This window comes from Rhyacophila brunnea, unplaced genomic scaffold (assembly GCF_057557595.1).
Source record: "Rhyacophila brunnea isolate RB1 unplaced genomic scaffold, BYU_Rbru_1.0 scaffold_4, whole genome shotgun sequence".
In the NCBI taxonomy this organism is placed as follows: domain Eukaryota; kingdom Metazoa; phylum Arthropoda; class Insecta; order Trichoptera; family Rhyacophilidae; genus Rhyacophila; species Rhyacophila brunnea.
Genome location: NW_028233068.1, coordinates 39598539 through 39742717, shown reverse-complemented (window position 1 = coordinate 39742717; position 144179 = coordinate 39598539). Strand labels below are relative to the sequence as shown.

At 32.1% G+C, this 144179-nt stretch overlaps 7 protein-coding genes across 27 annotated transcripts in view; 4 read left to right on the top strand and 3 right to left on the bottom strand.

The window, feature by feature from the left end:
• The window catches only part of cpx (synaptic transmission protein complexin), a 474353-nt gene extending 458668 nt beyond the window's left edge, over positions 1-15685 (top strand). For both annotated transcript variants that reach the window (XM_085954300.1, XM_085954301.1), the window contains 2 exons: positions 3667-3799; positions 6471-15685. In XM_085954300.1, coding sequence (XP_085810426.1) covers positions 3667-3799; positions 6471-6544 — 207 coding nt within the window. In that variant the 3' untranslated portion in view covers positions 6545-15685. The remainder of the gene's footprint in view (positions 1-3666; positions 3800-6470) is intronic.
• Positions 15686-15921: 236 nt separating this feature from the next.
• On the bottom strand, positions 15922-23783 carry LOC147067367 (inactive heparanase-2). Its single transcript, XM_085953587.1, has 10 exons — positions 23771-23783; positions 23172-23286; positions 22327-22685; positions 21503-21646; positions 19057-19316; positions 18548-18795; positions 18141-18310; positions 17070-17216; positions 16324-16381; positions 15922-15967 (listed from the first exon to the last, which is right to left on the bottom strand). The coding sequence occupies exons 1-10, from the start codon at positions 23781-23783 to the stop codon at positions 15922-15924; spliced, it is 1560 nt and encodes a 519-aa protein (XP_085809713.1).
• A 123-nt stretch (positions 23784-23906) lies between these two features.
• Positions 23907-33456, top strand: Hr96 (Nuclear hormone receptor HR96). Its single transcript, XM_085953720.1, has 7 exons — positions 23907-24084; positions 24164-25252; positions 27033-27252; positions 28086-28295; positions 28687-28899; positions 31152-31371; positions 32124-33456. The coding sequence occupies exons 2-6, from the start codon at positions 24174-24176 to the stop codon at positions 31353-31355; spliced, it is 1926 nt and encodes a 641-aa protein (XP_085809846.1). The 5' UTR covers positions 23907-24084; positions 24164-24173; the 3' UTR covers positions 31356-31371; positions 32124-33456.
• A 7498-nt stretch (positions 33457-40954) lies between these two features.
• LOC147067365 (clarin-3-like) lies at positions 40955-52800 on the bottom strand. The gene is made up of 5 exons (XM_085953586.1): positions 52701-52800; positions 51235-51351; positions 47978-48127; positions 43491-43650; positions 40955-41093 (listed from the first exon to the last, which is right to left on the bottom strand). Exons 1-5 carry the CDS (start codon positions 52798-52800, stop codon positions 40955-40957), a joined length of 666 nt encoding a protein of 221 aa, XP_085809712.1.
• Positions 52801-64111: 11311 nt separating this feature from the next.
• Positions 64112-126215, top strand: mbc (dedicator of cytokinesis protein myoblast city). Of its 19 annotated transcripts, none has more exons than XM_085954645.1 (38): positions 64112-64249; positions 78265-78457; positions 80493-80595; positions 81370-81518; positions 81758-81884; positions 82147-82428; positions 82848-82942; positions 83433-83627; positions 83885-84011; positions 84425-84634; positions 85477-85575; positions 85661-85837; positions 86039-86225; positions 86316-86464; positions 87325-87479; positions 88921-89102; positions 90398-90530; positions 91735-91909; positions 101323-101436; positions 103362-103517; positions 103993-104207; positions 104306-104517; positions 105135-105353; positions 108713-108912; positions 110245-110496; positions 111783-111983; positions 112251-112386; positions 112969-113112; positions 113588-113683; positions 114262-114429; positions 115008-115157; positions 115928-116040; positions 116554-116696; positions 116811-116879; positions 120092-120233; positions 121235-121405; positions 123946-124051; positions 124591-126215. In XM_085954645.1, the coding sequence occupies exons 1-38, from the start codon at positions 64204-64206 to the stop codon at positions 124986-124988; spliced, it is 6189 nt and encodes a 2062-aa protein (XP_085810771.1). In that variant the 5' UTR covers positions 64112-64203; the 3' UTR covers positions 124989-126215. The 19 variants fall into 19 exon arrangements, with proteins under 19 accessions (XP_085810771.1, XP_085810778.1, XP_085810773.1 ...); XM_085954652.1 differs by having other exon boundaries at positions 83427-83627; positions 116811-116867; positions 121238-121369; XM_085954647.1 differs by having other exon boundaries at positions 83427-83627; positions 116811-116867; positions 121238-121405.
• Positions 126216-128968: 2753 nt separating this feature from the next.
• LOC147067363 (2-aminoethanethiol dioxygenase) lies at positions 128969-134007 on the bottom strand. The gene has a single exon (XM_085954642.1). The coding sequence runs from the start codon at positions 133773-133775 to the stop codon at positions 133014-133016; it is 762 nt and encodes a 253-aa protein (XP_085810768.1). The 5' UTR covers positions 133776-134007; the 3' UTR covers positions 128969-133013.
• A 1563-nt stretch (positions 134008-135570) lies between these two features.
• On the top strand, positions 135571-141830 carry LOC147067362 (uncharacterized protein C2orf42). 2 transcript variants are annotated; one of them, XM_085954103.1, is made up of 6 exons: positions 135571-136122; positions 137613-137826; positions 138242-138492; positions 138649-140093; positions 140413-140586; positions 140754-141830. In XM_085954103.1, the coding sequence occupies exons 1-6, from the start codon at positions 135708-135710 to the stop codon at positions 141129-141131; spliced, it is 2877 nt and encodes a 958-aa protein (XP_085810229.1). In that variant the 5' UTR covers positions 135571-135707; the 3' UTR covers positions 141132-141830. The 2 variants fall into 2 exon arrangements, with proteins under 2 accessions (XP_085810229.1, XP_085810228.1); XM_085954102.1 differs by having other exon boundaries at positions 138643-140093.
• Positions 141831-144179: the final 2349 nt, after the last annotated feature.

Here is a 144179-nt window from a genome sequence, read left to right as displayed (position 1 = left end):
ATCTACGGTATCTCATACATACAAATTACTAATAAATAATACATTCGTTATGATGGCAATAATAATAGGCGTGCTTTGCTTTATTTACACCCAATATAATGTATCTAATATAAAGTTTACTGTTGAGGGTCGTCCATTTATGACGTCATCGTCGGTAATTAACAATGCTGCGTCACAATATCAACAAAATATAAAACTAATTTTTTTTTAAATTAAAATATTCTATGGGAATATAAATACCTACTGAAGTCGATAAATTTCAACGAATTTGTTTTTTAACTAACGGGTGCGAGTTGAAAAATATGACATCGTTTAGACAGGCGACTAAAAGTTTTTGTGACGAAGTATAAAGATGAGGAAGGGTTGGGGAGTGTTAAAAATACCGATAATCGTATGACGTCATTTGTGGATGACCCCTCGTCTTTTCACAAATGTACGGTTCTATAATCTCCTTCGCCGTAACCCTCATTACTAAGTATCGTGATCACTCCAGGATAGGTATTGCGGAGCTCTGGCTCAGCCTTCTATGGTTTCATCTATCCTCTGCAAACTGTGTGATTTATTTCGAAGCTGACTTTATTTGAGTCACCTTGAGTCTATAACTCACATATTCCAAAAATCGAGTTTTGAGATAATACCTAAAAACCACCAGAGCACTATTTTTTGTAATTAGAAGAAAAGTATTGAACTCCCTTGAATATTAATGAGTGAGTGAATCGATTTACATTTTTTTAATATGCTATATAATACTCCCAATGCTGCAGATACACAGCATATTATGAGAAATAGACCTCCCTGATTGGTTAGAAAGGCCTTGATAACAGAACCCACATTATTCATTGAAAATATGAGTTATGACACCAACAGTCAACTTTGTCGATGATTTTCTCGTGTCTTAACGTGACTTTTGATAGTCAACTATTTCTCTTTATATAAATTAATGCCTTTAGAATCACTTGGTATATTTAACTCAAAAATGACAAAATTGACTCATATAGGCTGTGGCACTGAATTGTGAATTCGGACGATAGTGCTAGTTTTTAATTATCTTCGAATGAAATGAAGTGATTGACTTTTACAGTTTAGTCTTACTAAAAAGCGGGCCTTAGGTTTATGCTATCGGTTTTCTATTACGTCACTGAAATTTCATTACCTACATGATAAATCAAAAGATATTTTTTATATATTTCAAATAACTGAAGACAATGACTATTAGGACATTCTACATTTATATTGTCATGATCATTCATACATTAAAATATGCTACTAACTAGGTATTTATAAATATAAGATTGTATCATAATATTGAATATACCCAACTATAATAATATTTAAGCCGTAGTGTTCCCTTGATTTTTCTACAGCTTTGTAATATTATTTTTATATGCGAAAGCAATAAAATTGTTAGGAAAGAAAAAACAATAAAATTGTAGACCTTCCCGGTAGTTCTGAAGGCTTTTCCCTAAGGGATCCAATTAGCAAACATTTTTCTATCGGCTTACTTGCCCAACTACTTACTGTTTGCTCTATTTTGAATCCTGGCTATCTACACGTTCGTTATTATAGTATCCTGATACTTATTTTTTACAACGTTTTTCTTAGCTCGTATTTTTATTGTCCGGTACAAATCTTGTAATCTATTTTTAACTACTTTCCCGACTAGCTAGACATTTGAAATTTTTAGAATATACAGAACACTATGTCAATGCATTTTTTTAGCCATCTTTAAGTAGAATTGAATTCATTTTCAGTTAATTCTGTTTTGTATGAAAAGTTATTTCGACACCATTATTGGTTGCTAAGGGTCTGGGGTCCTAGCAACTAAATTATTAATATATACGTGCGTTACTATGTAAATCAATATGACATGTCTATACACAATTTTTTTGGTCGTTTAAGCTAATCAAGTCATGTTTATATGATTCAACAGCAAATTTAAAAACGTTGTATATAAAAAAATCTTCTTATCCAGTAATTGTGTAGTTTTTGGTATATATTTAATGTGTTATCATATATAATAAAATATTTTCTAATTGTATTTAATTAAATTAAGTGGAATCCAAAATCAACACAGTGTAATCCTAGTCAAAAATGAAAATAAACATTTTATTGTTCTTGATACTACAATCCCAATCATTTTTTATTTACTGCAGAATTCTAATAAAATTAATTTAATCGTAATCCATCGAATCTTATGGGTAACCGTGTTTTTTTTTTTAAATCAGAGGAATTCGTAAACTTTGCACAATATGATGCCTATCTTAACGTTGTTTACCAATCAAATATTTTTTATTAGATAGGCTATAACTATATGTTATATTTTTTGTATCTAGCAAGTTCAATCACCTAAGAAAAAAATACTACTCATAGCTTTAATTTCGTGTTCACAAAAAAAATGTATGTTAATATTTTATTTTGATTTGCCTGGCGATCTTACAATCATCATCAGCCTGAATCTATCCACTGCTTGATGAAGGCCTCTTCAAGCTGCTTCCACTTCTCTCGGTCCTGTGCATTGCGTTGCCACGTACTTCCGCAAAACTTTATCTTTTCATCAATCCAGCGGCCTCTAGGTCTACCTTGCAGACGTTTTTTACTTCTTGGATACCACTGGATGACTAGATTTGTCCAACGATTGTCTCTTCTTTGAGCTATGTGTCCAGCCCATCTCCATTTAAGGCTTTTAATATTACAATATCACTTACAACATTTATTTATCATTACATTACCAACTTACAATATTACATAATATTATTAAGTAAGTAATTAGACTATTAAATAAATTTCATAATATTTGTAAATAATACTAATATTTTTATAATCGCACATCGAGAGGGGAGACGGAATTACCTACTTCAAATTTGGAATTAATAAAATCCATTTGAGAAAATAAAGATTCACACAAAATAATAGAATATACTTCCGAATTATGATAAAACTCTCGGTTAAAGGTGGGTATTTCTTCATCAGTAATTATGTTCACTGATAATACTCGATTTTCATTGCTGATATGTTGTTAGAAATAACAAACATTTCAAGTGTTTCGTTTTATTATTGTAATTATAACTAAATATCTAAAATGTTTGGTACTTTTAATGGATAATTCGTATTTATGTAAAACTTCCCATAAGTTACTTATTTTAACGCTATTCAATTTTTTATTTTAAAAACATATAATTTTTAAATAGATAGTAATTAGAAATGGTATTGAAATATTTTGGGCCACAGTTTGGATATTCTGTATATTAATACATTCAACGGTGATAACGAAGAATTAAAATATTTGATTAATCTTAATATTGAAGTCATTAGTCAAGTATAAACAGTTGATGTATTCTGGTAAATTTTCAATACGAAAATTATTTACATATTTCAAAATTCATACTGGAGATCGACCAGTTAAAAATATACCTATATGTATGTGTATACCCAGTACCCACCTATAAAATACTCAACTACGTTAAATTAAATAATTTTCAATATTGTTAAACGTATGTCACCTACCCTCACAGGTACCTCACATACAATGTGTGGTTTAAACGGAAATAACTTGTTTATTTATTTTTTATTGCTTTCTGTTTCCCAACTTTTGTGAGAAATCGCACCTGTGGGAAATAATAGTATTCAGATGGAATTATAAACAAAAGTATTTTTCTTTTGTTACAGTACAACATAAAGAAGCGCGAAGAAGTAGTGGAGCAAATGCCCCAAGAGCCAGACAATCCTCTCATGCGCAAGAAAAAGACTCCCGAAGAACTCGCAGCTGAGGCAGAACTTGAAGACCAGGATGATTTCACGAGTAAGACGTCTATTTATTTTTGTTCCTCATCTAACATAATCTCAATTACTGTATTAAGCGTCAATTACATTGAGCTACTTTACGAGCTGCTTGTTGGCGAATTTAGAATATGTCAGTAAAGTCGCCCAGTGTCATCATTGAACAAGCTAACAAGTAGATTGTAAACAATCTACCGAGAAAAGTTGAAAGCCGGTCAACTTTACACGCTACACGCCGGCGTGTGGGCCTACTGCGTCTGCACAGCAGAGCGCAGTAGTAACCTCCCGGTAAAAAAACGAACTACGTTCTGTCAAAATAGTCGCTGGCTTGTGGCTTCTCAGCGAATGGAAAGTTTTGTGTGTCATCATCACAATCGCAGTAGCTGAATCGCCCGCTTTTAAATTCGCCAACAAACAGCTCGTAAAGTAGCTCAATGTAATTGACGCATTAATGAGAGAATCTAGAAATCTTAATTCCAGAACGTTTTTATAGTTAAATTATTAGTAGATACCTACACAATCATAAAATTTATGTTTCCTGCATTAGCAGTGTTACATTCCTTTTTCAAAATTTAAATAATAAACGCTTATATTCTGGTTATACTTTTTCCGTTGGCTTTAATTATCTTACAGGTATATGAACATATTTTTTACGAATAATAAATTAATATATGTTGGCCTCTTGATAAACCTATTAGGTTCCTGCCCTGGGCCCAAACACATGTTGATAAACAATATATTATGAATTTTCTAGATCCGTGATAAAGTGATTACTTTTTTAGGTATCATCGATTTTACGCAATTGCTCATCTAAATAATAATAATAAAGAAACTTATTTTCACTAATACGATGCGTTTTTGTCTCAGTGCGACCCTGGAAATAAATACAGCTGTGTTATTGTGACAATAATTCTGCAATGCAAAATGTTTTGCAGTTAATTTAATTATTATTAATTTTACTCACCATATTATCAGACTCACTTTCGTATATAAAAGCTCCATCTCCTCTGGCGAAAGCTTTTCTCCGACATCATTTTTTATCTTGTAACCGATTCTTCATTTTTAAGTAGTGTAGTAGCTCGAATAACCCCGAGCTACACTTTTATGAAACTGGGAAAATAAATTAAGTTTTGTCTTCTTGAACAATTTATGTAATCGGCGCATATTTATCAAAAGAATAATCACTCTAATTTTATGTTGCACGTGCGCGCAAAAAAAAATGGATAGACATTTTTACCGGTAATATGAAAAAAGCCGAAAATAGAGTAACGTTGCTAGATATATTCATCGAAACTTTCTGGAGTGAGATCATTCATATTTTTTACATTACGCGGTCATGAATTTTAAATGAAAATTCCGGTTAAATTATTATATTTGATCCTATTACCTAACATAAAAGCAGTAAATCACATAATTTTATAATATGACTTGATTAATTTGATTTCTTACAAATTTAGTATGTATGTAGGTAACATGCCCAATATGGCCTAACGGTAACGTAACGGCTTATAATTAATTGGATTCCGGGTTCCAATTCCGGGTCTGGCAAATTCACTTGTCGTTTTTCAATATGTGTTTGAACACAGAATATTAGACCAAATTGGTTAAGCAAGTGGCATCCACTTATATTAAAAAAAAATATGTTGATATAACAATCGATTTATCTCAGCCAGCTCAATCAACCGGTGGCGAGGGGTGGAGGTAGGCTAAGATCTGACATAAATAGTGCACACTAATCTTTGTCAGTTATATGTGTTTGTGTTCATTGAACTAATACTACAATATACAGATGTGGGTTATTAGTTTATAAAAATGAATTAAGCCCTGCCTAAACCAAAGCATAATAGCTTTGGTATGCTATGGACGATCGGACAAAATAGTGTTCATTTTTTCAATCATATTTATTTGTTTTCGTTAATTAAGAATACATATTACACATGGTATTGGTCAGTTTTTTTAAGTCATTAAGGCTTGTCTTGCATGCGTATTAGTTTAATAAAAAAAACACGTATGACTGACAAAAATTAGTATGCACGATTTATGTCGGATCTTAACAGCCTACCTCCACCTTTCGCCACTGGTGTAAACTCATAATAAATTATGATCCCCTCAGGATCGAAAAAAATCGAACGATACATGTAGATAAGCATATATGCATTTTTTCAACTAATTGTTCAAGTTTTAATAAGATATTACTTACCGTAGAATTACAATTAAATATTATATCTCTAAATAAACTTATTGTACTACTAGTTATAGATATTATCGTATTTTTTTATTAACCATGCAATTATAAGACAAAAAATAGTAAAAAATAGTAGTGGTAGACCGTTAATTAAACCGTAAAGGTAATCTCCATAATACGTTTATGGTATAATTATCTCAAACCTCAATAATTTCTAATTTACTTTATGTTTCATAGTCATCCAAGTGCTCGGCCGTAGTGGCTTGGCGGGCGCGGCGCGGCGGCGTCTTGCAAAACTCAAACGTATAACCGTGTGTATTATGCCCCAAAAAAGACACTGTTTACGAACATTTCATACACGGTTATACGTTTATTACGGTTATATTTCGCAAGAAGCCATCGCGCCGCGCTCGCCAAACCACTACGGCTGAGCACTAAAGGTGACACTTATCGCGTAAGTAATTGTTTCCTTATACATAATATTAAATTGTTACATTTCTTTTTTCAGAGCTGAAAAACACGATCGAAACGCAAGTGAATGAAATAAAGTCTCAAATCGAAAGTAAATGCGTGATGCAGTGAAAAACCTATGTACAGATGACATCCAAAAGCAAGCTGAAAGGGAAAAGTTAACACCATTGGCCCATACCATCTTGACAATGTGGCAACACCACCCATAATAATTAAACAAAAACGACATCAGGAACAATACAAAATAAATAGATTATGAAGTGAAGACAACTGGAAATCGCGGCTTCGTTGATACTAAACTTAATATAATATTTTGTTTTATAAATATATTTTTATTTAATCCAATATGGTAAATATTTTATAAACCACAATAATTCTCTCGATCGTGATGCTTTAAAGTTTAAAGTTGTCATTTCGTAATCAATTATTTCCCATAGAACCACACAAGTAAAAAATATTATAATTTGTTGTTGTTTTTTATCTATATTGTGGAAGATTGCTAAAGAGATATTTCCCAATCTATTTATTTTAAATGGTTCTTAAAATATGGTGCTAATAATAATTGTACGGCCATCATGTTGCCGCAACATCAATACAATGCCAACTGCCATCACCGAAACATTGTCAGCTGTCATAGACACATCAACAATAGATACTTAGTTAAATACTTAAACACACAACCGGGATTCCCCATTTTTGACGTTTCAGAAATATTGTAAACTTACTCTTTCTCCACTGCCTTTTAAAGATTGATCTTGTGGGCTAAACCATACATAAAGGCCGACAATAAATAAATATCTTTCATAAATACGGAAAAAAAACATTCAGTTATGATACTATTCATTAATTTAATATTTGATAAACTAATATAATATTTACGTAACAATGAATACACTATTAGTAGATAATTCTCCTGAAAATACATCGAAAACGAAACACATTATGAAGATAGTTACAATGAGCAAAATTAAATATTTCTTAGTGTTATAATCATGTTTGTTACCGATAAGTAAATTCTGATTTTAAATATTGATAATAATTAATAATAAATTTGTGAGGATTATTAATTATAAATAATAAATTGTTAAATTTACAATATTTTGCCAGAATCTCGTTCAATTATTGTAGGTGGTGTTCCCGGTTGTGTAAATAAGTATATTAAATTAATGTGCCCCTCGTAACTTCATACTATTTATATCCAATTATATTATCGTTACATATTATCTATCTAAGAATAATTTGCTTTCAATTTAGCCGAATCGTAAACACCAATTAGACAGAATACTCACAAAATGGAAGTAGACGGTTCAATAAATCCAGTAAGAAAGCTTTCTGTAATAATTATTATTACCGAATACATTGAATAAACTTTTTTTGTTTGTTTAAAGACCAATTATAATTTTCCTAGTAACTGAATACAGTATTAGAATATATTCTTAATGTTTACCAAGCAGTTTCATTGAATTCAATAAAATTCAATAAAATATTAAATTATTATTATTTAGACACGTAATTTTGCCTCTAAACATATTCATACATTTTACCATAATATTATAATAAAAAATAATTATACAGAACCATCAGTTGTTTGTTGAACATTAATATAACATGTATAATATTACGTTCACTTATTAATTGGACCCAATATTCAATAAAGACTCTGTTTTGTTGATTTTCCGTTTACCTACCTAAATAAAAGGTGGGCTTTTCAGTGTTTTTCTTTTGTGGTAATAATGTATGATAATAAGCACTCTATCAGTTAAGCTTTTGAAAATGTGTCTCATTTTCTTCCTTGAGAGGGGTAAACTAGCGAATTCCATAATGGTTAAATTAAACATTTTGTATTTGAATGCAAAGAAGAGCAAAGATAATTTAGGTAAACGAAATGGTGAAGACTAAAAAACAGCGCTTGTTGTCAAAATTTAGCTTATAGAATGTTAAAACTATTTGTTACACATGAAAACTTTATAGTATATTATTATTAAATATATAACCTATACATACATATTTGATTAGGTATTGACACTTCAAGTAATACTTACAACAGAAAGTGTATCGAAACTGGTTTACTGCGATACCTTCTGTCAAATTGATTAAAATTATTATGAAAACAATGAATTGAAGCAATAATATATAATTAATGCTAACGTACATAATATACAATATATTGAGTTTGTTTTTACTGTATTCAAAATTCTTTCTAAAGAAATTATCCTGTTTCTAACATTTAGATAATAAAATACATGTTTTAAAATACTAACTTATAACCGTATCTATGAAATCTAAATGTCTATGTTTTAAATAATATTTTTTAAGTATATTTATGTACATTACAGTCAAATGTAAGTGGTTGTTCATAACGTATTGACTGTATATTGATAAAATTTCATTGTTAAATCACATCGCAGTTTTCAGTTATTCATACACTTTCTTCCATATGTTTACACGTAAAAATGTTCATAAATGTTTTTTTTTTTTAATTTAAACATTTGTATAATATTGTGTTACTAATGCTTCAAATACACACGATCGGTCATATATATGTCAAAAACACCGTTTCTTATGTTGGCGTCCTGTGTCATAGGGTGTCACAGAGTGTAAATACGATGTCATAGCTGTCATACAATATGTATGTATAAATGTCGGAATGGCATAGATTTGATCATAGACACTAAAACGCTCTTAGCATATATGTGCCCGATCGTCATATAGTCTATTTGAACCTTAACATCTGTTATCCCATTGTCGCCGGTAAGGCGTTACATAATACATACCTACTTGACTAAAACTTGACAAACATTCCTCTGATAATTTTGAAAAGAGTTACATACCAATATCTTCCAGACAATTAGGTAAAAATACGACGAACTATATTATAGCATTTTACCAATTTTCATATTATTATTACGATTTTTTTTTGCTGAAATTTGCCAAGAATTCATATTATATAAATTTATATACGTCTCGTCATTAATTTATATTGGATAAGAGTGTATTTTCATGAAGTAAGTACCTACCTACAGAAGAAAATATTATTTTTCCTTCAATATTTGATTCAGTATTTTAACAGTGGAATATATTAATTTCTTGGCAATATATTGTGTTAAAATTTTAATAGTTAAGCTGTTGACACATTAACTATTTTGAAAGCCCAATAATTTGGTAAATACTCAGTCTTAAAAATGTGATCCTAAAATACCTAAATAACTAAATGGTTGTAATACTAAGCTAAAATTTTCACCGAACATCTAAAACACAAAAATGGTGTGTCTGTTACATAATTATTGAAAAGTATTTTTATCCATATTTTATTACACGTAAAATTATTACATACGCTTGTGATATCTTGTTAAAAAGTGGATGTTAAAATTAGCAGCACATTGATTAGAAAACAATTTTGTAAACAAAATTTAAAATAATTGCATTAAGTTGCAAATCTAGATGTAGTAGTTAATTTATCTTCTCGAAATAAACGAAATAACGACGTCAAAAAATATTTTTCAAATCCAAAATGTATTCGCATTGTTTTTTGCACACATTATGAATTCTCAAACAACATACCCACCGACTGGACATTATTAACCTTTTTATTAAAAGAGAAATGTTTAATATGCAACAATTATTTTAAATCAGTCCAATAACATTATAATAGTAACAAATTGTCATCCAAATTCCTAACTTTGCTCAATAAACAAAAATATAAAATAATAAATAAAATTTTGTATTCAGGACATGAACTAAAACTAGGTATTTAAAAAAAACATAATAATTAGTTTCGTTTGTCTATGATTATCTGTCAATGTACTCTCAATAATAATATTACTTCGGTAATAAATTAATTTATAATATCTATTTATCATATAAAAATATTTTAGAGTCTACAAAAGTTTATTACAAAATATCTCCTGAGACCTTTTTTTGTGATCGACATTTTTTTGAAACTGCTTTTTTGTATTTTGATACATTTTCAATAATTATTATTAATATTATGTTCTTTATATCATGTCAATGTTGTATGTATGCTTAATCGATGTGCTATTATTGCAAACTGCTTTCTTTGCATACTATACAAGTGCATGGCAATAAGTAAATCAACTTCTTGTAGATAGACATCTACTTGTATGTCGTATTGCTTCACTAATAAACAACACTTTCTTCTAATAATGATAATTGTAAAAAAAATCCTATGATGATGTGTTTTGACAGCTTTATTAATAAAATTTACTTATCTACTTACTTCAATCAACACAAAACAAAATAGAATATTCTTCTTCCTTGTTGAAGAAACCTTTGTGTTTCTATTAAAATATTTAGTACCTGTTATGTTGATTGCCAATCTATTTTCAGTTTACTTTTCATGATATTTCTTTGTCCTTTTAATAATCAAATATGATTCAAATATTGATATCATGGAACTTCACTTACATTTATATACTTTATGGATATAAATAAACACTATGCATAGGTACTTACTTAAATAGTATTTATAAATTATGTACTATGAATATCCAGATAACTAATTCAATACATAATATTGTATCTATCTGTCAATAGCTATTAAATGTGTAGATTTTTTCAAACCATACATGTCTTTCGATATTGTAGATAACATTTTTTGTCCTATTCAATTTCAATAGTTAAGATTATATAAACAAAGCAAAACGTCAAAAGCTGTGATATAAGCATGTTAAATGATGAAAAAGAAATCATCGCAATATACATTACAATTCTTTACGACCTTCTCTTTGGTCACTCTTTTCTCTTTCTAAAACAGCTGATTCAATAATATGAATTGTAGATTGATGCATAAACCGTACCTACAGCAAAGTTGATTTACACTTTCAATCTTTTTAAATTTTATCATTTTCTTTCAATGTTTCGGTAAATATATTTAATACACAAATATAATTAGGTATTCCTTTCACAACATTTCATTATCTTGCTTTGAATGTCATCTTTCAAATAAAATTAAATGTATCAGTATGCATACTTTATTCAAACTGTATATTCCACATATTATATAATAATTAAATCATAGATTTTTATTTGCCATATCTACCAAAATAATCACAACCTCAACCCTTACCAAGTACTATAATAATTAATAGTTAATATGTATAGTCTGAACGATGTAACAGTTTAATAAAATTAAAGATTACTAACGACATTATAAATCAATGATCAATATAATATACAATATTAATTTTATTATTGTCATTTTTTTCCTTTTTTCAATCACTTAATCATTTACCATCAATGACAATAAATTATTGTCAATCTGGTTTTATAAAATTTTGTCATTTTAGAAATTTTGTATCATTGTGTCAATTATTAACCCTAATAACGAGCGAAAAATAGCTACACATAAATATATATATTTGAAATTGATATCATTGTGTATTATGTCCAACTATCATTAGAAGTACACAACATAAAATTTCTTCTAAAGTATAATATTTGTGTATCTAAATATTTTTTTATTCACACTGTGTTTTCTGCTGTACACTAACTAACTTTGTAACTTTTACAATATTATTACTTACCTACAATATTTTCTAACCTATCCTCTTACTAGTAAACTTACATTACATATTATTACCTTTCTAACGTACGCATTGTGAATGTACTGTGAAATATGTAGTGAAAAGTATAGATTGAATGTTATACAACCAGCATTCCTTGCTTTATTGTTTAAAATATATACGCTGTGTATAACTTAAATAATATCTTCTTCTATATATACGCATCTTCGTTGTTGTGATGTTAAATTAAAATATGAAAAATTAAAAAAAAATGTGTATATGTTATCAAAGTTTATTGTTGTAGATTGCTAGAAATTGTCAATAAATAGTTACATAGAGTAAACGAGTGTACATGAGTTGCTATTATAAGATTCAATTATTTTCAGTTTCAATATAATAAATAATTTAATTTTCGCTTTCTCTTCTCAAATTGACTATTTTTTAATTAAATAAAAATAAAATTTATTTAATTTTAATATTAATCTAATTGTAATATTTGACCAGGATCTTTACTAACTAACTAACGCAGGATTTATTTTTCACACATGCGCTATAACAAAAATATTGAGTCGATTAGGCTTTTTATTTATTATCGTTTGATATTAAAATTGGTCAGTTTATATTATAATATTATGTTACATGTTATATATTATATTTAATGAATAAATTAATACTCTATTTTTGCTTTAAAGCTTGCTATATATATTGAGATTTATATGCTTCATCAAAATGTATAAGTGTCGTTTTCTCTAATTATTTTTAAGTATATCTCCCCTCTTATAAAACCTATTTAATATGATGCATCTATAGTGATAAAGTTTTTAAATATATTGTATGTGTTTCTCGGTGTTGTGCTAGATGATTTGTGTTGCAGTTTATGCTAGCTTTAAACTGTTAGTGCATTTGATGTTTGAAGCCTTACACTTAAATTGCATTAAAAGGTCTTAGACTAAAGTGTTTTACACTAAATATTATGTTTGTAACATAAAAGTTAAATCATACCCTATTACTAATTCTTCTTAATTCATTTTCATTGGAATGTAATGGAATTTGGGTGAATTCTAATTCAAACCGTTTCCGTGTGTGTGTGTGTGCGTATCAACCGATTAAAGTATTTTATTTAACAATATAAATTGATATTATTGTAATTATTTTAATATTTTTAGCAATAACACCTCTTTAAAAAGTGTGAATTACGAACTGTTAACCGTTTGTACGTTATGTATGATGTTTCCACGCTTTTTTCTTAACATTAATTGTTATGAAAATCCTTTTTATTAATTATTATCGTAATCATGGTTATTGGACTTAGAAGTGGTGATTATATTATGCCTACTTCTTATAATATTACACTTACTTAATGTGTATAAATCATTTAATAATCAACTAATGATATTGGACTACTCTTACTAGATATAAGATAGTTATTTTTAAATCTTATCCTGTCAACTACTTACATCTATCTACAAACAACATAACCGTTCAATACGATTGTAAAATTATTCTTTTCTTCGGTTAAGAAAATTGCTTTTATTAATATAATTTTTGATGTTTTTTCGATGTGTGTACGATTAATTTTGTAAATAAATAAAAAATTAACGTTTCGTTATCAAAGTGTGAAAAGTAATTTTGAAGCAATCCGAACAAGAGTAGGTATGCCATACTTCGCATGACACTAATTACTTTTCACAACAACACGATAAAATTATTGTTATATTCATGTAAAAGAAAATTGTGGATTTAATATTGAAAAAAAAACTTTCAAATGAAAATGTTGAGGTTTATACAAGGTAAACTTAATAAAGTAGAGACATTATTCTTTTGTATTAAATAAACAACAAGTGTTATCCCATTGTTACTCGTAGGCTTAAAAATCTTCATTATGATTCTTTTTAATAAAATAAACACTTTTTTTCTTATAATTATTTAAAGTGATGTACTCAAGAAATAAATTCTTATATTCTTCAGATTTGCTTGGACATTCCATTGCTTTCAATTGTTTATAATGCTTTTTGTTATAGTAGTATGATTACTATAAAGGAAGTTTATTTATTTTTTATTCCAGCATAATTTTTAAATAAATGATTCATTTATACTTGAAAGATTTAAAATTAGAGACTTTGAACTCTCCGTTGGCGTACACTTTATAAAAGTAGATCTACACTTGCGTTTCTTGCTATAATTTTATCCAAACGATAAGTGATATTAAAAAAAACATTTAAATGTATAAAAAAGCCTTATCAAATCAAATAAGATTGAATATTAAATACCACTTCAAGTAGTGGCGTCTAAAAAAATACTTCAAGTGTTAATATTGTAATTTTTTCTTATTTTTTATTTTATTATTACTTTCAACAATCCTTCGAAATTAAAGCAATGGTATTTTTAATTCCTTTAATTTTGATGTGAATTTTTCATATTGTAGTATTTTATACCCAGTATACATAAAATAAAGAAATGGATGTAATCTAATCCTGTAAACATGAGTTAGATATAGGCAATTCATTTTGTTAAACATTTAAATAATAAGGCAGTTAAAAATCTTAATAATTCAGAATTATATTGAGTACTTGTTGAGTATACTCAGAATAATGGCGGATTTAAAAAAATATCAACGTTTTGTTTTCCATTGGGTAATTTATGTACGAAGCAGCTTTTATCAAGTTCAAATTTTGATATTGACTAAATTTGAGGGGTTTTTAATATTAGTGTTATGAATACAGAATAAATGTTCCAAAATACACGATACCTATTAATACTGTAAAATTATTAGTGTCCTCTTGATATTCGGGATTCGTATTCAATCGACCATTGTGTTATTTTATATCAATTTGTGAATAACCCCAAAATTTACTGCAATAACCACTACAAAAATAAATGAACTGTAAAAGCAATGTCAGAAGTTTATCTGTTACCTTAAGAAAGTTTAATTTCAACCAAGCATGCCTTTAAATTTTGTATAATTATAACAAAAAAATAAATAGAGACAACGACACCTGATGCATATTATTATTATTACTACGATTAATTTTGATTCACAGTGAAGTTTCACTAAGGTTTAATTACATTTTATAGCTAAACCTAATAATAATATAACATTAGATTTATTGAATTTCTATTGTAGCTATAAAGTAAGGGAGATAACATGAGAAATTGCTTATAAGCTTTATGCTATATTAGTGACACCTAGTGATATAAAAGTTAAATAATAACAAAAGCATGAAACAAAAATTACATATGGACCAGTGTCCATATTGATGTTGTATTGTTATTAAATTGAAGTTGGTAGTTCATTCACTTTGCAAATGTAAGTAATATATATTATGCGAATATTGTTGTTGAAACTGGTTTGAAATATTATCGTAAATGAATGTAATATTTTGTTCTGTTTCATCTTCGGGAGTACAATGACAAAACGACGGTTTTATTTCAATGCTCTTTATTTCGTGGATTTTTCTTTATTTTATATAAAAATTATTATCAGTAAAAAAAATATAAAAATTGCATGTGAGCATGCAATAGCTAAACTTAAGAATTATTTATCCTGGTTATATTTATATACTCGTAAAAAATATTATTTCATTGATATGTAAAATTTTTGAAATAAAACATGAGTACTTATAGATACTAGAAATTAGAGATTGCCATTTTTATATATTGTTTGAATGATTTATAAAAATGGTAGATCTACGCGTTGTTAAATAATAATTAATGAATAAATAATATTGTACCACTTATAATGGTGTTTCTTTTATCCCACAACTACAAAAATATCACCAAACAGTTGTAATACATTGCCATCTATTTACAATATATAACACTTCAACGAAATGATGGTATTATGTCAAAAAATTCACTGTCATTAAATGGTAATAATATCAATACAACCTTCAACAAGATTATCAATATCATATTATATTTGGCTTCATACGACACTGGTTGTTCGCAGTCTTTATCTTTAGTATTCTAGCCTCCGATTCTTTCCCAGAAGTCTTGGACTTTCTTAGGGAAACTTTGGAAAAATGACTTGACATTACTAATCATCACGTTCAAAGCACTGTCGTCAGAGAAACCTACTTTACTTTTAACATCTTCCCACGTTAATTTTTCCGTTTGAACACCATCCAAATCACCACGCTGACATCTGACTTTAGTTTCAGGAATGTTTTCAAATTCATCTTCAATTTTAGGAATCGGGTTCAATTTCAAAATTGCATTATCAAGTTTTTTTTTCACATCACATGGTAACCCAACGTTTTCACCACAATCAACCTTCATTTCAGATTTTTTCTCTTTATTTATCGTTTGACTATCAACTTCATTCAAATTTTTACCAGAAAAACTATTTATTTTCAAAAGTGAATTTACTTTGTTTGCAATCGAGGAATCTTTATCCTTTTCTTCTTTGTTGTCGTAGTCACCGAGGCTAAATATATCATTGTTCATATCTTTTTCAACTGCATTATCCATAATGGACCGCTTCATTCGTAAAGATTTCTTCTCATTTTCAGAATGATCTTTTTCAATATTGTTATCATATTTATTCAATCCCTTGAAGTATGTTTTTTTACTTACTGCCTTTTTCAATTTATTGATATATTGTTTTAGATTTTTCTTAAACTGAGATAAAGGTTTTTTTAATATCTTCACATTTCGTTTCTTTTTTCCACTTTCAACCAGTACATCTTTCTCAACCATATTTGGTGTTATTTCTCTTTTAAATAGTTTAGATCTTTTTAAGTCTTTATTCAATAAATATTTCGTTTTCAATTCATAATCTGCCATCCTCGCTTGTATTTTATTTCTCAACTGCTCAATTTTTAACTTATTCTTAGCCAATTGACTTTTCAAATTAAGATCGTGCGAGTCTAATGGCAACCTAGCAAATTGTGAATTCAGCCCGCTCTCACTTCTTGCGCTGTCTAAAAGATTCGGGTTGATGTTCCTCATTAAACTTTGAGCTCGCGATACTAAATCATTGATGCTATTGCTCTGTGAAAGACTTTGCCGGGGTGAATTTGAAATTCTTGGCAATTGAGGTAACGGTTTTAATTGCGGTAATGATGGTAATTTAGGCAGCGAAGGCAATGCAAATCTCATATTATTGATAGAACTCTCCACAGCCTCTTCAACTTCAAGTGTATCTGCTTCCGCTTCCTGATCATCTTCATCATCAATTATCGCTTCTTCATCGGCATCCCTTTTGATTCTCAACACACTTTTTTTAATGTGTTTCAAGTCATCGTCGATTTTCTCATGCTCTAAAATATCAAATCCTTTGAGATTAGTTTTCTCACTTTGAGGTGAAGAACTACCGCCCTCAGGTGTCAGTACTGCACTACCAATATCTAAAAATTCTTTCTCCAGTTGCAACATTGAAGCTATTTGTCCAAGAATCGAAAACAATTCACCCAATCCTTCTGAAGCACTGGTAGAATTACTAGTTTCAATAACGACAATTGTTAAATTTTTTCCATCAATCGGTATTGTTTCTTGTAAGTCTTTTTTTGATAATTCAGTTACTTTATCATCAGCAACTTTTTTCTCAAATTCCATGGGTAGTATTGCTTCAGACATATTATGTAGTGTATCTTTATTTATTTCTGTTTGATCTTCCATGTCAAGTATTACATTACCTGAGAAAGTTGATTTAACTGTACTTTCTTCAATATTTACTTCGTGTGGTATTTCTTGATTTTGATATCCGTGAACGACCATTGTAGTTTTAACGCCATTCTCAACAATATCTTCCAATTTTTGTTCAACATGAATAAATTCTTTGCGATCTGTACTTTTTTCTGTAAGATGATCTTCTACAGATGGTACATCCTCAATATTTTGTCTTTCAATATTTTCATTGATCATATTTTTCAAACTTGCTTTTACAACATTTGGTTCATTAAAATTCAGATCCATTCGTTTGTCATCAACTTTAGAATCATCTTGTCCATTGAATGCAACAATTCCATCTTCAGCGTTATGGGCATTGTCTGTTTCTATAAGTTTCAACTCAGCACCGATCAATTCTTTCTTATTTGAATCACCAACATAATGATCATCCAGAGATCTTTTACTTCTATTGAAAGAACCCTTGGACACTTCCAAAATAATTTGTTGAACAGGATCCTCTGTATCTTCCATCTGCAAAGTTTTGTGCTCCAAATTAGCATGCACCATATTTTCACCTTTCTGTTGACCTACATGGCACGCTTTAACATTAGCTTTCGTGACAACCCAAAAACCAAGCGATTTTGGTGGCATTGACACAGTTAATATTTTGAATGCTTTCACTTTTTTAATCATCGGCTGCAAATCTCCTTCATTTTCCATAATTTTACCATTCATAACGATTTTCCTAAAATAATAAAAAGATTTCAGACAAAATCATACAATTTTTCCTTTATTTATTTAGAAATAGCAAAGTAAATAATATGATAAAAATAATTTTCGAATTATTGAGAATAGCATTCTGAGTTTTGCTTATTTAATATTATTTCCAAACATTTATTTTATTATATCAATCTCGTTTCTATTTTCAAAGACTAAGCGAAGATTCAACCCATTTCAATGGTCAAGATATAATTTTTCTTACCCATCATTATTTTGATTCAGAAGGTATTGCATAATTTCTCCATCATTCTGCTGAACTGGGATCCTGATAGAGACAGAAGATTTCTCACTTCCTGCGTTAGTGGCAAATAGTGTGACAGCACCAGGAGCAATACTTTGTAAGTTTGTACACTGTGCATAAACCGAGATATCGAAAGATGCTGTCTCTTCTGAAACTTCCAACACTCTGGATCCAACAAGTTTCTTATGCAGGAGGGAAGCATAGAAACTCTATGAGAATAGAATGGAAAAATTATGTTATTTTTATTTTTATACTGGCAATATTATGACATAAAACAGACTAAATGTTTTTACCGAAAATGACTAGATGTCAATAGTTAAATAAGGATATTTAAAATAAATTAACATAGTTCTGTACAATTTAAAATTTCAATATAGTTTAGTAAACCTCCAATCCATTAATTACATTGAAATTCCTTTGGAGGTTTTCTTATAAATTCTTAGCACATAAAATGAAGTTTTGTTTCTTACCAAAGTCTGTTCTTGCATATCGTTGTGAGTAAGTTCTTTGAATACAACTGAATATCCATCAATAGCAGCTCCACCCAATGTGTTTAGCCAAATGATTGCTTCGTCGTCATCAGAAAGCATGCTGTCTCCAACTACCATCCATAGTTGAGTGTTCTTCTCAGCAAGCTTGGTTTTTATATTTTGTTCATCATTTTCATCCAGAGTGTCCAATGGGTCAACTGTCACATCTCTGGAATAGTCCAAATAAGAAATTGTTATTTCTATTGTGTTCAAATGACCTTTATGATAATAATTATAAATTTACAACAATATTACGAGTGCTTAAAGTCAGACAACGTTATCTACAAAAAAGTGTTTTTGTTTTTTTTTGAGATAACGTTATTTTACATTTACGGCTACATGATAGTCAAACAACGTTATGTCAATCTTTTCTAATTTCTTATTAAATCGTCAGTAAAGTTTAACGCTAATTACATAAGTTACCCTTGTTTTCATATTTTTTTAAAACTATCCCTATAAATTTTAACATCATCATAAGCAAGATAAATGTACAATACACAATAAATTATAAAATATTGACATTATGTTTTAAATAAACATTTCCCTTGTTAAGTTACAAGAATCTAAAATAACGATTTTTGGCTCTCCTGTAAAGTTGCACTTTTGTAGATAGTGTTGTTTGACACTAAGCCCTCGATTATATGTAAGGCTTGGGCATAAAACAAGAAAAAGGGTCAGAGACTTGGAGCAAAATAAGCCGATACAATAAGCGCAATCTAAATATTGTCATTGATAACAACCGTAGATAATGCACACAAGAGCCTCTCCTACTTCTTACACATGGGAAGAAGTACGCATCAGCACTCCTTATATGGAGGGCACAAAATGAACCGGAGTGCACCGGAGTGCCATTCCGGTTCATAAGATCCCCAAAGTTATTGCTGTCTCATGGAAAAAATAATTTGACTGCAGAGCTTACTAGGCGATATAACGAAAAATTTAACACACTTGTTTTTATAAAAATACACATACAATTAGATAACTGGGTCAATATTTTCATAAAATTATCGAATACTCCGGTTCATTACCTAGTACCAGTAAAGTTAGTGTATAATCACTATATGACTGTTTCAATAATCAATGAGTTGTTTAGTTTCAAAATTTAAGAGAAATAAATGAAAGAACTTTTTTAATTAACTATTTCTATTATTCAACGAATAATTCACAAGATTTAAGAATGTACCATTTTAATTATTGATGTTAAATGAAAGAACATTGATTGTTCATTAAAATTCTCAAGACATGACACAAATGATGTGAGATTTTCAATGCTCTTCTTGTGAATCCCATATTGTACAGATCATTTCTATACTAATTCTTTCTAGCTTCAATAAAGTAATTGGCAATTTTAGATACAGTACATTATTGGAAACTAGTATTTGACCCCCACAGAGTGGAGGTTTATATTAACAGATTATTGTTTTTAAGAGAAATGGATGTTAGCCACTTGCCCAACCTATTAGATCCATACTCTGACTCCAAATACAAATGAAAAAACAATGTGTATTTGCCAGACACAGGATTTGAACCTGGGACCCATGACATTATAAGCCGACGCTTATGCCGCCCGGCCATCGTGGGGCCGACAAAGTATAAGTACCTACATTATAAACCAATTCAGCATTATTGTGCATATCGTCATAGAAACAACTCCAAAAACACTACTTTACAGGAGAGACAAAAGACATTATGGTTTCGTATACAGATATATCGCACCATCGCAACTAAACTGCCACAATCCAAAAAATGTCAAACAGAGAAAATCAGCTTTGAAGTTTTTACCATTCGCATTTTTGTGCTGTGTTTTTGAAATATGTTTAGATATTGTATGAAGTTTTGACTTGAATTTGATGACTTAGACATATGAAATTTTCGGTACATATACTATGAACGATAGACAATGAAACGTAGTAATTAACTCAAAACACGTAGATTTGGACTTGTGGCGATTTAGTTGCAAGGGTGCGATATGGTTATGGAGATCATCCATGATTTAATAATGTTACAATTTTTTTGGAATTACATCATATTTTGTAAGACGGATAGGTATTAACAACGCCCACTAGATGGCATTCAAAGTCAATTTTCGATTAAAACGGAGTTACAGACCTACAAAATTATCTAAAAAATGGATGGGGGAGCCACGATTGAAAACTACCCAATCAAGACTCGCAACTGGACAGAATCTGACATTCGAATGGCGTTTTCAAAATGGCGTCCATATGGTAGTTCGTAAATCCATTTTTGACCGTTATTTAGATAAGTTTGTAGGAGTGTGCACATTTTTCTAGTTTCAACTTAATATTTAAAAAAAACTTTACTTACGAATTCAACACTACAGCATCTAGAAACCCACTAGAACGTAACAAGAATGAATATAGTTTACTGGATGGGTTATCTCCAAGACATTTTGTTACATCTCCACTTGCAATTTTCCAATCTCCATTTTTACCAGAATGGAAGGCATCCATCAGAATTTTCAATGTTTTAAGATCATTCATGTATTTTTCAGAAGTTTGCTCGATGCATTCTAGAAACAATAATTCATTACACATTGAGATAATGGACACTATCTCCAACAAAGAATTTGGATTATAAATAGAATTCTATTAGGTATGACATATGAAATTATTTAGCAAACCCAATTTATTAACAAAGCTCAGTTGCCATTCCGATTTTATTGTTCACGCAATGGCTGCAATTTTTTATGTTCATTGTGATTACTAACCTACTCGAGTTATAAACGATTTTACATAAATTTTTACATGATTTTTTAACTAAATAGTAATGTCGAGGTGTAGTATTTTTTTCTGTTTATATACAGATTGTCTTTTTATACGCCCTCCAAATTGGCAAATAAATATCATAGCATTAGTGTGAAGTTCTCTACAAATGAACCTGCATTGCAAAGTCATTTGTGGCTAACTTAATCAGCGTACCAGAGGTTCTTTTTTTGGTTCAATTTCATTCTTTTAAGCTCCATCTTTAGAGAAGAAGATTAGAAGGTTGCATTAGAACAAAATTAGCTAGACTATCACAATGTCATCCGATATATTGATTAAATTTATCCTTAATTTGAAAATAGTTAATAAAAATTGACTTTTATAACAGAATAGAGCCGTCATTCTTTCATAGCTCCATCTCTATAGAAAAAAAAATTTCAACATCTTTGACATCCAATATATTTTTTAAATCTTTTTATTTTCTTACCATAACCGAGCTGCCAGATAAATTCTCCCAATTTCATTTTATCAACCATAGACAAAATTTTAATAGCCTCTTTTGGATTCCAATTGCCACCAAAAATCTTTTCTGCATTATTCAGTCCAATCAATGGTGTAAAATTAGCAGTTTTTACCCATTCCACCAACATTTTCAATTGATTTAAGTTAGTTAATGAATTGTCATTGCTTTGAGGTTCCTTAGAAACAAAATCCGATGGATTTTTCTTATCAATATTTGATTTGAGCCTCACGATTGAATTTTCCAATGAGAGTTCATTAGTTGATGGGCCAGCTATACGAATATAAGCTGGTGATAACGTCTTTGCCATGCACATGTAGTCATTCCTGAAAGTTAAACAGGTAGCATACCATAAGTTAGTACTTATTTAAATAGGTATGTTTGTTTAATCTCTATCTATTTATTTTATAATTTGAAGATTTATTGTTATGAGTATGTATTTAATAATATTCATTTTAAGAACAAATCCATACATAGGAAAAAGGAGATATGTTCGTTTTTTTTTTATCAAGTATGTACCTATGCGTACTTAATGGAGAAAACCAATATTGATGAATTTCATACAAAATAATATAACATAAAAATAATATTACATTTCAGCTTATATAAATGCTAATAATATGATAGATACAACTAGGTTCTTTTATTTCTAAATTAAGTTGTCATTCCCGGGAATAACGCCTCGCAATAAAAATATTATTAGTTAAAAACAATATTAATATGCTAAAAATTGTTGCAAGTCACTGTATTGCAATGTTGCATTTTAAGCAAACATATTTTTTCATAGTAAGTTATTATGGAGACATAAATACCTTTTCGATTCATCGTGCATTTCCAAAAGTACTTTCGGGTCCACAGAAAAACTGATAAATTTTTCACTGACTTCGTTTACTATTTTTTTTGTCGACACTTGAACTGTTACATTTTCTGTGTACACCCAAAGGGATTGACTAATGATAATATAAGAACCGATAATAATTTTTAAAATTATTTTTACGTTGGCCAACATTTTCAAAAAATATTATTTTTAATTTTCCATTAAATCTGGTGCTCTCATAGCAAGCAATCGAATTGAACTAATAATCCATGACAATTTTTTTACTTTAAATACGATTAATAAAATGTTGAATCAGCAAAAAAAATCGTATCTACCATAATATTCCGATATTAGTAGAATTCGTCCGATATTTTTTGTTTCCGGCACAAAATTATTTGCTCAGTATGCAAAATGATTTTTAAAAAAGTACAGTTATGGTACCTACGATTATTGTTTGCCTTTAAAACTTCCGTAAAATAATTCAACCCAAATCTATATTCTTTAATATTTTGAATTAATAAACTATCATCAACAATTCATTTCTTTTTTAAATGAACATGTATAATTTTGGTGTTATATATTATTATTATTTACGTGTTTGCGTCATAACTTGTCATTTACGCCTTTTCTATTTGATTTTTCCGCTAAATGTGGCACGCTCACGCTGGCCAACATCCAAAAGTCATTATGAAGATGAAAAGGCAATCTAATATCTAATGAATATGCAGTTGGTTGCAATGCGTCAATAAAAATATTATCTGACATTTCTGCTAAACCCTCTATTTTAGCTATTATTTGCGATATCTATCGTTGATAATTGATTATAATTATTGGTAAATTACGTAAGCATTCGCGTGCAAAACTCATATCACTTTCTACGATCTGTATTACGGTCAAAATGATTTTCGGTGAGTGTGATTGTATTTACACATTTACGTTTTGTCATCCGCAGTAGTTCGTCGGTTGCTAAATGAATCTTTATTTCAGATAATATGAAATGGCTCCGCACTGTTTAAATGCCTCACAAAAGTCTGACGGAAGCCTAAAAATGGAACCCAGCGATAAAAAGTGTCAAATGAAAAAGGCCGCCGAAGGTGTTCTACCTACTAAGTTGTGTGGAGTTTGCGGCGACAGAGCCTTGGGTTACAACTTCAACGCCATAACCTGCGAAAGCTGCAAAGCTTTCTTCCGAAGAAACGCATTGGTGAGCAAGGAGTTCAGGTGTCCGTTCACGGAACAGTGTGAAATAACAGTCATAACTCGACGATTCTGCCAAAAATGTCGTCTCGAGAAATGTTTCTCCATTGGAATGGTGAAAGACTACATCATGTCAGACGAAGATAAAGCACAAAAACGACAAAAAATTGCTGAAAACAGGGCTAAAAAAAGGCTTAATCCCAAATTGAGAGACGACGAAGTATCGAGTTCGAAGCTAATTAAGAGAGAAGATACTGAAGATTCAAATGAGTCATGGACCCAAAATTCAAAAGAATTATCTCCTATCTGTTATGACGACCAACATAATTTAGATTCAGCGAGTAATTTGTCGCAAAATGGACATTTGGAGATGGGGAATAACATCAACGGGAATAACAATCAAGCCGTCAGTGTTATAAAAAACCACAATTTATCGGATAGCCATTTGGACAGTGTCATGTGTGAAACAAATCATTTCGATAATGTCAACAAAAAACAAGATAACTATCTCATTCAATACGAATCAAATTGCGAAACCATACCTCTCTCTGTACAGCCCAATCCCGGTTTATCATTTCATAGCCAAATTCTCAATTCGAATTCTTATAATCATGAAAGTGAAATTAGTTACCAAAACCACCACAGCGATGACAATTTAAACAATTTGAGGGGGGATAATTTGGACAAAGATGAACAAAACGTGATGCTGCGGTCCATGCTGACGACTTCCACACCTGGTGGGGACGCTAAATTGTTGGCCGCATTAACCAACAATGAACAAATCAAACAACCATCTTGTGATAATACAGTGGCTAGTTCACAACATGGGAAACAAGACAAAGCCGATGTCGCTAGAGATGTCCTTCAAGATGTTGAAAGGTGACTTCTAAAATTATTCTTATCAAATGCCTAGTTCTCTATATAATAATGACATGTAGCAGGTCACACTTAGCCTCTCTACATCCTTCTTGATGTTGTCAGCCCATTTCCTCCAGTTGACAGTACAGCAGGTCTATTTCAATTATACAGTTCCATAACACACAATAACACCGTTTTGTTATATTTCTGCAATTCATGATTACACCAATGTGTTACGAATGTATTCTATGTGTAAAACGATTATCTAAAAGTTGAATCTTTGTATTGATATTCGTGTTGCACTCTTCGTTCGAACTCGTGCATACTTCATATCCTTTTTTGGGCCGGGTTGTTCGATGTCATGCTTGCGCAGTACACGATAATTAATGTCACAACGACAACTCAAAGAGTTATCTAATTGACACGAACCGCTGTTAAAAGTGTTATTTTTCACATTCCATACTATACGCATAGAATACATCATAGCATTTGTATCACAATTTTCCATGATTTGGGGGTTTAATGTTACATTAGAATAGACCTTCTGGGGCTGAGTGCCTATTGGAGACTTTCATAAACCTTGTGGAAAGTACTCTTTTTGCCCATCAGAGTCTTTTTGCCTTTGAGATATTTACTATCTTGGATTTGCATTGATTGAAGATCTCAGCATTATTACGGATCCACCACCTTTGGTTTTCTCTAATTGGTCAACGTATTCTTCCGAGAATTTGAAACTGAGATACTGTAATTAATCTAAATAATATTAATTATATTAATTTATGGAAATAATAGTTGATGGCTGTGAGAATGTTACTAAGTAATTATTATTCAGTTACTTAGTTGCAAACTTCATTGACCTTAATTAATAAGACATTTAACTCATTTAGTGCTAACACCGCGTTTGGAGTAGTTGGCAATTATATAATTAACATGTTATTTAAATGTGGTAATTAAAAAGTCAGCAGTGATTGTGTTTAAACTGCAAAATTATACTTGTAAGGGATTTGAATACCTACTGCACTATTCAGTTGAAACAGAATTTATGTAATTAATAAATAATAACAATTCAAGAAATCTTTTGGTAGCTTGTCATTATTTTCTGTTTGCTATTAAGCATGTAGATAATGGCTTTTCCATATTATCTGAAAAAAATTATTGCCTTGAAAAATGTGTGAAAGATACATATATTTAGAATAATGTATCTTTCTTCACAGGAATATGAAGCATGCTCTACTTCAGCATTTCATCGGATGCTTTGTGCTGAGTTCTCTTATAATTTTTCTAAGCATGCCTTCAAATATTCTTTTTTTGGTTTAATATTTCACAAACAGTTTTTTTTTTCACGTTTGTTGATCCAGTAATACAGAGAAGTTTTAAGCATTTATTGTATTTGGCCAGGGACGTGCTACTCTTATCAACACGTTATATAGGTCAAGTAATCGATTTGGATAAAACTTACGCGCCCCAGGTATTCAGAACAACTGTATTCTTCTCCCGGTACCATTTTCCATCATGATTAGAAACAAATTTACAGTAAATCTTCCAGTCGTACTGGGTCTGCTCGTATGATTTTTTCTTTCATAAACATAAGAACTTACTCTACTTTGGAACATAATATATTATTAGGTACTATAAATTTTTTGGTAGGTACATACTTACCTGATCTTTTTTAATAAATTTACAATAAATCATTGTGTAAAAGCATATTTTTTTTACTTTGGGAACTCACTAAGAAAAAGGTTTTTGATCCCAGCTCTATAACGTAATCTAACTCTTTTCAAACATTTTTTTAAATTCTTAGGATACCCATTGAACCAAACTCAATAGAGTCCATACTGTGTGAAGCCATCAAACTGGAATTCGAGGCCTACACGTCTCTCTCGCAGATCAATAGCTCCAGTCGGGAATTGAACGACGCCGAGCGAGCCAAGTTAAACGAACTCATTGTCGCCAACAAAGCTTTGTTGGCGCCGCTAGATGACCACATGACCAACTTGATCTCCGAGGACTGCAGGTTTAAGGTACTCCCATCAGTTTTATTTTTATTTTATCTCCATATCAACAGTATTGATAATATCTCAATTTTATTCAAGGAATGGATCACAGCTGGGGGTGTACGTAAATTATCAATGCGTAGCATTAGTATCGAATATCTTTATCTTGATATTTTTATCAATGAAATACCACCAAATCAGTTTATCAAGATGTACCTACCTACTTCAAAAGAATATTGGTACATATTATCAAATTAATGTGATTATTTTATATTGGGCAGATATACCTAATATTTTCAATGTTTAAAAAAAATTCATTACAATTGAAATTAATTCACGCTTATCATAGCATTTTTTAAATATTGTTGGGGTCACTTCAAAAATAATCCAGTTATTATAAACAATATTATGATTTTTCAATACCAAATGAAATTTGTGACCTTCACCCAATTGGTACCTATATTAAAATTGATATTTTACTATTTTAAAACAAAAAATGTCTTTTACTCATTGTCATTGTTTTGATATGATGACATAATAATTGCTTTGGTTTTTGATGTCTCATAAAATCTTCTAAGTCATGGTTGTGTTGACAGACTTTTTACGATGAAGTTTTAGCAGATTTTCTTTTTACCCATTGGGTTGAAAATAGTCAATATGTATATAGGAATATTATTTATAACATAAGTTATTATTAAAAAAGTGGAGTAATGACAGATAATTACATATTATGTAGATATTATATATGAGTCCGCAAAACATTCCCAAACTGTTAAAAATCCTTGTATTTTTCATTTGGTATGTGCCATAAATATACTATGGTTATTATTCGGTCATAATTTTGTTACATAATGTTTCAGACACCGCAAGGTCAAAACGATCCGATGCTGTTGGGCATTATAAATTTGACAGCGGTCGCCATCCGCAGGCTGATTAAGATGTCCAAAAAAATAAACGCCTTCAAGAATATGTGCGAAGAAGATCAGGTGGCTTTGCTGAAAGGCGGATGCACCGAAATGATGATACTGCGAAGTACAATGACATACGATTGTGACAGAGATACGTGGAAGGTAAAACAATGATGCATTACTGAATGTAGCTTCCACAATGAAAGAAATAATATTTATTGGGGCGTTGATACGCGGTTTGATACTTACACGTATTGTGCTTATTACAATCGATGACACTGCCTCGCAACAATGTTTTATACATGAAGAATCCCTTGTGAAGTGACAGAAAAACTCTTGACCACATATACGTGCCTCAACCTTGTCTAACACAATATACCTATAGTATTTATTTTCTTCTAACTTGTCTATCGAAGTTGTAAAATAAATGAGATAGAGAATATTGTTGATATTATATGGCAGTTTTTAAGTGGATGTAAATACAAATTTGTTAGAGATCAACTTGATCAAAACGTGTCTCTTATATTTATATTTCAATCGTTTGTCCATTCAGATACCACATTCCCAAGAAGCTCTAAGCAGCATTAAGGCAGAAGTATTGAAACTCGCCAAAGGCAATATATACGAGGAGCACGATCGGTTTATTCGAACCTTCGACCCCCGGTGGCGTATGGATGAAAACATCATTCTAATTATGAGCGCAATCGTTCTCTTCACGCCTAGTCGGCAGCGTGTTGTGCATTCAGATGTTATCAAACTGGAGCAGGTTAGTAATGATTATGTTAATCGTGAATAAGCACTCCCCCGGATAATTTCGTCTGGTGAAACACGTCAGTGTACAGATGTTCCCTTGTTCAATTTTCATATTTTGATTTTTTTAATTAACATACTAATACATATGTACATCTTGGACATATACAACCACTTCTGATAGAAACCGCAACTTTTTTAGTTATATTTCCCACAGTTACTAAAGTTTAGCGTGTGTGGGTATCTTTCTTAATTTTCAACTTTTAGGCCTGCGGCGTATTTTATTATCCAATGGGATTTTGAATGATGAATTTAAATGACTGCCTGAATTACAATCCATTATGTACTTTACAATCGTGGCTTACCAGATGTTTTGTATTAATTACATATGCCCCAGGGCTAGTTGTGGTCTTAACCGAACCCATGATGTCTGTAAAGTTTCATCACTGACTGTGAATACATACTTATTCGCCATTCTAAGGTCATGTCTCAGGAAGCGAATTATAAAAGACGTCATGATGATATGCAAAATACATTCAAAATTATATGGTATTTTCCGTACTTACAAGATTGAATATATTATAAGGATATTATAGACTTTCAAAAATTATACAGTCACTGCTTTCATTTTTTCGATCTTCCACATTACACATTCGCGAACACATGTTAGTTAATAAATATTACTAATATGACACATATTGATATTATTCTATTAAGAATGTTTTACTTACTTTCTTTAACTCTTCAATTTAGATATAGAAATGAGTTAAATCTTAAGATATGACTCTAATGGAAATATTTTCGCATTGTGACACAAGTAGATAGGGAACAGATTGTTTTAATCCAAAATACGTCTTCTATAAACGTCGTGTCGTATTCCGTTCCACAGTACAGGACGTCAATGGACATTCTGTGATATCACATTTCACACAATACGACGTCTGCAAATGTGTTAAACATACATCGTTTCCTGATTAGCACTTTTGTAAAACTTCAATAATTTGACATAATCGAAAATTGGAAAAATATTTAGGTTTTGCAATGAAAAGTTTTTGAAATCTTTTTAAATTATTTTTATTCAGTACATCTGTATCGTACGCAATATGAGCCCGAGTGCTGAGAATGTAGCTGATTTTGATCAATTAAGTTGAATTAAATATGGGTACTGTTAATTATTATAACTGTTTAGAACCAGTGCATTTACATCAAACATGTGCCCCACCCCATACATTTTAGCACAATCTGTCGTTCAGTATTCACCTTTTATCAATGACACTCTTCTATAGTGTATCAATTTGCATACACACGATTGACTTTACTTGACAATAATTTTATTATTATCATCAGATATTCTAATAAATAGAAATGCGCTTTTCTCAAATATTTATTTATTACATACAATCAAGAATTAGTTTGTTTTGCATTGAATATCAATATTTATTCATTTAATGGAGATATTGTATGTTAATATTAGAGTTATCATTATTGTTATTGGCAAATACAGCAATCGGCTACTATTTTGCATATTATGTATTTATTTTTCATCATTATTATTCATATCAATAAGCAAGGAAAAGATAGTTTCATAATTTATTGCATGCAATAAGTATTATCCTGAATACGTATATGGTGACTCATTATGTTACTAATGCCAAAAGTAAAAACATTTCACATTACAGATTTCAGGATATTGAAATCATACTCTAATAAATGGTTTTCTTAACTCGAGTTGCCTAGAGTGATTACTCACATATTCCAAAAATTTTCTATCAACTATTAACAGTACTTAAATTGTAATCCATTTTATAATACAGCATTCTAATTAATATATTATGTAGTTTTGTTGTGCATAAATCTAATAAACATCTTTGGCATCCACCAATTTCAATACAAAAATAATACATTTGTAAAAGCACTATATTGCTACTGACTCCGACCAACTTCTTTAATACCTACCTACTAAAATAAATTAATTGACCAAACATTTTCAAATTTCTATTAAATGAAAGAACACAGCTAACGTCACATCTTCATCTTTTTAAATAAATTCATAGATTTTACGGATATAATAAATATTATAATGAACGTCTTTAATACTTACTAATCAATGAATAAAATCATACAGATAGCAAAGAGTTGTATTAATTAGCACAATATTTTTTTCGTTAAAAACAAGTGTCATAAAAATAATGAATCATATTGAGGAAATTGTTGCTAATTGTGTATATTAATATGCTTATTATGTTTTCGCTTACCTTCACATTCAAGAATTCTTACTATTATCTACTACGGCGATACCTAGAGAGCATTTACCCAGGCTGTGAAGCGAAATCCACCTTCCTTAAATTGATTCAGAAAATAATGGAACTTCATAAACTGACCGAGGAAGTAATCGGAGTTTATTTAGATGTTAATCCGAGCCACGTGGAACCTTTGTTGATAGAGATATTTGACCTAAAACAGCAACACTGACCTGCATTCCAATTAGGTAACTATTCATAATGTTTACTGTTTGATATAATATCTGTTTACTGTCAATAAATCATATATCCAAGGTGTGCTGATTCAATATAACATAAATACTGCTTACTCCCCATTTTATAAGTCATAGAAGCATGTTAACGGTAAAAGTCATAACCATTGCAACACTTTGTATTTTTTAGTATTATACTGATTCATAACTTAAATTTTAAATATGCATTATTCGATTAGTTATGACCAGTTTTCACATTATAATTTATCCATGTAATGGTTTCAAACATGTGCATAGTACACTCAATATTATCATGGGTATTCAAATTTATTACCTTCTTGGAAAAAAGATTTCCTAATAATATTTTTTCGATGCAATAAACAATCCAATACAGCGGCTTTGCAAGAGTTGTTCAATATTAACGATGATGCACTGCTAGACGTTAGAAGTCTTGTTGGACATTTAAAGATTATTATAATTTTTGTTATCCTTCATAAAATAAATGATTTGTCTTACAAGGGACAGCCTATGTGAAATAAAGTATCTTTATTTTGAATTATTGAATAACTTTAGTGTAGCGGGACTCAGATGTTATTTCATATTATAGAATTTGATGACATTATAAGCCGAAGCATTACCGCCCGGCCATCATAGGATTTATCGTATGAAAAGTATAGGATAAAGCAAATAATAAGAAAACAATAATATTATCTAAAACAGCGAATAACAGCACATACAACTTTAATGAGTATTTGTTTTTTTTTCAGAAGGGAGAATCAATTATCTCAATCATCACAAATCAACAAAATAACTTTTGTCACATATACGTTGGTTAGAGTGTGTGCCAAATCATTTGGCAAAGTGAATATTTGTAATAGTTATGAAGAATGTTTTTCTGTATTGAATAATATAGATAAGTTAACATAATTACAAAATGGATATCATCGAAATCGGTGCTTCATTGTCAAATCGATTGAAAATCTCGTGTAAAAAGTCCAAATTAAATCATTAAATTACAATTTTTGTACCAAGGAGGGATGGATTTCTAAGCAATGCAATGAAAAATGTCATTCTTTAATGTGTTTGGTCTTTAATTCCTTTGGTTTTTTATATAGTATTTTTTATTTGTATCTACAAACATAGATATTGTACATAATGTTATGTATTTCGATACTCATGTTTGTTCTCAAAATAAATACAAAATACTTGTATCTGCAAATGCAAACAAAAATAATGAATTACGAAATTGTCGCAAAGGGCATTATGGGGTAATAAATTCTGGTCTTTTTAAATATTGCAGTACAATTATCATTGTACATTTAAATGAAGGTTGCATTGCATAGATTGTTGTGTTTTAATGATTTACATCGGTAAGGCTGGGGCATTATGATTGCATCGCTCTCAAAAGTGCCAAAATTACGTTCAATGTACCTTGTGAGTAAATCTTTATATTTAAGAATGAACATGTTTATTCCAGATGTTTGGTTTATATCATAAAAAGTATTCTGTTGTGCGACATATCAGAGATCTCAAATAGTTATATTTTTCCTACAATGACAGATAAGTCACCTTTATTGTGTCATATTATAGTGAAATCTTAGACTCTTGATTTGTAGTATATATTTATATATTATGTAAATATGTACACGCTTTAACTATGTACCTATTTATGACGAGTGTTATGTTTTTTTTAAATGTCACCTTGTAATAAATGATTATTGATGTTTCTGTCCGAATTTTATTTATTTTTTAATCCAGGCATCTCGCTTATTTGTGTCTTGCTGTTACTATAAGTAAGTAGATAGTTAGAATCACACACTCAATACCTCTGATGTTGCTAATCATTGGAAAGATTTTTTGTACATATAAAATCCATCCATAAGCTGTCTCATTCATGTTGTCTAAGTCCAAGAAGCCTACTATTTTCTCAGTAACGCAACCTACTTTTTAAAGAGGTATCGAAATTTGCATTGGAACCTTAAATTACACATTGTTTCGAATTATTTCATCGAAAATTGATTTAACCCTTTCCAGTCTTACGTTGGGTTAGACTCAAGATCGATTTTATTCCCACAGAGGTCAAGTGACAATCGACATTGCAAAAAAAAAAAAAAAAATGCTGAATTGTGTTTTGACCATATGACATGAAATTTCTTTGGAAGCATTTCATTCAGACAAATTATTTAAAGACTAAGTGCCGAGCCACACCGGGCGACTCTGGTCGGCAGACCAGTCGCCGAGACCAGACCGATGCATGCAGTTATATGGAGCATGCCACACCTGGTCACCCAGTAATCGCGCAAGCAATAAAGTCGCGCGATCAGTAAAATCTCGCTCGTGCGCTCGGTCTGGTCTCCCGGTCTCTCTGGTCGGGCGATCAGTAGCGATGTATGAAAACATATGGCTATGTATTGAGCGCTGCCACACTAGGCGACCAGTCGCCGGCAGCCACGCCGCATTTTTTGCATAATTGCGTATACATTCATTATTATTATTGGCTGCCTCTCTGGTCGCCGGCAAGTCGTCCGAGTAAATCGCCCGAAGAGACCAGAGTCGCCCGGTGTGGCTCGGCTCTTAGTAGTGTAAAACAAAACGTTGAAGACTGTAAAGGTTAAATAATAATAATTATCTGTAAATTACACATTTGAGAATGCTAAGTGAGTAGTGGAACTTGGGACTTCACTATTTAGTATGTACATGATAATAAATTTATTATTACATCCTTTAATCGTTTTGACGTAAGGTCATGATCATGATGTACTTTTTTTTACCGACTAAGACACCGTGAATGCTACAAACAGTACAAGACAATAGATCCAAACAACAATATTCTTTTTCATTTTATTGTAAAGGTTTACAATTTTATATATTAAGAGTGGTTTTTTTTATACACATTATAATACTACAGGCTGCAGTGTGATTATTCTATAAGTTTTAATTTCTAAGTAGGTATATCGTAACATTATTTCTGATATTTAAAATAAGTTACGCAGTATTTTAGATGAATACACAGTAGTGCATAATATTCTGATGTAAACCAGACACATATCGCAAGTGGAGAACTACAAGGTTCTAAGTGTTTGTCCTTGATGAAACAAAAGTAACGATGTGGCAGCTTAGAATACTACTTCATTGTTAGGTTTGTTTTCTCAATGACGAATACTTAGAACCTTGTAGTATTAGGATCGCGATATATTTACCTGTCTCGCATCTTTATTATTAATAAAAATTTGTTAAAGGGGTAAAGTAAAAATTATTGTTAATATTGAAAAATATTAGGTGTACAAAATTCATTATTGTGTATCTAGTTCTCCAGAGTAAGCCATAATAATATTTATTTAAGTGAATAACCCACTGCAAATTAGTTTTAATCTTACCATAACATGTATCTATATGTTTTCACCTGATATGTTGCTGGCTTTTGGATATTTTACAGCAAAATATAATTACATAATACGTACTATTATAAATAATAGTAATACTGTTGACCGAGAATACTTGATGGAATTTGAATTTAAATTCTAATGTATTTAAGTTTTGTACTATTCCATTTGAGTAGTTTTTTTGCGACCCGGGTTACGCCTTTCGGCATCTTCAGGCACTATGTGTACTCACCAAAAGGCAAATACACACTGACAACGAATACAGTTTACTGTAACTTATATAACTATTAAATACAATAAAGTAGTTAAAAACTTTATCACCTTCCTATTAAGTCAAGTATCACAATAGAAAATGTAACAAACAAATTATGAATACATAGTGTTGAAGTGTTTGTAAAAAAAACACTCGATAAGCGTATCAATCGTCAAAACCTAATAAGAAGATCATTAGTAATCATAATCAATAAAAATATTACATTCTAGAGGTGTAAAATCGTCAATTCTGGGAATAATGGCAATGTATTGGGAATTTAATGAAGTTAACTAATGAATAATAATATCAATGATATCAGTCTTTAAAAAGTTATTGGTTAAACAATTAATATTCAATAATGTTTTTACATGCTACCTACTTTTTTATAATATTATTTTTTAATCAATCCACAAATAAACCCACCTAATATATATATACATAGCTACACACACGTATACATACATACATCCACATATAAGGCGAAACCCGGGTCGCAAAAAACCACTCAAATGGAATAGTACCAAACTTAAATCCATTAGAATATTAGAAATCTTTAATTTCAATGACTAACGTCAATTCTTTCAAGATTCACATTCATATAAAAGTTCTACTTTTGTCTTTCTATTATAGTTATAATAAAAACATGACACATAGAGAGAACTTAACCACATTATATTATATAATTTACCCATGTCTTTAAACCAGCATATTTGGATGCCGCAGGATATAATAGTATAAAGAATGTGCCTTAAACATTAAATCATGCATTTTTCAATCTTGTAGAAATAAATTATGTAAAATATGGTCCGATGTATATAAATACTTATTGTCATAACGATTATATAAAATTAACTCATTTTATCTTTTGGATTTGTAGTTATCTTATCAACAAATTATTATCTCTCTATTTGAAATATAAAAATCCCCGCTATATATTGTCGTGACCAAAGATTTTGGACTACACCTATAGGGATTAACCCATCCATTGCATTGGCCACGTAAACATGCCCAACTGAATCGTGCTTATATTAACCCATCCATTGCATTGGCCACGTAAACATGCCCAACTGAATCGTGCTTATATTAACCCATCCATTGCATTGGCCACGTAAACATGCCCAACTGAATCGTGTTTATGTTGCGATAGGCATTTAATATGCCATAAATTAATTGAAATCAAATTTTGCTACTGTCAATAATTGATAAAATAATTAACACACGCGTCGAAGGGATTAATATGAACTTTTAGTGTGGTTGAATTCGTAGACATGGAAAAATTAATGTGCATAGAATGCATAGATTCAATTGAAAGATAATGACCTATTTTGACTTGTTATTACACTATATGTATGACATACTGTTCATCAAAATATTCTAAACGATGATGGTTCATTGTATATTAAACTTGTTTTACGATTATAACACCAATGCAAGGTGATTTTATTCCAGTGCAGCGCAGCGCAGCTCTGGCAAATAATCTTAAACCTCAAAAGTGTGAACATTCTACAAATGAATCTATAGTATGAAATAACTTGACGATGTTCTAACATTGACACCTCATATTTGACCTTTCAATATTTTTGATAGTTGAAATATTATACCAAAACTATTTAATGATATTAAATATAAACAAAAATACCGTTATATTAAAAATGAACTAAATTATTTTTGCATTAAGCGTATTTTTGTTTTTATTTAATATCATTTAATAGTTTTTGTATAACATTTTAACTACCCCCTATCAAAAATATTGAATGTCAGATACGAGGTGTCAATTTTAGACCATCGTTGAGCTAACTTCATCATTAGCCTTATAATTACCTTATAACCACATTAGCGTGAAGTTTAATAGTTTTGTGAGATAACATGATATAGTCGAAGAGGCGGCAAGCAAGATAAAGCGATGCAACATTGCTCAACGTAAATGCAGTCGAGAATAGCATCAGTAACAGTTATAACATTCACCCTGTCCCATTCCTGTGTATTATAATGCATGGCATTTCCGCATGTTCACGATTAAATTGTTCCACTAGTAATATTTTTGTCAACTTCACCGTCGCATAATATTTAGATTCCACCTCTATGGAGAAAGGTTTTCTTTAACGTCTTTAATCATGACTTATAATAATATGACGTTTGTTTTATTGTAAATAATAGTTTGTATTAAATTGTATTGCGAAAATTAATTTGACCGAAATGATCAGTATGAATTATTGTAGACTATCCTAAATTGTCTTATTAGAGCTTCTATGTAAAATAAATGTAAATAATGTCTTGGCTGTATAAAAATATTTTTCTATGCAAAATGAACTCAATCGATCTTATTATTATGTATTAATTATTCTTACATATTGTAACAATCCGATTGAATCCACAATCTGGGATGTTTTTTCTGTGACAAAATTTAATTTCTACTAACTTATTCGAAAATAATAATATTCACACAATTAGAACTAAGTACCTTTGATAATACGAAATTAACTGGTGAATTCTCCTTTAATTTGACGTATTAATTACCTAATTCATTTTAATAATCAATCTGAAGTGAAAATGATGTTGTGTACTTTACATTTTTTGTCACTTGTGTATTGCAAAAATATCTCATAGATGTCTAAATATCCTGAAACTATATAATATATGGATTTTTTTTAACAAATTACATTATTAGTACCTATGTATATTTTGCTCTTCTAAATTTAATGTTTATAGTTTGTTACTGTTATATAATATTACATCTTATTTGTTTATGTGCATCTTTTAAGAAAAAGAGCAAAGCTCTAGTAATATTTTTTTCTCACATAAAAAATGAATTGTTTGTGAGATATAACTAAATGTGTACAAATTGCAAGCAGGTTTAACTGATTATTTTATCCATTAATATTATTTGTATTTCAATAGTTTTTATTGTAAGTTGTGTTTTAATAAATGAAAATATTCTATTTATAAATACTTTGCATTTTATTGAATTCATCCAATCACTATGTTAACATTCAAATTTACAATTACATTATAATATACTATGTTTATTCCTAAGAGGATCATATGAGCCTCCACAGAGTGGAGGTTAATGTTAGCTACTTGCTCAGCTGATTAGGTTCATACTCTGGCTCCAAACACATATTGAAAAACAACATTTGAATTTGCCTGACCTAGGACCCACAACATCATAAACCGACATATTACCGGTCGCCAATTGTAAGTCGTAATACAAACTATAAATTTAAATAACTACATAATTACAAGAACACAGTCATAAAACAATTTTGTTACATACATAATATTATGTTATATAAAATAATACGATGGTCGAACAGTTAGCTTATAATGTCGTGGGTCCCAGGTTCGAATCCTGGGTCTGGCAAATAAACATATTGTTTTTCGATTTGTATTTGGAGTCAAGAGTATGGACCTAATAGGTTGAGCAAGTGGCTAACATCCTTTTCTTGTAAAAACAAACCTCCACTCTGTGGAGGCCCATATGATCTTATTGGGATCGGACACGGTCACAAAGAAGAATAAAATAATGGAAAGATACATAATATTTCAACAACAAAAAAATAACCCTCGCGGGGGGGAGTTCGCCCCCCTAGGCCCCTAAGATGATGGTTACTTAAACCGTGACAGCTAAAACTATTAAACATGGAACATGCTTTACCTACTGATTCTCTGAATGCTAGTTGTCAAAATTCGAAAGAAAATTTATATGTCAAAGTAACCGAATCCAAAGGATTCAAACAGTTTTACTTTTCTGAAAATTATGTAAATACAATAATAAAACTAAAGAAGTAATAATAACAGACGAACAATATGTCACACAGAATGTAGGCTACAGTCCTGAACGCAAAATGAAAATAATCAGCGCGTGTAAGTATTCGGGGCGGGCTGAGCGTCTATAGTGAAGTTATTCTACATCTATTTTTCTTAACGCTTTTGTGTTGTAGATAATGAGTAAAACATGTTCCATGTTAAAAGGTGGGGATTCGGTATAATCACCAGAAAATAAGTACTATTCACACCATGCATGGTGGACTTATGATGGTACATACTCATTTGAAGCCGTGAGCTGTGGGTTTGAATTAGTGCACAAGTTTGCCAAATTCAATTGTTCTTTTATTATATTTGAACCCACGATATGAAAGTGTGGCTAGTGACTATTTCTCATGAAATCTTTAGTAGACAGGCAAGATCCACTCCAGATTGTAGGAACAATAAAAAAAATTAAATATGTACATAAATCTAATAAACATCTTTGGCATCCACCAATTTCAATACAAAAATAATACATTTGTAAAAGCACTATATTGCTACTGACTCCGACCAACTTCTTTAATACCTACCTACTAAAATAAATTAATTGACCAAACATTTTCAAATTTCTATTAAATGAAAGAACACAGCTAACGTCACATCTTCATCTTTTTAAATAAATTCATAGATTTTACGGATATAATAAATATTATAATGAACGTCTTTAATACTTACTAATCAATGAATAAAATCATACAGATAGCAAAGAGTTGTATTAATTAGCACAATATTTTTTTCGTTAAAAACAAGTGTCATAAAAATAATGAATCATATTGAGGAAATTGTTGCTAATTGTGTATATTAATATGCTTATTATGTTTTCACTTACATTTCCTAATTTGCATTTTTTATGGACAATAATATTATTTACTTCATTGTCATCCTAAATTATACAACATTGACCTAAATATTATACATATTGTATTCTACAAGTAGAATATTTTTTTTATTATCAAAGAGAGGAAATTGAAATTCATTAAAAATTATACATACCTACAGAATATTAGCAAATTCTTTTTATGATCTTCATTCAAATTGCTTTACACACTAATATAATAGATCTAGTGACAATTTTGACAAACTTAGATATTAAAAAAAAAATAACTGCTTGATATATATATATATTATGAATTATTTAAATAATAGTAGGTACCCACTTATCACCATTTTTATACTACGCTGAGACCAGTTTCATTTTTGTAACATTTTTAATTTTAAATGTCGATAAAGACGGATGATAATGGTTTATTATAAAGACGAGACGAAGGAAACTATATATAAATATATATAAAAACCATAATAATGTTAGTAATAGTGTTGTTATTTCTTGTAACTATTTTTCCATTCCACCAAGAAATAACGTTAAAAAAAATTACATGGATTACTTAATTCCCAGATGGTAGGTTTCAATCTCCCAGTCGCATCAAATCAATGTGGTATTTTTTGATCAACATCAACATAAAAAAAATATTAATCAAAATAAATTAGAACATAGGTTGTACATTATGTAATTCACATAATTTATTAAAGATCAGAACCGGTTTTGGCCACTCAAAGGGACATTGTCAACTAAGTCAACGGTGTCCCTCTGAGTGAGCAAAATTGATTCTGATCTTTATTATCTCATTTGGATTGAGTCCAGAAATTTAATGTTTTATTATATTTAATATAATGTCGTTAATTAACACCATTAGAGTAAAAAGAACATGTTTGAATCCGGTGCATGGCCTCAATAAGCAATCAAATGGGTAACAATCATGTGAATCATGTGATGGCACTTCTTAAAACTCTGACAAAATAACGGAGATAATATTTTGCCTGATTCTTGAAATTACATTTGGATCGATACTTCTATTGGCAGCATAGAATATGCAGAAATATACTAGTCACTATAATATTATGTTGACTTCACAATAATATCTGAACCCAAGAGGTAAACTGCGTTAATTATTGACAATCACGACTTTTTCAGTCTCATTTAAAACACAGTCATAGAATTTGAATTAAAATGCATTTACCATGTTCTGCCATAATAAGTTGTATTCTAATTTATTGCTAAATAAACAAATGACAGACAACAACAACGAGAAAAATAAGTTTTAATTATGCATAACCCACTTAACCTCTCAGATCCAGAGAGTACATAACAGCACTGTTAATATAAAAAGATAGTATCGTCTGTATTCTTGTCTATGTTTATTGTTGGTGGGGGACGGTCCCGTTCGATCATGTATGCCCGCACAGCTAATAATCCATCTGCTGCTATGTTGCACCACATTGATATGAATATTAGCCTGGAAAAATATTTTATTATCATTGTACATTGACAATACGTCACCACAATCGTTTCTGGGACCAAAACCCTTCTCCGCATTTACTTTACCTACTACTACATCCCCCGCGCTCATAATTCAGTGCGTTTTTGACATAGCGTGGAGTTTTAAAATGCCCGAACCTTTGCGGAAGCAGACAACGAGTATTATTTTGAATGTATTAGTATTTCGAAGAGGAGAACTAGAAAAGAAAGCTTTTAATTTATCTCAATAGTGCCAGAGATAGAGTATTTGCTATGACAAGTCAATACGCAAAGAACACGTGACGTAATAGAATCAACCTGCAAAAACCACGTGATGTAACAGTGTCAGCGATGCGGTACTGTGACGCAGAAGACTCGATATAGAAGTCGGTCTATACCAACGAGTTTCATTATATTTATCATGCTAATCACTTCAATTATTGTAGCCAAAGAATACCTAGTGTAAACTATCTACAGTTACATGGATTTTTAATATCATGTTCGATCCATCATCAAATTGGATCAAATGGACCTCCACAAAGTGGTGGTTGCATCAACAGATTTTTTCTTCATTTATATAAGTAGATTATTATAATAATAAGCTGAATGAAAACATGTTCTCAAAAAACAATCCTTAAAAAATAATCAGAAACGAAAATTCGAAGCTATAAGAGATTGATTATTAAATCAACAGGTGCCATTACGATGTCAAAATGCGATTCGCAGCTCTGTGATGAACTTGTTATTTAGGAGGATATTATACACATAGTGGTCCAATGCCTCAAATTTGAGCGGCACAACGATGAGCTTTGACTTACAGATTTTTTAAAGACCATTGAATAATTTAAATGTACCCGAACTTTGGGGAAGATGGAAATGTTAATAAAATCGTGAAGTTCTTCAAACAGAATTGGACAATAGACCTGCACAACGGATCCTCACTCAGCTAAGAAGAGGCAATATGACAACAAGTCGCAGACAAAAAAATCACAGATTCCAGATATCACAATGTCATGAAACAATAATAAAGGAGATAGTGAGATAGATAATACAATATTTAAATATAAAAGGTCAGTGGCGCACCCAGGATTTAATATTGGGGGGGGCCCAAGGAGGAGAATGTAAATTAGTCCCATAGGCTCTTTTTCTTCTTCACAGCCTAATTTCTCATTTATCGGTCTTTTGTCTATTGCACTCGGTGTACCTACACCATGGTCCCCACATCCTGAAACGGGCCCTCAGGCTAGGATATTTGGCGGCCCCCCTACCTACCGCTATGATTAAAGGCAGTATGAAACACTAAATTAACGTTTTCCAAATTGTGTTTTAGTTCAAATTAAGGGTACCTACTTATACAGTGAATTATTGGCGTTTTATAATACATCTACTTTAATAATGGAGCTGTCCATTATAATCAAATATCAAATAATCAAAATATCAAATAATCAAAAAATATATTGCACAATTATATAAGTAATTGAAAATGTTCATGGCCATGAAGTATAATAGCGCCGCAGGCGACTTCTTTTACTATTAAAGCTAATTTATGATGTGTGTTTATCTCACTTATCTGGTCAACCCGACACGCCGGGCCCCCCATAACCCGGGCCCCCCGGCTAGAGCTCTGTCAGCCCTCCCAAGCTATGACCTACACCACTCCGGAATTCGGGTGGACACGGAGAATTTTTTGACAGTTCCATTAGGGATTGGGTTTCTAAAAAAACCCGGCATTTTCGAAATTTTTGTGTTAGAAATTAAAATCTAAGAAATTTTTCTATAAAGGTGCTGGTGAATTACATTCTGATAATTTTTATTTTGGGGGGTGCCAGGGCCCCCTGCCCCCCCCCCCCCCCCCCCCCTGGGTGCGCCACTGTAAAAGGTAGTGGGATATAAAATTATACATAAAACTAGTGGCTTGTTGGGACAATAGCCCCAATGTCAGGGTGCTATCCTGGCCTTGCCCACTCGTTCACCATTTTGTTTATTTCTTATTAATACATATATATTTTGGCACTTTTCCTGGAACTCAAGTCTTTCATTCAAGCAATCAAACACCGAAATGGGTTACGTGGTTTTCACATTATGTCAAGTGTAATATGGTATTACATAATATATTATAATTAAAATTACATGTACGAAGAAGGAAATACACAAAATGAGCTAAATAATGAAGTTGTTTATATTTCTTAGATTTTTTTCGATATTCTCATTGTGTTTTGTTCGTTTGAATTTTTAGTCTTGAATGTTGTTTCTGACAGTTAGGCAAGATTACTAAATTGTAGGGTGCTAATACCAAACACCAGTTAGTTGACTGAAATAATATGGGCAGATTTTCACCTCAGAAAAGCGGATTATTTGCGCGCATTGAAAATTAATATGTAAAAATATCTCTTACCAATAAGAAACTCCAAGAGAAGAAGTAACCTTGTCATACTTTTCAATCATAATATGCGTAAAGGAAAGATTGTGACTAACATTTGTTGAGTAATGTGATCCCCAAATTATTAACACAAGTAATGCAGAAATAGCAGCACCTCCATTCCAGATATAGAGACCTGAAAGTTGGTGAACAATAATACATATAGTCAAATTTTTATACCATGTCACTTGTCGGAATGAATGTTCTACCTCTCGTTCGGGATGAGAGCATCTATAATTAAGACAACACTATTGGTGCTTTCAAAAAATAATATAGTTACCTATTTTTTACGTCCATCAAAAATGGTATGTCGAACAATGCTTGGAGGGAAAGCGACAATAATATTCTAGTTCGCTAAGTGGCAGACTATGTTGTGGGTACTATAATTGGGTATGACGAATTTATATAAATTGTTTTTTAATATGTGTTTGGATAGCATGGATCTATAAAAGTCCACATTGGATTTTAGAGTCAATGAAAAAATAAATCTGTAGCAGTATACGTCATATTGTTTATGAGGATTTCGATCAAACTCACATTGAACAAACTAATTTTGATCTTTGCCTCACACTTGATTCTAACTCGTACCCACAGCTTCAGAGAAGGTAAGTCTGCCACTACCAACCCTGATGTTTCAATCCAAGTGTAAAGACACGACGAATCACTTCATATAATAATAAGAATCCAACATTCTGAAATGTTGTGTACCATCAGTAGAATAAAAAAGTAATAATTTCATTACGTACCTACCTAATAATTATTCACGTGCAAGAAGGACAATAAATAAAATTTGGTGAACACCTGAGGCCATAACATAGTGGACAGTGAAAGATTTAAGTTGGAATCCCACTCTGACTAGCCCTTTTTTCTAATAGGTATGCTTCTGAGGCTTTTCGAAAGTATTTTTAATAACAGCCATTTTTTTAAAAATCAATATAGCGTGGGTATACTGCGAATAAGCATTAAGTCAAAAATACTAGTTTTGAGATTGCTGAGAGAGAGATTTTTGAGATTGAAAGTTTGCGTGGTCCAAACTTTTTTTATATATATAAAAGGTCTTGTAGTTATGCATTTCAAATTACAGATCGTTTTATTGGCTACAAATTTCTTAATGTGGTACTAAAAAATAACCGCAGGTTTGCTACTTTTTGGAAAAAATATGAAGGTAGTACTTGACTTAGTGCATTTTCGGTGACAAATTAAAGTACAAAAAGAGAAAACACAGATATGGTGACTATGTCATATATTTTTTTTCATACAATTTTGCAATATTTACAATGGTTTCACAAACATATTTTATCAAAAGTATAAAAATCAGAAAAAACATATTTGTACCAATTAGTAATATTTTTTTATACATGTTTGTTCAAAAGAAAAGTTTCGTAAAATGAAATCCTTTTTTCTCTCGTGAGATCCAATTGCCCAATACATTTTACATACATTCAGACGCTCATTTTCTGAAAAATTAGCAGAACACTGATAGCGACATTTAGTACAATCGATTGATTTAGGGAACTTTGCTTGGTATATATATATAATATATATATGGTTATATGGTAGGCAATCATCTCGTTTTTTTTTCTCCACATTTACCTTCCACGTACTTTGCTTAGATTTACGCCAACGACCATTTTCTTTTGGACACCTTTCATGGTAGGTATATTTATCTATTGTAGTATTACCTATATGCTGAGGTTGGATAGACGGATCACTAGAATTATTATCTTCAGCAGTATAAATCATAGACATAAGTATCATGTTGTTGTTCGTCAGGTTGAATAATAGCATTTCCAGAATTATTGTCTTCTATGCCATTAAAGGATCCAAAGAATCAGATGGGCTTTGAATGTAATCTTCATCAGCAATGTCATCGTCACTAAAGTCTACAAATGTTTCCATCATTGTAAAAACCTGTATTTGGCTATCATCCAACAAACTATCTTCTTAATTGGCAAGTCCATTGAGGTGCTGGCTACATCTAATTTCCTTTTTATTTTGGGTACCATTCAACTTTTGTTTGTGATAAATCCGTAAAAGTAGTAGTTGTCACTAGAGAATGAAAATAAGTATAATGTAGATTTGTAGATAATACTCGTATTAACAATAAATACAGGCGGACCTCGAATTACGAACGTTCGACTTTCGCACAATTCGCTATTTCGCACATTTCAAAAAAAATCGTTTTTTTAAAACGTCGCGCTGGCCGTGGGGTTAAGATATCCCCTTCTCGCTCGCTCACAAGCAAGTGCATTTCTTGCGTCACTTGCATCCTGCTCGCACCCGTCACTTTGCTTGTGAGCTAGCTAGGATAGGTTTATTCTTGCGCAGGAGCGCGTGCGGGCGTGTCATGTTGTGCGTTTTGCTAATTTTATTCATTTGAAATTTTTCACCCTAAAAATTTATAAGCATGAGTGAGAAACGGAAAAACTGCAGTGTTGATACGAACAAAGAGAAATCAAGGATTTATAAACTTCACATGACGTTCTGATTGCGGTGAATCTTTTGCTTTAATCGGACGTTCGTATGATACAAACAGGTCTACTACGATATGTTCAATTTTGAAAAGTAAAAATAAAATTAAGGAATATGTTAAAAATTGTGGAAATATATGTTTAAAGGTTGTTTCCAAAAGACACGGCATAGTTATGGATGAAATGGAAAAATATTTGTCATCATGGATCGACGACCAACATCAAAAAAATGTCCCTCTGAATATTTCAATTATTCAAGCGAAGGCTCTTAGTTTGCACAAAGATTGGAAGGCTAGATTAAAAGAAGATTCTAACACGATTTTTCAAGCAAGTAACGGTTGGTTTATATTAAATTCACTGGAGAATCGGCTAATGCGGATAAAGATGCTGCAAAAGAGTTTATTTCCTCATTATCCAAAATTATTGAAGATGGAGAATATTCCTCTAGCCAAATATTTAATGTAGATGACACAGGTTTATTTTGGAAAAAATGCCTTGTCGTACATTCTTATCTAAGGAAGAATCAGTTGCCCCTGGGCATAAACCTTCTAAAAACCGATTGACATTGCTTCTTGGTGGAAACTTGGCTGGTGATTTAAAATTGATGCCAATGTTAATTTATCAACCAGAAAATCCCAGAGCATTGAAAGGGAAGGATAAAGAATTGCTTCCAGTAATCAAATAAGAAAGCCTGGGTTTACTGCGTTAATATTAAAAGATTGGTTCATTTTACATTTCGTGCCAGCAGTTAAGCAATATTGTAAATTTAATGATTTACCATTTAAAATATTTTATTTAAAATAAAGAAGAACTTTTTAAGGGTAACACCCGCAAACCCCACTTAAACATGTCTCTTAAACATCTTATAATATTTCAAAATACACACTATTTAATTTTTTTTTACTTCCCTCTACTTTCGAACATTCAACATTCGCACACCTTTTCAGGAACCAATTATGTGCGAAAGTCGAGGTCCTCCTGTAATATATCATTTATGACAAACAATTGAAAGCAAAATTATGATGTATCTGACAAAACAGCATGTAGATATTCAACAATCACATAATTATTACAGTAGGTATACTTTAATGTAATATAAGTTTTGTTATAGTAAAACAAAAGATTTCAATGATATTCAACAAAACAGTAAAAGCAATAAACATTTTTAAGTTACGAGTCCACATAATATTAAATAAGCATGTTACACAGTAAAATGAGAAAAAAACTTACCATTTAGCTTCAACATTTCACTTTCATAATGTTTTTTTGCCATTTTTAATATTTTCGCAGCCCGTGACCACATTTTTGGCTAGGTACGTTTATAAATCAGTAACACACTTATCCTGCCAACGGTCAAAATACGAATGAGACAAAAAAAAATAGCTTCATACAAATTCATATGCAAATTCCTTTCTGCGATATTGCTTTGAGTATGACTTAGTGCAGTTTCGCATGCAGCATTTTGTGAATATAGCCTGAGAATGAGAGAAGAAAATGCACTAAGTCGCTTTAGTGCCTTTTCTCTAAATAGATGTATGTCTTTTTAACTTATAACATAAATTATCTTCGCCAGTTTTATAGATATGACTGTGTGTGTGTTTTTGTAGACTATAGAGCGTACTCTTAATAAGATTACCTCATCATTAAGTCAAAACAGCAAAATTTTGACTTAGTGCTTTTTCGCAGAATACCCACGAAGGTAGTAATTAAAATGGATATGAATCTCTAAACTAATTGACTATTAATTTAGCTCTTTCGATGTTTAAAAGAAAGCTTTCACAAGAAATATTAAGAATAAAATTAAGAACAAACTCAGACATGTCCATAAAAAAAACCCATTTTTAAAGAATCAATTGACTTCACTCTGGATACATTGAACTAAAATTAATAGGTCAGTATTGATAGGTTTGGTTTCTGCAGAAATTAAATCAACTAAGATAGAATTATGCTTCCCTAAACTGGTAATGGGTCAAACAATACAATTGGGCTTACCGTATACACCAAACAATGGCTCTATTGGATTTCTTGATGTGTTATACACTCCCAATACAGTTGAGATGAACGACAAAAGAAGTGAAATAGACAGGAACAAAATGGTGCTCACGTATACTCCGCCATTGAACCAGACTTGTTTCTCCGTTGCTATAAAGCGTAAATAAAATTCACATTATTCGCAGAAAAGTCTATATTTGAGGCTACTATTTGCTTATATGGCTTGTTCCCAAAAACATATTTTGCTGCAAAATGCAATAAACTGTTTTACAGACTAATAAAAAACCAATTTGTATGATGGTAGTATCATTTAAAACAGAAAACAAAGGGACACTATTATTCATTTCAATATTAATAAAGAATCTATTTACACTCAATGTTTGTATCCGGCCAGGTTTGAAAGTGAAAGTTGGATTGAGCCCAATTTGAATTTATTTGCTTTTGCAAATATGCATACAATCACATTACACTAAAATATTAGTCACATGGCAAATGTGGAACGAGCCGTCTTTGAAACTAAATAATTATCAAATATGCCACATTTGAAAGCTTCACGTTAGTTTGATTTGATATTTTTTTGTATGTAATAAAGTCAAGTTTGAGGCTACTGTCTAAAAATTCCTATAAAGTGTATTTTTCTTTACAAAATGTCATGCAATGTTAATTTTTCAACGATTTTCAAAAGGAAAGAGGTGTGTTTGCAAAAAATATTAGTCTCATTTTGTTCTATTATAGTGTTTAGTATGACATCATATTTTATTTTTTATCTGAAAATTAATCAAAACTGGTTCTAATCAAAATGGAAAAGTAGTGTTTTGAGATATTATATTTAATGATGTTTATAAAACTTTGTTACTCCACAAATACTAAATGACTATTATCAGATTCAGCATACAAACAGAATCAGATGATATTCATTTAGGTACAATTTTTGTGCCATGCCAAAACAATAAATTTCATGTTACACTATTAAAATATTGTTTTCAGGACATTCGGTCACCTTTGTTACTTGGGTATTACCAATTATGTGGCATACTACATATTTTATTGTAAGTTTACAATTATTACAATCAATAAGTTTATCTTGGCTAAAATTAGACTTACAGATTACAAAATCTGATAAGTCCACATAGTATGTTCAATTTTATTTAAATTGTATTTATTGAAATTAGAGGTTCATGGCTAATAAAAGTTGACATATTGTTCTAAAACCAATCATTAACTCATACATACATGGATACCCCAAATAATGAATTTTGTACATATCGGTTTTGAGACATAGACGCCACAATAATTGACCCTTTTCTTTGGAATTTGGAATTAATTGATATTACGTTAATACGCACACTATATGCAAATGAATAAGCATCCAGAGTTCAAATTGTTCTATACTAATAATAATATTCACCCCAAAGCGTACAATAACAAACTAGTCTAGGTATTAAATTAATGACTTTTCAGTAGAAAATAAAATTAATAACTAATTGTTTACTTGTTCCACTTGAGTTTGTGGTAGTTGAGCCACATTCTGTCTTTGGTAAGTTCCCATCAAGTATTGATAAAATCTGGAATTAAATAAAATACATTATCTATTCATCATTTTTTTAGAATATTAATACCAAATGCAACAACAACTTAATAATTACAAAACTTATTTTATATAAAATAGATGAGGACTAAGCCCAGCTCTTTTTGCATCTCTTGTGCCAGAGCCTGCTATTTGAATGGGTATGGCTGAAGTAACATTCAACATGATTCGGAATGACTAGTAGAATGGTGTGCGTAATTCTTCTGGGAGTGTAGAGCTACAGGATACTGGCACGACTCAAAAAGACAGGTGAACGACAAAGATTCTTACAGGTGCCATATTATGATGTTCATATTCTCTAACTAAAGAGCAGACATAAATTAAGAAAGCACCCACCGAATCATAACTAAATGAATAATTTGAACAACAGTAGGGTGGCCAGATTTTAGAAATGTAAATATGAGATATTTTCAGTGGGAACAATTTTTCGACATTAGTCCACATATTATGACATCACACGATTGGATATTTTTAACCCCCCCCCCCATCGTCACATTTCGACACATAACCTTTAACCCCCCTGTCTATATTACGTCATATTTTTGACACTCCCCCTAAATGTTGAAAAACAGAAAAAAAAATATTTATCCTTTAATCTCCTTAAATTTTTGCTTTATTTTGTGGGGTGACATTTTCTCTGACCCCCCTCCCCCAGGGCTCGAAATGGACCGGAACGCACTGGAGCGCCGTTCCTGTTCGTGAAATCGGTAAAATTATCACTCCGTCTCGTGGAATAAATAATTTGACCGTCTGAGCTGGATAGGCCATATAATATCTAACACACTTATTTTTATGAAAAAAACGCATATACTTTGATAACTTTACTATGTAAAAATCTTCAGAAAACTGTCGAGCGCTCCGGTTCGTAAATTTTTCCATTTCGAGCGCTGCCCTCTCCCCTTCGTCACAAATCATCACAATATATCAGACATCATATGTGAATGGCCCCTTATATGATATCTCAATTTTTATACCTACAAAATTTTTTATTAGTGGAACACCTATAATCAGTTATCTCTGTATTAAGTTCAATAATATGGATGGATTTTGCTTACTTCTTCTTGTCTTGCGCTCAACGTTGTTTTGCAGCTAAGGGCACATGCATTTTGCCCCAACACGCAAGTCACTAAAATACAAAATAAAACCACTTAATATGTAATGACCGACTTCTTAAATAGATTAATATGGTAAATGAAAAAATTGTATTGTATAAAATTAATCAACGAATAAATCACGACATCAACATTGTGAATGTACTTTAACTAATTTATTTTCATCACGCCTGCATCCATAATATATTTTTTTGTTTTTTTTTTTTTTTGACCATGTCCGATCCTGATAGGATCATATGGGCCTCCACAGAGTGGAGGTTTGTATTGACAGATTTTTGTTTTTTTACGAGAAATGGATGTCAGCCACTTGCTCAACCTATTAGGTCCATACCCTGACACACACAAATTGAAAAACAATATGTGTACTTGCCAGACCCAGGATTCAAACCTGGGACCCACGGCTTTATAGTCCAACGCTTATGCCGCGCGGCCACAGCCACAGCAATACATAATATTATATCAGTAAATACGTTACTATAATAAATGATTATTTCAGTTTAATTTTAAACATGATATTAGTACCATTAAATCTTGAATTAAATAATTTTAATTCTTACTGTAAACCTCGTCGATTTTGGCTGTTCCAAAGAATCTATTTATGAATGTGCCCTGGAATAGGCCAAAGTTGATGGAATTACTTGCAGTATTTACACCAGCGTCTTCTAAATCAGCTTCTCCCACCACCTGAAAAATATTTTTCACAATAATTATGTTGATTCGGCATTACTTTTGTAATGATCTATCAACAATTGGACCTGCGTGAAACCCGGAGGTAAAATCTCATACTAGTAGAAACCAACATTTTCTGTAAAGGCAAAAAATGTAATACATACATATACTGACATTGATTTATTTTGTCATTCACTTATGTGTAGAGCCAGAAGAAGAGAGTTCCGGACAACTTTTAATGGACACTTCTTTGTTTCCTTGTGAAATTGATTAATTAATCAACATTGTCGTTTCAACTCATTTTTTTTCTGAACTCATTTAAAAAATTTAAGACTTTCTCTCTTTTTCTTATTTCATAAATCTTAAATCTTGTACGAAATGTTAGTTTTATTCTTTTTCAGTCGATATAAACTCTTTGTGTCTACTGTCGAACAAGATCTTCTTGTCAACGTGTTGTCAACTGTGAACCAATAAACCCCTCCTGTTTTAACTGCACTTCGACTGCAACGATTTCCGGTTATCAACGAGTTGTCCACGTGTTAAAACTGTGAACTAACAAGCCCCTTCTATTTAGTTAATCGTACTTCGACTCCAGCGACTTCCGGTTATTGCCTAGGTCTTCTTGTCGGACGGTAGGAAATATTTAAAAAATCCTTTTAAAAGCAAAAATATGGGTTTGTTAATTATTTAAAATTTTCCTCAATATCGTGTAACACGACTTGCAGCATATTGGCGGCCAAGTACATAATATGTATATGGCACGTGGAGTTATTGGGTTTGGTGTTGTCATTATTTCAAAATTATTTTCCTGATCTTTCTGAAAAAATCCTATAAGTGCAGTTATTGGATTTTTGCAGACTAAAAGTCAGGCATATGGAGTTACATGAAACCAGGCATGCTGATAACTTTTGTAACATAGCAGATAGGAGTTATTCTTTCAGTAAAAAGACACTGAAAAAATAAATATTATAGCATTCATAAGTCAATTTGATAGAAAACTGGAGTTATTGGATTTTCGCAGACATACCTACATAATATGTTTCTTCAATAATTAGGTACGTCAGTATTTTTATAGGCGAAACTCTCCGTCTGAGTTGCGATGCATGTGAACTTTGAGCTTGTGATTTCTCGACTATCTTACGATTCTTATAGATCAAGAATTAGACATATATGAAAAATCTTGAGAATTTCTTAGAAATTCTTTTTGATAGTCTTACATCGCTTTCTTTCATTTGGTACCACTACGATTGTGTCTTGTCCCAGGGCAAAACTATCAAACCTTCACGCTAATAGGTATGTCTATAGTTCATGGTATTAAGTATTGTTACAATCATTTAAAATAATAAAGTTTCACTTACCCAACTTTGACTTCCAAATGCTCCTATAAGTAGGGCAACTGACATACATGAAATTATGAAAGTACCATATATATATCCTCTTTTGGTCACTGCCATTTTACGCAGTTTATAATTTTAAAGTTTGAGTGTAGCTGTCATTGATCGTCTTCCGATTTTAAAATAGTACATGAGATTCATTCACCGAGTGATGATTACTACTGAAATAAAAGGAGAAAATTTGTTATTAAAATAACCATATTTTTATGTGAAGAACTCTTGAAAGGACATTGTCAATTAAATTTGGAACATTATTAATCATTTTTCATTCTTTGGAATGGAGCAAACATTTACGGAGGAGAAAACATTTGGCACTTAGATAGCGTAAGATGCATTGTACTCGAGGTGGGAAAACTGGTCGATTTTAAAGACTAACTGAGGCGTCTAATTACAAAAAGCGACAAGTCCATAATTCAATATTATCGGGAAACAACGTTTTTATGTTTCTAGCTTCAATTATTTGTTTTAATGTGAGATTTTTTTTCCTGTTGTATTCTATGTCAAAATTAGAACCAAATGGCAATTTGTTTCAGCCGATAAACTCTTAAATGTAATAAATATAGGCAAAATAAAATTGGACTTAGTGCTACTTGTACTTCACTTTTTAATTTATCCCGCATAAGGCACATATTTCCGTGGCAGTATCATAAGTTTACCAGATGCTACAGCATGGGAGACGCCCTTTTCAATATTGAACGTTCCCTTATTGGTTGACTTAAACACGCGCGAAATCAACCAAGCTTTAAATATTATGAAACACGGACTTGGCACTTTTTGTAATAAATCGAGACATAAAATATTTTTTTTCGTAGGGTTATGTCGCGTTTTTGAACTTATAGATCAATACATATTGTGTAAAATTATGCAAAGAATACGTTCGTATTTTTTTCTCGATTTTGACCAAATGTGGACTTATCACTTTTTGGAATTAGACGCCTCATCTATATGAAGTGCCTACATTAATTTGGCAAGATTGGAGGTGTGGTGTGACTAGCTAGACTTAATAGAAAAATCTTCTGAATTATTTTTATGTCATCTTTATCGAAAGTTTACAAAAATGTCTCAAGTATGTCATAATTTATATACATACTTAATACTAAGAAGATAATAGAAAATAGATTTGTAATATTTTTAGAGTAAGTACTTAATTTATTATAAATCATTGATTTGAAACTAGCGACATCAATTTTAATAATGCTAAAGATAAAATAATGAACTTTTTCATTATTTACAAAGATATATTTTTAATCTGGAATGTTATGAAATGTGGACTTATCGCTTTTTGGAATTTCTCAACTATACTTACTACCAGTATAAAAAAATACTTAGTATCGAAACTTGTATTATAAAAATACTTACTAGTATTTGGGATATTATATAGAGTGTTTGGTATCACACGAACTTGTCACCATTTCTGTCCTTTGCTATACCAACTTTACAACTGGGGAGAAAGAGAGAGCAATGATGCCGATGACAGTTAAGTGTATCACGGTTTGACATATGTGTCTGTCACTCGCGCGCATTTAATGTCAATAGTATTGAAAGTCTACCAACACCAACTAGCGAGTCGCAATGATCTCATCGTATGCGTTTGAACAAGTTTATTGGGCCACACGTACTGAGTATGGGTAGTTTCATGCCAAGATTTGAGTACACAAACTGGTGACAATATTTCCAACAAACTTCTACATCGTACCTACTATAATAATTATTGTTATCTTTATAGATACGTATAAGTCATACAATATTTATAGTAGACAATTTATACTTATGTGCAATAAAATATAATAGAACAAAAAAACTACATCATGTACTTGATGTAGTTAGCTAAAACATGTACAGTTTGTTTGTTATCCAGGCTATGGTTATTACTAAGGTTCAACACCATCAGATTGATGGTAGCTATTGCTCATACTTCAAATGCAGTATCGTTGCTATAGGATTGGTTTGTCGAATATTCGTTTTTGTCAAAATCGACCTTTTAATGCAGAATGATTTTTTGTATCGAAATGGACCAGAACCATTCTTTTCTTTAAATTACATTGTAATGAATACAGCATTCATATGCTGTAAAAACAACAATTCAAATACCTCCATGTATTTAAATATAGGATAATGAAATTTGTATTTCGTCTCTTGAACATTTGACATTTGGTCTATTCGACAAACCAATCCTACAGCGAGGATATGGTAAAATGTTTGTAGAAAATGATCATTGTTGCATATTGAAATAAATTTATAACCATGTCCTTTCTTTTTTGTACAAGATGGTTGTAAGTATTTTTGAACAATCACGAACACCCAGGCTTTGAGAAAATCACATAAATATATTGTGTCCTCATCGGGAATCGAATCCAGAGCTCCCGGATGGAATGCCAGCACCTTACTCACTGCACCACGACAGCCACCCAGGGGAGGTTATTCATCACTGCTTTTCGCACTCATACTTCTCTACATCCCCAAAATTTTTATATATTTAAGTACTTATTAAAGATGCATAGTATAATTTAGCACAGCATTCACAAATCGATACTCAAATTCGCACACTTTTGCTTTTTCCACATTCATCTCACCTTTATTCCCCCTTTCCTCTCGCCTGAGATATTCGTAGGTATTTTTTTTACCATGTTCGGTCCTAAGAAAATCATAATACAGACCTCCACAGACACATTTTTTGTTTTTAAGTTTTTATAAATTGATGTTAGTCACTTGCTCAATGTATTAAGCCCGTTTTCCAAGTGTGTTTGGACCCAGACGTCCAAACACACATTGAAAAATTTGTCAGACACGGGATTCGAACCCGTGACCCAAAACATAATAAGATTGACATACAACTACTCGGCCGTTGTAGACGTTAAATTCGTAATTACCTAGTCAAAATATTGAAATGGAACTTTGGACTTGCCTGGTCTCAAGGTAATACGACTCATAAACTGCAATAACTCAAAATTATCTGCTTAGCATGAACACAATATCAAATAATTTTGTGTAAATGACACAGAATTGCTGTCTCCTGTGAGAGAATGGTGTAAAAAAAGAAATAAATAAAGACATCTTTTCTTTTCAAAAAATATTGAAACTAATATAAATAACGCATATTGAAATTGGTTTGGAACATCATTATACATGTGATATTATAATATTACAAATCAATTTTCAATACAAAAGGTAGTTTTTTATTATAACATATAGGCATACCTGTATAATGGTAGAAATCATTTTATTATCCACTCATACGATTTGCAGCTATGTTGTATTTAGGCAACATCTAAGATATACAAAATAAAAACAAACACTATTCACAATATTGATTTAGAGAACTTTTAACTCAAAATGCAAGCACTGACGTGTAAAAATATATTTTAAAACTTAGTGTGCCGTATTAAGTTATCAGAGATAAGATAAATAAATGAATCCATAGATAAGGGCTAATAATGAATACAATTATATTGATTACGCATCTTTTCCTGATAAAAACAACAACCTGAATACAAAAAAAATATAGAGAGGTTGACATCATATTGTTTTGCACTCCTCAATGACATTATTTACTATTGTATTCAAAGAACAGATTAATATGATAGAAATGTGGAACCCAGTCCCCATTTTCTAAGATGGCAGCATGGCCCCCACAAGGGCGTGGACATAGGGGCCCGGTATGGCGGGTCGACCAACTAAGTGAGATTAACACACATAATAAATTTACTCTAATTTAAAAAAAGGCGCTACTTTACTTCAAAGCTATTAAATATTTTAAATATGAGGTTGTCCGTTGCAATTTAATATGATATGATGATTGATATACTTAAATGATAATTGAGTATATCAATATAGTATGGATGGCAGATTTGAGAAGGACAAGCCATTAAATGCAAGGATAATAGAATGAATGTCCTCCAATATTAACAATATTGAATTTGCGTTGTTTTTACATGACAAACATTAATACACACATATTATGATACATGTGTAAGTATTGAAAATGACATGTTTTAGTTTATCCCATATTTCTCCAAACTCGAGAATTGTACTTCTTACAAGCACATCCGGAATGTAACGCACTTCCCATTATTTTTGTGTTACCTGATTGTATTCTAAATACAACCAGTTGAGTACCCAAGCGCGAGCAACTTAGAGAGAAATGGGGTAGATTAACAGTGTAACAGAACTGTACCGGAATGGGAAGACCTCGAAATTGAAAAGTACTGGCGAGAGATTGGAGTCGGTGGAGGGTTTTTGTGGAAGAGGCCAAATCCCACCCTGGAATATATTGTTAAGAAAGAATCCAAACATATTCCTATTTGCCTACTGCTGACTCTAGACCAGTGGTTATCAATCACCGGTCTGCAGAAATTTCCTGCCGTTCCATGACGCTCGAAAAGATGAAAATATTCAACTCAAACTTATCAATTCAAATACAAAACATCAATATATTAGATTTTAAAACTACACAATTATTATATTATATTGATTTTTATTTCTGCCTTAGCACTCCGCGAAATATTTTTCATCAGCGTGTGTAAAAAGGTAGACAAGCACTGGTCTAGACAATCTGTTGGCTCATACCAATGATTTTCAACTGAAATTCTGGCGAGAAGGGACGTGAGATTGGTAAAAAACGTACTTTGGTTGTAGAATACAAAAAATGTAACAGATACAGCCATGGCCCCTATATCCTGAAGTGGACCCCCCTACCTATCGCTAAGGTTAAAAGCAGTGTGACACTTTTTCCAAATGGTGTTCGAGGTAAAATTAAGAGTATGTACCTATTCGGTATATTTTTATCGATTTTTTGTATTTTTAATTTTACTTGAATTATTTAAATTGTCGAGTATCGACACACAATACTCCAAAATTGCATCGCACAATGACATATTTTTAAATATAATATATTTTAAGTAAAATTGTGTCGCAGTCGACATTATAGAAAATTTTTGATGTGTGTTATCTCACGTATTTAATCGACCTGCCAAGCCGGGCCCCCAGGTTAAAGCCCAGTCAGCCCCCTTGGGGGCCATGGTTACAGTATTTCATTGAAATAATATTTTTAAATAATTCGTCTCTGCGAAGATGTGTATCCGAAGCGTAAGCAATAAATAACCCTCTTTTTAGATAATTAAAAGGAGTCATTTATTATTATATACTTACAGTGATGTACCATACAGCTATGCAGGTGATGTGTTGCTCTTAGGGGTGGTATAAGGTGGTGATAAATTAATACATTCACTGCTGACCAGTTAATTACTTTTTAAATATCATGTTAATTATATCTAATCGCCAACTACTGCAAACGCGCCAGTCGCGTTGTTAGCACTAAATGAGTAAAGGACTATATAATGCGAATAATACAATTTTTCAGAATCGATTCAGTGGAGATAACAAATTTTTCAGGTGGCCAATGTTTATAGGTATGAATACCAGAATTTTAAAGATTTTCTTGGCATATAAGTATCCAATTAAGCTATTTAATCATAACAGATTTTTATTTTCTACTTGTTCTACCCTCAATCAAATGGTGAGATGACCATCACAAGACATTACATCAATCTGAATAGATATTGAAAAAATGTGTGAATTTTTCCCATCTAGGATTTGAACCTAGGCCTGCCATATACTTTTATTAAGCCTAATTCTACAGAATCTGCTATGAATGCCTACCATGCCTACCCTTCTTCGTTCTACAACGATACAAGAAGAATGATCTACAAGTTGCAGGATTGTCATTGAATGATAATTTTGCAAGAAGTGGACTAGAAATGATGACTATGTGCTCACAACTCTGTAACTGAAGTGTGAGAAGGTAAATTTTAATCAAATCCATCTATTTTCTAACACGTTATTGTATAATTCAAAATGTAAAAGAAGGTTAATTTGGTACAATTTTTGTTCCTGAGTGAAGCATATGGACCATCACATAGTAGGAGTTATTTATATTATATTGGTAGTCTTTTTTAGAGGGTATGACAGTCAGCCAATCATCAAACCCATTGGATCATTACTCTTAATACATTGAAAAAGTGAAATAATCCAAAATTCTAAAGTTTTAATCAGCACATTCCTAACTGATAATAATAATTTTAAAATTGAGTGGGTAGATAATATTAGAGATTAAAAATATATCTTTGTAAATAATGAAATAGTTCATTATTTTATCTTTAGCATTATTAAAATTAATGTCGCTAGTTTCAAGTCAATGATTTATAGTAAATTAAGTACTTACTCTAAAAATATTACAAATCAATTTTCTATTATCTACTTAGTATTAAGTATGTATGTAAATCATGACATACTTGAGACATTTTTATAATCTTTCGATAAAGATAACGTAAAAATAATTCAGAAGATTTTTTCTATTAAGTCTAGCTAGTCACACCACACCTCCAATCTTGCCAAATTAATGTAGGAACTTCATATAGATCCACGAATTTTGTGTGCAATTAAAGTAGGTACCTATATATTTTGGAAAATAAAATTATTTATTATTTAACTAGATACATAAGTACCTACCTACACAAGTTTATTAAAAAAACTATTTCCATTTTTTAATCACTAAACTATTTTGAATTCATATTAAGGTAAACGTACCAATAGTTGACCACTTAAGAAAAAAATTCAACAAAAATAACGATTAACGTTTAGCATTACACCGAATGTTGGCAAAGCAAGTCTACTCATAATGGATCAAATTTCTTAATTAATATGACAAGACAAAAATTAAGAAAGGGTCTGTTACAAAAAAATTGTGTTCAATTTTTCAAGACCATGTTTTTGTTCCAGTAGTTGACCATCCAAAAAATTGAAAGTTCCAGTAGTTGACCACTATATGTTTCAGTAGTTGACCATGTCTAATCAGGGGTTCCAGTAGTTGACCGCTATATTTTTCAGTAGTTGACCATGTCTAATCAGAAGGCTTTATGGCAGAGTTGCCTCAGGGCTTCCTGTCAGACCACTCTAGCCCATAGCTACTTGAATCAACTTGGTAACAATGGGCGGTTCAGTAACAAGTTACATAGGAGAGGATTTTGTTTGACAGCCAGTCATCAGCTTCGGGTAACAAAAGGTGCAAAATTAGTTACTTCAAACTAAAAATTCAAAAATATATTTATTTTAGCAACTAAGTACATACATACTACATAGTAACGCATAGGCTCAGTACTAATCAAAATAAAACTTAACATAAAAATCCTTAGATATTCCAAATAAAGTCCAATTATTCCGGAACTAAATAAACATTACGAGTTTTGCTTACTTGTGTCGGATCATTTATGTGGGATACTACCACCTTCCATTCATAGCTAAGTACATCGGGTCGCTCTGGCCATTTCCATAATCTCCCGCACTTTTTCATCGATGAAATAGTAGCTTTTACTTTAGAAATATGGACGATTTTCCCCGGGAAGTATTATAATATAATGTTCATTAATGACTTTCATAACGGGCAGCCATCGAGTTTTAGGCTTAAAGCTTTCATCACTAGACTTATGCCATTCACTCTCCGCTGAGTCTGAAATGTCAACACTTGGGTTAGAAGACTCGGAAGAAAAATGCATTTTCTTCTTGACTGTTTTCAATTCCCCCATTTTTTTTCTTCCTTTGCATGCTCATTTAGTTCTTTCTTTCTTTGCCTCTCTCTCTCTCTTTTTTCAACCGTTCCATTTCTTCTTTCTTCCACTTTTTGTTTACGAAATACTCCTGGCAAGGTTTCCCGGAAACACTGGTGGGGGTTTTTTCCCTTTTTTGCTTTCTTCATGAATTTTTCTTCCCCTTCACCGGGGAAGAAAAAATGTCTCTTGAATGGACTACGAATATTTGATGGACCAGCCACGGGTTCACTGGCGATTGGAGACGAAGTATCATTACAAATCCTTATACCAGCCTTAGGTGCACTGGCGATTGGAGACGAATCACCATCACAAGTCGTTAGACAGCCACAGGTGCCCTAGCGATTGGAGATGAAACATCTGATCTGATCATAATAATTCATAGTATTCCAGGCGGCCAAAGACATCATATCATCGGATTCCTCTTCTTGCAATGCCTCATCGATGAGTCTGACCGGGTCAGGTGGAGTGATATTTTCCAACTTATTTTTTTACTTTTCGTCACAGTGCGAACAGTGACTTGTCATCTTGATCAAGTTCGTTGTTTTTGCGGAATGATTCAAGATTTTCCTCATCAATGTTTTTACTCAGGATCTCTCTCTAAATACCGCTTGGGATCCTCTGATGAAACCATCCATTGAAGGCACACTTTACGATTCTCCTGGTACTGTTACAGTTTAAGGGCTCCATGGACAAAGTCCACATTTTCGGAAATTTCTTGAGGAATTCTTTTGTACTTGTAGAGGACTGTCATTGGTGTGACAGCCCCACCGACACTCCCTGTTACTATGACGGTTATGCATTCTTTATCGTCGGCATTTACCTGCTGGTACACTGTCTCGATTCCTTTTTTGGCTAAGACCCTGCTCCCCTAGGGGCGGCAGGTTATATGAAAGTATGGTGAAGCAGGCAGGTTATATAAAAAGTATGGTGAGGTAGGCTGATAAACAATTTGCGGCAAAACTAACGTTAATATTATTAATTATATGGGTACGTTATAATGACCAAAGTAAATCCTCCGTGATGCCCTGCATTTTTTTATCGCGTCGCTATTTTTCGTAAGTGGTCGGCTATTGTTGGCTTGCTTCATTCAGTTGCTATATATTCAGGGCTATAATTCAAGAAATTTTTGTTTTCCGAAGAAAAAATACACAAACCCGTTGCTTAAAAAATAAAAAGTTGACACCTAGGTCATCTACTGGACAGAACCACCCTAGACACTTTTAATTAATAAATAATCATCGTTCCATACTTATGAATGTAAAAATTGTTCAAAACTAAGTGAAATAATTTTATTTAATTTATCTAGTAGTTGACCACCCTGGTCAACTACTGAAAAAGTATTAAAAAAAGGTTGAGTAGTTGACCCCCCCACAAACTTGCTTCCTTGTAAATATAACTTAAAAATTACAAATGATATCGATACTTCAATATTATGACTGCCCGTAATGCATTCACTTGATATTATGAAGTCAAAAACATTAAATTGCCATATGCTTACATCCACTGATATCCTTAACAATTTACTTAAGAAATTAAAAATAAAATGCTTACGGCGTGATGTGTTGTTTTCAAATAGCTGCTATGACGCTCCTATGACATATGGTGATGTGTTAGTTTCTCAATCCGACCACAGATGGCTTCACTTGTCTCAACTTTACAATTTAGAGCAATCCCGTGTCTACGTTTCTTATTTTGGGCATTTTATTGAAAATAGGTCAACTACTGGTACATGGTCAACTACTGGTACATTTACCTTACTCTATAAATATAATATCAAATGAATGAAACGACATAATAGAATAAAATGAATAAATGTAACTTCACACACAATAACTACGTGTGTAACACGTTATACTATAGGCGAAGTACAAACAAATTGTACATGCATAAAATTTATTTACTCATACACTCAACTCGCTGGCTCGCATGGAACCAATTTTTTTTGGAGAATTACATATTGTTATTGCTGTGTATGATCAGTGCTTGAAATAGAAAATTTTAATAATTATTTTGCAAATTTCATGAACTGGAACACGGCGCTCTGGTGCGCTCCGGTCATTTCGAGGCCTGCATAATGATTATTTCGCAATGACCTGATAAATGTACTGTACGAGGCAGTGGCAATGCGCACTGATACACCAGTACATATTTATACAATTTTGAGTTTACTGTGATTTTTGCTGATTTTTAATCATATTATGGTTATATTGTAGGACTATAGTTTACATAATATAATTTAAGGATGCGCCGCATCCACAGCATCAATGAACCACATACCACTGGTAGGTAGGTACCTAGTCCCAACTCTTTACACTTCAATGAATACCCCAAGTTGCCGGGCGTATTTAAGAAGTCAGGGGTTCTATATGCTGTATCAGCTGCCAGTCTGTTTAATACAATATGATTAGGGTTCCAGTTATTTAATCAGTATCTACTTCAATTTTCTGCCCCGATCGGGAACTGTTTTGTTTTTTTGAGCAGATTGGTTGATTGATGAACTGAACCGCTTAGAATTTCGACATCCACGATCCAGGTTTAATATTTATAATGCCTGCCTATGTGGGAGTAATGTAAAAAATTGTAAAATTGAGGAGTCTAATTACAAAAAGCGACAAGTCCACAATTCAATATTTTCGGGAAACAACGTTTTTATGTTTCAAGCTTCAATTATTTGTATTAGCATGAGATTGTTTTTCCGTTGTATTTTATGTCGAAATTAGAACCAAATGGCAATTTATTTCAGCCGATAAACTTTTAAATGTAATAAATATAGGCAAAATAAAATTGGACGTAGCGCTATTTGTACCTCACTTTTAATTTTATTCCGCATAAGGCACATATTTCCGTGGCACTGTCATGAGTTTACCAGATGCTACAGCATGGGAGACACCCTTTTCAATATTGAACATTCCTTTATTGGTTTACTTAAACACGCGTGAAATCAACCAAGCTTTAAATATTATAAAACACGGACTTGGCACTTTTTGTAATAAATCGAGACTTAAAATATTTTTTTTCGTAGGGTTATGTCGCGTTTTGGAATTTATAGATCAATACATATTGTGTAAAATTATACAAAGAATACGTGCGTATTTTTTTTTCGATTTTGACCAAATGTGGACTTATAGCTTTTTGGAATTAGACACCTCAATTATTTGATAGCTCGACATAATTATTACTTCTAATCATTGAAAAAGATTTTATCTGAGAATGCCTGAGAGCAATTATTAAGCTAATATCTTTGCTACGTCAAATTATGTAGGTAGATACTTACTTAACTTTTTTTTTTAAATAAAAAAAAATTAGGCCTTAGGGCAGGGTTGGCGAACCTTTTTGCATACGCGTACCAACATTTTCCAAAATCTCGTTTCGTTTAGGAAAATATTTTCGCCGCAGGCCGCAGGTTGCACAATTTTTCGTAGTCGGTTCTTTTTTAGATTTTTTTATATGTAGGTAAGTATAATATTCATTTGTAAACCTTTTTGAATTTTTTTATTGGTTTTTGTTCGCGTGCCGTGCAAATTCATCTCGCGTGCCATAGGTTCGCAACCCCTGCCTTAGGGCCTTTGTCATCATGGTACCGTTCTTCTGCGTATACTTGTAGAGGTAGATCTCTCCTCGCCGGAGCGTAGGTAGTTTTATTAAATTATGTATATACATATTATTATATTATTCGTGTATTTAAAAAACCTCTTTATTTGTCAGTCCTGGCAGCCCTAAAGATAATAATTATGATTTGATATGGCAATAATCCATCTTTGACAGGTGAGGTGATTCAATGTTTAAAATGGCGTATTCAATGTTTTCGTTTGCGTTGCTGTGATTTGACTCATGAAATAATAAAAGTACAAGAATAAAAATGACAGTTTGGACCACAGTGAACGGAAAACCGAAATATGGCGTCGGTGAGTAACATTTTAAATTGTGTAGTGTTATCTTAGATTACTCCAATGTTGATGTTTCTACGTTTAAATTTCGGCCTTGCGCGTTAGCTGCTACTACTTGTTGCATTTTTTTATGTACACACCTCTCCCGCTGAGAATATAAATATGCATTATGTCATTGGCATTGACGGATTTTGGAATAATTATTAGTGCATCTACCAAAATGCATTCAAATTATATCAGATTTATCAATGATATCTTATTATAGCCCCTCCCTTTTTTAACTTATTGATAATTTCTGTTTATAAGCAAAGGAAGCTACCGCAAAAATATGTTTGAGCGATAAGATTAAACGTCGCGTTTCCTGGTCTCAGAATATGTGCTGTTACTGATGTAGGAAAACTAATATGTACTTAATATAAGTATTGAATGGTCTATACATCTACTGGTTATAAGTATTATGACTGTCAGATTCATTCTTCTAAAAAATGTACAAATAAACAGGAGTGGCTCAACTTTAGAGGCCACAGGTGCTGGGCCTCACTTGAATTTCTCTAACCAATCAGAATTAAATAATAAATAACAAAAGTAATACATACTTACTGTGTTCTCATAAAGTTATCTGGACTGCACAATTATTATACATGTAAAGAGCGTCACTATAGGAGCAAAAATACAAGAAGATAAAGTGCTCAAGATGGATTACTTCAAGATGGATACAACTTTATATCGGTAGCGAAGGGTGGAGGTAGACTGTATCCGTCATAAATAGTGCACATTACAACTTTGTTAAGTAGTCATACGTATTTGTTTTTATTGAACTAAGACTACAATTTACTGATGGTGTTGGTTAGTTTTTACAAATCAATTAAACCCTGCCCAAACCAAACCATAATAGTTTTGGGCGATACAACAAAATTGTTGTGTGTGGATTATGAATACATATCTCACATTTTGTTGGTTCATTTTTTTATAATTTATTAAGCCCTGCCTAAACCACACTATAATGGATAGAAGAAATATTCTTTCTATAAAATATCCAGAGTTATATATGATTTAATTGCATAATTATAAATATTTTATAGATAGGCAGGGTTTAATTGAATTTTAAAAACTAACCAACGCCATCTGTAAATTGTAGTCTCATTTCAATGAAAACAAATACCTATGACTGACAAAGTTTAGTTTGCACTATTTATGGCAGATCTTAACAGCCACTGCTTTATATCATATAGACATGGGGAAAGAAAACGCCTTCATTTATAATGTTGACGTATGTACGTATGTCGTATTTATCGTTGTTTTACATCTAAAACGTATCTTGATCTCAATTTAACTTATTCCGAGATCATAATCGTACCCATCTATTCAATAAGCAAAAATATCTCTTTGCATAGAAACTTTTAACTTTCTGATTTCTTAGTCCCCCCCATATAAGTAGGTTTTTGAAAACTTATTTTTATTTATTTAGATATAGGTATTGTATCAAATATACTTATTATAATATATTTTTTAATCATGTTTATACTGCAAATTATCATGAATTATTAATGTAAATTTCAATGTTTTATGAGATAGGTATTTATCAATTCTTACCTAGATTCCAGGGGAATTGATAGCGGTCTTACTCAAACCCTTTCATTATCAAACATTTCTACTTAAGGTGATTCATCAGTGAAACGGCAAATAATTTTCAACCACAGGCGCGACGAAATTTTGCACTCGCTCCCATTCGGAGAGAGAATGTAGAGCTGGAAACACGTCATTTTGCTTCGTGATGGCGACGGCCATAATAATTCTTAAATCGTGTAAAGATGACTTAAAACGTTACCCATTTACTTTAAAAAGAAAACATGTCAATGAATATATTATTATTGTTACTGATAAAACAATAAACAGGACATTAAATGGACACATGTTGGATTTATAAGACAAATTATATTTGGTTTGACATGCCTCATTTGCACCCGCGACCCGCAATCCGCGCATCGCCTAGCGACGATCTTTTGATACCGTGTCACAACTAAGGTATGGCCTTAAGCGTCGGCCTATAGCATCGTGGGTCCCAGTTTCGAATCCTGGGTCTGGCAAGTACACATTGTTTTTCAATTTGTGTATGAGTCAGAGTATGGACCTAATAGGTTGAGCAAGTGGCTGACATCCGTTTCTCGTAAAAGTTAAACATAATTTGTTAATACAAACCTTCCGTGGAAGCCCATATGATCTTATTAGGATCAGACATGGTCGAAGAAGAAGATTATTATTTACCACCATGAAGCCACTGCGAATGAATTTAAAAACTTTCATAGTAATATAAAATATCATTTTCTGGTGGCTCTACGGACCTGCTCCTTTATTTGCCTCAAAGAGTCTATCCTGGGAAGCTTCAATCAATTTATGGACTCATGATTTCTTCAAATATGATCAATTATTGCCCGTCCATCTTACGTGAATGACTAACGATTCATATTTATTTACCAATTGTTCTACCTTATACTGGGGTAGGATGTACTGTTTGCTATTTGTGACTAGTCATAATGATGGTCGATTGTTATAAGACCTTAACTATCTGAAGTCTCTAATCTAAAAGGCCTTTCAAGATTACCACCTTATAAAATTCACCATTGTAGTTTCTCCCTTCCCCCAAACCGATCTTCATGATTGTGGGTTGTTTCTCATTCTTTATTCTCTAATTCTCATATTTTAAGACCATGGCGAATATTACAGGTTTATTACTTGTAGCTATCTTTTCACCCCTCATAATTCTAATTAATTATATTAGTTAGGTTCATGCTTTTTAAAGTTTATTGTTAATTCTACAATATTTTGGTTACTTATGTTGTAACACCCGTTTCAGGCTACAAACCCATCTTCAGAGCAATCTAAGATGACTAGATTGTTTAAAAACCATTATTGAGTTTTACCATCTACACGGCAAAACAAAATAAATCTATTTGATTCAATAGTCAATTTGACATATTTTTTACAAAATTTAACTATTTTACTACTTATTTGTTTTGCCAAAAAAACATGCGGTGTTTATTTATTCATCACATTAAAATAAATTGACTGTTAATTGAATCCGTAATAATTAGCATCATCCATTTCTGTGGTGAACACCTTGAAAAAAATTTCAAACAGTACCCACAAATATAATATAATCGAATTATACTTGTATGTTTGATTTTGTAAGAAAATTTAAAATATGTCCAATGACAGCTACTGCTTATGCAATTAATTTAATGCTCATATTGACCAGCACCTCTTTTTAGTTACGTTTCAGATACTTAAGTCTTTTGTTCAAATTATTGATAAGAAACAGCTTTAATCTATTATATTCTTATCTACACGTAATTATTAGAAATTCATAATAATTATATACATACCAATTGTAACATACATATTATATCTTCCTTCATTATGATTGATGGATATATTTATTTTATCTACAATTTAGATTGATTTAAAATATGTTTTTTGAAATTAGATTTTAGATCAACAACCCCAAGATACTTTTTGATTTTTTTTTAAATTCAGCCATGCGATGAAAAATATAACTTTGTGTCTCAAGAGCATGGTATATATTCAGTCATTAAAAATATTGTATGTAATAGTTTGTAGAGTACTTAATTGAATTTTTGACTACAAATTTAAAGTAAAATCAAAAAGAATTTATTTTATCACATTAGGTCAAAGTATGAAACACCAAAAGTATTTAAAATTATTCTGGAGCTTACAGTCCAGGTGGGTTTTGGCCACCTCAAGCAAGATCATCCAATCTGCCTGGTTCTCCACTCACTTTCTCTTGTCGATTATTTTTTGTGCTGACCTGAAGTCGTGTTCTTCTCGCACTCCGTTTCCTTTCTGGTCCATTAAACATGTGGCGCTTTATTGAACAATCACAAACTCATCAAAGAGCGTCTACAGCTCATGATTGTAGTGATATTGCCAATCTTTAAGCGATGGTGCCCACAGAACGCGTCGAGCGGGCGAAGTCGGCGTATTCATAACCATAATCACACGTCTCTCGCCGCGCATTACCCTTCACCTATGTAATAAGCGGCCCAAGCAGCACAAAACAATTATTTTTACAGCGTCTCTCATAACAAAGCAATAAAAATATTATATTATTTCGGGGCTTGTAATAAATATTTACGACGACATTATTCAACCAGCGAAATATAATGACACGGAATAAAATAAAACAATGGGTTCTCTGTTATTAAATAATTGCTTTTGGCCCGTCGATCGATGACGCCTCAAGCAGCGTAATTTTGGTAGCCGTGTTCAATGAATGGACTTCTTTGTATTTTCATTAAATCGTATCGCCGAGAAGCGAAAAACGGTGACTCATGCGGCAGGCGGCGCGCAAGGCATCGTTAAGTCCAGTGGGCGCTGGCGTATTTGATTACGTTGTATTTTTGATGATTTACGCGCCACTTGTAGAAATTTTGCGCGAGCGCCGCACTCGCTGCGTCAATGGGCTTTATGCCTAAGGACTATATTACTCACATACTTATAGATTGTCATCGTTTGATTCATTAAAAATTCATTTGTTGAAAGTATCACACTTCGGGATATTCATAATAATTCTGGAAAAAATATCACATTATTTCATGTTACCTGGTATTAAATTTACTTATCTGTACTAATTGGTGCTGATTTTGATAATATTCTTTGTTAGATATTTTCTTATCGAAGTTTGACCAACAATTAAGGCAATCACTATGACCTGCATTTTTAATACTAAATACCAACATAAATGCAACATATTCAGCTTTGATTACACGGATCACTTGGGGTGATTTCATATTGAAAACGTGAGAAATTCACTAGTGATTAACAAAAAGAAAATCATGGCAAGTTTAGATGCTTAGATTTAAATGTTTTAGAGGAACAAGCAAGAGTAAGGTTACGTCATGTACTATAGTTTTCTAAAACTCTAAATAGAAATGGGTAGGTCATGTGTCTAGAAGAAACATTTGCTGGAAAAATCTTGTCATCCACTGGCATTGAAAAGGTAGGAAATATTCGAAAGGTAGACCTGGCTGGTTCGACGAGATAGATAGTCCTGTGGAAGTACATGGCAACGCAATTAGGGGAATGAGAGAAATGTAATCGGCTTATAGAAACCTTTTTACTGTCGTGGATTAATCCAGACTATTGATGATGATATTCAAAATAGAAAATATCATCAAAAATTTGACCCGGCGTATTGTGCTGTGGAGATGCAACGATGTGGAGAAAAAATGTTAACCCTGACCTTGAAATGTTTAAACATTTTTAATACAGATTTCGATTTTTAAATAATTTGAGGAACGTGCCTAATTTAATAAAATGTTTTTAAAAAAAATTGTCAGAGTTGTCTCAAACTGTCCTGGTTTACCTGTTAACAAAATTTTAAAACTTTTCCATCGTATTCATCCCGAATAATGAAAATGCCACAATTGGACCGTGCAATATATGCGCCTGCACAGTAGAGCGATAGTAGACTGCGAAATCTTTAACGTGAGACCTGGCGGCGGCGCTTGTGTTGTATCTTGTCTATGGTTTTCGATTTCGAGGTATTGTAAGTACTGAAAAACGAGAGGAGGGGATGTAGTTCTCCAAGCCGCCACCTATCACCGTAAAGATTTCGCACTATAGCGAACCTGCTGGTAACATAACCAACTACACCGCACAGAGACTCATTTTGAGGTTAACCGATTTTCACGACCTTACTCTCGCTTACTCTTGCAGAATGAGATTGGCGAGACAGTCAGCACTTTTATGTGTAAACAGTTATTATCGCGATAGTTTAAAATACATACTATTGGTACACGTAAATCCATGCATGTGTACAGGCGCTATTAGATTATCATCTATCACCGAACAAAGTTGTGAACTATAAAACAGTGACTGGAAAATCTATTCATATTTCTAAAACAAAACACAAGCTCTTATATGTTGTCTATCCCCTTTGCAAATTTTTATTGCTAATAATTTGGGGCCAGATATATCAAAATTACCTTTCGTTGACTGTTATGACAACATCCTCGTTATAGCGTTCAGTGTGAACGCATAATTGTGTCATCTCAATTATTTTACATAGGTATGGATGGGGCAGGAAACTATGATAAATCTATGCATTAATATCAATGAATAAATCTACTTCTATTATCTCTCGTATGGCTCTGCAATATTTTATAATTCTATACCTGATGTAATTTCAATAACAATTTTCTCTTTATCTGTTCGGTATGGCTAATTCATTCATTGATCATCGGTATTACCACCCAATATGATGGGTCTTGGTCCCCTCTAGGAAACATCTTCACAACTCCCACCATTTCTGCATCTTTACCTTAAAGATACTGTATCTCTATTGTTCAACCACTGCACTCTCAACCTTATTCCATTTGGGTCTATTGAAAAGGAATTTCTTGGTGAGGCTTTGTGGTTGTGTGTAATCTTCGCTACAACCCATCTTCGTCGCATATGGCTCTGAAGCCACATATGAATATCTTCCTTTTAAAGATATGCAGCTTCTTCTCATATTGTATTTATCCGATCTTGATGGGTCAATATAGGCCCGTTCAGGTTTTTCTAGAGCTTTATTTTAGCATTATGACTAATATAATGCCTCCAATTTAATATTTTGTCTGTGTTCCATTTCCCATTTATTTGTAATTGCTTATTTGAAATGCTTGCATTTCTACATATATTATGTAGATCATTATTCGTAACCCTATTTACACCTTCCAAACTTTGGGTGTTACGTATAAAAGTAATATTATACACAAATACAAACTACGAATGTCAGATATTTTATAATTTAAAATCAATTTTAACTTTTAACATTTTAAAGCACTCTTTTTAGTATATCATTTGTGTTTATCACTTTTATGTTTTGCATAAATTATGATAGATATTTCTCTACCATTGATTCATTTAACATCTCTCCTGCTTCATTTAAACGTGCTGAAATTTTGTATGCTCGACCCTAATCGAAATTCAAAGGTACTTATGTGTTCTCAATTATCTCTTAAACTAATATTTATAAATCTCAATAATACCTATCACCGATATGTCTATATTGTTATAAAAATGTTATCCTTTACTTATTATAATTTGTGTGCGGAAACTTTACTGGTTGCAATATCTTATGTTTAATCTTTTTTTATAATCAATGTACTTAACTGTTTCTTTCCTTAATAAAATAAAAATAATAAAGTCTGTACATTCGAGAACAAAGTCTGGAAGTCCCAGTTTTATCATTTTTGAGTTAAATATATAAATGCCAAAACATTTTCACGATCTTTGATGCTGAAAATATGGAAGTACTGTGCCACTTGGTTTCAAAGATACATATGTATTTCTAAAACAACTAGAGTACAACAGGCCATGAGGCTCAATGACAGTAGTGTATTTAGCAATAAAAGACTTGCACCCCTTACACTCCCGTAAACAAAGAAAAGAGAAGAAGAGAAAAGAAATCACTGACCGCCAACTCCAGGTTCAAATACACCATATTATTTGATAGAATAATAATAGAAACTCTTGGACTCAGTTGGTAGAATAGTAATTCAGCGCCTTAGTCCATTTCCAAACTTTCTACAGTAGTTCACATTATTTGGTTACATACTGATACGTAATACGTACATACTTAAATATGTGAATTATCACATATTTTATTTATAAATGGGCAATGTTTTGGTTTCACAAATTCATTTTGAATTTCACACTGAAGCAATGAATTATTGCAGATAATAAGCAAGTCGTATTTGCAAGTATATGATATTGGCGGCGGAGGCGGCCCTCGTAAAATGCTGACTTTTTATCCGGGGGCTCCGGGTTTGATTCCGGGTGAGGTCACAATAGATAAATGCGGTTTCCCATTCATTAAAAATCACCACATTATATCAGACATCCCCCCCTCGTCGTTAGGTCATCATGTCATTTATGGTCCCTAAGTTTTGTACTATTATGAGAATATGCATAGTGTCTGAAGATGTCGAAAGGCGAAATCCAGATCACTAATACCAATTCAAATTAAATAGTACAAAATTTAATAGACCATATAAAAAAGAATTTTAATTCTAATTCCATCAACTATAAAATAAATAGAATAAATACTTAATCGCCGAAATACAGTTTTAATTCTGTGATGACTTTTTTTAAAGTACCTACCCATTATTTTTTTAATGGCAGGAATGTATTAATATTTTTTATTGAAATTCAGGTGAATAAATAAATTTAGCCCACGCTCCTATCATTTGGTGCCCCTGTTCACATAATGGCTTGTTCACCGCAGTTGTTATACAATAATTGAACACAGTTTGATCATTAGTATTCAGTAGTATGTGTTCATGGCAGTCAAAAGGTATGCAATATATTAAGCATTTGTCTCTCAAGGAAATTGTGACTGTGAAAGTGAGATTCATTCGGTACACGATGTTGTACCTACGTAGTGTCAACTATCTGCTATCCAATCTAATACCAACTATCTGCTGAATCATTCAACCGCACATATCTGCCTATGGATGTGCTCGCAGTAAATCAATTACTGCAGTATTTTTGTACTCTGTAAAATATTTAAAAAACAGAAAATGATAACTGGCAGAACGTTTAATAATATTATGTTGAGATAAAAGTTTACATGGAAAATAATAAAACATTCCATTTTTTACACAATACACAACTATTTTTGGCATTCAACAGTTTGTTGAATGACCGTTGATAAGTGGGCTCCACATTTCGACAAACTTGATCAACTTACAAGTTGAATTGAATGAAGTTGAGGTCCTTTCCACTTTTAGTCGTTTGATATTTGAATCAACTGGTTGCTTAGACCTCCCTAAGTTTCCCAAACTTTTACTTGTGACGGAACACTTCGCAAATCCCGAAATTTTAACGGACACCTTGTTTATTTTGTAGGGTAGATAAATAATATATCATTAATATAAATAATGATAAAAAAACAATGATTTATTTAGTAATTATTTTTAAAACATAAATAAAAATATAAGTGAATGTAGTTCTTAATGACTTAATGATGATTTTGGGTCCTTGAATTCAAATCTTGATATCAGGCACAGTAGTAGAAATTTGAATTATATCTGGGCTAGCTTCGTGCCTGTTCCTGATATTGACTTCGTTGCAGCATAATAAGAAATCCTGCTGCCCCTAAATATATCCCAGTAAACGGAAGTAAAACAATAATAGCTTGTTTTGACATACTGGGGTCTTCTGATAAATTCGCGGAACACATATTCACGTTCTGTGGTACATAGTTTGGGAAACTCTAGACAAACAACCGAGGTAATAACAACTCGCATCGGCACGTCAAAACTCGTTTGTACACATTGTTTAACACTGTTTTAGTTTATGAACTACATTTTTTTTTTCAGTATTATTTTCTTTAGTTCGTCACTTAAAATATCAGAAATTACAGAAACGCACAAACTAACAAATTCATTTAACACCATTTTGTTGACGACTATCGATTCAACTTAAATCGATATGTGGGAACATTCCTTCCAATATCTAGTTCCAACATTCAACAGATAATTAAACTACAAAAATTGCCACGTGAGAATGTGGTGTAAGATAGAAGTAAAAAAGCAATATTCCTTTTCTAAAATTTTCTCTACAATTCAATGTGGAGGTTAAAGAGTACCTTGGTATCAAAGTGGGACATACGCCACCTCCCACTAAATTCATGTTTTAATTGATTATGGTAGTGAAAGTGATGCTCTTTTCAAAAAATCCACTAAAAGTATCAAAAACGGTAGTTTTCACAGAAATTTTTGAGTTTAAAGTTGGTATGTTATATGAAAAACGGTCACTTTTCACACTTGTTTGTCAGTCTCCTGTAAAATTTTGTAAATGGCTTATGTCCCACTTTGATACCAAGATACTCGTTTATTGATGGATGTTTTTTAGGAGAAATCAATATTACCCACTTACTCAACCTACTTGTGTATCTACTACCATGCTCTGAATACAAATACTGAAAAACATTATTTGCATTTGAAGAATTTTCCAAATCCAGTATTTGAATCTGAGACCCACAACTTCATCCTCAGATACTTTATAAATAGATCAGTATACAGTGGCGGCACGGTGGGCACGATAAAAGCACCTTGCAGTTGTAAAGGTATTATTAATTTGCTTGCATAGAAACAGGCATTGCAGCAAACAATTCCGATGCCTACATCCGGCATCACATATGGTGCCACTGTATACTGATTTACCTGTATCATTGTTTTATTCAGTGAATAAAAATAATACACAAGCTTTATTAATGTTCCGCTCTTTTTTGCACATAAATAAATAAGAAGCATGCATACCTATTAAAATATTTTTTAGCAAAATATGCGTGCTGAATAGGTCTTGAACCCACAACCATCGCAATCCAGGGATGTGCTTTACTGATTATTAAGCTATTGAATAATCACTAGTTACGTATTTTTAGAGGTGTTTTGCTTAAAGGTCGGTACTGATTTGAGAATTTTTTTGCGCACAAATGGTTTACACGTACAAACGTACGTGCAGATAAAAAAAATTGTACACACAACTTTCTTGTTTGTGCGCGTTTAGTTGTACGTGCACAGCCACATTCGTGCGCGCATATTTGCTCAAGTCAGTACCGACCTTAAGATTGGTGACCATCTTTTTGTTTCTCTGTATAAATATGAAGTCGTGGGTCACTGGTTCGTTCCTGCAGCTGTTAAAAAAATACATGTTGTTTTTCAATATGTATTTGATCCATTGCAATGGGACAGGCGAATGGCTAACAACTATTTTGATATCTTAAAAAGTCACTTAATTTAACCACTATTCTGAGTAGACCCATATGCTCCGATTAAGAGTGAATATTTACGTGAGTCATTTAATTTTTTTACCACTTATGTTAGTCTGATTAGTGTTTGCATCGATAGCATAATTAGTTTAGCACACCTGAAAGAATAACTCAGATAATTGGTTTATTTTTAAATTATTACATTCAACAAGGAGATTTCTGCGGTTATCTTCCAGAACATGTTAATTCTGACTCACAAAAATAGATATTTGTATGGAAAAGTATATCTTTCATATAACGTCACTGCACGTGAAATACCTTCAATGTGGCAAAACCATGTTTAGGAGATAGAGACACAAAACTGTTAAAATAATAATGCAGTTTAGGGGAGTAATATTATTTATACCGTATTGGATAATAAAATTATGGAATTTGTTCATAAGTTTTGCAGAAAATACTTAAAAACATGGATATTTTTACATTGGAGGTTTATTCGGCAGTCTGTATGTATTTTGCCACAATTGAACACTGATTACGTGCACAATTTCTCCGATGTGCACAATCGAGTTATTTAGTTATGTTCATCATAAAATTTGTTAGGAATACATCACATTGGAGATTTATAACTTTCAACCAAAATGACACATTGGATGTTTTTGTCAATGATAAAGAAAAAAATCAAGGAATTTTTTCACACCAAAAACTCATTTTCGCAAAATTGGCACATTTGGGGTATTTCGCGTGCAGGACGATAAGTAAAAGTTTATTTTTATCTCAATGTTAATATTTTTTTATTCATCTGGAATAAATATATTTTGTAAAATCATGCTCCAAGGTGCCAAATATCAGGTTTTTATGCGTCAATTAAATGGTTTATCTTTTCGTGCCACAATAATTTGGCAATCTTTTCCTGTCTGGCACTGTTCTGAACACAGATGGAATGCTTAGCTTAAAGCGGACTCTGAGGATATTTAAGCCAGAGCGTTTCGCATAATTAGTATTTGTCATAGCCAAAGCATGCTGGCTTTCTAGTTATATTTCTTTGACCTTTTTTTCCTCGTTATGATCGTAACCTTATCCTTCCCGCCAGTGCCGTCTTATGACCTTCACATAAAAATAAATATCATAGACACCAAAAGGTTCATAGGCCCTAGACACTGGCGGTGGCGAGGGGTGAAGATAGGCTGTGAATATTCAACATAAATAGTGCACTCTGAACTTTTGTCAGTCATACTTGTTTTCAATGATCTAAGCATGCAATTAGCAGATGGTGTTGGTACGTTTTTAAAATTCAATTAAGCCCTGCCTAACCAAACCATAATAGTTTAGGTATGCTATGGGTAATCCGACAAAATAGTGCACACTTTATTTGTTTTATTTGAATTAAGAATACATATTACAGATGGTGTTGGTTTGTTTTTTAAAATTCATTAACCCTGCCTACGCAAACCATAATTGATGAAAAATATTCTTCTATCTATAAAATATTTAAGTTATGTATGGTTTAATGGCATAATTTTAGATATTTTATAGATAAAAGAATATTGTTTGACTATTATCTACTATGGCTTGGAATAGGTAGGCTTTAATTTAATTTTAAAAACTAACAAACACTATCTACACATTGTAGTCTTAGTTCAATGAAAATAAATACGTTTGACTGACAAGTTTAGTGTGCACTATTTATGTCCCTGCTTCCACCTGATGCGGAGCATAAATCTATACATCCACATTTGAAAAGCCTGACATTACCCATATGTATGTCATGACTACACAGAATGTTTTTTAGAATTGTTAAAACTGCCCAAGTCATCCTCCCTAAGTGCATGATTACTCCATTAAAATAGGTATTCATCTTCTTTAAAAACCTTTGTACTGTGACTATTGAAAGACTATGTTAAAAATGTTAAAAAAAAAATTATTCTATTCCATTTACATATTATGATATAAAGTTATCGTTTCACTTGACTGGATTGCAAGGTGTTCAACATGTATTATTTACCTTCATTGAAATGGCCAGTTCTTTCATTCAACTAATTGTTGATTGCCGTGTGTATCATAAGTGTATCATAATTATATACGGTAACAATTATAGATTTATTTTACATTTAAATCTATAATAATTAATGTCATCTGGACAGATTACTTATGCACGAATAATTGATATATTAAGCTGTCTTCTACGATTGTTTCCCTTATTTATTTACAAATCTGCTTTATGAACACAAAAATTATGGTAGACTTTCATTTTCTCATTGACTCGTAACTTGATTTATTTAAAAAGCAGGTAAGTCGGTGTCTCGTTATTATAGAGTGTTCGTAGTAATTTCGATGCGCTGACTACGTACATACATTAGAGGTATAACAGTCTTGAGATAATATGTTGGGAGGTTTCTAAAATTAATTATATTTAAATTTTGGTGGTACATAGAACATTGAGAGTTTCACTATGTGGTTTAATGTAAACGAGCAGAAAATATAAATAAGCCATTTTGAGAACATTGTCAAATGATGATATTTATTAAAAAAATATATCTGTATTTTGTAAATCATCATCAAGATTATAGTCATATCTTCTGTTTGTGTTGATGACTGGCTCTCGAGCAAACTCCTCTAGTCCTATTTACATTCCTTCTCTTATGCAAATTACTGACGCCAAGAACTGCCAAAATTCGTCTATAATAAAAACACCATTAAAATATCAGTCATAAAAAATGCAATCAGTATAAGCAGAGCTTCTGATTTCTCGACTTTTTTCATTTCTCGAAATCTAAATCGAAGAATATTTGTTTTCTCGAAAGTTCAATATTGGTTTTTTGATTTCTCCAGATTTCTCGAGATCCTTGGGAAATCGACATCACTATGAAATTACTTCTTGTCGATTTTTTAAAAATTTATTAGAACTTCTAAAACATTTTAACCGGGATATTAAGAAATTCCATTCAGATTGAGAGGCAAGACCTTTTATTTTGTTAAAAATGTTACCAACGAATTTGAGAAATTTCGTTCAGAATCAAAATGATTTCGGAAAATTAATTTCTCAAGATTCTGGATTGGCCTTTTCTGATTATTCTCGAGGATTCTTGATGACAACTTCTAAATATATGTATTGTAGCTAATTTTATAAGTAGGTACTTAAGTATGTTCTTAATAAACAAATTATCAATACTGCTGTAGATGAACTGAATGAAATCGGTTAACATAAAAGAAAGCTGAGATTTCTCCGTAGCTAAACATTTATATATTTTTCCAGCAATCTACAACTACAGTCCCGGCAAGGACACGGGTGGCCCACATTCTCTCGGCCTCCAAGTTGGTGAGCTGGTGGAAATCTCGTCTGAAACGGACGAATGGTACTACGGCAGGCGAATAGCCGGCCGTCGGACGGAGCTCACAGGCATATTTCCAAAAAGCTATGTCAATTTGAGAGATTGCACAGTCGACAGGTAAAACTTTTTATAATAACATATTTTATTTCAATATTTATCTACCTGTTGCGATTTATTGAACTGTTCTTATCCAAAAGATATAATTATACTTCAACAGGTTATGGAGTATCTATAAATTAATGCCTGCGGGGCAGCTACAGCTAGCTATACACCCAATGATTTTGATGCAATGATTTCATTATACCTATTACAGTATCTAAATTGATAACAGTTACTATTTCATATAACTTTTTCTGTTTATTTATTTATTGTTATATTAAGAGTGACATTGTTGCATCCACATCATGCGAAGGGACTATGTATTTCACAATTCTCTTCTCCAAGTATTTAAACCAGCAGAAGGCGGCAAATTCATATTTTTTTATATCTATGTCAGTAAGGGTCTCAATTTAATATAAGCAAATTCAAAAATTGTTTTAATTATTTGGTTTTCAGATGTTCTCTCATTATAACAAGTTTCCCTAATTAAATTTAATTTAACCTCTAAATTATTAATATATCTATAGATTCGGAAGCTCAGACTAAGTCAAATAAACAGATGTAGTGTTTCTATACAAAAATACTATGAATTAGTTTATTAGAGAACTTCACCTAATTCCGAAAACCAACACGTTGATTCTACTTAATAATGTATTTTTTCATAATGTATGATAACTTTGAACGATTCTGCCATTAATTGTGAATGGGATACTAAAAGTTATATGATTTTCAATCAATCAATGCTCCGTGCTTGCTCAGAAGAGAAGTTTGTTGGATGTCAGAATATCTCAAAATAAAATCAACATTAGAAATCTTTGAAATGATCGATGTTAAGTTTTAAATTCAGACCCACTGCACAAGTATACAGAATCATAAAATTTTCAAGGGAACTGTCAAATATCAAACCCTGCACACTTTTATGGCAGCGATTATTGAATAGGTATTTAATAATATGCTATACTTATTACAGAGGGTAGTATGAAAAGTTTGTAAAATTTATATGAGATGGCGTCACAATTTACAATGTAAAATCACTACTGGCAACCGTAATTCTGCAAACGATTTCTGTCAAAATTTCATTCATATCTGATGCTCAGTAACACTTGACAGCCATCTGAATCGCATTTGCCGCATCAATCGAAAAAATACTTTTTCCATGCTGTCAAAAAATATTTTTATTTAAAAAAGTTAACCAAGTTGAATGAAATTCACGGGGATTCTGTAGCAGCATTGAGGGCTGTTTATTTTAAGATAAATGCTTTAAACATGGACATACAAGTACCAAAGCTGAAATATATTTTGTATGCTCAATTGAGGCCATTACAGAGGAATCATTGTAAAATTCATTGTTTTGTAATGGAAGACCACCAAGTGCACAAAATCGCCGGAATTTTGGGCAGGTTGACAATATTCTTCACAGAAAATTAGATATAAAAAATCTGTGCTCAATGGGTGCTGCAAATCACGATTGTTGACTATTCACCAAAGATTCACTCGAATGGACATTTCTGTGCAGTGTTTAGTGATGTTTAATCGCAATCCAAAATACTTTATGCGTCAATTTGTGACTGTTGACAAAACTTAGATTCATCACGACACACCAGAATTCAAACAGGAGTCAAACCAATGGACAAGGACTGGTAAAGTGCGCCGAAGTTCGTTTTGTCAACGATTGAGAAGGTAATGGCGACTGTATTGCTGGGTTTTCCATGGAATCATTATGATTGATTATTAGGAAATGGGCAAGATAATAAATATCAGGAGCTTGCCTATTATGCAGCATTATTGAATCGTTTGAAAGACGAGTTGCAGGAAAAACAACCGAAATTGGCGCACAACAAAATAAATTAAATTAACGGAAAATCGTTGGATCAAATAGTATATAAATAGTTTATAAATCTATGTTGAAAAAAAATGTTTTCTACAAAATTTTCAAACTTTTCAAACTCCCCTTGTATACTGTAGAAGTAGAGCTTTTTCTTTACGCAATCAATCAATATTTTCTGCTATGTAAATCTATCCTAATATATTTTATTCTTACTGTATATTGTAGAACTGAATCGGTGGAGATAGTCAGTATTATTCAGCCTCATATAGTTCAAGAGATTACACAAACGCTTAGGGAGTGGGGAAATCTTTGGAAGACTCTTTATGTGGTTAGTGGCTTTACTCTATTTTATATCAATAAAAGTTATGAATAATTAATTTCTAAACATTAATTATCAATGGTGGCGTAATATTATCTTTCACTAATAAAAAATTGTGTGTATATCCAATAAGCCACAATATTCATTAATGGACATCAAAAATCTTAAAACAATATATTTCATTTTTGGTGATATTTGATATATCACTGGATAACCCTTGAAAAATCACTGCAATGTACAAATTGAATTTCACTCATCAAACTGCACGGGGCAAAGATGCATTTTTTTGGATCCATTTGAAAGGTCAATGGCTTGAAATGTATTTTAATGTAAATTTCTGGTATAATAAATGAGAGTGAAATTACTAAAGTACGTACTATGATAATTCTCTACTGTCTAGAAGAAGATCGTCCACCTGTGGAAATATGGTCTATGTAGCAAAAAAGGTACAACATATTTTATTTGTCAGTTCTGTGCTAGTGCAGAACTAATGAAGCATATTCCCATTAAAACACATTTACATGAAGCTTTAACTATATCATGGAGTAATTCACTTGCTAAGGGATACTTGTTACTCATAAGTAGCGAATGGTAAATGGACATTTTGAGGGTTGTCATGTGGTGACTGTTAGAGGGTATATTTATTTTATTTCTGCGAAATCTCATTAAATTATATTATACCTGTATTTTACTTATATTTCTGTCACCTGGCTCTGGTAGTCAACAATCTTTAATAATTATTTAATATTACTTTTCAGTATAATCTTAATTATCTACTTTCAGAAATGTAATACCAACAAATTTAAATTTATTGAAGTTAGCATGAGGGCATTGTTGGAATTGCGAGGTGCCATATTATCGGGGACATTGCCACTCGATCAACTGAAGAAAGTTCAAAGGCAGGCCATATATACAATGGACAGAGGAAACCGGTAACATTTCCATAAATCAGTAAAGATATTCATAAAACACTTAGAATAATTTTATTTATATCTACTTGCAATGTCCTAATTAGCGATTGCAATCCTGGACAGAATTTCAAATCTCGGGTTTGTGGCATTTGTATTGTTTTAATCCTGGGATCTTGGAATTTGAACATTAACAGGTTTTTCTTGAATGGTGATAAAACGTAATTGTTTGATGATTTAATAAAAGGATATTTTTATTTTAGGGAACTGGGCATGGATATAACAGTTCGATGCATAGTGACTGGTGTTCATATTGATCCTAGCACAGTTTCCACAAGTCAGCTGTACAACCTCCACGTTGAGACAGTGGATAGTATTAAACAGAAAACTGTAAGCATTTACACCCTATCATACTACATTCTTCTTGGTCATTCATTTTGATGCAAATAAAATAATACAATGTTGTTTAATATACCCATGACTGGACTGGATGTTGGTGAGTGAACTACGTATTCCAGGGAGCACAGTGGAAGTCACATCTCCCAACAAAAATATGATTATGAAATCCCGACAACTAACAGCGCAGTACTGAAATCTTAAAAATAATAATTGTAATAAAAATGCTAATCAAATATGTTGTGTTTTGCTATAGGAACTGTCACTGACAACAGCTATTGCCCAATTTCAACCGCATGCACCTCCACCCGATTCTCAGAATCAACCACAGTCATCATCGACATCAACGACTTCCTATAGCTTTTTTGCTTCCGTCCGGAATTTTGTTTGCAAGATGTCCGAAGACGCAGAGCTACAGCTCTCTTTATACGATGGAACCTCCAATACGCACTTCACGGAGAGCTATGTAGTACCATGGTCGAAGGGAGGCTTGGCGAGGGAGATTGATCAACTGCATCATTTGAGAGTGCTGTTTACGGTAAATCTAACCTTTATTCGTATGATTATTCATGGCTTTTGATTGATAATAATATTGTGGGGTTGCTGCCAAAAGTTGGTAAGTCGATAATTTAGGTATATAGAGTTAACAACTTTACTGATTATGTATCTATATTATATTATAATATGTATGCTAGAAAAAAATTCAAGGTCATCCAACAAATAGAACATGCTCAAAAAGCACAAAGAAATTAGCATTATGCTTGTTGTTGGAGGGCATGTCATACTTAAAATTGCAATCCATAACATAATTTCAAGACTTATCAACTTTTGGCAGCAACTATATCCCATATTATATCCTTTATTGATTTAATGTAATATTTTCAAAGTAACTATTCCGTCTTGGTTTAGTTATGCTTCATTTAGATAGAAATCAATTTTAATGTTTTCTGTTCACAGGATCTCGGAACGAGTGATATAAAGAGAGAGAAAGTATATCTAGTCTGTTATGTAATAAGAATTGGGGGTATGGAACCGCAAAGCACTGATAATAGGTAAAGAAATCTTGTGTTATTACAGAAGTCGTAATGCTTTGTTATAGTTTATCGTGAGCCCTATACCAATATAAGCATATAAGTACTTTGTAAAAATAAAAATTGTGAAGCAATGCACTTTATACGAAGTCTAGGCCCAAGACATTTAAGACCAGTATAAGTGAGGTGCCAAAATTTTTAATTGAATTATTTTCAGTTTGTTAAAACAAATACTGGTGGGTCCTGGTTCCTGTAACCCTTAAGCAAGAGCGGCTGCAACTGATTTAAGATTAATGCTTTGTAGATAATATTATGATGGGTTGGTCTCAACTTGTCTGAAAACGTAATCATAAACTGATTTCTTCTAGTACCTAATGCAAGAATTGAATGAGCGTGTGGCCTGAGACCTATCAATATCCCTTACTAACTACTGTTGAATTAATATTATAAGTTAACAGTTTGTGGTTATGTCATATGAGATTAAAAAAAATATGTATTTGTCCAGGCGCAGTTCGGTGGCAGCTGCAATCGTGAGCGGACGATCATTGTCACAGTCGGGCAACTTGCTGGTCAATGGAGAGATGACGGGCTACAGAGGAACCACTATGCGGAGGCCACTCGGTGTGGCCGCCATGGATGTCACGCAAATACTCTCCGGCCATCTGGATGTCGACGACGATAAACATCATTGCATCTCTTTTTTCCCGTAAGTTTTAACCATGCTTTTGATCATATAGATAAGTAAGACATAGACTAAGTAACTCACTTGTTTTTGTTTTATATGGAAATATTCCCAATTGATTAAAAACCTGTTCGCCTCATGGATTAAAATTTTTGAAGATATTGAATCTCTAAAAATTACTATTACTGCATTATTGTCAATTTGATGATGCCCTCTAACACATCTATAGCAAAATAAGCCGCATTGAAGAAAGTTCATTGGTTTTATCTATTTTTTTACAGCTGTGAGAAAGACAACTTGGATTCCCTTCTTCGAAAAATTATTTCCAACAAGGAGTTGAAAGGCGACACAAAAAGTGGGCAGGGACTGTGGGTGTCTGTCAAACTTTTACACGGTGATCTTAAACAGGTATATTTTAACTTATCAAATCGCACCGTGAGTGTAAAACCAAGGCATGTGCAAAAGACATATTTTGGATATATTAGGGTTTGAAGTCTTCGTTTTGTTAGGACAAATAAATTTTCAAAAAAAAAACATAATATTTAGTTTATATCTACATTATATTGCATGTTCTTTCAGTTACTTCACTTTTACATTATCAAGTTTACGACTTTTGCAGTTGTTTTGCATTTAATCTCGAAATTGAAAAATTTGCAGTTGCCTTGGTTTTACACTCACGGTGCAAAATGCATTGAATACATTATTACATATCTATTGATGGAAATTTGATGTGTGGTATAGATTCAGCTCATCAATTTTATGTAATGTTTTTTATATTATAGTTAGAAATAAGTTTGTATTGAATATTTTTTTATTCACAGATTCGTGAAGAAATTCCACATTTGGTTGTCGGAAATGTTGTAATTGCTCGCAAAATGGGCTTCCCAGAGGTAATTTTGCCGAGCGATGCCCGCAATGATCTCTATCTCACACTGTTGGGCGGTTCTTTCACTCGAGGCGTGGGAAAATCCTCTGACAGAAACATACAAGTGACGGTGAAAGTGTGCAACCAAGACGGGACTACCATTCCAGTAAGATAACATTCTAAATACATTATTTTAATTCGAAAATGGTATCAATCACACTTTATGCTATATTGCACACAACATGGATTTCTGAAAGATATTTTATAAAACGTATTTAATACTGCTATTGTTTCGTATTTGCGTATTGAATCGATACTCAATTTAATCTTATTCTGTGGGAAACAAGTAAACTACATTTAAAACTATTTATTTAATATCTGGTTAAAAAATGACAGATGTCAGGTCTTTTGGGTTATTAGCCGAATGCATACATCACTAATCTCCCAAACAGCTTTTAGTGTTTGTTTACATTTTTTTCGCTATCCGTTAAATACAGCGATTCGTGACATTCCAAAGCCACTGTCACAATGCTGTCAGTTTGTGCAGGTTATTATACTATATTTATTATATTATATTTATACTATTTTAACAGATAATACGAAACAAAAATAATATTATGCTATTAAAAATAATTGTTACATACAGGCGGCCCTTGTCTTTAAACATTCTACTTTCGCACAATTCACTATTTCGTATATTTCTTAAATTTAACATTCAAACACATTTTTAGAAACCAATTACGTGCGAAAGTCCAGGGCCGTCTGTATCCAAATTCAATTTCCAATAGTTTGAGTGACATTTTAAGTAATATGATGGAAAACCAACTAAAACATAGATATTATTTGGTTTACTTTTCACTAGCAATGTATTGATAGCTGAATTGTTGTGCACTGTTGAGGTTGATGACTGCTCACAACCGGCGTGAACCACTGAATCTCCAAGTCTGTTCGTTTAATTAGAGTTTATGGGATTTCAATGCACATTGTAATATTTAATTGTGTTTTTAGGGTGTCATATCGTTAGGCGGAGGCATGCAAACTCTAAATGAATACAATTCCGTCATCTATTACCACGAAGACAAACCGAGGTGGCATGAAATATTTAAGGTGAGCGAATATTTCAATTCAATTTCAGTCTTCCATTTGTTATCCTTTTAAATATTATAAACTGTCACTCAATTTTTGTCTTCAGATATGCGTGCCTGTTGAGGAGTTCAAATTGGCACATGTGGTGTTCCTTTTTAAACACCGCAGTTCGAATGAGGCCAAGGACAAAGCGGAGAAACCTTTCAGCATGTCTTACACTCCTCTCATGCAGGTCAACGGCACAACTCTCAACGATATTGAACACAACCTATGCGTTTACAAGGTGAGAATTATGCATACTTTATTCTCAAACACTTTACAATACATTACTTATTATAATACGTTAGAATGTCGATTATCTGAATTAACTGGGGATATAGGTAAAGTTAGTATGTACATATCGGAAGTATCGAATAAACAAAACAATCTTTTTTACTTCTCAAAAATCATATAAATATAATGTATTTTTTGCTTTATATTTTAGGTTGATTCAAAAAGGTGGCCCAACAATGATAAAGATGCTGCATCATGTTATCTTTCACTTCCTAGCCAAAGAAATACTACAAACGGAGAAAAGGACAATAAACTACAGAAAGGATTTTTGTCCCTCATGCCTAAGGACTCATTTTCAATATCGACAAATGTCTGCTCGACTAAACTCACCCAAAACGGTACATATGAAATCTCCAATTACTTGTTTGAAGTATACAATTTAGGAATATTTTTTTCTTCTAATATACATTTTATTATATATTTTTCAGTGGAGTTACTGGGATTTCTCAATTGGTCTGACCACACTTCAGATGAAAAATTGAGACAGTCCCTAATCGCTCTAACAACGGTTCCTAAAAGGGAAGTTGTCAAATTTCTGCAAGATATTTTGGATGCCCTATTCAGTATACTAACACAGGTATTGTGTAATATGTATGAAGTAATTAAATATGTATATGCCGTGGTGTAGTGACAGAATCTCTATTTCCAAAACCATGGGTCACGGATATCCCTCGACTGTCGCTTTTGATTTTAGATATCTCAATTTTCGATCAAATGCGAGTAAAATTTTAAATTGAGTTGATGCAGACGAATATTTTAAGTGTAAATATGTAGTCCGGTAAATTGCAATAATTTATGTATCAGCGAAACAAATTACACTACGACCAAGATAATTCGAAACTCACCAAATCGAATTTTTCGGCAATTTTATCCCCGAAGAATCATTTTTCATAACTAACTGGATGTCTGACTACCCAGTGATCGGTGATTAATTACAAAATATATTTCGAATTAGTTCACTATTAATTTACTTTTTACACTGTTAAATATCATGTAATAAATACTACATCGTCCCCATACGAATTGATGAAAATATTTTTTCTTTCGGAAAAGTCGATTTATAGTGATTTTCGCTAATTCGAAATCAAATCTTCAGGGTCCCTTGGATTTCAGTTTATCGAGGTTATTTTGTAGCTATAAAAGTTAAATATAGACAATTCTTACTTTTACTTCTTTGACATTTCGACTTAAACGTTATTTGAGGTTTGGTCTGAAATGATTTTTATCAAAACCTCTACTTCTAAAGAATAACTAGAAAAAATATATATACATAGTTACTATTCAAGGAAATATAATATGTATCTTTCAACAAAGTCATGTTTTGTTTTATCCATTCCATGTTTGTTATGAAAAATAGTGTTGAATTCCAGCATTTTTATTTATGTTTCAATGCGTATTACTTTTAATCCGTCTACAAATAATCTGTATTTCTTTTAGGCGGATGTAGATGGAAGCAGGGATACTTATGATTTCCTGGTTTTTGAATGTTTGTTGTACGTCATTTCGATTGTGCTCAACAGAAAATATCATCACTTTCAACCTGTCTTGGAGCTCTACATCAAAGAAAACTTCTGCGCTACGCTTGCTTACAAGTAAGGCACTCAATGTAAAAGATAGGATGTTTGTCTAAGGCTGATATTAGACTATCAAAGATCTTTGGCGAAGATGCTTTATCAAACTTTTTATAATATTTATTTTAAAAGCAATTATAAAACACAAGAGGACATATTACAATGTGTAAAATATTTTTTGAAAAACGAATGCAAACAACGCACAACGAATGTATGTTGGCTTGTACGTTTATGTTTCCAGTATTTTATTTATATTTTTGTAATCTTGGTGACGATTATTACATAACACTTCATATTTTTCATATTTAACTTGTTAGAAGATACTTACTAAGATTATAACAGTGGTATGCTTTGAACTAATCTATTTTTCAAGAAGTAAAATCGTTGATTTTCATATATATATATATATTTGAATCTTGGAAATTTCATCTGGCAACACAGTGAAACATAGACTAATCTTAAATAAAAGGTAATGTGCTGTCATTATCGTAAATTATAGATTATTACAGGCTGTCCTCGACTTTTGTACGCTCTACTTTTGTACATTTCTAAAAATTTTGATTTTTGTTGATGATGCCAAAACTGAACACTTCCATACAGTCACTCCCTCTCTTGACAAGTTTATAATGAAAACACTTGAGTCCTAATATGCCTCATTAACTTTATTACACCCATGTTTCCAAAATATTTTTCGAAAATACTGGCCTAAGGAATCTAAACACTCACTTTGTATTGTGTATATTGGCAGGTGTGGGATGAGTTCTAATTTTAAACGTTTACATCTCAAAAATGTGTGCGCACCTCGAAGCAATAATATTAGAGAGAAGGCATATTGTCTGGTTGTATACTGGATATCTGGATAAAATGATTAAATTACTATGAACATGACGCATAATAGAACCTCAATTATCCAAGTTTGGGATGAAATGACTCCAGATAATGATTAATTCAAACAGTCGAAATAATAATAATAAACCTATTTTACTTCCGTAATAATCTTCTGTCAATTTTTAGAAAATGTACCTTTTTAATCATGAGTTCTTATAAGTATATAAAACTGATGATTATGGTATAAACCAGTTAATCGCTATTTTGGATAATTGAAGTCTGCATACTCAAGAATTTATTGTATTAAAGCAGTATACCGTCTTCCTTTTTCACAGTTCATTTACTGAACTTCGGTACAATACAGGAAATCCTGTTTATAAATCCTTAATAATCTATTTTTTTTTTAATGTTTAATGTAAAATACATTTCACTATTTGTGGCATTACCTATAAACCAAACACTGGTGGCAGTAAATTTTACGATTACGCTTCAGTTTATTCAATCCAACTCTTATATTTGTCACTTAGTGCTTCAAAAAACTTTCTCTGTTGCACTCACATACTGGCCACTTATGTATTATGGTTAGGTTTGTTGTGTGATTTATAAGTATATTGGGTTTTTTTGTGTTCTCTAGAAAGCTGTGCAAAGTCATGTCGCAGTTGGTGAAAGACGCTGATAGAGAGGTTGAAAATAAAGTTCTTGTAACGAGTTTGAAGTGCTTGGAGTACCTCATTAGATTCATTGTCCGCTCAAGACAGCTTCACGCCGAACTCACTCAGAAGAGTGATCAACACGATTTTCAAGAACTCTTTCAAGGTATTTGCTCTCTTGTCTATTTTATGACATTGTCTAGAATTGTATACACTACATCACATATAAATATTAACCCATTAAAATAAAATTACACCTATAATAGTTACGAAAGAACATCGAAATCACCAGTTGAGAATGACAATAAAATTTATTTATCAAGCGGAATATCAAATAGAGTTCTGCCAATTGAAAAATCATTTGAATTCGAAAATATAAAATTTTGAAAATAGAACCAAATATTGCTATAAATAATTGTAGTTATAGAAACCAACATAAATTGTCTGTTTGAATTTGAAACTAAGCTCATATCAGTATAAAAAGTGCTGATTGCAGCTTAGTGTGCAGCATCCTCACTCAGTGGAAAACTTATACAGGTACTGTTATGAAGAATTTATACTAGGCCACATACAACCTACGATCCATTAACACTGTTATCCAAGTCTATGTGGATAACAGGCACCGCTAGCTCAGGGTACTGGGTTTTCGCACTATCTCTCTGGTGAATTCCAATCCTGTTACGGAAAGGACCATCGGAATCAATTGGTATCCGATGAATGTGTTTATCATACCGTTGCAGCGGTTAATTGCGAGCATTGAAAACTAAACTCGAACTGGACGCCAAAGCCTTTTCTGTGAAAGAATAGAACGTAAAAGAACATAATATAGGGTACAATTAAATTAAATGAAAAACCGTGATAATTTAACCTCACTGTATTTAATATGGCATTGTAATTAAAAGTCAATGGTACTATATCGTAATAACAAATAATTACGAAAGTACATAATGGCGGTACAACGCCGAAGGGAATTCACCATCGTTCATACACGATGGTATTATAACATAAAGAACGAATATTTACGTTAAACAAAGGACGCGCTACCGTCTGCAAACTATAATATTTCTTCAGCAACTTAACCTAGCTTAAACAAAATATCCACATGTGAGTGAGGTTATAATTAAAACAAATAACTTATGATTAATTAATAATAAAAATGAAACGTATTTACAACCGCGTGGCAGTAGCCACGCAGAGCTGCTCCTCTCACGACCTCTCGTGTCAAAGTTCAACCAGAAAAGAATTTCAAGCGAGTGGAAATCGACCGGCCAATAATCGATTCCCCCCACCACTTATCAAACCCGGATACTTTCTCGAAGTACCAACCGCAGGATTTTTGTGTTGCCCGCGAGAGAAAAACCTCTCCACTAATTAAAATTGTTAATTAGGCCGTTGGTGACGTCTGCAACGTCACAGTACCTATGTAGATCTTTAGCTGGTTTGCTCAATCTTTGTTTTCAGAGCTGCTGAACAGTATTGTGGGGATGATGCATTGTGAAACGACCATCGTCCTCATTTCGCAAGGAGCTTGCCTCAAATATCTGCCCACTTCAGTTCCTCACATTATTCAAGTCTTCCCTGAGCCACTTTTGTCGTAAGATACTCATGGATAAATAAGAACTTATATTTAAATGGAAGGGCCAATAATATATTTTGCCAAATTGTGGAAAGCTGCTAATTTTCATAATTCTCTATGGCTTATCCTCTTTTTTCGTTATGTTAGGAAGAAATATCATGTGACTGGTATAAATTCAAAAGTATAGATGTAAGTGCAAATTGACTAAGAGCCTGATGCATGGAATGTCATGAATTGCTAAACACTATTTACCTGTGTATAAGCTGTTTAAACGGATAGTGAAAAAAATTGTAAACACACATAGTGCATTGAAAAAGATGTGCATATGACTAGTGGCAGGTGTCATCTGTCATTCATGACTTTGCCCGATAAATCGGTTTTTCGTACTTTGTTAAAAATACTACAAGCCGATTTCTTGCATTTCCAACGAACATAGATGCTGTATTTTATTTTAAATGATTGTTTTCATTTCATACAATGTCGACTGTAAAATAAAGTATGTAGTTTATTGCCTGTCATTTATTTTTAAGGTATTTTTTAATTGATAAAACTATTATTGATTGTGATATCAATAAGTAGGGATGGGATGTTGATAAATTCCAAATTTATTATAATTTTATCTTAGCAGCTATTACAATACCTCAAAATGGCAGACTGTTCATATAACTATTTAAAAGAGGACTTAAGTTAGTAATGAAAAAATTGTGTTGTGTGTAGTAAAAGAGAAAAAAAATTGAGATCTAGAACTGTATGATAGTGTCATAAAGATCATAAGGTTCATGGGAAATGTTTTCATCAACACAAATGCTGAATTGCTATAGATCCATACTTCAACTACTTTTATGCGTATAGCTTAATAAATCATACATCTAGTCATTTAATTTTCTTTCAATATGCCAATAAATGTATATTTTCTTATATTTAGTATAACATATTATACCTTTTAATTGTTTCTATAAATTGAAATATTCTTTCAAAGTTGAAACATTTTTTGGAAATATATACATTTGTAGAGATATAGGTAATTAAGATTTTTAAAATATTTTCTTTCCTAAAAAACATTTCTACATTACATTACGCATTTGTACAGGGATCCAAAATTATTACAATAAACAATGTAAAATAAAAATATAATTAGATATGTATGTAAAACAAATCGTTTATAAAAATCTAGACAAATTAAATTATTAGATTGTATTGATCTATCATTTCACAATTTCAGAAAAATGATTGGTGATCTTTTGGATGTTCTCCCCCCCGAAAGGCTGACGAAGCAACGCCTAATTACCGTGCTCGACTTGGTCCAAGGGCCATTGTTTCTAAGTAACCAATGTAGATGCATACTCCTTCCGCATATCACTAAAACGATAAAGACTCTCATTCAAACCAGTGACGAGGTATGCATACCAATTGCTGCCATATTTTTATCATTTTCAAGTCAATAATCGTATCATACCAATTCACTACCTAAGTTTTTTTACCTAGTAGCAGATCTCATTATGAAATCAATATAGTATTTTTATTGATCATTCATTCTGACAAATTAAACATCTTTATGATGGTGTAAATAATAATAATAATAATAATAGCATTTAGCACCCACAGTGACCTGGTTCATAGAGCGGCCGTCTCTGAAACCATGGGTCAGTTTTATTTAGTTCTATTCGCATAAGTTAATTCACTCAAACATTTTAATACGTCAAAACCGCAAGCGTGTGGAGCATCATTGAACGCACTGTTATGTAACCCAGATGTAATAATTTTTCAATACGGTCATAAATGTTATTTCAAAGTAATGGCGAGTGAAATGGGTCTCAAATCATACTAAATCTATCTAATTCCTTCCATGAATAGGCATGTGTTTTGAAATCTTTGAAGATTTTATTGACATTTGAGTGCATGGCGACTTTAATCTTGGGTAACTGCTCCTGAGACATTCCCAGTCGTAAAAAAAAATGATACTTCACATCCAAACGTAGGGTCTCGTGATATCGGAGGTTGGTGGGGCCATTAACTTCAATGGCATATCGGGTTGTTCAAAAGTTATATGATTTAAAATTTTTCTATTGAAATTTGCTCTTACCAAAATATTGTCAGTATTTGACGTATCTACTTTGTGTAGTTTTCGCGGTAGGTAAAGTATTAATATCACTTTCCACCCTGTGGAGGCCCATATGTTCCGCTTATCTTTACTTTTTTTTAAATTACATTATGTAGTATGTAGTATTTTTCATTATTTTCTGCATATTATGTTATGTTGGAATGATTGAATTTTTAAGACAGTGCATTTAATTACCTACTACATTTTGTAATTTAAATTACAGATAAATCTACATTCTGTGGTGCTAATGAAACAAAATTAACACTTAGCTTTTATAAATAAGTTTTAGCATTGGATAAAAATCTTAGGACTGGAAACGTGATACGATTGTTAATTTGTTAGGAAATACTTAAGACAGATATTGGGTGTATTAGCATCGTTCAGTATACAGTCAAGTTTAAACAAACCTCATTCGTTAATTGAATGTCACGGAAGCTATCTGTCTGATGTCTGGCTTTGATAGTATTTCCAAGTTGTAGATACATTATTGGTTTACGGTTTTTATTTACTTAACTATTTGTAATTGGCATGGTGTTGGATTAATCTTGACCTTCCGTATTTTTTTTTCATGGTGGTGGTTAATGGTGGATGGCCAATAGTACTTTGACTCATCGTTCTTGACAACTTTCACTTTGACTACTTCCCGTATTCTATGTAGTATTGTAGTAATTGGTTGTATGGTGCTTTGTTATGCAAAACTGTCTTCTAATTGTGTTCTATTATTTCAGAATTTTCTTATTACTCTCGTTTGTTAATATGTATGTAGAAATTTGTGCACACAATATAAATCCTGGAATAGTTTATATTTATTGTAGATATTATATTTTCCGACCAATACTTTGATAAATGTTTGATACATAGTACAAACATTGCTGTCAATATTTTGTAGTGGTGATTGTACATGTTGGAAAAATCTAATTCCGTTAAATTAATTTTCATTAAAATTAGTGCTCGGCTTTCGTTATTTATTCTTGAAAAACTTATTTAAAATTTTACTATCAATTTTACGTGATACTTGAAATTACTACTGGCTAAATTGAAATCTTATTCTTTCTAGAACTTTTTATTTCTGGTATTGTAGAGGTTCTTCTATATACATATCTATGTACATACTTATTAAATTACATTTACGTACATACAAAACTGTTATTCTATTTACTTAAAATTATATATTACTAAATTCTTCGGAATGCAAACTTCTTTGTTACATTTTTTCACGTGTTTACTAACCAATGTCATTTTTATTCTGTGCTCCCTGACAGTTTCAAGGTAAGTTTCGTAAATTTTACTCCTCTGAATTTTGTTTCTCATTTTTCATTATTAAAAAAAAAACAAAATGTACCTGCTCGTATTATTCTTTTAAAAAAACAATAATATGGCAGTTGCACGTTTCATTTCAGAAACTTTTCATATCATGAAGCAGTTTAGTATTTTTACTCTAATCTTTTTCATGTATGAATTTATAGAATGTCTAAAAAAATTATTTATCTCGAATTCATAATTCTGTCAACTGTCTTATTATTATTTTTATTAAATGGATTTTAAAACGATTTCAATAAGATTGACAACATAGTGATAATTATTTAAAATTTAATTTTAATTTAGTATCCGAAAAGATGAAATTATTTCGACAATATTGATGATTGTAAATGGGTTTACTAAAACCTCCTATTAATTCTAGTACTTATCCATGATTCAAAATTTTATGTAGATAATTCGAATTTTGATCAATTTTTAAACCCATAAAACTTCACTTATTAGTATGAACCGTGGAGCAGAGGGGTAGGACAACCACATCCCGATAGGTTGGACTTGAATTATTGTGTTTTTTGATCCAGTGTATGGAGTTAATGGGTTGAGCAAATAACTAACAGCCAACCATCTTAAAAGTCAGTAACGATACCTGCACACTGTGAAGGTTCATATTCGCTCTCTGGAAATGGTGAATTACACACTTTCACTCATAATTTAAAAAAAAAAACTGACCAAACGATTAACTATTCTGTTAGACTTTGAATATATACTGTAGTATATTTTTTTAAATAAAAATTATAATTGTTATTAATTTCATGGTCAATAACAATTATTATTCATGTTGCTATGTTATAATCCTTTTGAATAGTATATTTATTGAGACATGCATATAGAAAGAATCAATATTACCTCACATCTTTATCACTGTTTACTGTGTTACGTTTTCATACATATTAATTATTGATGTAAGTTTTGTTAACAATTCCATATAGTATGTCTCAGTAATAATATGAACTATGTGTACTTCCTCTTTTTTAAACGTGTTCTGTGATGGTTTGCCGAGAGCACACTATTAATAACAGCCGTGTGAGTCTGCCGATGTGTTTTGTTAATCTTCCAATTTATTTAATACACCGCACCAAGCACTACTGCATTTATACACCATTTTAATTATTACTCTGCTCGATCTTTCCTCAAATTATTCCGTGTGTGAAAATCATGAATGTTGCTATATTCTAAAATATAATTCTACCTAACTACTGACAGTGTTTCATATTATATACTATTTATTTATCACAAATAATCGGACTTTATGACTACAATAATGCATCTTGATTAATTTTATGCTGTCAAACATTTTAGGAAACGTCTCTTGGTTATCATATACTTATAAATATTTTATATTCAAGTTATAACACCATCTCAATCGAATGCTTAAGACTGGGTGGAACACGATCATGCATATGCATCCTAATGTATTTACCACCAAACTTTATCTAATAAATTGCACGGTTAATCCTCACAAAGTATGTGTGTGGTTGCTTTTGTAATTAATCTGCTAATACACCAAGTATTCTCATCTGTTTCAACCAACCGGTGTTGAATAATTTATCAATGTTACATCCCTTGGTAATATAGACTCTATGGTGCGATTTTAGCTCTAGCCATCTAAAAAAGAGGTCAGCAATTATCACACTAATGGGACGCATTTAACAGACCGGCCTCAAGTGTTTCAGATATTTTTTATTATTTCCATTTTTAAAAATACACAAATATTTCAAGTAGAGGAGATTAAACAGATATGATATCTAAAAACGAAACGAATGAAAAAATTGTATTCAGTAAAAACATTAATAATTGATAACAGACAAAATGCAGCATCACTGCTAAATGTGACCTCTGTGGCTGATTTCCCTTAAAAAACCTCATTCCATCTAATTTGTATTTTCCATCAAACTGCGGGTACAGATTTGGATCATATTAAATGATGTGGATTTTATGCATATTGAAATAATTTAATATAATATATTGTAATGTTGGTATTGTAGTCAACTGTTGTTGTGTTGCAAAAATGCTCATTTGGCACGTAGGCCGCCGGTTGCCGACGACAGATCTAAAAAGTACAAACTTGATATCTCTATTATCATTTCCACCAATATCCAATTGATCGTTGCGAAATGGCATTATCTTGCCAACAGCGTTTTATTCAACATCAGGATGAGAAAAGGATGACATTTCTGTGTTTCTCAGATGCCTTACCTCGGCAGTAATTTTTTGTTGTGAATAGAAAATTATTTTTTTTACTAAAATTTTATGATAGATAATTCACATCCTAACAAACTGGTAACCCAAATTTACAGCCACCATTAACTATTAATAAAGCAAATGATAATAAATTGTCATCTACCTTTATAGCATGACACTTTTTTTTAACGATCAATAACATTAAAAATCATACTGAATATTTCATTAATTAATTTTTCATTTCTGGATATTTTAATTAATTTCTGATCTTCATTATACCGCCCTGCTAAATAGTAGTTAAATGAGAACCCAAGTTTTAAACTACCCTTTCTCTTATATTATGTAAAATTATTGGGTTGTTTTGACATAATCTCTAAATATAGTGTCTATTTAGAGCAGCGATACTCAACCTGCGTCCCTTTAAGCTTTTATGTGCGACCCGAAACACATTTATTATCAGGAATTTTGTATATCTTGAGATTCGTTTCGACTTTGATGCACAGATAGTGACACCCGAAGAGGATTGTCTTATTTCATTAATTAATTTTTCATTTCTGGATATTTTAATTAATTTCTGATCTTCATTATACCGCCCTGCTAAATGAGAACCCAAGTTTTAAACTACCCTTTCTCTTATATTATGTAAAATTATTGGGTTGTTTTGACATAATCTCTAAATATACAGTGTCTATTTAGAGCAGCGATACTCAACCTGCGTCCCTTTAAGCTTTTATGTGCGACCCGAAACACATTTATTATCAGGAATTTTGTATATCTTGAGATTCGTTTCGACTTTGATGCACAGATAGTGACACGCGAAGAGGATTGTCATTATGGTCCACATCAGATCTGGTATAAGAGTGTTGCTATTGTACACGATTAATTTAAAAAACACGCATAATTTTTTAAATCTCAAAAATGTTTTGTAAAAAAGGGGGTTTCATGATTTTTTTCGTCACACCAGTAGTGATGCGGCCCGCGTTACTTTACAAATATATGTATTTGGCCCGAAGAAAAAAAAGGTTGAGTATCATTGATTTAGAGCAGTGGTTCCCAAAGTTGACTGGGCTCCGACCCATCTAATAAAAATTTCTAATTTTGGGACCCACCTTTTAGCTGTCTTAGAGAAAAGAGGGCATAAATATTGGTAAAGCTCAGATTCCCTAGTGGCGAGTCGTGGAACTACTTAATGCTGTCTTGTTTGTTCTAATTGAAATAAAAAAAATATTTTTTATAAGTGTTACCAATATGAATGAAAGACTGTAGAAATAAGAAACACAACTTAAATAAAAAAAAATATTACTTAAATACCTACACCTGCTCACGACATGTGTTTTGTTCGCCGCGCTGTCGCCGACTGAGCTGTCAGTATGGCTGGCGCTAGCTCCAGTGCTAGCTGGCGATATTCCGCGGCTGCGCTGCCATCTGTAGTTCATTGGCAATTCAAATTATTATTATTTTATAACAAGATTTTCCGTAACTAAAGTTTATTTCAATTTTTAGGAATTATAAATAGCTGAATGAAAACTTTTTTCGAAAAATCACTTTTTTTTTCAAATTCTTTTTTAATTCATCTATACAGTGGGGAGGGCCCACTCAATATTCGCTCGCGACCCATAGTTTGGGAAACCATGATTTAGAGAATATGTCAAAACAATCCAATAATTTTACATAATATAAAAGAAAATGTAGTTTAAAACTTGGGCTCTCATTTCCCTAAAACCAAAAACACTGTCTTTTTACTTAGCAGGGCAGTATAATTTTAACTCCTTTTACTTTCCAAATATTATAATAAGTTGTCTTAGCATTGTGATATCACGCATGCTATTCATTTTTTTTTTAACTGAACGAAAAAATGTATTCCTTATTAATCCATTCGTAATATTATGTAAAAAATACATAAATCAATACATTATAAATTATTTATATTTTTAAGCAAGTGCTAGCAACATTATAGTTTATTGAATCCATTGAGGCTGAGGGGGGCCAGAATTTGAGATAAGTTAGTGGTCTGAACAATCTGTAAAGATTGTAGGAAAGCTATTTGTGTGAATAGCATGCCCTATCTTTTCTCGTCGTATGACTAAACATTAAATGCTCACATAAAATGGTATTATAGTAAACCTCTGTGTTCTAAGATTTAAGACAGGGATTCCCAACCATGTACCCGCGAACACCTGCATGAGTCCAAGGACTCATTCGTCAAATACAGGTCACGACTCACTGATACGAATTTAAATGGTTATTTAAAAATAGGAATATCGATATTCATTCTTAACTATTACTAGTTGATTGACGAAATCCAATACCAAAGATTGCGCCAATTAAATAATAAGTAGGTAGGTATATATATTACTGCATACGTCCAAATATATTTTTTATTAATAAAAAAATTAGGTGCGTGTACTTATGTACGCGCGTTAGAAGTTATACTTCTTTGGCGCAACAAAACAAAATAATCGCACACTGCGTTGGTCAAAATTCACATCCACCAAAAATAAAGAGAATAGTTTTCACATAAACTAAATAATACCAAACAGTAAGTAATGTACCTATCACACTTAAAAATATAATTAAGCTTAGTTTTGTCAGCTAATCACAGAAAAAGGAGTACAAATTCACAATGCGAAACAATATTTTTCACCAAGCAAAATAATCTATGCTCCTTAGTCTATGATCACTATAGTCGGTTATGATCACATCATTGCGCGAGATGTCATGTTTCAGATCTGCCAAATAAAGTATGATATTAGATAGAGTTGACGTTTTAATAGCCCCATATCAATAAAAACTAGAATCAAGGAGGCCCGCTTATTGGAGTGCCGCTGGTTGATTTCTATACACTTTAACTTATATCACTAAATAAATTATATTATTATTTCTCGTTGTTTTTATTTTATTTTGGCCAACAATAATAAATTCGTTTCCTAGGCAACGGAACAATTCTACTATCAAACTTGAGTTTATATACGGCTGATCGATTCGCAGCTAACTTCATACTGTCAATTACTTTTGCAACGGCTCTCAATTTCACTCTCTACCAAACACGTCAAAAGAAGGATAACTTCAAAAATATAATTACATAATATAGCAGTTTATATTCTGTTTCATTATATTATTTAATAATGTTTTTAAATAATATTTAAAAAATCATTAATACAGGATTATTGAATAGGAATTGTTTTAAAAAATTGAACTAATATTTATCTATCAAATCTAATCTCTATCAAATATCATAACTAATATTTATCTATCAAATATCATAACCATAATCGTCATCAGCTAGAGTCAATCCACTGCTGGATGAAGGCCTCCCTTAACTCCATCAACTCTTCCCGGTGCCTAGTTCATCACTGCCACGTACATCCACAGAACCCTGCGGTCGTTTAGTATCCCTCGGGTATCACTGTATGATAGCATTTGTCCAACGGTTGTCTAATCGCAGTGCGACATGTGTTTCGACATTAGTTTCTTTTGTGGTCTTTCCGCGTTATGCCCAACATGCACCTTTCTACGCCACGTTGTGCTACTTGTAATTTTTTGATTTCTCTTACATTAAAGGCCCATGTTTCACACGCATATGTATACTTTGCGCTTATAATGGAGGTCCCTTTCAAAATACCATTTAGGCGCCCAAATTCTCTACATGTCAGTTTAGTTTTGCGAGCAATCTCATCATATATAAGATGTATATGTAATATTCTGTGTCGCTTTAAGTTTCATTGGAAAAAAAAATGTGCCCTCTATTCCATTTATGGCTTTAAATGTGCTGATAACAATATGGTTGGGAATCCCTCATTTAGAATAAAGTCGTAAGGGTTCAATTCATTAGTTTCTATCAATCTGTGCTATATAACACGTCTTGATGTTGAACTTTTGAAATATTTTTGTTTGTTATCACGAGCATCGTACATTTAACGTTCACTGAACTTTATTTAGTAAAATAGATTCAGTAAAACTTTCCATTGGTGTTTCTATGATATTTAGTACCTATATCATTAATACCATCTCTATTCGTTATCATTCAATAAATGCTAAAACAATTAGAGAAGACGAAGAGATGTGATATAATGGATTGTTGAAGGTAAAACTGCTAAATTACCTACTCAAAATTCTTCATTTTCTACCTACACAGATTTTATAAACATTAATTTAAGGACATTTTTATCACCAAAAAGAATAAAATTTGCATATTAGATCAATATCATTATGTTAGTTTTTAGACAAATTTCACAATATCACATTGAGAATAACAAATTCAATTTCTTTCCATTCTTTGGTACATATACTCAAAAAGTAAAAGATCTTGTGGTTAGAAGCGTACTACATGTTTAATTAGGGGTCGTGACATTTTCTTTTTAAAATAAATGAATCAATTATTTTCATTATTGATGGAGGATATGTATGTTTTTTATTGGGTTTATTTAGTGTTATTTTAATACACTAAAATAATGCTAATAATGAATTTTGTAAAAGAAATTTTATTAAATATGAATGTGGGCGGGCTGCTTATGTGTAGTTCTTAATCATAACAACCTGGAAAATATCAATCAGGTGGCTATTGAATCGGTTTTTTAAATAAACCTAACAAAATTTAAACGCTTCGTCAATGTGTTGTCATTGTTTTAACGCTTGTTCTGGCGGTATTTGTCTATTAATCTGTGTTTGTTTTTGTACATATGGGTTTGATATCGTTTAAGTAAAATTCATTTCTTAGTACATGAAAAAATCTTTTAATCATTACATAGTATTGTATATTTTGATGGTGTTATACAATTAAAAAATATCAGACTTTTTCAAAATGCAAAGCATTATTTAAAAATATATATTGAACTTATTGTTAACAAATATATAATGTTATCAAAATATTTTTAACTGTTGTGAGATATTATAATATTATAGATTAAATATCCTGGAAAATAAAATGCTTTGTATTTTGATTGGCCAACGATAATAAGCACTCGACTGTCATTGTGTTTTTTTTTCTATTTTTTGCCTGTTTATGGCGTGGTGTTGTCATCTAACTTCATAATACCGAACCCAACCAATATGGACGGGCTTGCGTGTGCTGGTGTGTGTGTATCCTGTTCAACAAACATGCGTTACCTCAAATCAAACACATTGCGGCATCACATCGGCTGACCCATCTCTACACGGGTCAATTTTTCGATACAACCCCAATTCTCGTCTATGGTTAACTACTGACCATAGACAAGCAGATGTGGGGTGGAAATTCGCTCGAAAAATCGATCCGTGGACAAGATTGCGAGAGTGCTCGGGGCATCCAGGCACAAACTTCAAGAGCACAGGGGATATAGCGAACAGGTACTATTTTGTCATTTATTCATTACTCTCGCTTTGAGATGATACAAATTGTGATTGGTCGTACCACCTTAAATTGTTCAAAATATTCTTTCAACTTTAAAAAAACAATAAGACACATATCGAGGGTATACTGACAGAACGCATTATTTCAGTTTTTGCTGTTTTTCTGTTTTAAATGCCAAAATGTATACATTTTTACCTGGTAAAACGGATAAAGGCATAGGCTATAATGGTGAGAAAATAGAAACATTATTAAATCATATTGTTATTTTTTTATTCTGATAGAAAGTGTGATAATGACCTAATGTGTTCTGCGTATACAAAATACAGGACTTGTAACATGTCGTATATTATAGTTGCCATAAAGGTTAGTCTTTATAATGTAGAAAAAATGTTTTTAAATCATAAAAAAATCTACGTGGGAGAATGCTTTGAAAAAAAATTAAAGTCCTTTTTGCGATTATCTCAGAACTTGTTTTAATGAGTTAATGCTTTCTGTCAGTATACCCTCGATATGATCTCTAAAAGAATTTTATTCGTCATTCTGAATAATTTATTTACTTAATCACTTTTTTTACATCTTAATGCACTCACAATTTTGGCTAAATACGCCATGTTGTTGGTGTAGTCTATTTTACCGGTTATGCTTGTGTTAAAATGTCTATAAATGCTCTTCCGTTAGTTAAATGTCGCCGATCAGTGCTATCGTTTTGGTATATTTGTTCAAATTTAAATTACATATCTAATAAACCATTTTTTTTATTCAATGAATAATTTATAAGATTCAAAAGTACCTTTGCTGGCTAGTAATCAAAGTACTATTGGTATCTTGATTCAAACCACACAAGTCAGTCCCCAATATTAGCAACATATAAGCGCTTCAGTTGCATGACTATTGGTTAATTTAGTCATAGTTAGGTAGGGCGCAGATGGCTTGGTAAAGCAAAGCACATTGGCCAGAATCCAATGGTTCTAGTCCTGTCCGGGATCATATTTTTTCTAATAGTTATGTTTCTGAAGTATTTTCAAATTATGTATACATATCTTTAATTTACAGTTTCAGATATTTTTTTACGTACCTACAACAATCACACTTTCTATTATTTTGAAGGTTCCGGATATATTATATTTTATTTTTCACTAAATCAGCATGTGTTTTAAAACTAAAATATATAACATTACACCCATCTTACACCACTCAATATGGTTGTAGTCAAAACACAGGGACGTGGTTTATACTATAATTTTTATATTCATTTAAAATTGTTCATTAAACCAGTTCATTATATTCACAAAGAACAGAATCTAATCAATCTGAAATCGGATAAGAAACTTTAAAAATTATAATTGGTTTATTTACTCATGTGAATTTTCTTTTAATATTCATGATGCAACTATTGACTAAATACAGTAAAACCTCGTTAATACGAATTCCATGAGACCGAAAATCGAAAAAAAATTCGAATTACGAATTATGGAATGTATGGGGGGAAAATATTAAAATTTTGAATTTTTTTTTTTTTTTTGATTTTCATTAATATCGTTTACGATCATAGATGTGCATACCAAATTTCTGATTCTGTGTGTGTTAATGGGTCATAAAATGTCAGGATAATTTTTATTACCTTCTTAAAATAAGTAATTTATGATGTTTTAAAAAAAGTGACTGGCTCATGAAATAGTGTACTTTTTTTACGATTTATTGAATATTTTTATGTCAGGACTCTGAAATAATTTCGAATTACAAAATTCGAATTAAAGGTATTGTTTTATATGAAAATAATGTTCAAGGGACTTTTTTTTCGCGAAAATTTCGAATTATCCGTGTTCTTATTAACGAGGTTTTACTGTAGGTATTATTTTTATCATTTACAATTATGTAACAGTACTGAGTACAGCATTGTGCCTATTAATTATGTTTTCAGTTGGAATTGTGTGTTCGGATACTGAACGAGATTTTAACATTATTGTTTCGCAATGACATTGGCTCTACTGACGAAGAGTTCAACCATTTGACTCTTTGTCTGTTGAGGACCATTATCCAGGCCACCATCCAAATGGATAGGGAAAATCCTCTTATGGTATGTTCTATCAAACACTCTCGAAATAAATTATTTACATGTGCCAGTCATAATAATTATGATTTGGTGTGGTGAACCTTAATTCAATAGAACCAATTTATAAATAAATGGCTTGCATGAGTTAGGAATGATAATGTCCCTAATTCATAATATGTACATTGAGTGTTTATTACATTCTGTGGTTTTCAAAAATTTCACACATCTGTAGCCAAGTAAATGTGATTGTTTATATATTTTTTTTGTGTCAGTTAAAAATGTCTATCTGAGTGAGTTGTTATACTATAATATTGACTGTGTTTAGGCAAAAGGGGGTTACCCTTGTGTTTTCGAAAAGTGCTTTTACTTAATATTCACATTGTATACAACTAAAAACACATTGTGTAAAAAGGAAGTAAGCCGCAAATGTCAAATTATTATCTAAATTCAGCTTTTAATTTAGAAAATTGACCGTCTAAATGTACATGTATTCTTTCAGTGCCTACTCGTGTCAGTGTTGCTAGAAATGTTCAGACAGATGACATTGGATCGGTACAACATCTACATCTCGATGTTCTCGAGTAGCAGTGAACTCCTGGACTTCCTCATGGAGATCCTGGTGGTGCTGAGAGACTGCGTGGAGAAGCCAGTCTTCCAGAAACATTGGGCAGATATGATCAACCTACAAAATAATATTGTACTTAATACGCTCAGGTGCATATATTATTATTTTATCAACCATATAGAAAATAATCTGAATGAGTGAATCCATCAATATAATATGAAGTTTCTGTTGAACGGTTAATTTTCAGGCTTTTGTCGAGCACCCTGACCGAGTCGTACCTCCAACCGATTGAGACGCAAGTGTGGTCCAATTGGTTCCACTTGGCTGTGGTGTTTCTGACACAGCCCTCATTGCAGTTGGAGAAGTTGTCATCCAGCAGACGACGCCGGATGACAGCACGCCACGGGGACATGAGGAGAGAGACAGCGTTCACCGTTCGAGACATGTGGTTCAAACTAGGTAATAATGAGTCACCCTACAGCCAACAAACTACCAGGTGTAAATTAGTAACAAATTATAGGAGTAAAATCAAACTAAGCTATTATTTAAGAGAATACTTTATTGAAGCACAAAAAATCTTAGCATTATCATAGCACTTTTTTTATAGCAAATGATATAATGAATAAATTAAAATACAATTTTTTTGAAAGAGAAGTTGCCGTCAAGACAAGATTTCTTGATGAATAATCGGAAAAGGCCAATCTCGAATCTCGAGCAATTAATTTTCTGAAAGTTTGACAATCAACTACACATTGTTAACATTAATTATTGACATCATTTACTTTGATGTTTGATAGAAATATTCTAGCGTGTGGATTTTTGCATGCATTTGATTGTAAATATAATAGTAAAATTACTAAAACATGGCACTGCACGGTGCAGGTGCATATGACGCTGAGTTAAATGACTACTGTGATCCATATACCTTCTTTCAGTATGTAGGAGCGAGACCGCCGAGTGACCCTTTGTTTATACTCAGCTGTCTGGCTCTTGTAGAAATATCTGAAAGTAAAATGTGTCAATGATGAATCATCAAACCTATATAGTTATTAATTTATCTGTTATTTTTATTACAGAGGATAATAAAATTCGGTTTCTACCAGCCCTTGTGGGACCGTTCCTCGAGATGAGTCTGTTACCAGAAGTGGAACTCCGCAAGGCTACCATTCCCCTCTTCTTTGACATGATGCTCTGCGAATTTAACAATTCAATCGAGCTGTTTCAGGATCATAGCCGGGGGAATTTCAATGAGTTTGAAAATGAGATGATCTTCAAGCTAGATGTCTTGGTTGAAGGTATGAATATTTAAATCAACATGACGTTAATTAAGTATTATTTACAATATATAAAAGAATATAAAGATATTAACGATGTTAGATAAAACAATCTTTATATTGACAAAAACTAAATATATGAAATGGAAGCTGAAAAATAGGTTACTAAAGAAAAATAGACTTGAATGGTTGTAAAGAGAGAATCGTATGAAAATAACCGTCTGCCGATAGTAGTCTTCTTTTTCTGGTTGATTTTTCACTAATCAACTCTTCAGTTTCGTCTGCCTCAGAGGGACTTTGTCAACTACATAGTCAGCTTAATACTGAAATTGAAAAGTGAAATAAGTGCTAAAAAATTGTATTTTATTTAAATTAATAATATAATGCTTTTCCACCATGAAATTGATAGTTACAGACCTACAAACTTATGTAGAATGGCCAAAAATGGAACTATGAACTATCATAGGACGCCATTTAGAAAATTTCATTCGAATCTCAGATTTTGTCCAGTTACGAGTCTTGATTGGGTAGTTTTCGACAGTGACTGCCCCATCCCATTCTTCAGATAAGTTTGTAGGTCTGTAACACCTTATAAGAATGAAAAAAAATATGGTGTTTTATTAATTACTATGTATACATACATTGCCCTTTTTGAACACAAAACATGATCGACTTGTATCGAAACAAAATATCTACATCATTATCTATAGCTATTACTTGCTTGTGAAAGGATAGACAGTGTCAATTTTATTATTATACACAGATAGGCAGCAAAATACACCAAAGCAACTAATAGGTATTTAGTATAATTATGCCATACATGCGAAATTTCAAAACAGCTACATACGTATATAGTTCACATTCACTGCTGATCAGTTAATTACTAATTAATGACCACATTTAATTATCATGCTAATCGTATCTGATGGCAACACGTCAGCGCTAAAGGAGTTAATATATCTGTGACTATCGAATCAACCACACGGAAAATGTTGTTATAAATTTATAAGATTCTGTAGTTATATTCCAAACTTTTTTGGATAAGAGATTAATATGTAATCCAAGATTTGTCTAGTTGCTATTTCTCAAAATCAAAACAAATTCATACAAAAAACAAAATTCATTAAAAACATGTGATATATAAATGTAGTTCTCCATAACTCGAAAACTAATCCTGGAAATGTTCTGAAACGTAATGGAATCCTTAAAGATCTAATAAATATTAATCATAACTGTTGCAACTTGAAGGGTATAATTTTGTTTTGTGGTTTCACAGCAATATAACACAGTGTTCTTCAACCTTTTAACACCCTCGGCTCGGTGAACATAGGAGATATATTTCGCGGACCGGTATCAGCCTGAAATAGTAACCATTATAGATAGAATTTTATTTGTTAAACATTATGTTAAAAAATTACAACTGTGAAGCACTGCATTAACATCCATTCGATTTCTCTGTTTGGTTTTTATTACTGACATAGATGAAAAAGTCTTTTCACACAATTAGGTAGTCGAAAAAATGACCAATAACTCAGATATGGAAAGTATTTATCGAGGGATATTCAAAATTGAGACAACGATTGCATTTTATGTCTGGACATCAGAGTGACATCAAAAGATAGCTCGATCAGCTTTTCTTTCTCACGGGGATCAAGTGCGCATGCGTTCCAAAAAGGGATTATTAATCCAGAGGTTAGAGGTCCACCTTTACGTAGTTCATAATTTTCAGAGAAATGTAGATTAAAGTTTTTAGCTAACGCTTTTAAATGTTGGCTTATGATGTTGAATATAACTTTCTGGTTGATATCAGCAGCATTCAAAAATTCTTCCAGCATTTCATCTAGTACGAATTCCCCGAATTGTGTAGCGATATAGTCGGTTGATAGCATGGTGAAAGCTTTCGCGGACCGGTAATAAATTCTTGCGGACCGACGCCGGTCCATGGACCACCGGTTGAAGAACACTGATATAACATATGTAATTAGAATTGAACTGTGCAAATAGATATATAAAACAATGTAAATTACACACAGTGCAAAGATTATCTTAACACATTGACTGCTGACTAAATAATTACTAATTAATTACCACATTTAAATAGTTTGCTAATTATATATAATGGCCACCTGATCGTTACGTCCTTCTTTAGCGTCCAATGTATTAAAGAGGATTGGACTCTAGGTCAAAATATGCATTAAAACAAAATTTGAGCCAGAATATTTATGAGGCAGACATTGTATCATTCGTCCATTTATGTACAATAGAACCTCGTTAATAAGAACACGGCAAAATTCGCCGTAATTCGAAAATTTTTGTGAAAAAAAAGACCCTTGAACATTATTTTCATATAAAACCATACCTTTAATTCAAATTTCGTAATTCGAAATTATTTCAGTCCTGGCATATAAAAATATTCAATAAATCGTAATAAAGTACACTATTTCATGAACAGTCATTGAAAATTGTGACAGACTTTTCGTAAAACATCATAAATTACTTATTTTAAGAAGGTAATAAAAATAATCCTGATATTTTATGACCCATTAACACACACGGCACCGGAAATTTGGTAGCCCCATCTATGATCGTAAACAATATTGATGAAAATCAAAAAAAAAAAAAAATTTTAATTTTAATATTTTTCCCCCATACATTTCATAATTCGTAATTCGATTTTTTTTCAATTTTCGGTCCCATGGAATTCGTATTAACCCATTGCAGACAGATTTAATTTTTCAGGATCATTTAAAAAGGCACACTGGTTACTAAAATTGATATAACTCATGTATTATTCATTAAATTCAGATAAATCTTTTAAATATTTGTAGGTTTTGAATTTTTCTATTAAGTATTTACATTTTAAGTAAACTTTGTGTATAAGTGGAATGAAAAAAACATGTCAAATATAGTTTTTTGGGTTTTTTTTAGCCTTTTTTTATACAAAACGACATATATATAAAATCCATGATAGAAGTGAATAATGAAATGAAGATATACTAAAACTCGAGCTAAATATAATACTCTTCAAGATATTTAGAAGATGGAGGGTCATTTTATGTTTATTACTGTCTCAAACACCTCATACCTAGCGAACTGATCATTATTTTGACAAATTTAAATAAAAATAGATTTTATAAATCAAATATTTCTTAAAAAATATATTGAACCGTATATAACTAACATCATAAAATGATAGCTACATATATTATTAAGTAATTTCAGCTTTAAAAAAAATCAAAATATGATTAAAAAAAAATATTTTCATCATGTCCTGCACCCTGTAACACCGGCGCGAACGATAGGGCGCGATGGGTTAACGAGGTTTTACTGTATCAATGTTTTATGTGTAGACAGGTTTTTAAATTCGATATTATTTTCAGGTGGCAGTGGGGATGCGCAGTGGAGTGAGTTGTTTGTGAATATGGTTGGAGATAAATGTGCAGACGACTGCATTTTATCAGAGAAGGGAGGTAAGTTTGTCTCCACCGTCGGTAGGCTGTTGGATATTCTTCTGCAGTACAGGGATCTGCACGACCATTCCAGTCTTCATTACAGAATGCAGGCTACTACTACACTTTTGGTGAGGATCCTGGATTGTTTTCCTTTATAAATAATTATTTTTCTGAGTACAAAATATTAAGGGCGCGGATGTGTATAACGCTTGAAAATTAAGATTTTGTTACCTATACTTGTCAATACTGTGAGGTCATACACCCTATAGTAATCTCTCAAATTTATGACTCCCAACAATCACAATTACGTATAAATATTAAGACTAGTTAATAACATGTACAAATCACATCTCCACTAATTAAGAACCGGTGTGCCGTGTAAAGGTCGAAAATTACTAATTGGGGTATTTTTGAGAGCTATGTCTGAATAATCTATGGACTTTGTAGGAAAGATGTATGTGTCATAATGATACCCTGTCTTTTCTCATTGCAGAAATCAAAATTTCATCATATAAAATATATTAATACCTACTATAAAAGAGTAGAATTATGAACATTGTCGTTTTAAGATTGGAAATAAAGCCATGTCACTTGGCATCATAATGACATATTATGTATGTCTTCTACAAATTATTCAGGCTTAACTTTAACCTTTAAATGGCACCATGGCCCGTGGCCCTTAATTGATTATTCTGCAACTTTATTAATTTTTTCTGTGGTTTATGATAAGTACAAAGAGTAGTCATAGGTCATTGCCCCTCAAGCTTGCAAATTTTTGTTTTTATATAATAAATAAATATATATAAAATAATAATATTATTATTATTCACACTGTGGACCGGGCACTTGTACAATGGTATGTTTCCAAATTTTAAATATTTGGGCATGTTAGGTATGTATGGACAATTAAACATACTACAGTAAAACCTCGTTAATAAGAACACGGATAATTCGAAATTTTCGCAAATAAAAGTCCCTTGAACATTATTTTCATATAAAACCATACCTATAATTCGAATTTTGTAATTCGAAATGATTTCAGAGTCCTGGCATACAAAAATATTCAATAAATCGTAATAAAGTACACTATTTCATGAGCCAGTCACTTTTCTTAAAACATCATAAATTACTTATTTTAAGAAGGTAATATAAATAATCTTGACATTTTATAACCCATTAACACACACAAAATGAGAAATTTCGTAGGCACATCTATAATCGTAAACAAAATTAATGAAAATAAAAAAAAAATTCAAAATTTTTATATTTTCCCCCATACATTTTCATATTTTGTAATTCGAATTTTTTTTCGATTTTCGGTCCCATGGAATTCGTATTAACGAGGCTTTACTGTAGTTAAGTTGTATACAATTAAGCATTTTTATAAAGTTATGAGCCAGAGATTGTCCTTATTAAGGCGGTATCTACCCATATACTAATATTTTATTTGTTCAATATAGGGTTTCTACTCAGAAATAAAACGGCCTGAGATGTACATCAGATATGTGAACAAGCTATGCGACCTTCATTTGGATTGCGAGGACTGGACGGAAGCAGGTCTGACGTTGCACCTGCACGCTGCCATACTGCACTGGTCCAACGCCCCACTAAGCGCGTTGCTTAACAGTCATAAATATCCTCATTGCCAGACCCATAGGGATTTGAAAGAGGCACTCTGTTATGATATCATCAATTACCTTGAGAAAGGACAGGCAAGTGTTTGATAATATTGAATTCTCATTGATAGTTACAGTTCTGGTAGCTTATTTAAAAACCGATATAAAATAAAATACTAAGATCCATCACTGTATAGTGTGACATATTTAGGACAGATTGTGGTGGTGGTATTGGAGCATTTTATTTTCCAAATAGCCATTCTTCCTAACACTTCATCTCCTGTAAAATGTGAGACGGCTCCACCTTTCCGGTGACACATCTTTGTTCTTTCCTGATATTAAATAGCGAGTAGAGGTTCACCGCTTTGACTCTGGACCATTACACAGTCAATTTTGACTGGACATAGTGGTTTCGCTAACAGGCTCTATGAGCTTAGACTTGTCACCTGTCCAACATGTCGATATGTTAGACAAATACAGTATGCAACCCACATCCCAAAATATCCTGAAATGTGTACTTGAAAAGCAAAAGTTGCTCATGCCGGTCCAACTATTTGTTGGGGCCATCAGCCCATCCGACCTGGTCACCACAAAGGCCAATTTTAGAGCATTTATAAAATTGCAGCATCACACTGCTAACGTGAAGATCTTTTCACTTGGATGGTTCGGTAATTTTATATAAGCTTTCATTACTTATTACCGTTTTTAATTTTACCTCTCTGCGTAGGACTCTTAACGTACAGTCGTGTAAATTCAGTCAAAGCACACTTTGGTGTGTGGTAACTCCAGTCTTGTGTAACTGTTCTGTCATAAAAAATTGCTGCTGCTTCACATAAAGTGTAGGGTCCCATATGCCCAAAAGTTTGCGGCATTTTACGGCGAGCGGGAAGGTCTTTTCTCTTCGAGAATTGACCGTAATACATTATATGGAAGTAGGGATCACGCACAATCTAGTGCACGCCAACCAAGGTCTTGGGAAGTTGCTCCTGCGACACTTTCGGCACAAATTTGAAAAGTGCCTATCATTCGTTACGCCACGGTATACGCCTGCATAACGGGTGTGGAGACGTGGCGGGTGGTGGAGGGAAAAGCAAGTCCCATGATATGCCAGATTAAGACTGGCTGTGGTGCGGAATGCTTTAGTTTAGTGGGGCATTGACTTAAATGTATCTGTACTATTTTAATATTATATTATGCTTTTAATGAAATGAATGGCTTATAAACATCCTGCACTGAGTGACAATATGCAGAAGATATGGTCGTTGAGCCTCAGGGATTTACATTAAAGACTAATTTTGATTCAAATAATAATCCTGGTATTATAACTAAACTTGGTGTACCTTTTACAATAAGATATGTGTATGACATTTTGTCTATTTCAGATGTGGGAGTTAGCCGTCGGTACTTGCAAAGAAATGGCGACACAATACGAAGAAGAGGTATTCGATTATGATCATTTGTCTGAACTCTACGAAACAATGGGCAAACTTTACAAAGCCATTGTGAAACAGGACCGACCGCAGCCTGAATACTTCAGAGTCGGATATTATGGAAAGGGGTTCCCAGAGTTTTTACAAAACAAAGTAAGCCTTTCTCATATAATTATTTTTCATTGGCTTTTCAATTCGATGTTAATCATGGCCTCAATTTTTTTTTTACAAGAAATGGTGTATAGTCATTTGTTTAACCTATTACATCCATGCTCTGAATCCAAATACACATTAAAAAAACATGTGAATGTGTTATGTATATTAAATGCTATTTGCTTATAATATACTATAGCACATATCAGTTTTAATATAAAGGTACCACAATTATTTATGGTTGTTTCTTTATTTTTCCCACTTAAGGTGTTTGTATATCGAGGGAAAGAGTATGAGCGTCTGCAAGATTTTTGCTCTCGAACTTTGAATGGTTTACCAAATGCCGAACTTATGACTACTCTTACTCCGCCTGGTGATGATATCAAGAATTCCAATCAACAATGTATCCTTTTATATTACTGTAATTATGTATGAAAAAGATCGTAAAAGAGTCTGTTACCTAAATTTAAGCACATATTACAATAAAACCCCATTAATACGAACACATTTATGGCGTCCCAGCTCAAGTATGTCCGTAGCATGCCTCAGGACTGTCAACGACACATTCATAAGTTGTCCCGCATTGTAACGCGAACGTTCATAAATTAACACTTTTGACATCCGTTTATTTGAGTTGATAAAATGAAGATGTTAATTTATGCTTGTACATTGCAACGCAGGGCAACTTTGTATGACGGTGTATTATGTATGTGTTTTGCTGCACAGTTTATTCGAAATTCGCTGTAAATGGAAATACAGTTAAAAATCGTTAATTTGAAATCGACAGGACAGAAAATTTTAATTTTGATAAACTTTTTTTTTCAAGTTTTACTGTTTTGCAGTACATTTTGTATTTCGCAATTGGTTTTTTTTTTTTCGATTTTGGTTTTCGAAACTGGTTTTATTATAGTTGTATTAATTTATTGTGCTAGAGGTAAACGTATAGGCATCTATTGTTTTCCTTACATTGAAACTGTTGAAACAGATGTCCAAGTTAATGCCGTTGAACCGTTGATGAGCGATTCAAATGAAAGGATGTCAGGGAAACCAATCAGCGAGCGAATTCTCAAATACCACCAACATAACAACGTCACCAAATTCAGATTCTCCAGACCGTTCCATAGAAAAGGTAATTATAATTTTGTTGCTAACACTACGCTGCACAGTATCATTTTAAATTTGTCTGGATAATTTAAATAAAAACAGGCTTTTTCTGCCTGATCTTCGTAACCTGAAATCTTTCACTATATTCTTTATCCTACAGTAAAAGTTATCAAAACACGGTCTGAATCGAATTCCGCCTGCAGACTGGGACAACATATAATTAAATAAGGTAGCATTCAAATGCTAATTATGCCCTCTCAACTCGTCAAATAAACCTTTCTTTAGGATGTCATCACTTGGAATGAGACATTTGAAGTTTCGTTCAACTGATCTTTACATTACCCCCCAGGGATATTAGTATCTTTATTATATTTTGCCATTGCAGTGATAACTGTCGTATTTATCAATATTATATTTGTCAACCGATCAGGTCTCTATCAATTATCCATCGAATATCTTCTCTCAAATTGTAAACTGAACTTATGCGTTTCCTTTTTTAGACGAAGCTATGGAGATTGCAGAAGGCAAGAGTCAAAATGAATTTAGTACAATGTGGCTGGAAAGGACTGAGTTGGAAATCCGTGAAAAGTTACCAGGTTTGATTTTTATAATTTGGTACAAACAAGAATTTTTTTGTGAGAATTTATTGAATACAGGCGGCCCTCAACTTTCGCATGTAATTGGTTCCTGAAAATGTGTTCAATAGTAGAGGAATGTAAATAAAACATCAAAAAGTGTAATAAAGTTAACAAGGCGTATGAGCAATCAGGTGATTTCTTTATAAACTTGTCAAGAGATAGTTGAATACCACTCTTCTTTTGTATTCGAGAAGATGACAGGGAGCGGAGGAGAGAGGAGCGACTGCATGGAAGCGCACAGTTTTTGCATTATCAACAAAACTCTAAATTTTAAGAAATGTATGAAATAGCGAACTGTGCAAAAGTAGAACTTTTGAAAGTTGAGGGCCGCCTGTATTTAATTGGAAGCCATCAACTTTAAATTTTGCTACCGTGGATTCTATTCCCTATCTTTCATTCATGATTGTTACATCATTTAAGAATGGAACAATGAACTATCGTAGAATAAATAATTGTGAAATGCCTCAAGATTCACTCGGCTTGATGTTGTCATACATGGAAAGTTGTTAATATGTATCTTGTTTATTCTTTTTGAGGTATACTTCGCTGGTCGATTGTATCAAAGAGTGTGACTCACGAAATGTCTCCGCTTCAAGTGGCAGTGGAGACCATGCGCGAGGCCAATAAAGTTCTTAAATCGTTAGTCATTGAACATCGGGCCGATCCCAAATTGCCGCTGGATCCGTTGACAAGAAAATTGAACGGTATATTTTACTTCTATATTATTATAGTTTAACGATACGTAACTACAAAACTTCCACTGATGGAGATGCCATGTTCTATCACTGTTAACTTTGCAATAGTGTCCCGAATACGGTGGCGTATTTTCAGATTCGATGGTGGTTACCAAATTGGTCATCCAGATAACTCACAATAAATGCAGTCTAATAATGGTACCATAGATTATTATATATTTTATGGTTTTGGCAGTGTAAATAATAAACAAAGTATAATAAAATGTCTGTCGTAACAAACTTACTGATGTAATTTTGTATGAGTGATTTGTTTCATAGTGTTTCTGTCTCCTGTGGTGATGGCAATCGCTGCCAAATGAATGAATGGAACTACGCAATTATAATAATTTAAATTTGAAATTATATATACGGTCCCGAGTATATAATTAAGTTCTTTCGATACGAATGATGAAAATTGAATTCAGATCCTAATTGATGAATTCATATGGAATAGTAAAAAACTTTCATTAAATACAGTTTAATCACTATTTTGTGTATTTTTAGACTATGTTCACTCATTATTTCATTATGATTGTTTTTGCCTTCAGGTATGGTAGATGCAGCTGTAATGGGCGGCACAGCTAATTATGAGAAAGCATTCTTCGTTGATGAATATATGAAAGCCCATCCTGATCACAAAAACCTAATCAACACACTTAAGGACCTGATTGCTTCACAAATACCGCTTCTAGAATTCGGTGAGAATACAGTCGAACTTGGTTATTACGAGGAAGATGGGACCGACTGAATTTGCTTGTTATAAGCATTACTTGTTATATCGTTATTTAAAACATTTTTCGCGCCACATTCTATTTAAGCATAGAACACAAAATATCTGAAAACCATCGTAAAAATCCCCGAAACAAGCATGGCATTATAAACTACAAAAGAAGTTGTTTATTGTAATTAAGTGCTGAGCCACCGGCGCTGGTAGGTACCTACTGACTTCACAAAGCTTAGATTTTTTACATGCAATTTCAACCATATGCGTGGATACTTTTTCAATGTTATCGGCGAAAACACCAAGTAGGTACCTACTTAGACACTTAATTAGTGTCATAAACGTAATTCGATCTCGGCGGCTTCGGTCTAGTTAACTGCGCGGTCGGATTTTATTGCTTAGGGTCAAAAATGTTGTTTTTAAACGATCGACACATTAACAGTTTTGCTCGGTATGGGTATACCTTTCGGGTGAGAAGTAGCTCATTATAAAAGCGAATAAAATAAATGTAAGTATGGAAAAAATCATAAACTAAAATGTCAACGAATGTTTCTTCATTATCGCACATCTGAGATCTCGCTATTTCCGTGATCGTAATAACCAAGTTCGTCGAACTTATAAATAATTAAATTATTTATGATTATTTAGTATATAAGCAGTAATGAAATCTAATCTTTTTGATGTCTAAACGTGAAACACAGATCATTAAAAACCACATTAGAATTTATGTTTTTCTGTATTTGAAAGGTATTGACGTTCATCGAGTGCGAATTTCATCTGAGATTGCTCCACTCCACCAAAGGATTGTTGAATGCTTTGAAAAAATGAAACAACATGTGCACGAAAATTATGGAAAGAAGGTAAAATTATAATTCTACATAATGTAACGTAAGTAATTTATAACAACCCTGGCTAACGGATTCACACTGGATATAATATGTAGAACAGGCATATCGAACTTCAAATAGGCAACAATCTACTATCCAGTATCAAAACCGGCAGTAGGACACTGATTATCATTCTTCACTTTGAACAAACTTATTATATTTGACTGAGCTTATGGTAAAAATAATAAAAAATGATAATGCTTCCCCAATACCTGAAAAGTTTGTTTATGAATAGATATCAATTTGAAAATTGACGTCTGCAGACGAAAATGCAGATTCACAAAAATAAGTTCAACCAAAGCATGAGTGTAGAATTTCACAGCATCTTTTCAAATTTGGAGTTAATATCCCATTTTCAAGAGATAGTTTGGTCAATGCGATGCTATTTCTTTAATGTCAAAATCAGATTTGAATGGAAATGGAATGTATCTATTCTAAAAAGTTGACCGATCCTCTTGCTTATTCATACTTGTGTTTTTTCTTCAGAGTTGTGACTTGGAAAAAGAAGTTTCTATTGTTACAATGCGACGCCAACGTAAAAGCATGAACGAGAGAGGGATGAGTTTTAACGGATCTATTTTCAACAATAGACTCTCAACGACATCTGCCCAATCTAATCCAACCAACGAGTAAGTGCCACTATTTATTTTTACCAACAGTTTTAGTCTACAGCAATTTGTTCTTTAATGAATTCTTTTTATGCATCACTACTGAATTCTTTATTATTTGTAATGATTTTTCAGGTCATCAGCGGGAGGGAGACAAACTTCTTTGCGAGCATTAACAGCGCAATTCAATAGGCAAGTTCATAGGTAACATGTTGTGTCTGATTCTTTCTTCATAATAACCGCTTCCTTAGTCAAAATAACATCTCTGCAGCAGAACATTCAGGTAAAATTAATTATTACCATTTTTACTAGGCCGACACAACATTATTACAGGTGGTTTTATTACATTTTTGATTATCGGTTGCTTTTACAAACATGTTTGACTTTAAATTGGTACGTAAATGTAACGAACATACATTTTTGTATCAAATATTTTGTTGTTATAATTTCAGTTTTATAAACCTCCACTGTGGGGCAGAGACTAGGGCACTAATCTTTTTTCACTGTTTGCGGGGGTTCAAATCCTGTGGCTGAGTCAACTTAACATTTTTTTTAAATTAATTTGTGTATTTGTGGATCCAGGACGGGATTGAGCAAATGAATATTAACCAATCCTGTTTGTTTTTCATTCGAATCATCCTTTCTTAATTATATGTAATCTTTCACATCAATTTTATATAGTAATTTATAAAATAATAATATAACAAATAAATTATACTATACAATATCTTACTATATTAATAATTATTCCATGATATTCTGCATGTGTTTGTGTTCAAATATGATGCTTAATATTATTTTCTTGCATGTTATTGACGTGTCAAGTGATTGCTGCGCATGCCTTTATAATTTAAAAATTATTGTTTGTATTCATTATTTTTCTACCTTATAAAAGGGCAACAAATTTTAAAAACACCTCTAGGTCTTTTTTAAAAATGTAACCGATGGTAAAATGACAATGTAAAAAATGAACATATTTTGTTGGAACACACAAAACAATAAATAGTTATCACCATAATGTCACGAACACAATGAAACTATCGTCAACCGGTGGCAAACAGTCATCCAGTATTGTTACATTCAAACGTATATTTTTACACATAGATCCTAAATGTTTTTACTTCTCTTTTCAGAGGTAATTATATTAATTTGTAATATTACCTTAGTCTGAGGTACTCAAAAAAATGCTCATAAATTTTTACTGAATACATATTTACTTATTGCATCATCTTTTGAATAAAATTTTGTGTTTAAACTACAATTTCGACTAAATAAAAAAAAATCGGTGTGTGTACTTATGTAGGCGCGTTAGAAGCTATACTTTGGCGTAACAAAACAAAAACAAAACTTGCGATGAACTAGATTCTTTGACTAGCTCTTAATTATCTTGTTAAATTACACACTCAAGAAAAGGGACCTGGAAGTCACTCTGACGCTTAATAGTTTGTTTACGTAAGGAATTGCTAATGGCCGACAATAATAAATTCGCTGCCTAGGCAACGAAACAATTCTAAACTATAATACGAGGGTGGGTCAATAAGTCCTTAGAATAGCCGACAGGTGGCGCGACTAGTACTGTAAGCGGTTTGTTTTCATGCAGCGGCACTACCGATTCAGTATGCTGCGAAGTTTCAATCAGATTGGTCGGGTTGTTGTGTGTTTCTCGTACATTTAAAAAAAAAAATTGCTTGTGGAAAATGGAAAAATGGAAAATGGAGAAAATTGAGTTTGGAGCTGTTATTAAACATTTTAATATAAAAGGGTTAACAGCAAAGGAAATAAAAAATGAGTTGGATTTAGTTCACGGCATATCTGCTCCTTCACTTGCAACTATTTATAACTGGTTAAATGAATTTAAACGTGGTCGTACATCAACAAAGGATGAACCACGCTCAGGACGTCCTGTAGAGGTGACTACACCAGAAATGATCAATAAAATCCACGATATGGTGTTAAGTGACCGAAGATTAAAGTTGAGTGAGATAATTGAGGTTACAGGGATCTCAAACGGTAGCGTCATTTCTATTTTACATGACAAATTGGGCATGAAAAATATTTCTGCAAGATGGGTGCCGCGTTTGCTCACAGTCGACAATAAACGCAATAGGGTGGTGGCCTCTAAAGCCCTGTTGTCGCTCATGCAACGCAATCCGGATGAATTTTTTTGTCGCTTTCTGACTGTAGATGAAACATGGATACACCACTAAACTCCCGAGACGAAAGAACAGTCAAAGCAGTGGATTGCGAAAGGCGAACCATGTCCAAAGAAGGCGAAAACCGTAAAATCAGCTGGTAAGGTTATGGCTACTGTATTTTGGGATGCACGTGAAATTATTTTCGTTGACTATTTGGAAAAAGGAAAAACAATAACAGGGGATTATTATGCATCTTTATTCGACCAGCTAAAAAACAAAATTGAAGAAAAACGGCCTCATTTAAACAGGAAAAAAATCCTCTTTCATCAGGACAATGCCCGTGTTCACACATGTTTACGATCAATGGCTAAAATTGAAGAATTGAAGTTCGAATTGGTCGACCACCCACCGTATTCGCCAGATTTAGCCCCCAGTGACTTTTTCCTTTTCCCAAACTTAAAAAAATGGCTAAGTGGACAACGTTTTTTTTCAAATGAAGAAGTCATCGATCGGACAAATGCTTATTTTGAGGACCTTCCGAAAACTTATTTTTCTGACGGTTTAAAAAAAATTGAGAAACGTCTAACCAAGTGTATTGAGCTCCAAGGAGATTATGTTGAGAAATAAAAAAAAAATACAAAAATAAAAATTGTTTTAATGCTTTTTTCTAAGGAATTATTGACCCACCCTCGTATTATACTGTATAAACGTCACGATTGCAGTATCATATTGTGGCGTAAAGGTAGTGCGTTCGGCTGATTACCGAACAATCGGTGGTTCGAATCCAATCGAGTGCGTTTTTTTTCGTGTGAAAAAAATTAATTATGTGTTATATGTCACACGCCAAAAATAAACTGATCTGATTTCCCAAACGCAAAGCTATACTCAAAAAAAGTATAACTTCAATAACTTCAAAAATCTTTTAGCTTCATGTTAAATTCAGTTTTTTGTCTCTATTAAGTTAGTATATTTTGCCTCAGAATATGTTGAAGATTTGACATACATATCCTTACACAAATGTGTATTAGTGCAAAGTTCAAAATAGAAACAATAAAATTGCATGACATGTAGTTTTAAACCCGAGCCTCAGAAATATAATCACAATTTCTTTAGCTCATATTAATAAATTAAATCACAAGCAATGCTTAGTAATCAACACATTGAATGCCGAGTTTGATTATCTCACTAACAATTAAACAGATATGGCTTTCTGCTTACATTGAAATATCTCAAGTTTTGTGAAGTTTGTTCACAGTTTAAATATTTCTATTCATTGTGTAGGGGATCTCTGAGTAACGGTTTGTCGAGCGGCTACGCAAGTCTTGGTCTGCCAACCGCAGCGGGACTACGGTCACCTGTCACATCTCTTCTCTCATCATCGCCTGCGAAGAAGAGAGACAAAGAAAAAAGAAGAAATCGAAAGGTAATGTCAATAAAGTTATTCACAGATACACAGTACAGTCCATTGATTTACATACCATATATGATAAGCTTTTAGTTACATTCGTATAGATTTGAAGCATTCACAATTTCTGACAGTTCGTAAAGCATTTGGGGTCGTTCATTGGTCAGCGTATTGGTATTAAATATGATTATGATGCAGTTGAGGCCAAAGTAAGGGGGTTTCTAAGAACGAAGCGATGAAATCAAAAAAAATCAAACCTCATCAGTACAGCCTATTAAATAATACTTTCATCAATTATTGTTAAATATTTATTTTCCTATAGAATTATCATTTTAAGAAAAATTTATGAATCGGGTATCTGAATTGGTGCAAAATTTTATTTGATCCAGCAGGCCTATTCCAACATATCACTTAACATCAAAACAGAGCTAATTGTGGTAAATATATCACATTTATCACTTTACGTATTCTGGCAGTTAATTATGTAAAAAAGTTAACCGTATGAACTGTCAAAAGGTGATATCTTTTAACAGCCCCTCGCTTGACCGTGCTATCTTTGAAAACGAGACAGAGTATGTCAATTTTACATATTGAGAATTTGAGACACAAGATCTGACTGTTTTGCTGCAATCGCAATGACATGACTAATAAAATTGTAGCTTATCTTGATATGTCTGACGTGTCAATACAAAATTCTTGTGTTCGGCTCATTACCAACTAGATGGCGCTGCTTCGGCTTTATCCGCTTGTGTTTGGTCTTATCCGCTTCGGTTTGGCAATACGATATTTGACCGACATGTCTACCAACCTAAATTTTCGAATTATAGATGGCCGCCACTAATCATGTATTGTAAAGAATACTTTCCGTGCTAACTTGGAAGAATGAAAATAACGGAACTGTGCTAAAGTGATGACCGTTAAGAATAGATATGCAGAATGTTGATTTTTTTTTCTGGACAAATTGTAGGAGTAAGAAGTGAAATTTTTAAAGTGTACCTTCTCATACTTGTTACGCTCAGCAGAGTGAAGCATCTATAAATACCACAAGTCAGCCAACCACACCATCCGCAAGCAGCCAGTGGTACACCAGCAGTATCACTCCCTTGGCAATAGTGAACGGTTCCAAAGCCAGTTTGATAGTGAGCTCCGAACCTGTAAGTTCCAATGTCGTGTTTGAACTCAGGCAAGAGGTGTGTATGTGTTTGTTCTCGCAATATCAACAATGTTTCTGTCCTCTCAACTTTTCTCTCCACCACACCTACACACCTACAATTCTTTGCGTGTTACAGAATATTTATTTGCACTTATTGCATTAGCACGATCTACAGTGAGAATTCTGGTAACGTTTTTTTTTTAATTATCCATGGTTTCATGTCTAATCAATACATTGAAATAATCATGGTTTTAACAATAAAAGCCTAACCGAATATTCACTATTTCCTCTTGATTTAATTGAAATATGTAATTATTTTGCCAGCTGAAATGCCTCCGGACACATGCAGACTATTCTGCTACTTGTACAAATTATATACTCATGGGATTTATAAATAGATTCACAGAAGTAAAATAAAACTTATTATTTATACATATATCACAGCTTATGTTGATAATCTAAAAAAAATTAATCCATTGTCTGATATGGTCATATAATTTATCGGAATAAAGATATAAAATGGTTATGGCAAGAAGTAGATTTTTAAAATTGGGTTGATCAGATGTGTGGTAGGTCGAGATTATAAAAAAGGATGTAGACCTAATTGATTGTTGATACGCGTATGTATCTAATAAATGAATATAATATGTATTTTTTAACAGTATGCACAGTGACAAAAATGAATGCATGCTACAACTGGATAGAGGTTTTTTTTAATTTCTGTTGAAATAGTTTAAAAATATGAAACGGTCGTAATCCACTTCATAATAAATTTTTGACAGATGAGTACAATGTTCTGGATAAGTAAAACATTCATAGAAGAGTTGATTTTTAAAATACGTTACCTTTGGTTGTGATTGTTTACCTAAAAAGGTGTTATATTCTATCCAACGTTATATTAAAATATGTGAAATACCTACACTTTTCAGTTTTGCTTAGCGCAATGATATAATCAATTTTGATATGAAGTGTTGGAAAAATCAATTCTTCATAATAATTGGCAGGCATTGTATTTTTATTCAAATTCTTAGTACAATTTTTCATATCTTTAATATCAACTTTCTTTTGGTTTACTGAAACTCTAATTTCTACATTCTTTCAGCTGTTTGAATACATTTAATAATTAGCTAAAACATATTTACTCATAACCATCAACACTAACTACACACATAACTTACATGTTTATCCATATCTCCCTGCTTTTTGTAACTTTTTCTGCTTCATATTAATAATTAATTAATGGTCTACATTATTTCTTTAGTTCATGCTTGTGGGTATCCCATATATTCGTATTATAGGCAATATTTTATTGTTCAAATGGTACATACCAGCGGCGAAGGGTGGACGTAGGGTGTGGTGATACAACATAAATAGTGCACACTAAACTTTGTCAGTCGTACTTATTTGTTTTCATTGAAATGATAATATAAATTGCAGATGGTATTGGTTAGTTTTTAAAATTTCAATAAAACCCTGCCTTGACCAAACCATAATCGTAGAGATAGGCTGTGGAGATCTGACAAAAATAATGCACTTTGTCATTCACACTCATCTCACTGAACCTCAATGTTATTATTATTAACCTTACTATGAAACATTATACCATCATGTTGCTTCTCAGTACGGCTACCAAATTTAAACACAACATAGTTACATATATTCCACTAAATTAACATCACTAACTTTATATTTAATGCAAAAACAAAAAATTTCAGCAACACATGCTCAACGTTTTTAAATGAATGTAATCATTCAAACCAATATTTACCGACGTTTCTAAAAAATATTTAATTTAGCCGTATAAATTCGATCTTACTCAAACGCATATTGCAGAGATATAAGCCGAATGCTTTCTCATTGGCACTTATGGTTCGTTTTTGTTCAGGCCTTGGATAAAACCTTGCCTTATCCATACCATAATAGATGCAAGAATATTTTTTATCTAATATCTGTTATGGTTTGCTTTAAGCAAAGTTTAATTTATCCTCAATTTGAATTCATAGTTCAATGAAAATAAATAAGTATGACTGATAAAGTTTAGTGTGCACTATATATTATATCAGATCTCCACAGGCTACATCCACCCTTCGCCATTGGTACATTCTAAGCTAAGGGGACCTTATGCATAGTCATACTAATGAATAAATGGGATTGCGTATTATGCATAACTTGAAATGGAAATGTGTTTTTGGGGTATAAGTGCTATAGCCTTATTGTCACTGTCACTTTATCCCATACTACATAAGCCCACGTATATACATTAATATGACTATTTGTAGGGTCCATACATACATATTAATTTTAGATGAAAATACTAATTCCATAATTGGGTAGTAAATAAGTTTAGACTTTGTATATATTATGATGTATTGGTTTTAGACTCTGTTCATTGTCTTTACCAGAATCTCAGGATGTTTGTAACAATTTACTTTGATTCTTCGCCTTTTTTTGTGGTTGGGAACTAAAAGGGTGGTAATGCTTTAATTAGTCAAACTTTTATGCGTATGTCTTCCGCCATACTAATGATAATTTTGTTTTAAATCTGGTTTTTTATAATGCAATATTTTTTGATTAAAGCTAACCCCATCCCGACCGTTGCGTTCGGAAGTTGAAAAAGAAAAAAGACTATCACAGAGACCACAATCCTTGCAAAGCGAACCTCACTCCAATAGAAATTCCGCTGGTAAGATTTTCTTCCTTCTGTAAAAATTGGAACGCATGTTTTAAACCATTGATGTATAACCTGCCTTGCCATTTATTGCATCCCACTAACTATCTAAACTATATTGTTGTAAGATGCATTCATCTGTTAATTTTAACTTAAAGATTTTTGTCCTACAACCAATATGATAAACATATATTATATAATATATATTGTGATACTAGGGCTTTATTGTACTTTACGGGAAATGGTAGGAAACTGGACAGGTAATTCGAGGGGCAGGTAATTGATAATTGGCACTTATTTCTGTTTCTAATACAATTTATTTCAGATATCAGTGGTGACTTTTATGGTTCGTTCATCGAAATACTTAGTGGAAATCGCTATAAGTAAATAGATTTTATGAATACTAACAAATATTTCGATTTACAGCGAATTTCTATTTAACCATGTTTGCATTTAAGTGGTTTTACTCTGAGTTTTGTAGACCAGTATTGGTTAGTTATGACTTAATATTATTGAAATAACTTGTTTATATAATTTTATTCTCAATAATAAAGGTACAACGGATTCCAACATGAGTGCAGAAGACGACCCTCCGCCGCTGCCGCAGAAGACGGTGAAATCAGAACCGCCTCCTGTCCATCATCTGAATCAATCACACAGGCTATCCAGTGAGAACCGTGTGATAGTACAAGAAGATGAAAACTACTACCAGGCTGTCAATATCCAGGTCAGAAAACCGTTGAGCGCCAATGCTAGTCCTGTCACCCGAAGACAGGGCCCTTACGACACTGTCATCAAACCCATCACACCCAGGGGGTCGTTTCTCTACAGTTCCTTAAATACGGGGACCACCGTTTCGAACAGGAAAGAGAAATCCGGCTCACGACCCTACAATAAAGAGCGTGCTCCCACTCCTCCACCAAAAAAACGACAGACACCCGTGCAAACATGAATTGACATCATACTTTCTTTAAAAAAGACCAGTGATTTAGACAAGTTGAGTATTTGATCTGGCACAATGTAATATTTGTCAAAATGCATTTAAGTGGAATTGATAAAGTATGCTTCGTCTTTACAAAACAGATGAATTAATGTATTGTCAAAAGCAGCAGTATTTTGTTACAAAATAGACATGTGTAAACCTACCGTAATGCACTTTACTGAAGACTTTTTATCTTCACTCGAAAATTGAATAACTGTATTATTACTAAACACTCCAAGACTACTTGGGTATTACATTTAGCTGATAATTTTAATTACTGGTCTAAGTCATTGACCGTGTGAAAGCACTGCATGATGCTGTTTTAGTTGGCCAAATCTTATTCGATTGACGTTAAAATTCAGGAATTGAACGTATTGTCAATATTTTGCTCAATAAGATGCATCATTATTCTTTATACATAACAAATCAATAACCTAATTCCGATATCGGTAGGTGTATAGATGTATTTTTTGTAAATAAATGGCTTTGTCAATTTTGTTTGCTTGTGTTGTCTGCTTATTTGAAAATCTAAACCATTATCAATAAAAAAAATATAAACACGTAATCAATATCCAACTGAGTTTTGTTTATTTTTGAATGTGTAACAAGCTTTTGAAAATATTGAATAAATATTGTTATTTGATACTTATATAGATTTTTGTTGAAAGCATAAATTGAATATGTGATAAAAAAAAATCCCAGCTGATTTTGGAATGGGAATAATTTTTACGGTGAACACCACTTTTTAGTTAGATAATGCTGCATAATACATATCATATACTTTTCATATAAGTTCATAAAAGACAAGAATGTAGGCCCAATTTATATGTGTAATAATATTAACTTTCGTGAATCAATTTTATTTTCCTATATGATATTATACAAAAATCAATTTTGTGTTAAATCATTTTATTTATGTTACCATGTTTTTACCCAATTAATCTGCCATGACAATAACTTATGATGTATTGTTTTGTTATAATGTTTAGTCCATCTATATTTAAATCGTTGCTAGATCTATGCAATATTTTTTTTTAAAATCAAACTAGATGATAATGCTCAAAACCAAAATGAACAAATTATAATTCATTCCGATGATTATTATATTATTAAAGTGTGTTGTATTTTATAGTATTACTTAAATTATCATTTTTATCAATAAGATCATGTTATTTTAATGTTTGCAAACCATTATGTATAATTAAAAAATCACTTCTATGCAAAACTTACATAAATATAAAATTATAAACTATATAAATTGAAATAATGCTCCTTAAACTCTCTTTATGGATATATTTTCGATGGATATGCTGAAAATTGATGTCTTGAGTTTAAAGTAATAGTATATGGACATAACAGGGAACATTTTCTCTTTGCTGGACCATATTAAGTTTTCAATTAATTCTATCTTACCGAATAAAGAATAAAATTTGTTTGCAATAATTTTGTGAGTATTATTGATGATAATTTTTAAACTATACAAATTGATTCCCAAAGATATACCTATGTTAAGTACCTTGTATATAAAAACTCAGTATTTGTATGTTCTTGCTCTTCTTAATTTATTATTACTTTACTCTATTGTCATGCAAATATGTGCAGTCTTATTAATTATTTCAAAAATTCTTACTTAATCGATGATTTTAATCTATGTAATCAACATGTTTATCTTATCATTGTTAAGTATATATGAAAACATTTTTGATTGTATAATTTTAAAGCTGTATTCAATATGTATTATTCTTAATCTTACTATGCATTCTAAGCAGAAAAATAATTATTTTAATGGCATTGAAGATAGGTAGGTTGGTACTGTCAATTACACAGTGATAATTAATCACTTTTTAATAAGGTAGTATACTAGAACCACTATATCTTGGCTGCGATTCTATCTCACTGTATGTGAGGGAGTATAAACTTTAGCAATAACAGAGCTGTATACATATATACCTGAAAGTAGGGGGGAATCTGTAGTTCTGCAGATCACCACTAAGACTTCCGCAGTCGTGATATTATAACGGTTAGGCTGTAGATCCGTACATTTTTATGTCAATTTTTCAACATCTTTTATTATATACTTTTATTTTATCATTCGTAGATGATTGGGTATGGCCCAACTAAAATAAAGCAAGAATTTAATATGTCTGTCTCTAGAGGTATAATTCATAGTATTTTTTTCAGATACCTGTCTTATGGAAACTTACTTTTTTTGTATCCAATTACGGAAATATACGACATATTCATATAATTTTACCATTAGTATTACTCACTTTCAATGACTTTAGTGCCATAAATAAGATAATAAATATTCTTATTATAATATTACCAGTTGTTACAAATTAGAAAGTAGCATTCTTTGATGTTTATCATAATTATAGATTTCTTATCAGCTTAAATACAATTTAAGTATATTATAAGTATGTGTAAATCTTCGATATTTCTTACCCTGAGTGTGAAACAGCAGTAATTATTCATAACGACATTAATAATGGTAATGAAAAAAATGCCACATTATCGTGAGTTCGATAGTTTTTATAGAAAACGGAGGGGTACCGCTGAACAATAGAAATCCATATAATACTGTTGATCTAAATACAGTGCACGATAGTAACCATAACAATAATCACGTTTTCCCTTCCTAATTGCTGCACACTGAAAGAAATCGCATCTGTTCAATTGTTTCACTTTACTACTGTTTTACACTCAGGGTACGATTTATGTAACAATATTTTGCTTGCTTTATTCCATTACTTAAACTGTTAAATTATTCATATTTTATTTATTTTTACCGTCAATCATGGTGCTAGTTCAAATTTCAAGTCCTCATTTTAAAAGTAGTGCAATCAAAATACATATTGTATTAATCGATGGATGATTTTTATGTTGTCAACTGTTTTTGTATCAGATTGAATGAAGTGTTAATATTGCATTGTTAGTAGTTTGCAGTTTCATAATATCTTCACAATAAATTGTATTGTTATGAAAAAAATGCTGGTGTAAAATACTAGTGTGTAAATAGTGACTGTTCCCAAATGTGTAGCTCTTGTCTGTAGACGTAACCAATAAATACAAGTCCTAAATTAACATGGCAAATAATATTGCATTCTCAACGATACACCCATGCTAGGTTCATTCACATCAAACATTGGTGTGTGCGATTGAAACTCGTTTTTAGGCCAGTAGTATCATAATGAAATGGTTTGTATTACTATACTTAATATTTCAATAATTTTATTTTCCCTAGTAAATATTCACTGATAACAAATCTAGTTTCAAATGTATGGCCATAATTTTAAACGTATATATTTTTAGATAAATTTTTATACACTTAAATACTATTGTTACCATTTCATTTTATAAGCATTATACTTTTAAGAAAATATTTTAAAAATGGGGTGCGATTGTGTTAAAGCATACTTCATTGTCGTTTTGTGAGAGATTTTACGGCAATGTGGAACGCAAGTTGACATGCACTCATGTTTTTATTGTGAATTGTTAATTTGAAAAATAAATTTATACACTTTCAATAATTTCAATGTTGTTTTATTTATTTACATAATATAAGGCACATCTTTTATGGAAGAACAAAGTTGCCTCGCCATCTTTTGCAATATAACACCATTAAGAAAAAAACATAGATTGTCCAGAACCTAGTGGATTAAATAAGTTCATCCTATGCAGAGCATATAAGGGGATTTAAATGGTGGAGTTGTAACAGTTTTTTTTTTACGAGAAATGGATGTTAACCACTTGCTCAACCTTATTATACATGCTTTGGGACCAAACACATGTTGAAAAATGACATGTAGATTCGCCAAACCCGGAATTCAAACATCAGACCCATGGTATAAACCGACGCTTTACCACTCGGCCATTGTAGGTTTACACCAGATGGTAAATTCAAGCAAGGTTTCTTTGAAAGGGGGATCATAAGAAAACACTTTCTGATAAGATATATTTTATTTATTGGTAACTTTACATTAAAAAAAACCAAAATTTGCCAAAGGTGTAAAGTAATATCTTTTCATTACACTCAATAATATCTTAAACACAAAACAAAGTTATTTATAATATGTATACATACACCAGTTTCAGATATCAAATATGATCTCATCAGTTTACTTGATAACAATTAATAAATAATATCATTTTTCATTGAATTGACACCCACGTGAAAAGAATGCTGATCAGTCGGAATATTAGTCAACTGAATATAATCAGAACAGTGAAATTAGATATCAAATAAAAAACCATTTTTCAGATGTTTACTTCACAATAATAATATGCAAGTAAAAAAATATGCCTGAATAAAATCCAATCTACATTTTATTAATAACTATAAAGGTTTCTAAAGAAGTTTGGAAACACCAATGTGTGATTGATTTTGATTGATTGATTGAAATGATTTTGATTATTTTTTTTTGTATCATTTTATTTCCAAGGAGCAAAATGCTCAATTTTACTTGCTGATCAACCCTCAATTATTATTGCACTAATAAATATACCCAAAATAAAATTGGACTTTAAGTTGTAACATTTTAGTTTATCAGCTTCTATATCGGTCATTAATAGCACCTGTACACGTGCATGGATTTACTGCCACCAATAGTGCGTAAATTAAAATATTGTGATAATAATTGTTTACATGTAATAGTGCTGACTGTCTCGCCAATCTCATTCTTCAAACGTAAGCGAGACGCGTTGTCATTGTATGGTGCTATTTGATATGATGCGAATATTGGTAAACGCGGTGTAGTTCCTATTTTTTCAGGCAGGTACACTACTATCATTCTACTGCGCATACATCATGCAAGTTCCAACTAACGCGTGAAAATTCAGAAGCTTCTGAACTTTTTCGATCCATTCTTGCAACTTGCACGATAATATGTGTTTACACACGCATTTTCTTGTTATGGCCGCGATAATACGTACTGTCAGTAGTAAATCCATGTTCGTGTAAACGAGGTATACGTGACCGAATGCTGTGTAAAGGTCGATAATGAAGAATTTTGAGAAATTTGAACATTTTGCGTTTAAAATTTACCGAATATTGCTTATAATCTTACCTGCGCAAACCGGTTTGTACCGGGAAGCCCGTGGGTATGGACGGGAAAACGAAAAGCGCTGTAAGTCTATATCGTGCAGGCAAGTCGCTGCCGTCTAGCCGGCGCATAAACACAGAATGTTCTGACATATCAAATATGGCTTTATTCTCAATTTCAACTATGATGACGTTTACTACGATAGTCTTTTATGGTATTAACATATTTTATGTGGACATTAAATGTTAATTACTAAAATGAGAAAAGACGGTATCATAATGACACAGATTTTTCCTATAAAGTCTACAGATTATCTAGGCTAAGCTCGCAAAGATACACCGGATCTCCATTTTCGACCTTCACACAGCACTCCGGTCCTAAAGTTTTTAAGTATGTGTTTGACAGGTTTTATAAGGTATAGAACATTACATATAGAATACGTGCGTATTTTTTAGATTTCGACTGAATGTTGACTTATCGGTTATTCGAAATATTGCACGACACCCAGTCTAAAACATAACGCTAATAATAGTAATATCCTCCTGTATTACTGCAAAATCAACACATGGGAAGCCGGGGTTGTACAAGTTACATAAGTTTATCGATTTTATGAAACACATTTAAGTAATATGTTTAAAAAAATCTTTTTCTTAAATATGTATATTTCTCACTTAGGTATTTAACTCATTCCGTGCGTCCAATGCAACTGGTGCGTTGCCGTTAGTTGGCCATTAGATAATATTAGAATGTTAATTAAATAGTAATTAACAGGTCCGGAGTGAATGAGTTAAACTGTCTATCTCAGTTGTTAAGGTGATACATCAGTGAAACGGCAAATAATTTTCAACTATAGGCGCGACGAAATTTTGGACACGCTGCCATTTGGAGAGAGAGCGTTGAGCTGGAAACACGTCAATTTGTTTCGTGATGGCGACGGGCGTATTAATTCTTAAATCGTGTAAAGATGACTAAAAACATTACCCATTTACTTTAAAAAGAAAACTTGTCAATGAATATATTATTATTGTTACTGATAGAACAATAAACAGAACACTAAATGGACATATGTTAGATTTATATGACAAATTATATTTCTTTTGACATGCGTCATTTGCACCCGCGACCCGCAATCCACGCATCGCTTAGCCACGATCTTTTTAGACCGTGTCTCAACTGAGGTATAACCTTAATAATGGTCCGAACATATAACTTTCACTATCTCCATCTCAGCGTGACAGCATGTGATATGGTGGTAACGTGTTCAGGCCATAACTGACAATTTGATGATTCTCTCACCCCAATTTCTATGTCAATCATTTTTTTCAAAATATCAATTGTAAATATCATATTGTATTCATTGTCTCACTCACGAATATCGCAAGGGTTGATGTGTATAAAGTTTTTTGCTACTCATACGGTAATACACTATATATCAAAATACATTATACCTAATAATAATATAATATAAGCTGATTCGAAAACAACTACATACATAATAACTTTTTAATTGTCCCAAAAAAAAATAATATGAAGTCATTCTTAATCTCCTAGATGTTTTATAATAATTAAACAAAAAAAACAATATTGTAAGTCGTATCAAAATAATAGCTAAAAATATTTCAGTGCCATACTCTGGTTTAAGTTAGTCATTATTTCAACATTGCCAAAGTGAAAAACATATTTTTAAAAATTGCTGCCTTGTTGGGTTGAATAGCTTCAACAAAATTTGAATTAAACATCATTGACTTGACGTGAACAAATTAATATCACATTTTTAAATATAGCAGTCCTCCTTATAGTGACAATTTTTTTATAACAACTTTATATAATACCAGTTTCGATGTTAAGCAGTTGCGGGTCAAATGGTTGCCGCTCTAATGATTATTTAATTACAAACAATGCCGTTGTCATGCAGTGGCTACACATGTGCCTTAAGTTAATGATAGCTATATTAATTAACAATTGCCACATTTGACATATTATTTAGTTTTGCTTAAGTAATATCTGATTTAATAAAAAAAAATATGATTAAAAAGCTAAAAATTATTCCTGTGAAGCACCCATGCCTTTCCATTAAAAAGTGCAAACAACACTGCATTATTAGGTACATTACATTATTTGAACTCAGATATCAATTTAGCTTGATATGGAATACTTAATGAATGTATTGAGCTTATAATAACGTAAGTATTAGTATTAGTTTGGTTATCTGTCAAACGTAATAATTGATTTATACAACCTAATTTCACAATTACATTTAACGCATGCAATCTATACGCGCTTGAAACGCAGCTGAATGGAATTATTTTCGCTTATATCAGAGGTTTTCAAACACTAAAAATATAAATATAGACCGAGCAACCAATCGATACATTTATTCTTTACCTTCAAAATAAGATGTTTTTATACATATGTTATCGAAATAAGCAAGGCGTCTATATCACAATGTCAACTTATGCGCAGTATTTTTGTTTTCAGTTACTTAGTATTTTTAAATTCAACCAAATCATAGATGGTTGTTTAAAATAAGCATCAAATACTCTCAACAGCGATAAGGGAAGAGCAGCTTACATTTTTTTACCATTTGATGAAAACAGCCACCAAAATATATGAAATAAGTATGAGCACTGTGATCGTCGATAAGCCCATTAAATTAAGATTGTCAGGATTTTTTTTTTCAAACAGTGTGCGGCGCCCTCTGGCAATTACATACCTTTTAAATACCACTGGCTTATGTAATGACACACGTGCAAACTCCATACAAGATGTCTACATATGATGATGGCATAAATCGTCTGCATTTAATGAAATGGTGAAATTGGTATATAAATGTTGCAGTGTTGCCTTAAAAAATTATAAAAATCATCAACACATCCCGAGTTAGCAACAGTACGAAGCTGAAATCAGCAAGCAAAGAGATAATAAAATGTTGAATATTTGTTTTACTTCATACTTATGAAACAGCTTCAGTCAGAACGGGCCCTAAATAAGGAGATTGGTCACAATAGAACCACTTTGGAGAAGGTATTTCTTGAAATTGTACAACATTTGTGCTAATTTCCTGGTTTACTTTATAATAATGACATTCTCTCGGCTCAGATTCCTTAATGGCCGTTGAATAAGGAGGAGCGAGGATATCTAGAAAAGCTGACGGCACACCGATGGCTTCGATTTCGTGAAAATTTGATTCAGTCGGCGTCAAAATGCAGCACTCCGATTCAGAATTACATATTCTTTCATCAGTCACTTTTGCGAAAAACAATCTATCATATCTAGACTTCGTCGGCGAATTATTTATTTCACTATCACCTGCTTGTGAAAGATCCCTACAAGCTTCAGTCAATTGTATTTCACTAAAACTCTTTATTCTCACGTTTCCGGATAACACTTTTAACAATCCATGCATTTGAGGGTGATCGTGTAAGGGCATTTTGAATCCTGGCTTTAAAATAAATATGCTCATATTCATGTTGCGATTTTCAAAGATTTCTATGTAAGTACAGGGTGCCTTTTCACCGGTGACCCAAAGAAACTCGTCGTCGAACGCCGGGTCCAGACGTACGTGATCCGCCCGAATGAGATCGAGGGCATCCTTTAACTTTTTAAAATTTGATAGGAAATCTACGTCGCTCTTCGGTGAAAATGTCTTGAGTGCTTGTCTAAACACGTTTATTAGCGGCTGTGTCTTCATATCTGAAGAATCTTCCGAATCCATTTGATCAGACAACTCACTATCCAGAATGTATAAATTATTATGCTTTAAACATATTGATTTTGACCATACAAAAGATAATTTTATGTTGTTCAGTTATGCACTGTTTAAGAAAGTCCCAATTCACTTATGTTGGGTATAAAGACACACTTTATCAGAGAATCGTCGTGAAGAACCGAACTGTCATATAATTTTATACACCTCTCACCTCAGAAAAAGGGCAAATTTATAGACGAAGAACTGTCACTGAAATATGTTTGCCAAGTATGAAAATTAAACTTCAAACATTAAAATTATAAATTTCAAAAAATTCATAGTTTTTCAGATGGAAATGCTTTTGACATTTTTTATAAAACTTAATCACAAAATATAAATATTACACTTTATCATTTTTTTTTTTGATAACTCAACACAAACATCCTTAATATTTGTCTATGGTAGACAAATATTCTGTCTGTGTTTCAGTGTTGCCAACCGTACTATAATTATAGTATTTGTACTATAATTTTCGTCTGCGTACTATGTACGATATAAAACAGGTATAGTACGCCCAAAATACTATAATTTTGAGAAATCGGAATTGCCAATAGAAGAAAAACAACGCCGAAATAATTCGTGAGAAGCAAAAAAAATAAATAATCCCCATGTCTAAAAAAAAGTGACGTTCATTATTTAAGACAGCGATTTCCAAACTGGGAGGCGCAGAGTGTTGCAAAGGGAGGCGCGAAAAGTTTAACACAATTAATGTAGCCACAGGTTTGCAGTTTGCAAATGCATAGTTTATAAAACGGCCGCTAGTTATAAACTACACAACAAAACAGTCCTATAAAAGGTTGTTTCCAAACCTTTCTGCAAATATAGAGACTAATTTTATAATCCCTTACTTCGATACTATTGTAAAGCCTAATGGCTATCTCGTAAAAAAATGAAATATAAGGGTAAAATTAATCATAATGTTGAAATTTGTTTAGGAATGATAATTTTGTTGTTAAACTTGTCTATTTGGTTGAAATTTTAAAAAAATTGAGTGAATAAATCAATCCAAGGACCACTAATGCATTCACTGATTTAAAACGACAAAGTGAAGGCATTCATAAAAAATGGAGCTTAGGAAATCAAAATGACAAAAAAAAAGTTCGCCATGTCTCCATTATTTTTTAATGATTTCTACGCCAGAGTTCTTGGTTAGTTTGCTAATACACTTTGCACATCTTTTTATTAACGGCGCTGCTTTGTTTCGAAACTATTAAATATTTTAAATGTGTGGTTGAAAAATCCTGACCCAAGGGGTCCGGTTCGGGATGTGGGGTCCATGATAGAATCCATTTGTCAATGAATGAAGATGAATATTTGGATTGACTACTATTGAAATTGATTGTGCTAATAAACAAGCACATTCGTCAAAAATTAATGTAATGTAAGTAGTAAAACCTTGTTTTTTTTTTTTCATTTTTGTATTCGTAAGTAGGTACTTTGTTGACTATTTAAAAAGGTGTCTGTATTATTTAATGACATAGGGGTGGGAGGAGGTGCCTAGATTAGATTTTTTTTAAAGGGAGGCGTAGTAACATAAAGTTTGGAAACCACTGACTTAACATTTGAATTTTGTCTAAAAAACAAGACGTTAATTACCTTTCATGGATATTTTGTGTAAAAAAAAGACTTTAATTACCCCACGTTAAATTTTTTGAAAATGCAGAAAATTATTGGTCACTCAACGCGTACTATATTTTTTGCCGTAATACTATAATTTTGAAGGCACTGTACTATAATTCCACTTTCATAATATGGCAACACTGCTGTGTTTGTCAATATGTCAAAATAGAAAAGTCAAACAACGAAATCGAAGTAAATTAATGTACCGTATTTTTGAAAACTTTAATTTTACTAAATCGTGTCTAATGTACCCTTATCAAAAAGTTATTTATATTGACCATGGAGTTCTCAGACTTGCTACGGCCAGGTTTGAGAGGGGTGAAATCTTGTCACAAATGCAAAAGTTTCAATGGAAATCGCGCACGGTATTGTAAGAACACCAAGTGCAATGCTATTTTTTTGGCAGGATTTCAGAAGCCAATGTCTCCATCGCATGCTGTCAAATTGACGACCAACCTATCTTCTTGTGTGTATTCAGTAAGAGTCCGCGACAAGGGACCAGATTATAGAGGATTTGTTGTATTGGACAACCGAGCACTATCTGATGTTCAACCAAGCTCGCCTGACATTTGCTATGTAGAGTGCTGTGCGCAGCAAATTAAAAATAAATCTAAGGAAGATGTCTTTCATTTGCCTTTACCGAAAAATGATTGTGTACACATCCGTGCTGCTCGTAGCCATTTCGTCGAAGCAGGTACCTATTCATTAAACAGTTCCCCTGTTCTGCCAATATTATTGATTTAATTAAATTTATAAAGGAATATTATAAATAAAATTCTGGAGCTCTCGTGTTAATATGCTAGGTTTTGACACACTGGTTGTAAAATGAAGTTTACTATAATTATCGAAGACATGATGTTTACCTACAATATGAAGTAATCATTATGGAGCTTAAAAAATAGTTACCATCAGTACTAAAATAGATGAAAAATGATTGTACACCCGTACCTCTTTTTGCACGGTTTCGAAATAACACGGTTTAAAAAAAGTACCGATTATTTTTTTAAAAAGAATAAAAATACGTATGTATACATATTTATCAAAAAATTGCGTTGCAATGGACTGCACGCCATATTCAATACTTCACAAGATAAGATTTCAGAATGTTAATTTATTTATTATTGAACATTTATAATCCTGGAAAACCTCAGAAACATACCTATTAGAATAATTCCTTAGAAAAGTCTTCACTTTCCTTGTGAAGCTGTCGATTTATCTATGGTTCAATAAATTATTTCTAAAAACTACGTTTTTATCTGAGGTATTTTATAATCAATTACTTACTTAGTAACGGTTACGATTAAGTTTTATGATTATTAATATTTTTTTTACTTAATCCACAAAAGTTTTTTCACAAGCTCTTGCGAATTCTCGCAGAACCCCAGACATGGCTCACCAAACTCCTGAGTTGAGTCTAAAATACTCGCCTCCATTGTCATGGGTTCTGTGCTTGTAAAATGTGGCTGAGTCAAATTCATATATCAAAAAAAGTGTTAGGGTCCAGCCTATAAACCTAATGAGTTGTGCGAATGATTATCAAAATCCTCCAAAACACTGTCGAAATCCATATGCATAGTCTTTGAGATAAAATGGTGACTTCCGTTATATAGGAGGTAGGTTTTTCTTATAATTGCCAAATTCCGGTGACTACAATAATGGTACTTCTATACATATTTTGGCTAACATGTCAGAGCACCGTATGTAGTTTTAATGATAAAAGTAGGGGTAGTAGGTATCGATATGTACATGATATCAAGAAGGAATTTGTTTGTAAGTGGGGCATATATTATATATATTACATATGTAGTATGATTTTTAGTTTTTCAGATGTGTCAGCCAGAATTTGAAAGCACTCTATATGTAAATTAATATCTTCATACATTCTAACATACTTTTTTGCGAGAAACGATTGTTAGACATACACCCAACCCATTTTATCAATTTTCAATCCATCTGTGTCCATTTAACATATTATTATGTTATGACCATATACCAGGAATAGAATGTTTTTGATACCTGACATGACTTGAAATTATCCAAAAGCGTATGTCTTTCAAAAGGATTGCATATTATACTGTGTTCGATGTTGTTAAGTTCAACTAAACTTACATAATTTGAAAACACATCATACATATTCATAAGTACTAGAATAAAAGAAATAGATAATTACTTTACATTTTTTAGAACCATTGTCTATTGTGGCGAGTACCGTGAACTTGCTAGACATCAGCCAGGAAATTAAAGATGAAATTCTTCAGATGAAAGCAGATGATAGCGCCAATCCGTTGGTTCAGAGAGTTTCAAAAAACACAATGGCTGTTAAATGTACTGTGACCAAACGAAACCCTTTGGGCTACTTACATATTTTGTTTGTCCCGTCGAAAATTAAACCACAAAGGTAAATGTTTTGTTCACATCGGTATGAATAGTGGGTATTTTATAATATACATAATACTGTTAGATGACTGGTTGCAAGCGCGCATTGAAGGGGGGAATGGAAGAAATACAAATTATTTATGTGAATGGAATATTAATACTTTTTCCTGATCATCAGAACCTCATGACTGAAGGTACATGTACCTGAAAAAGTGCTATAGAGCCTTAAAAATTAATATTAATACTATTCTTCCGTATGCGCGCCTGATTGGTTGTTTTGAAAAATACCATGCTATAATCAGTAGGCAAAAAATTTTGATTTAAAAAATAATTTAATATGTCGGAAGCACAAATTAATGAGATAATATGAAAGTAGTTTATATAAGCAATTAGTTGTTTTTAATTTGTGGGACTTTACAAACATTTTGTTGTTTCAGGTTTAATTGCACGTGTGAATTGTTTGGAGTAAAACAACCTAAAAAGAAGAAAACTGCAATGGAGAAGAAAAACTCGCCAGAAAAGTCAATTTTAGGGTTGTATAAAGATGAAAATGACGATACAGTAAATTTCAAAAAATGTATTCACTTCTATATGTGCATAGCTGCATTTGTTTTTAACACCAAATGTTATGAAGAATTTCAATGTTATGTTGATATTTTAATACCACCTGAAAAGAGAAAAATGCTAGGTAATTATCTCCTCTTATCACATGATATCAATCATAGAGACTGGTTTAATTTGGAGGCGGCTATTAATAATGTATCATCTAAATAAAAGTGAAAATCCATTTCATATACAATGTTTGTCAAAAACTTTTTTATAAATTAAATCTTTATAGTTTCAGTTTTCGTTGACGAAGATGATGAGAATATTTACATGGAAAAAGATCAGTCACTTCTTTCGATAATTAGCTCCCAAGAAAATTTTATCGAACTCACTGAAGACGTTTCAACTCCACAGGAGTTAACAGGAGGGGCTCTTTCACCCTTTGTTACTCAAGTCATAGAACTCCCTAACGGAAATGGCCACATGATAGAACTCCATGCTGAGTTGCATTCAAATGAGTTACAAAACAGTGAAAACTATTCAGACAACTGTGGATATGAACTTAAGGACATTGTCGTTTACAAAACTAATAACAATAACGATATTGTGAAGACTTGCGATGTTTTATTGGCTAATAGTGCTGATAATGTGATTTCAACAGCTAAATCATGCCCCGTCGGTAAATCTGAATCATTAGATATCCAAATCATGTTATCTGACAGTGGAAATTTAATTAACCTTTCAAATATTATTGTTGATGAAAATCCCAAGGAGGTAATTGAAAAAACGCAAGACAGTCAAAGCTTGGATGTTAGCCCTGATGATATTGATATTAGTAGTCAAGGCGAGTTTTGGAAGAATGAAAAAGATGTGCCAAAAAACAGTGAATTCATTGACATTCAAGAGTTATCTCTACAAAAAAATCATAATGATCATGTTTACACTATTGCGGGTGATGATTGTTCACTAAAAATTATTTCTCTGGATCAGTATGACTCCCTATTTGGTAAAAAAGATATAGAAAATGTGTCGGATGCTCCTATTACTACAAGCTATCATTTTTTACATAACGATGTGCTAGTTGGCAACACTGTAGAAGACACTCAACATAATATTATATCAGATGTTAAAGCAGTAGAAAAATCTCATTTATTCAATGATAGTGCATTGACTACATCCGATTCTGACGAAGAAATGTTTTTTTTGGCTGCTGATAATTCTGATGACATGAATAATCACTGTGATATTTCTTTGGGAAGTATTGTGCATACAGAAAATCAACAAAACAATAGTATTCTCGAAGTCAAAAATATTCCTAGAAAAAGGAAGAAATTGCCCAGTAGCAATAATTATCTGAATCCCATGTTATCTGATTATAGTAACTTTCAAAATATTTCAGTTGTCAATACTGATAAATATGTATGTAATGATCTTCCAATTGAATTCTGCAACACATCCACATTTCTAAACAACAATATATACGAAATAAATACATCTAGAGAACATATTGAAACCAGTCCTGTAAAAAATAATGAGCAATGCGATGATATTCTTTTGAGAAAACCTCAACGATCTTCTAAGCTTAAGAAAAAGGAATTAAATCAAGAATCAAACATTGTTCATGAGAGTGAAGCAAATTTTGCATTCACGCAATGGTTGTCGTCTGTCACAGAAAATATTAATCAAACTATGCATTATCAATTTAGTGGAAAACCAGATGCTCTTGTTTTTCATATACCGCAGGTTTGATAGATTTTTTTAAAAAACTTTTTAATAAATTTTCATTTAAAAGGTTTAACAGTATATTATTTTTCTTACTTTTGATAGATGCTTCAATATGGAAACTGTGTTAATTGACCTTTATTTTCAATTTTAACTATTTGCTAAAACCCTATGCAAGCCGAGGAAAGGATGAACATAACAATCATCTATTCACTGGATTCAAACACACATACAATGCACCATATCTGTGGAAGACATGTTCATATTTCTAAAATGTTGATATGATAAGTATTTTGTGTACAACATTTGGGTAAACAGCATTCCACCATTTTATTTTCAGTTGTTCTTTGAATGTTTACAAGAAAGAATAAACATGGGTGCAGTGAAAAGACGATTACCAAATCATACTTCGGAATTTGTACGGAAAGATGCAGTGCCTCTAGGAAAGTTTACAAAGTACACTTGGAACATTATTAATATATTCCATTTAAAAAAGATATTTGACACATCTCATGTAAGTTTCAACGGAAATTTATTATATTTTACTTGTAATTGCACCATTTGTTTCATGATAATATTTTTAATATTGAACCATATCCTTGCCTTTCCAAACAAGGGTGATACATCACTATTTGGTAAACCCTTGTGTTTTACTTAGTATAACCCTTTCTTTAATTTCAGATACAATTAGAAATAACTCGATTCTTTAAGCAAAACTTAGATGGAACATTTACTCATATAGTTAAGGTACCAAGTACGGAAACATCGCCAGAAAAACCAGCAAAAATGAAAAAAAACCATTCTAAAAAACTAATGCAACCTCCACTAAACACTGGTAAGGCAAATATAAAGCCAGGATCCCTGATAACCTATCTGAGAGTTGGCTTTACAGAACCCAATCAAAATGTCCCAACTCCATTTTGCATCGAGTGGATACCGAATTTGTTGCCCAAAACTAAAATTGGTGAATTGCGGCTCGTGTTTGAATATGGCCGTAAAACAAACTATGTGCCGCAAGATTCAGCTGCAAGGGTTGTATATAAAATACTGAAATTATAATTACCAAAAGCTCTGGAAACTTCCATTAAGGCGGATCCTTATACCAGCAGAGGCACCTAGCGGAAAAATACGAAGCTTGCAATTTGAGACATTTTACATACCCTACGTTTTTATTTATATCAAATTTTATTTTAGGTCCCAATATTGAAGCTCGATTTGATATAAATAAAAAGGATTTCAAGTTATACACATTTATATTTTTATAACAATCAATGTTTTTTAAAATGAATATAAAAAATATTAAAACGATGAATTAGTCAAAAATCTACACGGTGAAAAATTTAAAACTTAATAAACTAAATTTTAATAATAAATATGACCATAAAATATAATGTAATAATAACGTAACTGTGGACATAAATATGTAACAAATTCACATTTTTTTTACAATTGTAAGCTTAGTTTTTTTTTCTAATGTATTCAGATACATTTTTATTAATTAATACAGTTTAAATTATAAATTATCAAAAAAATGTCTCAAATTGCAAGCCTCGTATTTTTCCGCTCTCTACTGGTATAAGGATCCCCGTTAATGAACAATGTAAAGAGATTTTGTATGTACCTATTATGATTTCCACTAAACCTAGTCAATTAATGATGTAAATTACAAATTTTAATTAATTTACCTACTTTATAATTGATTTATATACAACGCTTTTTTATTTAAAATTTAATTGAAATAAATGAAAATATCTGATATAATTTTGTTCTTTTCCTACCTACCTCAGATTAATTTCACCTGAATGACATATAAACATTACATTGGGGTTCACAACACATGTTTTGCGTGTCTCGTTGTTGAGGGACGAGACTGCTTTGGTTTGGGGATGACCAGGAGGTGTAGATGGAGAGATGAGAAGTCGAGATTTAGTGGTTGCTCCGATGGATAGAGGAGCGAGTTTTATTTGCAGCGTAAACAGTCGGTACAAGAGTATATTACTAAGGCGTTATGTTACAATACTTATGATACTGTTCCGAGGTCCGAACTCGGTGGAATAAAACCGTGCGGAGCGACTGACACGAAGCTTACTGATCGGACTGAGATTATGATTGATACTAATAGGTATTTAGACTGACTAACTCACAACTATGACCCGCTAATTATATGCATGAATATTCAGTGTATTGCGAGTCATTGTTGATCAAGTTTGCAATTGAGAAATCTGCTGGCCTCTGCCGCTTCGATCCCATTGAATAATGTCACGCGTGTAGAATATGCTGATTGTAGATATGACGATTGTTGATTTGAAATGACTTGCTAATTCTTAGCCGGCTCGTGCGAGTGCATCAGAACTCGCCGCATGTCGAATTCGTCGATGTGACGTCATCGCCATCCACATAACAAACGTTGTCAAATGGAGTTTCGCAGATCGCAGCTGACAAGGTCAGAAGTCATTGGCCACTACACATGCTAGTGTACCTACTTTGAATGTATGAACATGTAAAATTATTTTATGTTATATAGAAAAAGTTATCTAAGTACCTAGATATGAATGTCCATTGGATACAAAATATTCTTTTCACTTTAAACTTACTTATCTAAGTATAACTTTTTAACGTGCTGCGCCATACATCAATTTCACCAGTATAGTAATCTGCTGCTCTCAGTTGACAGCTAAGCAATTACCCAATTGAGGCTGTGGTAAATTTAGTACACCATGCATTTCAAGCATCGAACACAAGCCAAATTAACTCAATACATTAGAGGATAAACCACGGAAGTCATGTTTGGACTTTTGTTCAGGAGAGTGATTTTTGTGTAGGTTAAATGTTTGAAACTCTATAACTTTTTTAATAACTATAATAATGAGGGTCTGTAAACGGTATCATTCATAATTAAATTTATTTTTGACCGTATTATGGATAGAAAGACCATATCATATAGAATTAATAAATTAATGGACTTCCGTGTTTCATGTTCTAACACATAATGTAGAAGTACCACTAAGCAAATACTTCACCTATAAGATAATACACGGAAGTCCATGTAGGTATAAATTATTTTTATTTCCTGTGCATCATATTATTAATAATTATTTTATTATAAATACACAAAATATTTCTATAAGTCTAAATATGAAAAGGAATTATATTTTTTTTTAATTTACATAAGTACAACATTATTTGAAATTTATTATTGAAAAAAATCAACGCAATGAGAATTATTCCTGGTCATTCTCCGGGATATCAGCTGATGTGGAATTCTATCATAAAATTTTTGAAATTCTCGAGAACACGGACACCGGACACAATGGTTTTGCCTCAAAGCTCTGTCAGCTTGGCCTAATAGAATCTCCGACTTGCTTATGTGCCGAATGCCTCTGGGAGTGTTTCCATACATCGGTTGAAAGAGAAGAGCTTCTCAAGTCGGTTCGACTCTCAGTTGGACCGGTCGGCCATTGCGACTTGGTATATACGGGGGAAAATTTGTCATTTTTTAAAAAGTTTGCGGCGTTTTACGGTGAGCGAGAAGGTTGGAGGTCCACAGTTTGGAAATCTTCATCAGAGAACTTCGCCTTATAACGTAGATAACCAGCGCCATCTTAAAATATAAATAAAAAAGGTGTGCCATCAATATTCATTTTTCGAGCCACAAAAGGAGCTGAAGATGATCCATACAAAGAGCAATAATTGTTTATATCATTAAACTCTATGTTAATAACTTTAAAAGGCTTGTTTCTTTTACATGTCCTTACAAACTGAACCCAATCCCATGGAGTAACAATTATCTGCATACCGTTCAGCATCTTTTTTGACGTTCTGTCGTAGAGTGGTCAGTGTCGATCTCCTTGTGTGTATGGCCTCGTAATAGGAATTTGTGATTTATGGTAGGAATGGTTTTCAGAAACCATCATGATATTCCTATTTTGGCCAGGGCAATTAATTATCATACCAAATCGTCAGCTCTTCAATATTTGCTAAAACATTGCTAGATGCCAATTTCATCAAGCAGCAGCCGATCTTATTGCCACCCCTTCCACTTTTTATTTAATCCACATCAGTGTTGTGTCTCACTCACCACTTGCATCATCGTAAATTGTAAAATTC

What these genes read in the sequence shown, in the direction of transcription:
- LOC147067367 (XM_085953587.1), bottom strand. An exon ending in TATCTGGCAGCTCGGTTATG is followed by an intron (nt 21,647 to 22,326) that starts GTAAGAAAATAA and finishes TATTGTTTCTAG; the next exon opens with AATGCATCGAGCAAACTTCT. An exon ending in ATATGCAAGAACAGACTTTG is followed by an intron (nt 18,796 to 19,056) that starts GTAAGAAACAAA and finishes CTATTCTCATAG; the next exon opens with AGTTTCTATGCTTCCCTCCT.
- Hr96 (XM_085953720.1), top strand. Translation starts at nt 24,174, where the DNA reads ATGGCTCCGCACTGTTTAAATGCCTCACAAAAGTCTGACGGAAGCCTA. An exon ending in GTCCTTCAAGATGTTGAAAG is followed by an intron (nt 25,253 to 27,032) that starts GTGACTTCTAAA and finishes TTAAATTCTTAG; the next exon opens with GATACCCATTGAACCAAACT. An exon ending in ATGTTATCAAACTGGAGCAG is followed by an intron (nt 28,900 to 31,151) that starts GTTAGTAATGAT and finishes TTCACATTCAAG; the next exon opens with AATTCTTACTATTATCTACT.
- LOC147067365 (XM_085953586.1), bottom strand. Translation starts at nt 52,800, where the DNA reads ATGGCAGTGACCAAAAGAGGATATATATATGGTACTTTCATAATTTCA. An exon ending in CAAAATCGACGAGGTTTACA is followed by an intron (nt 48,128 to 51,234) that starts GTAAGAATTAAA and finishes TACGCTTTATAG; the next exon opens with CAACGGAGAAACAAGTCTGG. An exon ending in TCTCTTGGAGTTTCTTATTG is followed by an intron (nt 41,094 to 43,490) that starts GTAAGAGATATT and finishes ATATTTTTCCAG; the next exon opens with GCTAATATTCATATCAATGT.
- mbc (XM_085954643.1), top strand. Translation starts at nt 64,204, where the DNA reads ATGACAGTTTGGACCACAGTGAACGGAAAACCGAAATATGGCGTCG. An exon ending in CCGCAAAGCACTGATAATAG is followed by an intron (nt 82,943 to 83,426) that starts GTAAAGAAATCT and finishes GTATTTGTCCAG; the next exon opens with GCGCAGTTCGGTGGCAGCTG. An exon ending in CAGACCGTTCCATAGAAAAG is followed by an intron (nt 113,113 to 113,587) that starts GTAATTATAATT and finishes TTCCTTTTTTAG; the next exon opens with ACGAAGCTATGGAGATTGCA.
- LOC147067363 (XM_085954642.1), bottom strand. Translation starts at nt 133,775, where the DNA reads ATGGATTCGGAAGATTCTTCAGATATGAAGACACAGCCGCTAATAAAC.
- LOC147067362 (XM_085954102.1), top strand. Translation starts at nt 135,708, where the DNA reads ATGGAGTTCTCAGACTTGCTACGGCCAGGTTTGAGAGGGGTGAAATCT. An exon ending in TAGCCATTTCGTCGAAGCAG is followed by an intron (nt 136,123 to 137,612) that starts GTACCTATTCAT and finishes TACATTTTTTAG; the next exon opens with AACCATTGTCTATTGTGGCG. An exon ending in TTGTTTTTCATATACCGCAG is followed by an intron (nt 140,094 to 140,412) that starts GTTTGATAGATT and finishes TTTTATTTTCAG; the next exon opens with TTGTTCTTTGAATGTTTACA.